The 109,240-nt window shown below is 48.7% G+C and overlaps 7 protein-coding genes across 10 annotated transcripts; 4 read left to right on the top strand and 3 right to left on the bottom strand.

The window, feature by feature from the left end:
- Window positions 1-7,198: 7,198 nt before the first annotated feature.
- TRA2B (transformer 2 beta homolog) lies at window positions 7,199-28,422 on the bottom strand. 2 transcript variants are annotated; one of them, XM_076341789.1, is made up of 9 exons: window positions 28,323-28,422; window positions 21,205-21,338; window positions 16,987-17,149; window positions 15,933-16,121; window positions 14,393-14,508; window positions 13,144-13,227; window positions 9,306-9,368; window positions 8,460-8,533; window positions 7,199-7,609 (listed from the first exon to the last, which is right to left on the bottom strand). In XM_076341789.1, the coding sequence occupies exons 1-9, from the start codon at window positions 28,356-28,358 to the stop codon at window positions 7,599-7,601; spliced, it is 870 nt and encodes a 289-aa protein (XP_076197904.1). In that variant the 5' UTR covers window positions 28,359-28,422; the 3' UTR covers window positions 7,199-7,598. The 2 variants fall into 2 exon arrangements, with proteins under 2 accessions (XP_076197904.1, XP_076197905.1); XM_076341790.1 differs by lacking the exon at window positions 7,199-7,609 and having other exon boundaries at window positions 8,452-8,533.
- A 9,317-nt stretch (window positions 28,423-37,739) lies between these two features.
- CFAP410 (cilia and flagella associated protein 410) lies at window positions 37,740-43,812 on the top strand. The gene is made up of 7 exons (XM_076341788.1): window positions 37,740-37,816; window positions 38,222-38,240; window positions 38,977-39,023; window positions 39,838-40,067; window positions 40,699-40,870; window positions 41,536-41,629; window positions 42,710-43,812. The coding sequence occupies exons 1-7, from the start codon at window positions 37,740-37,742 to the stop codon at window positions 42,833-42,835; spliced, it is 765 nt and encodes a 254-aa protein (XP_076197903.1). The 3' UTR covers window positions 42,836-43,812.
- Window positions 43,813-46,608: 2,796 nt separating this feature from the next.
- Window positions 46,609-53,268, bottom strand: PFKL (phosphofructokinase, liver type). Its single transcript, XM_076341787.1, has 22 exons — window positions 53,181-53,268; window positions 52,573-52,646; window positions 52,400-52,477; window positions 52,123-52,312; window positions 51,757-51,922; window positions 51,633-51,677; window positions 51,433-51,541; window positions 51,017-51,112; window positions 50,832-50,924; window positions 50,343-50,468; window positions 50,174-50,238; window positions 49,931-49,994; window positions 49,705-49,851; window positions 49,521-49,591; window positions 49,317-49,404; window positions 49,019-49,171; window positions 48,702-48,866; window positions 48,427-48,488; window positions 47,953-48,064; window positions 47,773-47,872; window positions 47,537-47,642; window positions 46,609-47,435 (listed from the first exon to the last, which is right to left on the bottom strand). Exons 1-22 carry the CDS (start codon window positions 53,263-53,265, stop codon window positions 47,288-47,290), a joined length of 2,343 nt encoding a protein of 780 aa, XP_076197902.1. The 5' UTR covers window positions 53,266-53,268; the 3' UTR covers window positions 46,609-47,287.
- An 881-nt stretch (window positions 53,269-54,149) lies between these two features.
- PROCR (protein C receptor) lies at window positions 54,150-56,494 on the top strand. Its single transcript, XM_076340702.1, has 4 exons — window positions 54,150-54,248; window positions 54,362-54,598; window positions 55,614-55,880; window positions 55,966-56,494. The coding sequence occupies exons 1-4, from the start codon at window positions 54,194-54,196 to the stop codon at window positions 56,076-56,078; spliced, it is 672 nt and encodes a 223-aa protein (XP_076196817.1). The 5' UTR covers window positions 54,150-54,193; the 3' UTR covers window positions 56,079-56,494.
- A 6,912-nt stretch (window positions 56,495-63,406) lies between these two features.
- On the bottom strand, window positions 63,407-77,061 carry DNAJB11 (DnaJ heat shock protein family (Hsp40) member B11). The gene is made up of 10 exons (XM_076341786.1): window positions 76,975-77,061; window positions 76,661-76,817; window positions 72,984-73,081; window positions 71,755-71,887; window positions 70,697-70,839; window positions 70,067-70,149; window positions 69,395-69,452; window positions 68,715-68,826; window positions 68,144-68,303; window positions 63,407-63,835 (listed from the first exon to the last, which is right to left on the bottom strand). Exons 1-10 carry the CDS (start codon window positions 77,040-77,042, stop codon window positions 63,771-63,773), a joined length of 1,077 nt encoding a protein of 358 aa, XP_076197901.1. The 5' UTR covers window positions 77,043-77,061; the 3' UTR covers window positions 63,407-63,770.
- A 532-nt stretch (window positions 77,062-77,593) lies between these two features.
- TBCCD1 (TBCC domain containing 1) lies at window positions 77,594-88,111 on the top strand. 3 transcript variants are annotated; one of them, XR_012995640.1, is made up of 7 exons: window positions 77,594-77,947; window positions 78,029-78,178; window positions 79,916-80,282; window positions 81,262-81,448; window positions 81,599-82,096; window positions 82,479-82,626; window positions 85,177-85,242. XR_012995640.1 is itself a non-coding variant. In XM_076341783.1 (7 exons), the coding sequence occupies exons 1-6, from the start codon at window positions 77,594-77,596 to the stop codon at window positions 85,304-85,306; spliced, it is 1,686 nt and encodes a 561-aa protein (XP_076197898.1). In that variant the 3' UTR covers window positions 85,307-85,340; window positions 88,038-88,111. The 3 variants fall into 3 exon arrangements, 2 of the variants coding, with proteins under 2 accessions (XP_076197898.1, XP_076197897.1); XM_076341783.1 differs by lacking the exon at window positions 82,479-82,626 and adding an exon at window positions 88,038-88,111 and having other exon boundaries at window positions 85,177-85,340; XM_076341782.1 differs by lacking the exon at window positions 82,479-82,626 and adding an exon at window positions 85,937-86,023 and having other exon boundaries at window positions 85,177-85,340.
- A 32-nt stretch (window positions 88,112-88,143) lies between these two features.
- Window positions 88,144-95,716, top strand: CRYGS (crystallin gamma S). The gene is made up of 3 exons (XM_076341784.1): window positions 88,144-88,229; window positions 93,116-93,358; window positions 95,389-95,716. The coding sequence occupies exons 1-3, from the start codon at window positions 88,209-88,211 to the stop codon at window positions 95,659-95,661; spliced, it is 537 nt and encodes a 178-aa protein (XP_076197899.1). The 5' UTR covers window positions 88,144-88,208; the 3' UTR covers window positions 95,662-95,716.
- The last annotated feature ends 13,524 nt before the right edge of the window (window positions 95,717-109,240 follow it).

Below are 109,240 nucleotides of genomic sequence, written 5' to 3'. Positions count from 1 at the left end.
CAATACTTATTTATGACTTGTCACTTGGTCTTCTGCAAGAGCTGGATGTAACGTAGGAAGTCTCCTGCAACTACCTGCATGATCTCATCCTTCCTGCCCCTGATTTTTTGCTTTGCAGAAGGAGCTCAACAACCTTCTTCAGATGTTTTCCCAACCCTACAGAGTTGGTACTCACTTTCCCAGAGTTTTAGTGGACCGGTCTTGGTCTGGATGAGAGGGTCAAGGGAAGTATGTGCTTTGGGGAGGAAGATTTAAGAGCACTGATATAAAATAGCTGGTGAGGCAGCAACCACACAGGCAAAGCTCAGGGTAAGTGGTCCCAAAGGTGGTGCAGGACCCACCAGGAAAGGCAGGTCTTCTTCTAAGGGCAGCCCTGCAGGTGGAATGTGCAGCGAGATCATTCCTCTCTGAAAAGAGATGCTGACGTGGAACGAGTCTGGAAGGCGGCGGCGAGACTGATAAAAAGAGCAAAAAACCGTGAGAGCGAGGGAAGATTGAGGGAGGGTTTGTTTAGTCTGGAGGAGGACAAGATAACAGGCTTGTGTGTGTGAAAGGCTGCTTTGAAAAGGCAGGAGAAATTAGGAAAAAACCTGAGTGTTTGGTTGATCAGACTTGGGAAGAGAAGGAGGTGGTGCCATTCCTTGGCTGGAGGTAGGACAAACATCTGGGTCTAATACATCCACCCTGGTGCTGGGGGCTGGCCCAAGGGATTCCTGAGCGCCCTCCAAGCTCGGGATGAATGGGTTGACCCACAACTCTGTTTTATCCCAAGCCTTTGGTAAGCCTGTCTCGCAGCAGGTAGGTTGAGATCAATTGGGTTTCATCACTCTTTTCTGATGGACTGGTCTTATTGGGACCTGCAGTCAGGGCATTGGTTGGGCTCATGTTAATGGATGCTTTGGGGGGGCCTGGCTGGGGCTGTGTTGGGGCATCCGCACTGGGATCCCTCCTTGGATCCCACAGCTGGAGCATCCATCCCCAGAGGGTGTTGGGAACAGGACAGAGAAAGGGACAGCGCGGGGATGGTGGGTCTTGCCCCGAGCCAGAAGGATATGGTGAAGCCATCACATTTCCAACAGTAGAGGGGCTCCAGAAGTTGTGGTGTGCTTGGCAGGGCTGGCAGCAAGCTGGACTTGGGGATGATCCCATGGGGGACATCCTCCATGAGCCATCCCTCATTGTCACCAGGGATCAGAGAAGCGCAGGCATCCCCTGCGGCTGGAGGGGATGCGTAAGCACTGGTGGAAAAACATAACATCTGGCTGTGGTCTGGCCAGATCTCTTGGTCAAACCCAGGCAGGCGAAGAGTGGGGCTTTTCTGCCAGCAGACAAGAAAATCACATGCCTGCTCTTTGCAGCTGAATACGGCAGGGTTATAGCTGTGGGTGTGCACCCCAGGGGTGGATAAACAGGCTGTGCAATGGGAGGAAAACTGGCCAGACCACCCACTTGCCATGCTCCCCAGGGGCTGCATTAATCCGGCAGATAAAGCCCAGCTACCTGGCTCAGGAGGAACCTGCCTCGTCTCTTTGACCTGCCCATTTTCCCTGAATCCTTAAGGATATTTTTTTGTCACACAGGAGAAATCTTGGCAGAGCTTTGCCCCATCCCTGCCAGTCCCAGCTTAGTTTCGGCAGCAAGATGGGATGCAGCCACTTGTCACTGTGCAGGGATGCACCTCTGGCTGCGGACAAGACTGCCAGAGAGGCAGTACCAAAAAAAAAAGCTCCAAATAAACCCTCTCCTACAAATTAACTACAAATTAAATTTGTTTCCTTTACAAAAGGACTTATTTTTTTCCTTCTGACCAAGTCACAGAGGTGACCTTGCGTGCCATGATGCACTGCAAGAGGGATTGGCATGTGCTGGTGGAGTGGCTCCTACCTGCCCTCCATCACCACATGCCAGGGATGAGGCACCACAAGACTGGAGTAAACCCAAAATTTAACTCTAATATAGTGCTGATGAACTTTCTTCAAGGTATCGTTTGGCTTTTAGAAACCTCCTAGCAAGAAAACTGAGCAGCTGCTGCGGAGATGAGGGGAGAGCATCACAGAACTGGCTGCAGTCAGCAGTGCTGAGCGCTAAGGCAGTCCACCTCGGTAAGATGAGATTATCCATCATGAAGAGCGTAGTTGAGAAAATAATTCAGACTGGTTGAAAAACGCTTCTGTACTTTTCAAGTCACAGGGGAATCATTTTGCTCACCATTTGCTAGGACATGAGTGAATATCTACTAACTACTAACAGAATTTCGGAAGCTTTCATCAGTCCTTAACACTCGGGGATGCCGAGGTGCAAGGCAACTATCATGGCTGGGTAATTGAATTAATAACTGGATCTCTGTTAATTACACCTGTACAGGGGCTGAGCATTACTGAGACGTAACTCTTTTTAACGATGGGAATGATGGACAGAGACTGTCAGTAGCGGTGTACCAATAGCTCCTTTCCAACAGGCTGAAAGTTTTGCTGACTCTCCTAAGGTGATCTTGAAGGTATCGATGTCTAGGACCAACATGATCAAGCAAAGGCCAGGTGCCAGAGATGGACACCCAAGAGAGCCCTAAGGAGCCATACCCATCATATTGAAGCAGGAAAAAGAAAGGGTCAGCTTCTCTTGGCTCTGAAAGCAGCTCTGTTGGGGCGGGAGTACCTGCCTTTCATGAGATTGATTTGCTGGAACTGAAATGTGAACAACAAAATAAATTACTTGAACTCAAATTAAGGAGTTACTACAGAAAATATGATTTTTAGGAACTCTTGAGGTTCAGCAGAGAGCTGAAAGCTGCTGCACTGCTTGTGCAAAGGGTGCCAGGAGAGTCACAGGCCCCCTGCTCTCCCTTTGGTCTCCATTCCCTGTGCTCAGTGCTGTGCTGGACCCAGATGCTCTTAAGACTCAGTTTCAAGTTAATTTGTGCTTGTAAGCCACCTTACGAGTTGATTTTAATAATGTTTTTCTAAATATACTAAAACCATGACTACCCCTGACAATATTGCCCCTTGCGTGCTGATGCTCAGCAGCTCCCTTGAGCTATGCCACCCCCCACGGGGACTGTCCTCGTGCCCAGGTGACCGGGGAGATGCTGCAGGGTTGTGCAGGGACTGGAGCATCTCTCAAGCCGGGAGAGGCACAAACTGACCCATAGGAAACTCCACCTGCACACAGTGGGGGGAGACCAGCAGTGCAATGGCACAAACATCGCCCGGTTTCCTTTTTCCCCATGTGCTTTTAAAGTTTGCTACGTGTCCTACTCCTGACGGGAAAGCGGGTCAGCAAAGGGCACAACATTTCACATCCACCCCAGCAGATGTTGCTTTCACAGCCGCCACAGCAGAGGATGCTTCCCTATCACTGGTGGGATTTCTGCTGAAGTTCAGGGTACGCTTTTCCCCCTCCCCTGCGATGAATTTCTGTGTTACACGCTGGCAGAGCATCAGGACATCCAGCAGTGATTCAGACGCGGTTTAGAAGCGCATCACATACCACAGCAATCTGTCATTCCCGCGTAACACGGCAACATTACACACGCCGGGGAGCATCTGACCAGGGGCTCTTTCTGGACTGACAAGCAGTTGGAGTGATTCAGTGGCAGGAAACACCCAGACAAAAGGCTCTCCCCACTGCAAGACTTCGGTGCTGCCGGAGCCAACGCTTTCCCAAACCCTATATACAGGATTTTAAGGTGCACTTCAGCACGTCGCCTCTCACCGATACAACATCCCCATCTTCTTTCGTGCCCTCTGCGGAGGAAAAGCTTGCTTTCATCCGGACCAGAGCACGACTCTGCAGTGGATCTGAGCCTTACCAGTAGTACCAGGTATCACCGTGCAGGGAAGGGGTGGGAGGATGCTCTTCTGGCAGCTACGAGACATCACATGAACTCAGCTGCCACAAACTGCACGAGTTGCAAAATCCTCATTTTACTAAAAAATAAAGACACTTACCAAAGGACACACGTTCTTGACTCCGTGTTTGTCAACCCCTACTGAGTGATTCAAAGGAAGCGTTAAGACTGTGACTAAGAAAACAGTCAAAACTAAGAAAGTCAAACTAAGAAAGCAGTCAAAAGAACGAAGAGACTGCCCGCTCTGCAAAGAGAAAGGTCAGCTCCAGCGGGTAGGACTCCACCTTCCCAGGGAACGCTCCTGCACACATCCGTAACATGGACCATGGCACCACAGCCCCAAAACACTCACACTGGGCAAGGACCTGGCACAGGGATTTGGGATGTTCTCAGCACAGGAGCAGTGCTACACACCTGTCCTGGTTTCAGCTGGGATAGAGTTAATTTCCTTCCTAGTAGCTGGTACAGTGCTGTGCTTTGGAGTTAAGATGAGAATAATGTTGATAACACACCGATGTTTAGTTGTTGCTAGGTAATGCTTACACGAGTCAAGGACTTTTCAGCTTCCCATGCTCTACTGACTGAGAAGGCTGGAGGTGCACAAGAAGCTGGGAGGGGGCACAGCCAGGACAGCTGACCCAAACTGGCCCAAGGGACATTCCATACCATGTGACGTCATGCTCAGTACATAAACTGGGGAAAGCTGGTCAGGGGGGCCGCTGCTCAGGGACTGGCTGGGCATCAGTCAGCAGGTGGTGAGCAATTGCACTGTGCATCACTTGCTTTGTATATTTTTATTATTATTACTATTTTATTTCAATTATTAAACTGTTCTTATCTCAACCCATGAATTTTCTCACTTTTACTCTTCCGATTCTCTCCCCCACCCCACTGGGGGAGGAGGGGGAGAGTAAGCGAGTGGCTGTGTGGTACTCAGTTGCCAGCTGAGGTTAAACCACAACAGCGCCCCACGGGATGCTTAAAAGGGAGTACCAACTTGATTAGGGAGGGGATACTACTGCTGAAATCCTGTTGTCTAGTCTTACATCCAGACAGTAAAAACTGATACAGATTTATAAAAAATACCAGGTATTGCAAAAATCTAAGACACCTGGTGCACTGCTGTTAGCTGCCATCCTCTCCAGGCAGCTGCCACAAGTAAGGCTTATTTCTTCAGTCTCTTGCTTCATGCGATTGCACAGAATTTGCCAAACTGCTTCCCAGAGCAAAAGGGGAAAGCATTTTCTTCCCACATCAGTCCAGAATGCAATTTTTTGAGTCCAGGAATGAGTATACCACCCATTCTACACAAAAAATAGTCTCACTGTAAACCAATGTGAAAAGCTCAATCCATCTCCTCCAACACAAGGTTAAAAAATAATTAGATCATTAGATTTACTACACAGGATAACAGAAGGCTTTGGGGACACCTTCTTGCAGCCTATCAGTACTTAAAGGGGGCTTATAAAAAAGATGGCGGCAAACTCTTTAGCAGGGCCTGTTGCGACAGGACAAGGGGGAATGGCTTTAAACTAAAGGGGGGTAGATTTAGACTAGATATAAGGAAGACATTTTTTATGCTGAGGGTGGTGAAACACTGGCCCAGGTTGCCCAGAGAGGTGCTGGATGCCCCATCCCTAGAAACATTCAAGGTCAGGTTGGACGGGGCTCTGAGCAACCTGATCTAGTTGAAGATGTCCCTGCCCACGGCAGGGGGGTTGGACTAGATGACCTTCAGAGGTCCTTTCCAACCCAAAGTATTCTATGACATACAATGTAGCGTTTGCCCAAGATCTTTTAAATGCAATAGATAATAGCTAAAAACTGAGTGATTCAGTGCCGATTCTAAAAACAAAAAAGGGACTTTAGAAGCACTTAAATGAAGAACCTTAAGTGCATTTATCCTTCATGGGACAGCAAATGACTGGCTGTTCCCAAAAGAAATGAGATGTAGTGAGAGTCTGCAAGCACTTGCCCTGGGATTATCTGGTTTTTTGTTGGGCTAACAGGACCATTAACAATAGCTTCCACTGCATAAAAATTTGGGGGTAAAACAGGCTTACCACTTAAATCCCAACCTGTGATGGCTTTGGCGGCACTTCTCTTTACAGCCGAGTGCCATACAGCCATGTTTTAAATTCTCTAACGAAAGGAAGGCTGCAGAGGCAGGCTCCTGATCATTCATCCTCCAGTGCAAGCCCTTGGAAGTCACTGTATGAAAACCTCCAGCTCAGTAGTACTTAACAGAACCAAACCAGGGTTAAGTGCAAGATGGTGCTCAGAAAGAAATCAACATTATGTTACTATATAAACCCACAGGTTCCTCAACCTGTGAGACACTGTGTGCCATCCTGGTCCTTCCTTTCACCCCCCCTCTGAAAGAACAGATCAAGTTATTGAAAGCTTCCATACAAAGATCTGAAAACCACATTAAGACGAGAGACAACAGAGGCCACTGATGAGAAATGGCACAGAAATGCATGGAGAGCAGGTAGCTGTCCCATTCCCGTACAGGAACAGGGGAAAATCATAAAATAAAGGTCAAGAGGCTGCAGGTCCACAGGGTCCTGTAACCACTCTTAGTCCATGAAAAAAAAAGTGTGGAAATTGCTATGCAGGAAAAAAAGTAGAGGAATTTGTGTTCAAAAGCAGAGAGAACAGTGGCAGATGTAGCCTAGCATCTCGCTGCTCTTGCACTGTTTTCTAGTCCTCTGTGCTTGGTCACCATTGGAGCTATGATACAAGGCTGAGGGAAGTTCTAGTCTGACAAAAGTTCTTTCAAGTCTTGCACAGAATTTTCCTGTAAGTGTATGAAGTTCATGAATCCGAGTAGGCAAAATGGTACTATAGCGGTAGGAAAGCATCATTTGAGAGTTATATGGCATAAGCAGATGAAGATGTACTCTTTAAAAGAAGGACAATCATCAGTGAAGAAGCAAGAAAAATCAAAGTAGTCTAAAGGTTATTTCATTGCCTTCTCTAAGCATATGGTGATCTACTTCCACTGAAGCCCTCTCCTTATTTAAAGCTTTACATGTTGCAGGTGATAATCTGCTAACAGCTCACCCACCTCAAAGCTCAACAGCATTACCAAGAGTTTACGACAAGTCTTGCTCCATGCGTACAGTGCTGCCAAGTGATGTTTCTTGCTCCTGCTGCTGTACAATTTGCACCCGGACTTCTCTACGCACTGGGTTTACATACCTGAAGGTATTACATTTAGAGAACAACTACCCAGCAACACAAAATGAGGGTGAATTTTACTTCTGGGCTTTAAACATGATGCCAGAATACACAGTACAAGTGTTGTAGTCTCTTTTCAACCCATAACTTACACTTGGGAAAAGTAAGTAGGAAAAGAAAAAACAAACTTCTTTTTATTTTATTTGTCACTTTTTGAAAGCATTTTACACAGGTTTTGATCTTCAGAATACCTTGGAATCAGTAGAAAAAACTGAACAGTTTGTCTTTACAATAGAAACCTTTCGGAAGTCAAAATTGAGACTAAAAAAATACATGCAAAACATACTCCTTTCAAAACACAACTTGAAACAAAGCACCAAACTACACAAATATGCAGAATGAAACAGCATTTAACATCACGGAAGTAGTCTTCATAAAAGGTGTAAAAGTCACCTATTCACTAGGCACTGTTCACTTGTTTAAACAGAAGAGACAATAAAAATATTGTCCACAAACTTGCAATTTCAACTCAAACGCTGTAGCTAGAAATTCCTCTACATGTCACGCTTTAATAGCGACCTGAAAGAAAAAAAACAAAATACATACGCTATTAGACTCCCAAGGATTGACAGATTTTTAAGATTTCTTTCTAAATTCACTGCCACGCCTCAAATCTGCATCGAATTCGAGCCTTATGATTTGTCTATGACAAAGTCCAGCAGTCAGTACCGTTCTGCCAGTAAGTTCCTTTGTGTAGAAAACCCCCAATTCCCGTCATATGCCCAGGGCTGATGTTTCAGCGCACAATGAGAATTCACATTGCAACTGTTCCCTGGTATCAGTAAGAGGAGTTACACTTGTTTTCATTTGGACACAAAGGGTAAACATGAGAACACAACCTATTCATTCACTCTGTATCCATTACAAAGGGAGTATGCTAGGAATGCTATTGTGTTTTATTAAATTTCTGCCATCAAAATGCAGCTTTATCTTCCATGCAAATAAGCAATCCAGAAAAAAAGCACTATTCTGGACCTCAGATGAAGTTAACCTCCTCTTTAACAAGTTATGTTGGGAAATTTAGTTTCAGTGTTAGAATAAGCGAGGCTTGGGAATTCGGCCTTGCTGTCCTAGAGGTAACCAAACTGTCAGCATACTACAAACTCCTGTTTTAACAGAGTTTCGGAGAAAGAAATGGTACCTCAGACTCTTTAAACAAGTGGTATTGCCTAGTTTATTTTTTTGCAAACTAAATATTTGCACTGTCCTCAAGGTTGCCAGTTGCTCAATGAAACATTAAAGGGAACTGTTGTTCAAAAAAAATAACCACGCTGAAGTTGAATAGTCTTTATGGACACAAAACCTCAAAAGAAGAAGTTCAGGCAAAGTGGAAATTTGTTTTTGATATGCAAGCTCCAAGACTACTTACGAGGTGAATAGGATCGAGATCTGGATCGAGATCTGTAGCCCCCTCGGCTGTAATATGGGGATGGTGACCTCCTCCTGTGAAAGAGGGCAACAGAAACAATCCCTTTGTTAAAGCCTGGGGCAAGTGAGTGGCAGCAGCTTGATATGGATACCTCTAACCCAATCCTAGTATCAAAGAGTGTACTTGGGAAAGCTAATAAGCACATAAAGAGCTGATCAACATTTCTACTGGGTAACAAAGCAAAGATGTGAGTTTTCTTAGTATTCTTTTTATTACCGGGTCAGAGTAATACTACTTTGGGCTAATAAAAGTATAAGCTCTCTTGCATTCACAATTTGACTATGTGCGATCTTAGTGTTTCAAGCCAAGAACGTCCCAAACAAGCTGTGTAAGCCAAATCACACCTTAACTTTTAATCTACATTATTTGTTTCGAGATGAAGAGTTGATTTGAGTAGCAGTCACTGCTACAACCAACCCCACCCCCAAACCCCTCCAATCCAGGCATTCCAAAGTTTTGCGTTTCCTTGCCTAGTTCCACTAATCTCCTAATGAAAAAAAAAAATCCCCAAACATTCAGGACATTAACTTCTTGGCATAAATCACAAGTTTTTCCTGCGCAAAGCTGCACTAACCCATCCCTATACCAACCTCACCCCTTTACATAGTAATGAGGGAACCTTTGAAATGAATTGCACTGCTCACTGAAGAGCTACAGGTACTCAGCATCCACCCAGTTTCTGTTAATGTGTTTAAAGACATCCTAGACTTGATTCATAGAACACTAAAAAAATACCGTAAGAATATTTCCACTGTTGACCAGACACTGAAAGCTTTCCCAGCATACCTGTAAAACTGATCCCTGTCTTGAACAGCTCTCCATCCTCCTCCTCCTCCACCGCCACCTCCTCTGTGAATACAAAAGCAGAACGACTTTTGAAAATTTTAAAAATAAACAAGAAGTTCATTGTACAAGCAAAAAGCATCATCAAGCATAAGAAAATGATGTGAAGACAAGAAAACATTGGTTCCTACACTGGATAATGCTAAATTACTTCACTACATTCACTTTTATGGATTCCTGGAATGAGTTGGCTAAACTTGGTGTCAAGGAACAGTTAAAGAGGACTCATGTTCCAGCTGACCAATATTGTATTTTACGATGTCATACTCTCCAACAAGCAGCAATGTAAGATCAGTACATAGCCTTCACTTCTAAGACCAATTATATTCTCAGACGCTTACCCACTCGAGGCAAGCCATTTTATTTATTTTTTTAAAGTAGCAAGATCAATTCACTGTCCTGAAGAAAAAGGTTGATTCCAAGATGGAGGCAGCAAAAAAACCCACACCCTTACATTTTAACACTTCACAATCATGTTTAAACAAGGGCATTTAAGAACTGTGGTATAACTTCTCCTTATATAGAAGCTGCCTAAAACTGGAACAATGCATTATAGTATTTAACGATATTAAGTGGTTGGGCTGGTACCTCCACAGATTTAGATACAGCAAAGCATTACCAGGAGGAGACTAAATCAAGTATGGAACAGTCACTGCCACAGATGTCTCACAGCAGCTCAGAAAGGCTGTAAATCATATGAAGGACAAAGAACCCCCAAAACACGACACCACACTTTCAATCAGCAGGTCTCCTTTTTTAATTTTTTTTAACAACATCTCCATTTGGTAGCTAGCCAGTGTACAAGTTGGTTTCTGTTTGTTTTTTAAGGTTATTGTTCAGTTTACAGATACTTTTCCCAACAAGATTAAGCATCCCACAGCAATGAGGAGAAATTAAAGTTTTAACATGACAATTCTCATCTGAAATTGTATTTCCCTTAAGGCTTCACTGCACAGAGGGCAAGGAAGGGAAAAATTCGAAGTAATTGTTACCAATTGATTTTCTAGGGTGGAGTACTATTATGCAGTGCTCTACTGCATCTGTAACAATTCTAACTTTACTTTCCTAAAGGAAACACTCATGACATACACAACACTATTCTCTCTCCCTCAAACGACCAATAGCTGGAGAACAAGAAAGCCGGGATCAAACCCGGGCAGACCATGGTATTTTTAAAGCAGCGACACACAAACCATTTGTGGCTTATTTTCACCCTTTCAATATCTGCTATGAAGGTTCTGCAGCTTTAAAACATTGGGGTGTGGTTTTTTGTTGGCTTAGTGTTTTTTTTTTTTTAAAAGGTAGGAAATGGAAATCACCCTTGCTGGAATTGTCAATATTCTGAGTATTTCCACCCCAAAGCCCTAGTTCAAAACAGACACAGGATGGGAGAGCATGTAGGAGGGTCAGAACATCAGCCAGCACAGGACTGCCTCAAAAAGCTGGACTGAAGCATGGCCATGAATTCTGGTATGCTACACTCAAACTAGTACACTATGTAGTCCATCTTCTCACATCACTTCTCACTAGTCTGCTCTTCCTCATCTAATGCATGTACTCTTCTTTATGTTCAGTCACTATCAGTCTGCAACTATTCTCACTAGCATGCCCCAGAACTAACGTAATTACAGCTTCTGATAACATTTTACAAACATCTGAGCCACTGTTCACTATCAGGAATGAAAGAGGTAACACTTAAGCACTAAAAATTTAGGGTCATGCCATAATCTAAACAAGGAATAAATTACATTTCAAGAACACACAAGCAACAGATTTTAAGGACAACCAGTACACCCTGATTGACCATTTATGAAAGAATAAGGAAACTTGTACTATGAAGTAGTGCAAGAAGAAAGACCAATGGTGTAAAGCTCTTACCAAATACTGCATAGCCCCATATCTTTTGCTGGTCCTTAGGTGCCTTTGCCATTTTGATAGGTTTACATCAGAACCCCATACAAAAAAAAAAAAACGGAAAGTGGGAGAAGCAAGCTAGAAGCACCTCTTAACAGCCTGCTTAGCAGGCTATGTTGCAAGTCTTTTCTGTTCCGCAACACTTTGGCAAGCTGCTTCAGTTAATTTACCCACTAGATTTCAGTTAATTACTTTTAGTACATTAAGTGAGATGAGGATATGTTAACTATCCCAAGCAAGTTTTTGTACCTTGTGCTCTGAAACAAACTGGAAGTTTGGTCAAATAGCCATCTACCACAAATGAAAGCCTACATACAAGTGCTGGCAAAGTGAAACCCAACACATCTTGGTTCTTGTATGCCCAGTATCAAGTTCAGATTTTAACTGCTACAGTTCTCCAAAATGTTCAAACCACTGATGTTTTAAGAAAATGGATTGTTAGAGGCAAAGTACCACCCTAACGACTGCTTCCCAGAAACGCGAGCAGAACACTTGTCTCATGTGTTCACTGTGATGATGTAGAGCACCTTGACCCCCTCCCTGTCCACAGCAGCATTTAAGCACTGTAGAAGCAAGGCACCTGATTTAAGTGACAACAGCAAGGCAGGGAGGGGAGAAACAGATTGGAAACAATGCCAACAGCCCGAGAGGAGAAAAACTGGCTGAAAGTAGTAGGAGTGGAAGGAGGAGATAGCTGCCCTCAGTCACTGACAATGACCATACAGCTATCAATAAAAGTACTAAGATGGTATTTTCTTCTACACCTAGAAAGCAACAGAGGAGTACACTGAAAGCTAAGATCACAAAATTTATTACTTCTTTTGTCTTTGAGCTATAATGCGATAATGTGATTTGAATTCATGTATTTCAATGACTACATGGTTGCCATCAGGAACAATCATAAATCCACCCATTGCTGATGCATTTAAGCTTTGCAAACCACTTAGGAAGTACTACTACAGAATTCTGCAACTACACGAATGATTGGTAATTGCAGACAGAAAAAAAAGAACTCTTATCTTTGCGTCCAACTTAATAGTGTCCCAGAAATTGTGGAGGATTTCAAAGGGGACAAGTCTTGTTGGCAGTCTTAATGGAAAACACAGAAGACAAACTTGCTCTATCACCAAAATCAATTACATACCAACCATGTTTTCAACAGATTTTCTACCAGCTTTACTAGCCCTCTGACAATGTATATTACCACTTGAATATTCACCTCTTTCAGCTAACTACTATGCTGCCGAACACCGAAGTTTAGACTGAAAACAGACAGAAATAGGAGGTGTGAGTCCTTCAAGTAAAACACACACATCTAACCCAATGGAGTATGTTGAAATAGCTTTTTAATGCAAATGTCCAATACAGAACAGGTAATGTTCAAATCCCCGATTCCTTACTTTTGGCAACATTTGAGGTGCCATAATTATTAGTAGGGGATACTGGTGACCGCAGAAACTTCCCACTTTTTGTCTACCACGTTACACTAAAAATGTAACTTGGCACTATAGTATCAACTCAAATGTTAGATCTGCACCTGCATGCCCACCATTTCAATGCTAACAGATGAACAAAAGTGTCTTTTAAAATCAGAGTACAGAGAACATACTTTGTCTTTCAAAACTTAATGCAGATTTAAAAAACGTTATGGACTAACTCATGCCACAGGTTAAACATCACAAAGTATTTCTCGATCTGACCAATCTGATTTGTGGTAAAGATTTCATAGTAAGATTCCAGAATGACAGCAAGTGCAAAAATATTTTGGCATACATATGTAGGATGAACTGCTTAACTTATATAGGTAGAAAAGTAGATGAGAAAGCACAGTTTAAAAAGCAGTCGAATATTACAAACATTGCCTCACCTGTATGATCTGCTGTAATAGTCACGATCATCATACCCTCTATCATACCCTCTGTCATAGTAATCTCGTCGTCGTGAGCTGCCACTACAAGTAGTGAAAGAGAATTACATTTAATAAAATATAAAACATTGTTTGCAGTGCTTTTCAGTAGGCATACAGTCAGTCAAGTATACACCATTTTAACTGGGTTATACTATTACCTTGCATCCTCACAGTTGAAATGATTGTGAGCACTCCTACTTTCCCATCAGTGCAGATGGGAACAGAACTACTTAAATAATTGCTTTTTAAAATGCTTGAACTTTAAGACAGCTACTTTCCTCCTTGGTCTGAAATCTCTTAACCTTTTGATATCACAGGCACATGAGAAATTCCATTCTGTGACAACTCTTCATTCACTTTTAACTCTCAGAAAGCTCCTTTTGGAAAAACTTTCCCATTAAAAAAATAACCTGCAGTCTCAACGCAACATCAACTACATAACCACCAGTACCATAAACTGAAAGTCTTGGGAAAACAACTGGGAAGTGACTTGGGAAAACAATTTACATTCTTGGCAAGTCAAAAGCATACTCTGTGGATAGGGCAAACTGCACCACACAGCTGCTCAACTAGTATTTGTTAATTCACTCTTGAAAACTTGAGCTTGCAAAAGACATTAATATTTGAAGGTACATAGGACAACTTAAAATAATTTAGAAATTGTCAAAAAAATCTTACTGTAGACTTATTTAAATGTTTAGATAGCTCATGTCTGGGCTGTGTAACTAAGGAACACAGGTTTCTGCTCACTGTAATCCAGGCTGACCCTAGATCAGTCACTGACAAGTGCTATATAAATTAACCCCTCCTATCTAAAAAGCTGAAAAGCTATGCATTACTACTGATGGCTGTCCACATGTAGTCTTTTTTTTTAATTCTGAAGAGCCTCCTTTATCAGTTGAGTTTTTCAGTTTTCACCACATCAGCATTAGCACAGGTCTTAAGGAGACTTTTTTTAAAAAACGTAATTAGGCATCAACAGTGATTTTTGTATTTTAGTTTCTAGTACTGAAACATCCACATACTGTACAGCACACAAGTCAGAAGCAAGGGAACAGCTTTCAGAACAGTGCATTAATGCAAAAGCCTGATAAACTAGGAAAAACACACAGAATCAGGTCTCTCAGAGAGGATACAGAAAACAAAACACAAGACAATTAATCCTGTCCCACACTGGTTTAGAAAAAAACCCACACAGGTAACTTACTAAGTGGGTCTTCCCATATAGATTCCAGGGGTAGGTGTGTGAGGTCTTTTTGTTATGGAGAAGTCTACCCGGATCCTTCTTCCATCCAGCTCCATTCCATTGGCACGTTCCTTTGCCTGAGCAGGGTGATAAAATAAAATTAGCTGTAAGTATGAACTTTATTACCAACACAAGTTTCTAACCACTGCTTCAAGTATTAAGAGAAGTCCTAAAATGGCTGTTAGGATGCACACCCAAGTTTCACTTATGCCTTATACATAACACCAAACCTAAACTCTAAGACATTCTAGGCCAGTTGGATATAAGCTTCAGTAACCACTTAAAATGTGACTTATATTGCATAAAAAGCCTAAAAGGAACATAATTTAACAATTATTTCAGTACCTGTTTCTAACATGATTAAGACAAACCTTTGAACATGCTTATGTAGGGGGATGTAACTACTCCAACACACATGAAGCAAAGCATTTAACAATGCTCTTCTGTTAACTTTTAAGGTTTTTTTCCTCCAATACATCCTCAAAACCTACCATTATCTTGAATACAGTAATATCTGAGTCCTAAGTAAATCTGAAGTAAAAAAACCAAAACCCTTGTTTTTTTTCTGCCAAGTAGCAGGACTTACATCCAAAGCTCCAACCTAACATGGAAGTCTTTATGCCAAATTTGTAAAAGAAGACACTAGAGACTAAGTAGTGTAATTTATGCAGAATATAAGCCTAATTACAGTCCATAAGCATACTGCTCTCCAAGGACTGGCCTGAGCGTGGAATTCTATACCTGGCGAGTATAGAATTCCCTGTTAATTCTGTAGCACTTGCAAGCACAAATCCTATAATATATTATATGGTATTGACAATGCTTCAATTTACTGAATCCCTTAGGGTTTCCCGTGGACATCTGCAGGGATCAGGAAGCCACTGTACATTTGCCCAGCCTTTTATTTTCAGAAAAGATTCCCCTCCCCGCTCCCCCCTTTCAGACCGAAGCACTAGATGTCAGCAGAATGCATGTTAGCACTCCTACAGAGAACTCTGAAATGGCCGTCTGGTCCACTCTGAACATGCCTGTTATTAAATATAAGATCACATGTGGAGTTAGGAAGGAACTCTCATCTCATAATTAAAACAGAGCGCCTGTGTTTCTGTTTTCTTTTCTTGTTGGCATAGTTTGCACTATGGCTAGCCCAAAGTTTGCTTTTGTGAATTACACAACAGCTCACCCTGCACAGGGACCAGTATTCATGCCTCTCCACTCTCTCCTCTGGTACACAGTAGATACCTTTAGAGCTAAGACTCTGACATTTATTATGAGGTGCCAAGTATTTTTTAGCCCCTGAGAAGGCAGGGAAGAGAAGATACTGTGGACGAGCTTGCATTATGATTATTTCATACAGACAAAAGGAATTAACATTAAAGGCTCCTATACCATTTTAAAGGTCAAACAGCGAGTTTCCCCGGGGCTATATCCTGTTACAGAGTATACATCCCAGCAACTGAGAACACAGCAAACATGCCATACATTCTGTACCCCAACCTACTTCCTTAGCATCCTCAACATTTTCGAAGTACACAAATGCAAATCCTCTTGAACGCCGAGACTGCTGATCATACACAATGGAAACATCAGCAATTGGACCATACTTGGAGAAAACTTCTCTCAGATCTCTTTCTGTGGTGTACAGACTCAATCCAAACACACCAAGACAACAATTTGGGTCAGGATTTGCCTAAAGGAAGGGATAGGTAGATAGGTGTTAGAATAAAATTGCTTGTATTTGCAGTACAAGGTATTTCACTAGTTGAGTGTCAGAGCTTCAAGCCAAAGCAAAAACAAAAAAGAGACACTGCTGAGATTCAGGTTGGGTTAACTTGCTAATAGACACTATTACAATCAAACCTACAGATACAGAAGCCTCCTTTCACAAAAATACACGTTCCTCGGGATACTGTACAAACTACACTTACAGCACATAATAGGTACTGTATTTAAAAAGTTTTCCCTCCAAAGGCTAGCTGATGACTGTTGAATGTGGAGAGATATATACACACACACAGAGGCCTGGATCACATCTTCATTTGTGTCAGTTATCGCTTTCCCCCCCTACTTTAGCACAAACCACACCATGCTCAGCCACCTGAGCCTGTAAAGCAGCTAAAAGCAAGCTGGTTTGCCTGCTCGTTTAATAAAGACACCATCAAAACAGCTTTTAATGAAATATTTTAGTTTTCCAGGCTTTCAATCAAGAAAAGCACAAATGTTTCTCCCTCCTAATTCTACTCCCATCCTTCACAGCATACATTCACTCATTTATTACAGCAGGTATAGTGACAACAATCTGCACTGGTAGCACTTCTAAAGGCATTTGTTAAACAGACAAACAAACAAGACCCCCCCACCCCACATTCCTAAGCAAACTTATGGAGATCCATGGCTTATCAAAAGCCAAATGACAATTAACCTCAACAATATCTTTTAAATAGACCTGAGCAGGAAGCAGAATGTTTTTCTGGAAAATCCCAATTAATTAATTGAGTGATTTCAGGATGTAGTCGGGACTAAGTATGAGTCATCTACTTTTATAACAGACATACCCTGTTTCCAATATGACGTCTGCGAGTAGACATGGGTGAATGGCTGTGACTGTGTCGTCGCCGATAATCCCGACTGTAAGACCTACTTCTGGATCTCCTATGAGAGCGGGAACGAGAGCGTGATCTTGTGTAGTGTCTACGGGAACTCCTCCTTGATCTAGATCTGAGGAAAAAAAAAACAAAAAGGTACAGTGTTGGCTTTGTTTGATTTTTTTAACCCTTCAAAAATACGTCAGATATTCACAAACAAAAAGCCCAAATAAGCATTTCCTAAAAACCTGCAGTACCGCATGATTCAGCTATAATCAATTTAGTCACTACTCTCAAGGACTGCGTGCTAAATCTTTACAATTAGATTACTGTAGATGCTCTCAGAACATTTCTACTGCAGAACAGGAACCTCAACTTCCATTTTAGTTAGCTTTTAATTACGCAATAGCTTTTAACTTTCTCTAACAAGGCTATCTGGTTTGACACAGTATATGCTTAGAATATTCTCAGCATTTACAGTAGCGTTGAAGTAAAAATAGCTGGGATGCCTTTCTTTTAAAGACTTAACAGAAAAAGAGAACAGGAAAAAATATGACTTAACATAAAGCATGCATGATTGCAGAGGTGCACACTTCTGCTTATTCTAGCACTCAGAATAGCACTGCTTTCAGTGACACTGAAAAACAAATACACTTTTTACACAGTGCATAATTACAAGCCCAGAAGTCTGGCAAATGCCCCTGAAACAGATCTTAACACAATTGAAGAAATTAAGTTGTACTAAGCTTATTTACCTTCTGGTATTTCAACAGTTATTTAACATTAGCTGTTCATGAATGTTTACATGTTCACACTTCAAGTGTATTTAGGCAATGGTACAACTGCTCACTAATTTCAGCCCAGGCCTCCTCAGAACAGTTCCAGAAATGTTTTCTGACAGCACTATATCTATGGAGATGAGGTTCTGAAACACTCCAATTCCTTCTACTAAACCCTCAGCCCTCCCAACACAATCTTAGTTGAAAAGCTGGGCAGGCACTTAAACTGGAATATTATGCCTCAGCTTGGCCTGCTGATGGCAGTCACTGAATAATCTGCATTCCACACAACTACGAAGAAAATTGCTGCAAGGCTAAGAAGTGCAATAACCAGTTTAATATTCAAAGGCTCTTAGTCATACACTGTTAATCTTCAGACTCTTGTTTGTGTCAAATATCCTTCCTCTAGTTTGTGGAAGCCAAGGTAGCAAGTACTGACCAAGACCATAAGCTACCATCATTGCACAACTGTGTTTCACAGTAACACCACCACACCACTACACTGGCATGAATGAAGCTTTTCACCTGAACCCATTTTTACTCCTGAGCATTTAACAGCTTCTTCCACAGTAGTGTCACCAGACAGCCAAACTGCACGATATACGCTCTGTACATTACAGGCCTCCTTAAAAAAACGCCTTCAACCTCATCAGAAGTGAGCCAGCTAAGTTCTGTCTTCCTCAACTTGAAGCATGTATACATGTCCAGGAGAAATTAATTCAGCATGTCCCATTACAACACCTCTAAATATTTTTGGCAACCAAAAGTAAAAAAAAAAAAGGGAGAGAAAACTTCCCTGAGGCAGGGAAGACAGTAAAGAAAGACAGAAATAATAGTAATAAAAGAAGAAGTTTAACACACACATACAGCCACATTCCAACTGCTGACACAGAAAAAAAATTTAAGGCAAACACAGAACTGATGTTCCAGGTGACAGAATGCACCCATTACACTGAACGAGAGCTGGACACTTCTAAACCAGGAAATCCATTATGCAAGAGAACAAGGCTTATTTTAAATAGGCACTGCTTATATTGCTGCCTTACATGTCATACTGCCATTATGCTCCTTTGCTGCAAAGCCACCACAGCTGAAAATCCTATTCCTTCATTAAGAATTGTTTAGACTTCACAGAGTCAGCCAAAGATAACAAGCTTGCTATGCTGATGATGACAACTTCAGAAAAAGCAGATTTTTAAATCAAGTACATCCACACCTCAACTGATAAATACGCCAGGACACAGATTTGTTCCCAAATCAAAGTTTAATTTATAAAGCTGGTAACTCAAAAATACATTTGCAACAGAAACTACTAAGAAATAGGAAAGTTCTCACAAGGTTATTTCTCTGCTGAGAGCCAGAGTTAGATGACTGGCTCATGATCACATCCAACCATGTGACGGCACTGAAAGAGATATATGTATGTTGTTTCTAAATATGTGCCTTGACACAATTCTGCCCAAATCTGCTAATGATCACACTCTCACCCTGCAATATACTTCCAGTATTTCCAGCCATACGTGTTTTCAAGACAGCTGTTAAATGCTCAGGAAGCTGTGGTAGTCATAAGCTTCTACTTTTGTTCATTAAAAAGTAGAAAGTCAGTTGCCAGCATATTCTTTAAAGAGTAAATGATTTGCCAGGTTTCTCGTAAATTCTAGATCTTGTATTTGCTTCTTCCAGCATTTTATACTATTTATGATTGCATTCTTACACAGTGTTATGGTTATTCTGCAAGTGAGAAACACGGTGCTTTAAAGCATATGGAATCCCTAGGGGTTATGGATTAAGGTGCTGAAAGACATGCTGGGCTGGGCCCTGACTTGCTTGTTATTTTAAAATTAAAAGGTTCCCCAAGGGTGGTGCACAGTCTCCATCCTCTGAGGTTTTCAAAACCCAACTGGATAAAGCCCTGAGAACATGGTCTAAGCCCAGAGCTGACTGCCTTGAGCAGGGTTTTGGACTGGACCTTTCCTGAGCTGTCCTGTGAATCTCTCACTACTAGCAATTCCAGAGGTCACCCCAATTTCATACTCCATAAAGCAGTATTACTCTACCAAGTCCTTTTTCATTTATTTTGACATCTTCGTTCTTGCACTACAGGGATTGCCAAGTGCATGATTTGACACTTGTGACTGTGCCTGAAGTACACAGAAAAAAACAAGCCCATTCCTCTGCCATCAAAATTTCCCAAGTATTTCCCTTCTCATAAAAGCCTTTCAAACTGATCACTTTGATCTTGCAAGGATACCTAAACACAATATTTGATAGTGTTTTCCTTCATGGGTGACTGCTAATAAGCACAATGTCTTCCAGAGTTGTCATCCTTCCTCCAGCCTGACCCCAGGCTTTGACAAGCCTAATTCATTGCTCATACACATAAAAAGTATATTGTGAACAGCTCAACTGGAAACCCCACTGCTGAAACCCACGTTTTTTAACCTGAACACTTACAAATGAGTAAAGGAACTATCAACACATTCGTTTCTGTAGTCAGCACTCAATTATCTAGACTCTTAAGAAAATAACGTCATTCACCCGTTTACAGGTTTTGTTGCCTCTCCATTCTTTATTATGTACCTCTTACATGACACACCTGGTAAAGCCAATGTAAACTGGCTAGCAGTGACATTTATAGTCTTATTTTTAGACTGTCAGCATATTTTATGTCTCAGTTATGTCTGTTAACAGTTTCAAGAGGAATTCTGTCATTGCACACAGCTTGTTTAGCACATGAGTATAAGGATAGGTAATACAGCGCAAAAGGCATTTTCATAGTGTACATTTGCATTGCCACGTAACAAATACAATAAGCAAGCTACTTTCTCCACAATTTTTTTTGAGAGCTTGGAAAGCCATCTAATCTTTAAAGCTTTCCAGTCTGCTAATTTTCAAGCTAAATTAATATACATTTAAAAGGTCAGACAGACGTCTGTTGAAATTCACATTTATCTCTATTGCTTCTTTTTCATGGAATATACCATTAACTACTCCAGAAACATCATTGCTTCCAATGAGAAAGTGTGATACATTAATGTGACCTAAAATGGAAAATCTGCTGACACATGTATTTCTTTTAATGCACAGAAAAACTAACATCTCAAGTTCCTAATGCTTCTTGCTCAGAAATTAGCCATTATTCTAAGACCTAAAAGGCAGGCCACCTCCAAACTGTATCAGCTGAGATACAAGCCTATGTAGCCGACCACCTCTTAGAAAAAGCTGCAAAAAGATCCTACTTCATAGTTCATCTTTTCAAATCCTGAAGCCACACATGCCCCTTTGTATTCAATGTCCACAGATCACCAGGTATCTCTGGAAACAGAATTGGGCTACATTGGACTTCAGTTCACCTCTGACAATCAACTGACTTGCGAAGAGGAGGAAGAGGTAAAAGAAATAAACTCACCTGGATTCAGACCTGGATCTAGATTTTGACCTGGAACGCCTGGAATCCTCCTTAGATCGAGATCTTGCAGGGGTGTGTCTCCCCGACTTGCCAGACCCATGAGCACTTCCGCTTCTGGAAGCAGAACGGGATTCCTGCACGCAGATATTGAAAGCCTAATTTGTACACAATTTCTCGTTTACCTAAGGTCTGTAAACAAGCTCCAGTGAAATAAATGGTAAAAATTCTTATCTATGTGTCCGGGCAGTTGGCATTAGAACTGCCTAGATTTTTAAGTAGGTTTTTTTTTTCCCTGGTAGACACTTCTTTACCCTGCATATACTTTTGCTATTAAACAGATAATGCATGCATGTTTAGCAAAATATACAGGGACACATAAACAGACTAGTAATTACTTAGCGTAGTGCTTTCAGATTCCAGATTACTTCTTATCTTAACTTCATTTTTATTCCTTTTCTTCATTCTTCCGTTTCAAATTCTGACTTCTTTCATCTTCCCCACTTCACACAAATTGCTCAATATTCTACAAGTGGGACTTCTGGTCTGATAATTAGCATGCATTCACTTTCTTTTTTTTCAAATTTCAGCTTCACTTATTCCTGAGCTTCAAATAATTCTCATTTATAAAACTTGTCAAATGGCGACTTCCGCATTTTCCTTCTTCAACATTAACCTTAATAGAAAAAGAACAGGATGAAGAATATTTAAAAACTCCAGGATAAAATCTAGTGCCAAAACTGAAACTAGAAAAAAAATGTTTTGTGGACTTTTACTATATATGCAGTTCAAGAATTGAATCTACCAAATGCCCTACTATTTTATAAACAGATTCAGTCAATTCAGTTTAACTTGGTACTAAGCAACTGAATTTGCTGTTTATGCCTATATTTAATAGCAAATGCACAGTGAATCAACTGAATATCTACTACTGAATTCTAGCATTAGGAAACTCAGAATACTTTGCACTGTCAGCCACATACTTAGACAAAATCAACAAGAAGTGACTTAAGTAAGGTCCCTACTTCGGCCAGAGATGACTAACTGATGTGCTTTTTGAATGCAGAAAGCACAACACGGTTGGGTCCTTCAGTGACTTACATTTATGTTACTTTTTGGGACATTCTTGCAGTTTAGAAGGCCTAGTTTGAAGGTTTTGAGCACATCCTACTCTGCCTGCACAAGTGTGATTACATATGCAGGCTTCATGCTTCCAAGTAAATCATAATTTTCCACCAACCGAAAATGCAATTCTGTGCAAAACACTCAAATGCTGTTCTGGAATAATACCCCACCTACTCTATTACCTACTTGTAATCTTCTTTGGTAATGACATAACCTAATTAGCATTTTCAACTTTTTTTTTAAATCAGTATTATGCTTAACTTCAGTCACATGGTTTACACACTTGGTTTGAACACCCTAGAAGATATTATTTATTTTAAGCTATTAGAGAAAATTTAAAAGTCAGCAGCAGAATTCTATTTTTTCCTAAAAACAAACAATTCTAAATTTTGTGTCAATTCTGATCAAGAATGCTCACTAATGACACTGGAGTACCAGATTTTTCTCAAAAATCACTTGTTTCATCTTTGTAACATCTCTTAAACCTGAGCACTCAACTTAATGGGCATTCTGTACTAAGCATTCAGAAATTCATTTGCTAAACCAAAATTTAATTGTGCTTAAACCACTTCCATACAACTTAAAACAAAGTTTAGCTGTTTACAACTGCCTACCATACAATACTGCAGAGACAGGACACAGCTTGCAGGATAAAGCAGATTTTCAATTAATACGAAGAGCAACAGAAATAAAGCAAAGTTGATCAAGGCCATATTCTTCTCTGGCAAAACGTTTAAGGTGTTCTAAACTATAGCCATCTCATATACTAACCCTGCAAAGGGCAGTGCAAATATTGAGAACTAGTTTAAGTTACAAATAACAAATTTAACCTAAACCTATGACCACCTTCAAAAGAAAACAATCCATGGAGATGAGTTCTGAGTTATTGCATTGATTTAGACATAAGAAGTCTTCAACTCTTTTCAGAAGAGTTAGACAAAGCAAGATTGAAGAAGGGATATACACCAAAACTAAGGCTGTTCATTTGAGGAAAAATACTTCTGTTCACAAAACATAACAGTCTTGACAAATTCAGGCGAGATAGAAGGAGCTGTGTCCAAAAACAGGTGGTCTAATACTGAGAAGGACCCAAGAAATGCACAATGGGAGGGAAGCAACAGGGAGGCTCTTGCCCATAAACATACCCCATACCCTTTTTAGAGCTTTTAGAAGTCAATAAGCTTTGAAGAAATCAGTAGAGAAATAGTATTAGCATAAGCAAATGACTGAAGTCTTCATCTATTTGATACATTTTTTTGGACAATCTTTGCTATATTATGTTAAGATTAATGTGGAAACTGGACGCCTAGGATCTGAGAAGAAACTTAGGAAGAAAAAACCTTAAGACAACTGTGTATCTAAATCAGAAAATTAAACCGCTGGCTTATTTTCATCTAGCTCCTTTGGACTTTACAACATTTTCCAGTTTTTAAAGATCCACATTTTGTTTCCAGATCATCCTTCTTCGAAACTTTTATCTTCAATCTACCGCATTTTACAGGATTATGCCACTTCTTTATTACTTCCAGCCTCAAAGGAATTCATTGCACCTCATCTGCTCCGGATATTACTAAGACTGGTAATAACTCCTAAAATTTCGAAGTTGTTACGCTCCCCACCCCAACCCCCAGGAAACCCTCCCTACCCAAAATTTCAAACACCAGGAGCCTGCAGCACTCCGAACTTAGTTTACACCCCATTATACTGACACTTATTGAGGGTTCACACAAGCCACTCCCACAGCTCACTTTAATTAGAGTTGCTACTATGTGGTTTTGTTGTTATTAATACATATTCTTTTTCTACTTTTTGCTCTTTCGCTTTGTGAATTTTAAGTTTTTTAAAAATGCCAAAGTAGGCTCCTGTCATGACATGTGGAAGGAGAGAGAAGAAACAACCTTCTTTAACCTACCTATATTCAAACACTGCTGGTAAGCAGATCAAGACTAGTGTTCACTATTAAATAACCATTTTTTTCTAACCTTGAATTTGTGAAGTGTAGATTTTAAAAACCACCAGATCCCTTGATCTTTACCAACAGTTCTTCCCCTTCATCAGGCATTACTGGAATTCAGGTGGAAGCCCTGAAGTCCAGGCTTGTGGTTTCCAAATTATTCTTTCCATACTTTAGCATATTAAAAATAATGTGTAATACTGTAGGGATGAAAAGATGCGTTACAGCCACCTACTCTATAAGCAGGGAATGTCACAACAGCAGGATTATTTTGGGGGCAATAGATAGAAAAGGTTTCCATGGACAGAAGCAGCTGTTAAGGTATGTAAGTGAAGACCATGTGTTCTTTGCACTTCCGAGATCCAGTTTTTCCTCACAGGAATGAAAGTTGCAGATTTCAGTTACTTAATAATGTAAGAGACAGTCAAAATTATTCGTTATTTTTAAAATCCAAAATCCCTATAAACACATATTTCCACTTGTTTTCCTAAAGAAAGGTGCAGCCTCACATTACACATTGTCAACCTGCAGTCAGATTTATTCAAGATTTAATTGTGCTAACTTCACATTCCTTCAATCTCTCTACTACTGAATTTAGCAATTGATCAAACAGAAAAATAACAGCTTTTGCCTCTTTTCCCCCTGAAGCACACAATCACCAGATCAGATCACTGCTGGGCGGGGCTGGGAATCCACTCAGAGGGAAAGCAGAACAACCCCTTTCTACAACAGTTTTCCAAACTCCACCAAATAAAAGACAAGAATGTGTTTTGAAAAATCAAGCTAACAGACCATGAGCACGGAAGCCCAGCTTCCTCCCACCACCTCTGCCCCCTCGCACTGACCCTGTGGGCTCATTCAGTGCAGCAAGCTGGCAGGAAACTAATCCATCAGCAAAAAGCAAACGATTTTCTCACAGCTTAGGGTACTGAATCAGCCCACCAAGAAGTCAGATCAAGTGCCAGCTGTTGAAGGAGGAACACAGAGAATGACCTATCCTCTTGGTGGCATCAAGCTATCAGATTGTCTCTAACCTTCTCAAACTGCTTCCTTAGACCTTCTTCCACAACTTAATAATAAAATCAGCATTTTTGAAAATATGTGTTAAGGACTTTGTAAGTAGATCTATAAATTGAGCATTTATACCATTCAAGTTACTCTGATAAAAAAACCCAAACAAACAAAAAAACTGACTACTGTATTAAACAGTTTCTGATCAGACACATACCAAGTAATCACTATCAGTATTAACTAATTCACAGGATAAGACTCACTATTTTTTCCTTTAACTAGTCTTCTTTCCAACCCTTCCATGCCTGAATCACATGCACTTCAGAGAGCACAATTTCAATGAATGAAACCAAAATAAAAGTGACTTGGAAAAATGTGGCAATTATTACAGCATACTGACAGTATTTGAAATATTGGTAGCATTTAATAATTTATAGTCTCTTCAGTTAAAAAAAAGTTTCCAGAGTTTAGTCCCACTACAGAGTATAAGCTGAAAAAGATGATTTGACTGGGGATTTTTTTTTTCCTTCTTCTTTTCTTTTTCAACTGTGACATAAGCCACTTTAAGTTTGTGTTGCTGCTGAAACAGCAAGTCCCATTACTTGCAAAAGCACCTGGTATTTCTTCTTCATCCCCAATACTGACATTAGGACTTGTGGCTACACAATCAAGTCAAGCCTGCAAACCAACACAGCTGGAAACAGAATCAGAAAAAAAAATTTCAGCTGATTTAATTCCAAGATCTGTCTGACTGTACAAACACTCATACAAGGGAGAAAGCAGGAACACATTTTCAGAAGCACAATTCTTGCTGGCAGCGTGGACTTGGAACAGCTTAACAGACAGTTGTAAAGTCACATCCTAGATTATTTATCCAAACACTGTTTCTACTCTGCAGAGACTTTAGCACTTCCGGCTTGAAAAAGCAGAAAGCCATTGACTTGGTAAAATATAAGCCTTAAGTAAGCAAAAAATATCATAAATAACACTGGCAATAGCATTAGAAAGCCACTCCCTGATCTAGTCTGAAACAGCAGGCTTGTAGCTCTATGGTTTTATCTTTTAGTTTTACAAACACGTACATTGCATACAATTTACCTATTTACGATTCACAAAAGTTCAGACATAACTCATTTTAAGCCTTGGTGAAGACTGCCTGCACATGATTTTTTTTTAATAAAAGTACAGAAAAGATAAAATAGAAAAGCAGCTGGGACAGCAGTTGCTGTCCTATCATACCCTGCACAATTATGTTTCAAAAAGACTTTGGTATAAAGGTTTTAACATTTCCACTCATTCTGATTGAAAATACAATGCAGGTTACCCTTGCAAACTTTAATAAAGTTAGGCTACCATCTTAAATTGGTTTTCAGTCTGACTTGCAGAATAGCCATTAAATCAACTTTAAAAAAACCTAACACATAGAAATGCACCTTGAGCAAGTCAGAAGTAATACTTCCTCACTAAAAATATACCAATTGTAAGACTGACATAAAGACATCAATGAAAAGATAATACTGAGGGTGGTATGAGTCTATTCTTTAATCCCTATCTCTCAGCATTCATTTCCATCTAGCATTTTTAGCTTCCTGGAAACCAAATTTTTCTAACCTAACCTACCCTGAAGTAGAAACACTCATACTATTAAAGCTTATTGTAGTGAATAAGAAAAGACCATATTCAAAGAAAGATGCTGCAAGACACTGCAATTTTGTGCTCAGAATTATAACGTTCTCTTTAATTGTTTTTGCCACCCCCAGTGAAGGTTTAAAATTTAAACTACTTATCACCTCCACAACTCCCTCTGAGGCTGCAGTAAGTTAAAAAAGTTAGACTGATGCTGGGAAAAAACCCAAAACACAGTATTGACCCCTGCGCTGCACTTGCCTGTTGCAGTAAAAATTAAAGACCTCAAAGGAAAACAAGACTGATTCACTAAAGAAAAACCAACTATAGGTAATCTGTATTGCAGATGTACATCACAAATGTGAAGCTTAGCAAGTCATCTACTGCGATATTAGTAGAATTCCAACCAGACGGTAACATCTTCCAGTAACTACGCAGTTTAAGAGAACATCTACTGCAGGTTTCACAAAGCAAGGACACTGCCCTAGCACTGAGCGCGTTCAGTTTGAGGTTTAACCCTTCGACTATTGCAATCACATTTAAATTAAATTAGAGACTAAGCCACCTAGATGCAAGCTGCAACTACATCAAGAAGCAGAGTTAATATTTTACAAACAAGCGCGAGGAGCAGTAAATCAGAGCTCAATTTAGGAACTAATTCACCAAAAGTGAATTGCAATGCAGCTTTGGAGAAAGTATAACGAAGGCTCAGACTATTACCGGCTCAGGATTTTCCTTCCCTATCCAGACGTTACCTAACAGGGCTATGGGATGGAGGACGAGGCTCCACGGCACCAGCCGAGACCGCCGCAGCCCGGCTGCGAGCTCGGAGGGGGATGAAGGGCCGTGCACCCCCAGCGCTGCTGCGGGAGGCACGAGGAGCGGAGCCGGCCGGCGCCGCGGTGGGAGCTGGCAGCGGCCGCCCAGCCCCGCACCCTCTCGGGCGGCCCCACCACGCTCGGGGCAGGGACAAGGCAGCCCCGCTAGGGAGAGACGCGCCGGCGGGGGCGCGACGGCAGGGCCCGAGACACGCAGCCCCGCCGCCCTCGGCCATTTTGTCCCTCTCCGGCGCGCCCGGTCACCAGCCCAAGATGGCGCCGGGCAGACTCACCATGGAGCGCGCCGGCGGGCGGGCAACTAGAGCGTCCCCGCCGCGCGCCTCCACCGCCTTGCCGGCCGGGCCAGCCGCCATCTTCCCCCAGCCAAGCTCCGGCCCCGCCGGGCCTCCCGCGCGTCCGCCGGGGCCTCCTCACCCGCCGCGCCACGGCGGCCCCTCCCGCAGCGGCTCCGCCACCCGCTCCGCCCAGGCCGCGGGACGGGGACACGGGGGCGGCCGCGCCGCCCGGAGAGGGGCGGAGGACGGGGGGGGCCCGGCCAGGCAGCGCACTCAGGCTCCGTGTATTACCCGCTCGCCGTAGTTCTGCTCCCCGCTGTCGCTCATCGTCCCGCCGCACCGCTCCCCGCCACCGCCGCGCCGACCCGACCCGACCGTCCCCGGCGCCAGCGCTCTCCGCAGAGGAAGTGACGCGACCGCGCGCGCGCGCCAGGCTCCGCCCCCGCGCTGCCTGCCGTGAGACGCCAGGCCCCGCCCCCTCCGCCCGGGAGGTGAAGGTCACGCCCCCCGCCGCCGGCCCTGAGGGGAGACCGCGGCCCCGCCCCCCAGCCGTGAGGTGGGGGCCGTGGCGTTTGGCGGCCGTCGCCGGTGGTCGCCCCCCCCCCCGGGCGCGGGAGCTGCTCGGTCGCGGGGGTCACAGCCAGACGAGTGGGCCCTTCAGAGCCAGCTCCAGTGCGGGCGGTGATGGTTCTGCCCGCCCGGCCGGGGGAGGGTGCGGCCAAGGCCAGAATCTCCTCTTTCCCCCCGGCCTCACCCTCCACAGGCCGCGGGGGCTGTGGAAACGGTTTAAAAAAAAATCACTGTGATTGCAGGAGGCTTTCTTGGAGGAGATGCCCAAGAGTTTTAACGCGTTTAGTGCAGGTTGGGATTGAAGATTGGGATATTTCTAAAATACCCACGTGAGGGCAGCATAGCATCACCGAATAGTCATTTTTGCTCAGTCCCTGAATTGTTTCTTTGTAAGACACGTACCACTGCGTCTGCGGGGAGCGACACAAAAACCTTTTTCTCCATCACAGGCACTCCGGCTGTGACCGACTATTGTCACATGTAGTTGTTTTATTTCACCCTGGCAAGCCAAGCAGCACGAGTAAAACACCATCATTCCCAAAGGGTCAATGCAGCTCCGTCTGCGCAGGTACTAAGCAAGGACACCCAAATGGAGTGGACCGCCATGACGTGAAATACATCCCTTCAGTTTAAGCAAAATACCGACTTACTCAACGCTTTTGAAACCACGGCACTGCATGAGGGCTGATGTCTGGAGACAGAAGAAGTCACCACACCCAGTCGGTACATCCCAGTGCAGCAGTTACCCTGCACACTGCTGCTGAAGGATGCAATCCCACTCCACAACTGCTCCCATAACCATCCGACACACCAGCAGCAATTATTTTTCTTCACTTAAATGCATTTTCTGTATAGTGAGAGTTGGGATAATGCTCTGCACACCCCTGCATTTGTGCTGTTAAACGAGCAGCGAGGCAGAGAGCTGAACAGCTCAGTACCTCTTTTAGCTGGATTTTTTGCTACCGAGGTTATTCCCAGCGCCATTTGCCACACAGATTTAAAAGGTGGCAGCAGCATGCTCGAGCAGTAAAACTGAAAATGCCAGACAGCAGGCTGGCAGCAAACTGCAAAGTGAAGACAGCAATTTGACTGACAGCTTTAAATGTCGGCGAGCTCTGCTGTGTGGCGAGCTGCTCTGGCACTGCAGATTTCCGGGTGATGACTCCTGAAATGCCCAGGAGGGACTCCAGCTCCGTTTCTATTAGCTTTGACACTCATGAGAAGAGACAAGCTGGAGGCTGCTTGGCTCCCTTCCTTCTCTCTCCTAGTCCCAGAACACAAATATGAATTTATCAACCAATGAGGAAGATGAACAGTATTTTTGCAGCTTTTGCTGATTTAAAGATACTGCAGCTTTTTTTAATGCCACTTTTCAATGGTTTCATCTCAATGTTTTGCTGGTGTTATAGCACAGTTAGTGATACACGCATTGTACAAAGTCCTAAGCAAGGGTGGAAGGTTGTAATCACAGAAAGCACCACTGTGTTTATTGAATCACTGAGAACTCAAGCTCAGAAAAATCAGTTTTCCCTATATGCTGCTTGTAACAGAAGGGGGAGAAGGAACATCCTGTACTGAAGGGGCAGGGAGAGACATCTGACATGAGCTGTCAAAGCTGTCTAATGTTCAGGAGCATGACATCGAAGTTCTGGGTTGTCTTTAGAAACCATTAACACTCACCCAAAATGTGCGGCAGAGAGTTTTGACTGAAAGCACCTGAACTCTACTGGGAATCTCCTTTGGTTTGCTTTTGTTGCAGAAATTTTACTGGCCATTTGTTTTCCAGCCCTTGGTCTGTATTTATAAAGCCAGGCAGACCTCGACCCTCAGAGAGTGTCCTGTGACTGTAAAAGCCAAATTTCTGCCCACAAATTTCTGCCCACAACACCCGCTGCAGAACCAGGCATTGACCCGCGGGGTCTGCCCACTCCTGCTCAAGCTCTTTTCCTCTTCACCAGTGTGACCGAGGAGACACCACCAGGGATAAATCAGCTGGAGTTTGCTAGGGGTGAGGGCCTCTCACAGCTCCCCTGTCCCAGTGGCGGCAGACACCCCGATGCTCCTGAAAATGCTCTCAGCAGAACAGGGCACAAAGGAAAAAGGACAGCCGATCAGAGAGCGCTCTGAGGCTTTCTATTCATATTTAAACTTGGTCAACCAAGAGCTACCAAAGCAAACCTACCTTTCAGCAAACATCTGAGCCCACCGTTCTCGGCCTCTGCAACAGTGACGCAGATGTGTGAGATGATCCCAAGGAGATTATCTCCCTGCTCCCAGAGGCACCCAGAGATGCAGCCCTTCCTTTTCCTTTGCACAGGGAGTGCAATTGGATTTAAGACATGTTTTCTGGTTTGCTTGGGCCATTTCCGGCTTGCATTTCTACAACGTGAATATGCATTCGTGGGACTCCTGACCATGTTCTCCACAGCCATATTCCTGACAGATTTTATAAAAGCCACTTGTGCAGTTAAAGTAGCAGTCTCACACATGCTACATCATCTTCAGGTGCGACTCATTCCTCAGAAGAGATCCCTCAAAATCTACAAACAGCTCAGGTCGTGCACTCTGGTTTCAGATCATGGTTAGACATGACTGTGGTTCAAGCAGTGACTGTCCCCTCTGTGCTCATTTCCATCTGCTCTTTCAGCAGCAAGATGAGCCAGTGCTCAGGGAAAAAGGTTATTATTCTTAGCAGGGTCAGTTCTCTGATCCCTTTCCAGTGAAGAGCCGCACAAGTGCTTGGTCTGGCACAGTTCTGGGTAGCACACAGCCAGGAAGAAGGGGTGCAGCGAGGTGGTGGTGGGAGCTCACACCCGTGCTGCTACTGAAAAGCTGTTGGAGAAACTGGACCATCACCCTTGGCAGCAGAGCTGTCTAACTCCCGTTCACTAATAATTTTTGAGCTGGCTTGCTCCCTAATGTGGTTTCTGTATGCTCTAGTAAGCATGTTGGCGTGCTGTACAGGGCGGTGCAGGGGCAAGAAGAGGTGGAGGGGGAGCGGGGAGCTGTCAGGTTGGCTCTGCAGCTGCAGACATGTTGGAATCAAACTGTGCCGCTGAAAAAAACCATCTTTTCATAACTTTCAGAAATGCGGATTTTTTCATAGGCTGCAATTCAGTAAGCAAATGCCAAAGAATTAGCAACCCCCGAGTGAGCATCGCTATTTGCCTTTTACATCATAAAGATCTATTTGTCAAAATAATCATTTTTCCTCATCTTGCATAACTCATGGGAGTGGATTTTTCCTTTACTTGAATTACATATCATATCTGTTAGTCATTCAAAGCTGATCATAGGCAGTTCATCATTCTTGCTCAGCAGCCTTAAACAGCACAGGATAAAAACCTTTCATTTTTTATATGTTTTACAAGAGCTATTGCATTTGTACTGTGCCCAGTGTGTACAAATTCCATTAGCATGTAATCTGCTAATTTGGAATGACAGCTGATCAGAAACAGAAAAATACTGATGAAAACATATCAAATATATCAGGTGACTTTCATTCCATCAATCCTGAAAAGAAACTATGTTGGTGGATTTATTAAAAATATTCAAATGCATTTGAAATCAGGAATTTAAGGAACTTCCACCTTTGTTTTTTCATTTTTTCCTTTGTCTATTATCTGTTGAAAAAAACCCTGAAAAATATTAACACCAAAAAGTCAAACTCGATTAGCACAGATACAGCTAATGCAAACAGCAGCAGTCCAAACAACACCAAGTCCACCTTACTGCAGTAGCAGTGAGACCTATGGATGGACTTCAGTACTTTGCCCAGCTGGGGAACAGCCAAAAGGTTAGCACCAAGAGATGATTTTGAAGCAGCAAGAGCAGCCCAGTCTGCTCCAGAGACCTGAGCAGTGTAGACGTGAGCCATTCTGCTCCACTCAGGATCAATTTTGGGGATTATACGTAACTCCTGCTGCTGGACAGAGTGAAAATGCTGTTCTGGGAGCTATTACAGCAGCTCCTTGCCAAGAACAGGTGTTTTCTAGTCAGGACTTTCCACTTACTCTTTGTTCTTAATCTTTAATCTTCACTTAAATGTTCTTAATCTTCACTTAATCTTTGTTCTTCCATGACACTGACCTCCTAATGGGGGATGTGAGGAAGGAGCAGGATTGAGAGCTAAAACAACTGGGCTGCAAGGGACATTTCCCCTGCAAAGTGGCATTGTCCTTGGCAGATCTGGGTGGAGAAAACAGTGATGGTTAAACTCCCTTTACCTCCTTGTACCTCCCTGTGCTCTTCTCCAGATGCTTTTTAAAATGTAATTTTAAAAACCACCAGATTTGCCACTTGGTTGTGACTTCAAAATCTAGAGTTTTATGTGTGGCTGTAGTGCTGATGCTGTAATCCACCTGTCTCTGCAATGATCAATAAACCCTTTTGAAGGATTTCTCTACTTTTTTCCCTTTTCTTTCTTCCCCAATACTTGTTATTTTATTCACACCCCCCTTGCAGTAAGTTGACTGCAGTCGGTTCACTACAGCTCCTGCTGTGTTTTGGCTCCCTTTGCTCTGCTTCACTAATTCTGGGGGGTTTTTTCTTCTGGAAAAGGAAGGCAGGCAAGAGGGAGGTTTCTGACCCACCTTGAGTCTGATGTTCTGCCCTTTCTGCATGGTTTTTGGTCTCTTTATAAGGGAGGGACACGTCACCCTGATCCCTTCAGGCTCCTTCCTGTGAATCTCACAGCATCGCACACTCTGCATAAAGAAGCGTAATATTTTACTTTGATTATATGTACATCAGCAGGATCCCAATTCCCATGTAAATGTATTCATACGATGTGTATTATTGACAAAAGGAACTGATAATAACAGTCTCTACAGAGCACTGTGAGCAGTGGAAATTACAGATGCTCCTTATTTTGGCATTTCAGCTGCAACCGGGGCCTAGCTCTGTCGACACGACAAAGCACTAAAATCCAGACTGCAACAGCAGAGCGATGCTGCTGTGCCATTTCTATCTTGGTATAATGACAGCGTATAAAACAAAGGAAAGAAATACCGACAGAGCTCCTGCACAGGAGTGAAGAAGAGTCTGAAGAAAGAAGTCTTCCACGTATCTGGTGGCCTTTGCCTCTTCACTCTTAATTTTTAATCCACACAGTAAATTAAATACTTGTTCTATGCAATTGGCTATGAGGACAGCAAGCTGCTCGGATGAGACTAGCTTTTAATAATATAGCAATTTGCTATATAAATAACTTGCAAGTTCTTAATTTAATGCCTTCTATGTTTTAGTTAGCTTGACATGATAGGGATGTAATTTTAAGCTATTGTTTATTGAAGTGGCCCGGTTTGATTTCCTTTTACTGTAGATGGCTGTCTTGAGAATTCGTATTTGTTGGGTTAGATGGGTCTTGGCTGTTGTGAGATCCCTCATCCTGGTCAGATCACTGGAGCTATGTGATGTCCCAAGGTGGCTTCAGGAGCACTTGCCGTGGTGTCCATACAGCTCTCCAGTGAAACAGTGCTAGTGCTGGTGTGATCATAGGGGAAAACCTCTGCAGGTAGAGATTGTAGGTAGCAGGAGCTTTCCTGGAGGTCCTCTCCAAAGCTCTTTTCCAGAATTTCTGCAGAAGCTCCTCCATCAACTTGGCACAAACAGCGACCCAGGAATGCTCGTCTCCTTCACTGGCTCTGGCAGTGTCTTGTAGACACTGGTGTTCCTCTTGGCTGGCTCTTCAGAGGGGTGGAACGGGATGCTTCCCAAAGAGAGCAACCAAGCCTCTGAAGGAGCCTGCATAGGTCTATGGTGACATGCCTGCCTCCATGATGACAAGATTTTTTTATTAGCTCTTACCAAACCATGGCATTTCTTGACAACTTCTAAACAGTGATCCTGTCTGGTTTTGCTGAACCTGGAGCAGTGACAGTTGCACAGAGGGAATGTCTTGTGGGTGGAGTAGCTGCTGGAGGGCTGCCATGAGCAGAGCATCCTCTGAACCACAACATGGTCAAGCTTGCCATGACGCTAAGTTACACTGGAGCAGTTACAGGAACAACTTGCTGCCCAGAGACGATGGCTGAGACATTTCCAAACAAGTGGGGCTTTCCCGAGAACACACCAGTGGCTGCCCTAAAGGCGTACTCACCCTTCCCTGCCACACACCACGCAGGAGGGGAGGGAGCAGAGCCCATCTCCAGGAGTGCAGACCACCTCTCTGGTGATACCAGGAGGGTGAAACAGGTTCTCTGAATGCCTCCCCCAAATCCATCCTGCTCCTTCTACCCCATTTAACAAATCTTCCTGACCAGGATTTTCCTTGAAAGGGATCAGCTTCTGGGCCACGTGAAACTGCTGTCATCGGATACCACCGTTGTAAGTAAGTGGGGTAGCACCAAGAGAGGTGGCTCTGGCTGCCCTGCCAGCTGCAGCAATGAGGCTGCCTACAGCCAAGACTCAAGAGGAGGGCGTCCGTATGGGCGCTGCCATCTGCATGGGGATGTTAGTGAGTACCACCAGGGCCAATGGAGGAAGTAACCGCTGATAACCATGATGGCAGACACCCCATAGGTGATGGTGGTGACAAGCATGAAGGTGCCGATGCTGGCAGCAATGATGACACTCAGGATTACTACCAGCAGCACTTCTTGTCATCATCATCAGTGGCAGCTCCCAGCTCCTTCAAATTCCCTTTGCTGTGACTCACACACCACCAACAATCTCATAGCATGTTCAGGGAAGGTTCAGTTTAGTAGCGAAGACGCTCAGGGGTTCAAACACCTCCTTCTGAACCTGCTGTGGGCATTGGAAGTAAGCTGTGAGACCCTGCATGGAGGAATCAGGGGTCACAGCAAAAGCTATTGATGAGAAATGACAGCTTTTCTGAAATGAGAAAATACATGTAAGGATTATGTGAAAGAAGTGCCTTTCCTGGACCCTCCACAAAGCAATTAAACAAGCGATAACAGGTTCATTATATAAAACACTGATACAGAGCTGGGAAGAGAATGTGTGGCTACCACATAGTATAGACCAAAGTGAAGATACTCTAGATATGAGCCTAAGAGTTCAAAGAGCTTTTAGCTCTCTTGCTCACATGGAGCTGAGAAGCGAGCACAACCTACCACCAGGAATTAATGACCGAGCCGGACCTCATCACGGCTGAGTATGAGACAAGCTGAGAGCCTCGGGAGCTTGCGGTGGGAGATTCAATCTCTGCACTGGAGCCGTGAAGGATCTATTAGGTGACACTGCAGGGCTATGAGCGGGAAGCAGACATGCCAGGGATTGTAGGTGATCCTACACAGCCTTACCAGGCCATGTGGTCCCAGACCTCAGTGGTTCTTTTGTTCTTCTCTCCAGGCTGCTACTTTAATGCACTTTACAAGTCTATATGCATTATTTAAGCTCTCTCCTTTTTAAAAGCCCGGGGAGGAGGTTTGCCTAAGATTATTATTGATACTATTTGCAATATTAAACTGGGGATTAAAATCGATTTTATTTAATTAACCTGAATGAAACAATCTTTTGTGCATGTTTCAGTCGCAGGAGAGGTGTCAGAGCAGACAGAGGAGGATGTGTATGTTTAAACTGACTGAACTGTACTTTTGTCAGTGAGATGAGTACGAAAATCTCTCTGTGGCACCTAGAGAAGATTCCTTAATCTACTTAGCCTGTTTCAGGGACAGGCTTCACTGCCAACAGTGCAGCAAAGCATGGCTGGGGTGGGATTGTGCAGCCGGGCAGCTGGAAGGCGTGCTTGGGTGTTTCCATATTCCACTGGAAGTGAAAACAGCCCGGGATGTGGAGAACGAAAGTACAGCAAAGCCGTGTGCATTGCTGTTCCAACTGTGATGCGGAGGATTCGGATCCTGCAGCTGCCCTCACCGACCCATGGCCCAAGCCGCCAAATCCCGTGTCTCAGCAGCCACCTCACGCCAGCTGGCCTGTGAACAGCTGCACAGAGAAAAGTCAAGAACTCCAAAAATTGTTTCAACTGCCTCCAAGTGCTTGTATATCCAACTCTAAAAACCTCAGTACAACACCTGCGCTCTGGCCTCCCAGCCCAAGGTCCCAGCTAGCTGTCCATGGGTGTGACGGCAGCCCAAGTGCTGAGAGACAGGAAGAAGAAAATGCAGAGGGATGATCCGCCTAACCTGCTTATCCCACATTCTTCCTGAAAAGTACATGCCCATCGATCCCAGTAAATGCATCTCTCAGCCCTTTGCTTATCCAGAAGTGTGGCAATAAGGAAGGTAGGGAGCTTGGTGCCACCCATCTCCTCTCCCCAGCACAAGGCCATCACCACCACCACAACTGAGGGTTCAGTTCCAATGTATTTGAACTGCTGCACCAAAACACCAGCATAAACAACTAAATAACTACCAGCCCCCATCCTGCAGTGGTTTCTGTTGCTGAATAAGGCAGAAACATGCAGAAAAACATCAGGAAACTCTGCATTAACTCCTTATTTTGGACTGTAAGACTTTGCTAACCACACCGCTTCTCCAGGCCTTTTCATTTCAGCTATCCCCGTTCAAGCACTGAAGCTGCGTGTTGAGCCCCTGAAGGTGCAAAATGAGGCACATCACAGCAGTTTTACCCCAAAACATGATGGAGGAGGACTGGCCTCGGGGCTCCTGGTGTCGGTGCAGTCAGCAGTGCTACCTATGTTTCTACATATTAATATAGAAAGCTGTGTCGAAATATGTATAAATATATATTTCATTTACACAGACTTCATATATATATATAGATATAGGGGTATATATACTCACGTGTAAAGTTAGATATAACTATAGATCCATAAAGGTGTTGCTATATGTACGAAACATTCTCTAATAAGATGTAATGAAATTAATAATAAAATTTACACGTAAATATGAAGTAATTAAATAAAACCGCACCTCAGGGCACGCAGCCCGGTGCAGGCAAAACATCTAAGTTCAGAGTGGGCAGAGCCCAAGCAGGAGACCCAGGGGGGCCGGATGGCCTGGCCTGGCCTGCCCCCCCTGGGCGACCACCCTCCCTCCCGTCCTCGGAGGCAGGCTAGGGAGGGGAAGGCTGGGCAATGCCCCGCTAGCTCCGGTGCCAGGGCCCGGCCCGGCCGGGAGGAGCCTGCGCCAGCGGCGGGTCCCGCCCCTAGCGACGACGGCGGCGGCGGCGGCGCCGCGGCCCGGCCCGGCCATGAGGCTGACGCGGGCGGCCGTGCTGGCGCGGGCCAAGGCCGCCGCGCTCGACGGCGTCCGCCGCCTCAACTGCTGGTGGGCGCCGGCGGGGGACGGCCCGGGGGGAGGCGGAGCGGGCAGCCGGGCCGGGGGGGTGCTGGGCCTGGGGGGGCGGGCAGGCCTGGGGCACAGGCAGGCCTGGGTTGGGGGGGAGCAGGCACGCCTGGGGGACAGACAGAGCTGGGGAGGGGGGACAGGCAGGCCTGGGGCTGGGGGGGAGCAGGTAGAGCTGGGGCGGGGGGGCAGGCAGGGCTAGGGTTGGGGGTGACAGGCGGCCTGGGGCGGGAACAACGAGGCCCACGGTGGGACGTGTCAGAGCAGCTTTGGTGGATGGAAGCAGTGGGGGTGCAGAGCTCCGGGCTGTGCAGCCCGGGCGTGGGGGCAGCGGGTGGGTGGCTGGGCCCTCCCAGTGACCCCCTGCTCTCCTCCCACATCCCACAGGGGCAGCCACCTGACGGATGTAAGTACCGCACAGCCTGCTCCCATCCTGCCAGGATGAGCCAGTGAGGAGGGGCCCCACGGCTCCCGGCTGCCATCGTTGATCCCCAGCCTGCGGCCCGCACGGTGCTGCCAGAAGGAAGCCTTAGCCTGGGCCAGCAGCCGGAGCAGGGAGGGGATGGCGTTGATGGGGCACTGAGGAAGGTGTAGGCTTGTGTTTGGGCTGGCCTAGTACCAGCGAGCTGCAGTGCTTTTCAGGATTGATTAGCATCTCATTAAAAAAAAAAAAAAAGGGGGGAGTGTGTGTGTGATGTTGTTTCCAGAGAGTGCTTGGAAAATTCCTCTCTGAGGCACTGCGTGGACCCCCGGAGAGCAGGATCCTGAGTCCTACCTCATCTGTTTGGGACTTCGGATGACATACTCTCGTTAGGAGAGGGCTGTCTGGGGTAAGAGGGATCCCTTCTTGTGTGCAGTGGCCGGAAAACCATCCTAGAGACTGCAGAGTTGCTGGAGCAGAAGAGCGACGTGATGCTGGCTGGTATCTGCGCTTTCACTCCTGGGCGGAGAGGGCGGAGGAGCTGCTGACTCTGCACTGACTGTGGCAGCAAATCTCTCTGGTGGTGTTAAGCTTGGGTTAGACTGAAGCAAACCTAAATTCCTGTTCTTGCTTTTATCTTGCTTGTTTGTGATTTAAATTGCTTTTATTTATATTTTTTTCTGGGAGTGCTAACTTGTTGTTTCTGTCTCTTCCTGCCCAGATATCGATATGTCGGGATTTGCCCAACATCGAGGTGATCACGTTCAGGTAAATGTCGGGCTGCTAGCCTTGGAGAGGGTGGGGGAAATCACCTTTCTCATAGGGCTGTGGCTTGCCCTGGGTTTCTTACCACCTTTCTGTGGTTGTATGTCTGAGCTGCTTGGCTCTTCATGCTTGATTTCTCAAGTGGCAGAGATGCAGAAATGATTATTCTTCTGCTAGATCCTCTGCACCTTTCCCTTTGCTATTCAAGAAAATAATCCCTGTTTTGAGAAGTGGTAAAACCTCTTAGGATTGTTGCTCCCTCAGTCCTATTCCATAGTTTGGATTGGATCTTCTGGGCCTCCGTATAGAGCCAGTTTGCAGAATGCTTGTTGAAATGCTTCTTGGATTTCACAAAGCTTTTTGTTTCCGTGTGCCTCTCCCCAACACACCCATCCTTCACCTGTTCTGGGGATCCTGCAGAGCCAATGCTGTCTGCGAATTTGAGCTTTTTAGCTTGGAAATCTTATATGGGTTCTCCTTCAGTGAATCTGAGAAACTGCTACAGAAAAGGGTGCAAGTGTGATGGGTGTTTGGGGTAAGCAAAGGCTGTTTGTCATCTTCAGCAGAGAGGAGAGCCTGCTTTTTTAATTCTTTCCTCTGTTTAAAAAGATGAAATGCTATATTTTTGTTCTGTGCAAAGCCATAGGCCCCTGAATGCCCCTTGCTGTGCTGTGCCGGGGTGAGGCTCCTCAGTGAAGCTGTTGCAGGAAAGGGGGCTGGAAAGCCACTGTGCTACAGGGGCTGCTGTGCTCCCACCTGAATGGTACAGCGAGAAAGGGATGGGCTCGCTGGTTTCTGATCCTAGATTTCTCTTCAGTGTGAATGGCATCTCGGACCTTGAGCCGCTGAATCAGTGCCAGAATCTGAGTGAACTCTATCTGAGGAAGAACAACATAACAAGCCTAAATGAGCTCTTCTACCTCAAAAACCTACCCCGGCTGAGGGTCCTGTGGCTGTCTGAAAATCCCTGTTGTGGGTCAGACCCCCACCACTACCGAATGACGGTGCTGCGTAACCTACCCAGCCTGCAGAAGCTTGATAACCAAGGTGGGTGTTTGCAGCCCCAACGAACAGCCCCAAGCTATAGGCAGGGTGAATTGGAAACCGGTGACGTGTTGGTTCCTCTTGTTAAGGTGTCCTTTGACTCTCCCTTGAGTCAGGATCTGTTAGCAGTTGAGCGTCCCCTCTGCAAGATCCACCGCATCCAAGCTGTTTTCTCCCTTCCTTGCAGTGCCAGAGTTAACACTAGCTGAGAGGGCCCCATTATAGCTGAGACAGTACCACTAATTAGTGGTTTTTAGAGCTCTCTCCTTTGCTGTGGCAAAACAAAGATTCTGTAATTGGATCTGCTATCGTAAAAAAATGAGAAGCTTTTCTGTCTGGTAGCAGTAATTTGGTGGCTTTTGGAGCCTTCTCCAGACACAAGAAATGGCAAAGCATGTTTGCGTCCCTCCCTGATATCTTTCCCACTTTGAGAAACTGGTGACGGCTGCCAGTGTTCTCCTGTATGGCTTTTACTGCAGGAGGAAGATGAAAGCAGAAGGCCAGTACAAAGGACAATTTTTGGACCAAACCCCTGTGGTATAGCTCTGCAGCAGCAGTACATGCCCTGTTACAGATGCTGTCTTCCTGAGCTGCTGGAGTTCATTGCAGCAGGGTTTTGTTTTGGCTTTTGCAGCTGTGACAGAGGAAGAACTGTCCCAGGCCCTGGTTGATGGTGAGGAGATCACGGCCCCACCAGCCAGGAGGAGCGTGGAGAATGGCTGTCCTGAGTCCACTGAATCCAGTGCTGCTGAATCCACAACAGAGACCGAGAGTGAACTGCTGAACTTCAGTCTGGAGGAGACAAAGTGAGGGCTTGCTCATGAGCTGTTAGGATTTCTGGGCTGAACTCACATGTAGCATGAAAGGACCCTGCCAGCTAACCCTGATATTCCGTGGGCCAGGCCTGCAGCTGGTGCAAATTCCTGTTGTTCCAGTTACCGTGGTGGAGCTGTGCTGGTTTAATAGCACTTGTGGGTCTGGTTCTGTATCTGCAAAACAGGCTCTTCTGTAGGTGGGTACTTACTCTCAAGCTTGTCAGCTGCATGTGCAGACAGAGATGGATCCTCTCTGAAGTGTGAGCTACAGTCCATTCCTGCTTATCTCTGCTTCTGCGACACGCTTTGGCGCATGTCAGTGCTGTGGCACTGTGTGTTGTTCAAGTGCAGTGTTACACGACCTGCAGTCCCAGCTAGCATCAGGCATGGGAATCTGTCGTTCCAGGTGGGGCTGTGAGCAGACACCTTGTAGCAGCGTGCTCGTTTACATTTTGTAGCTGTGAGGCTCTTACTACCACGTGGGAGTTTTGCTTGAGGTGTTGCGGTCTGTAGGCAGTGGTGGTGTGTGAATAGATGTGCCTTGAGTCCTTCAGCTAGATAGTTCTTGCATGGTTACCCATGATTAGAAAGGATTGGCCTGGTGGAGTACGGTTCTGCCAGCTGGTCATAATAACATTTGCTCTTCCTCCCCTTAGCAAAATTCGAGAGGAGCTTGGTATGAAGCCTGTTCCCAGGGATAAATTTTCCTCCTTTTCACCTCGAGAGACAGACTGCAACCGAAAGAAGAGAGTGAGTATCTTTAAAGACTGAATTGCTTTTCATCTTTAAGACATCATGCAATGTAAAGGAAGCCTGATGGGATTTGTTCTCTTGATCTGTCTGCACGTGAGCACGTGTGTCCCTTCACTGGGATTGTGCTAAGAACATGTGGTATTTGGGCAGCGGCTGAAATGCAGCTGGCAGGCTGTTGGCCTGGTAGACAGGACTGCTGAATTGAAAGCTTAGGTGGTTCCTCAGACCCCTCCATGGTGTAGCCTTGGATGAACCTCATGGATCTTGGCTGTTCAGCTGGGAGTTGCTGTCTGCTGGGCTCAGTGCCATCACTTCAGTTGGCAGGGTGAGATCTAGACCACATTCTGCCTCATTCTGCTATTAGTTGCCTGCGATCTCTCTTCGTTCATGTTTTAAACGTACTTGAGTATATTGCTTTGCAGCACCATGCGTAGTGCTGCAGGCTCTGGCCTTTGGGAAAACAAAATATTAAACAAGGGGAGGTTCAGGTTGTACACTAGGAAAAAGATTTTGCCTAGAAGGACAGTTATTTAGAGAGGCTGTGGAATCTCTCCCTGGAGTTTTTCAAGACGTGGTTTGACAGAGCCATGGTCTGGTGTTGGCAGTAGTCCTGCGTCAGTGGGAGGTTGGGCTGGGGACCTTCAAGGGTTCCTTCCAGCTTGTGCTTTTGCGATTCTACCAGCTCTTCTTATTCCTCAGATGAGAGGGTTCCTGTCTTTGCCCCTCACATGCGGTCACGCTGGAGAGAGGGGGCGGCTGCTCTTGAATGTGCCTTTCCTTACAGAAGCCAGTTGGGAGGGTGGCCAGGAGCCAGAGGCATGTGGGCAGTCTGTGCTGGACTGGGCAGACGGGTTTGTCCTGCATTCCAGTTAGCCTTGTCACGTGCAGTCTCTGCCCATGTTTGCCTCAAGGGCTTGGTTGATCTGTCCCTGTAGCTGCAGGTGGCTGTTGCAAACCCCTGCCCGTGGTGGTGGTGGTGTAGTTCCTAGAAAGAGCAGCTCTTTGAAAATCAAGTGTCCTTTCCCAGGCTGGCGTTAACATGCTTGTAATAAAGCAGTGTCTGTCTTGTCCCAACAGAACAATGTCCTGAATGCCATCCTGCTTCTCATGAAGGAACTGGACACGGAGGGTCTGGAGATCGTCCAGCAGACAGTGGGGAGGAGGCTCCAGGCCTTTCGGAAGAAGGAGCTGCAGGAGGAGTGATGGTGCCCATTTACAAACCTCCCTGGAGCACCAGCCAGCCCCAGACCCGCAGCGCCATTCTTCCCACACATACCTGGCTACAGCCAAAGCCTCGGTGTTTCCCGCTGCGCTTCCCCTGCGGAGGGGCTGGGACAGGGTGCTGCTGGCTGCCCCTATAGCTCCTGACATCGCCCCTGGCTGTGCACATCACGTTGGGGCTGGCAGCACCTGATGTGGCTCTCCAGAGCTTTCCTGCTTGCGTAGCAGGCTCCGTTAACATTTGTATCTCGTGTCGCTGGGGCTGTGTGATGGGAGCTGCAGGGGAATCAGCAAAGCGAAAGTGAGCAGGGCTGCAATGAGAGGTGCTGCTGCGCTGTGTGATCGAAGGGGGATGGCAAAGCCTGCTGGCGGCTAGAAAGGTCACTGCTTGTCGGTGGCTCCCTGTCAGACTAACCCTCGGCCAGCCTCTGCTTGTGTGTAGCAGACTCTGAAGGCAGCTTCTATCACAAAGATTTGTTTTTGTGAAGTCCGTCGGGGAGACACTGCCTGAAATGATCACCAAGAACTGTCTGGTGCAGATTGTGAAGGTCAATGTCAAATTCTTAATTTATCTTCAACTCCTGACTTCTTCTGGTCCTTGTTAGCGCATGCAGCATCTGACTTGGCGGTCAGGCGGCCCAAAGAAAAGCTTGGTGCAGCCTAGGTGAAACAGAAATTATTCTCTCCCAGATCCTGAATGCTCAGCTGTACTCTCACCCCTACATGCCCCTGCAGGCATTAGAGCAGCTTAAGGAAACTTAACGTCAGAGTAAAAAGCTCCTGTGCGTTTTGCAGTTAGGAGAAAACAAGCCAAGTGTTACTGTCCAGTTTGCACAGGCATCAGGGGTGGTGTTTCTCTTTAACTGAAAAAGCTGCATTTACTAAGATGTTATAGAGCTGTTAAATGCAAACTAAAACATTGTGACATACCAAATAAAACCAGTTATCCCTCTAGGACATGTAAGTTGTGGCTGGGGTTCAGCAAACATAGTGAGAATAACTGACTCTGGGCATTGCTCCATTACGTCTGGTTCACGGCTTGCATTGTCAGCCCTGCCGAGCAGGAGGCGGGCTGTGGGCCCCCACGCCCTCCCGCTTCACTGGACCCGTGAAATGGCTCACCCGCCTCCAGCGCTTGTTGATACTGCATGGAGCTGCTGCAGGGCTGCTTTTCAAAAGCATTGTGCTATTTGGGAACTTCCTTGCAGCCACAAGTCCACACCGAGCGCAGGAAGCAAAAGACATTGTGAGCAACCCTCACTTGCTCATGCAGAGCTGCAAAGCTTGCCTGGGCAGGACGATGGCCCCTGAGACATAGGACGCGAACCCTCAGTGCCACTCAGCTGCAGACCCTGGCACTGTGTAGGGCAGCGTGGCCTTTCTGTGTCCCCACTCTCCCTATTTGTACAGGTGTCCAAGCCCCCGCGTGCTGGGTCATGCTGCCAGGAACGAACGCTCCTTGGGGATGGTGACAGCCCTGTGTCTGCAAGCCTGTTTACTTGACCCTGGTGGGAGGGGCACAGTTTGACCCTCATCACTTGGGTGAAGAGTGCTGATGCCTTTAACTCCTCAAATGACCTAGTTCTTGCCTTCTGCATTAAACCCAGCTCCATTTAAATGGCTGGTGTGATTTATAATATACCAGACTTCCCCTGACAGCCACTGAGAGACTTACCCGTCATCTTGTTTGCATCTTGCCCTTGTGCTGAGGGCAAGTCCTCTCCCAGGCTGTCTTGACAGCCTGCTTGGTGGTAGAAGTTGTGCCTGTCCACGTCGGGGAACAGGGGAGCTGCCATTTTGGCATGCTGGACTCCCCAGTTTTGCTGGGAGGAGAGTAGTCAAAGCAAGCATCATTGTTTGTCATCAGGGCTCGTTTGTGGTGAAGGTGGTTAATGGAGCAATTGCCATGGCCTGAGGCTGCTCTGGCACAGTTCCTCCTCTCTCTGCTGGAGAAGTTGGGCTGTCAATCCCCAACAGCACAATTGTCCCTGAGCAGAGCTTGCCACTTATGTGCTGCGCTCGTCATACTTGGCTGGTGTGGGTGCTCCCGCTGCCAGGCAAGTTGCCCTTGATGCCCTTGATACTCCTGACCACTTCATTCAGGGTGACCCCGCAGCATCCCGTGTACTCTCGGCACAGCCTGGGGGGAGGCTGGCCCCTTTGGCTCATGCCTTTTCACTCCAGGGACCTGGCAGCCTGCCTTTCACTGCAAGATGTTCGTGGCTTTGTGCACTGCCCTCTCTTGGGGCTGGGCTGGATGTGCCGGGAAGCCTGGGTGCACAGTCACCACATCCCCTCCTGCTCATCCTGGCAGGTGGTTGCTCCCCATGGGATGTGGGGCCGTACCTGTCGGTCTTCCCCCCCAGGAATTTGGCACTCCAGCCTTTTTTTTGGGTAGAAACGAAGTGTTAGGGCTGCAGTGACCCCTGTCTCCAAGTGCATCCAAATGTGCAGCTGGTCTGAGTGTGGAGACACCCCCTTCCCCATTCACAACCTAAACCTGGCTGCTGGAGGGCTGTGGTGCCGTGCCAGCCCCTCTGGTGCCCTGCCTGCTGCTGCAAGCACCAGGCTGGAGAATATGCGTGCTGGAGAGGAGCTGAATGCCCAGGACCTGCCAGCTGCACCTGGGCACGAGGCTCCACCTGGGCTACAGTACAACCGTGGGGCTTTTTGGTATGACCTGCTTTCGCCCTGACCTGCCTCAGCGGGGGATATCGAGCAGTGAGGGCAGATGTTTCCCAGTCATGGAAAATGCCAGCGGCTGTCTGCCCACAAGCATGGATCCAGCACGACATGCTTTCAAAGCATCCTTGGGCACTCTTGGAGGCCGACAGCGAGTCAAGCACACAGGATCACTGCGGCGCAGGGGTCCATGGCTGATGGGGGGGGTCTCACTTGGGAGCCAGATGGGGCTTCTCGGAAGTGGCACACGGGATGGTGGAAGAGCCCACTGGCTCTGGGAGGAGCAGCCAGGTCTCTGCCTGGGATCCCCAGAGCAGATACTCGCCCAGGAAGAGCAGCCTCCACCAGTGAGGAAAACAGTGTTTCTCCATGTGTCCAGCTCTGGCAGGGAAGATACAATAATTATCTTCATCCAGAGCCTAAAACAAGTAATGTGGCCAGCTAGGGGAAAAAGCACTGAAATCAGGGGGGACTTGTCACTTGGGGACAACTTCATGGGGAAGAAAAAATAACCATGCATTCGACCCAAAAGACTGTGATGCATCCTGGTGCTGGCGATGTCCCAGAGGCTGGAGCCGTCAGCAGAAAGCCCCAGGAGGAAAGCGGCCTGGGAAAGGGGCTACACGCAGCCGTCTGGCATGGGCTGAGCACGGCAGAGCTCAGCCAAGCCTGAGCACTGCATGCGGGAGCCGGCGTGCTTGGCAACTGCCCTGAGAAACTGCATTAACAAACAAACACATCGCCTTGATAAATCACTTCTGCACTTTCTTTGAAGGTGGGAACCAAAACAAGGGAGAAGCAATTTTTCTCTGGGATTGCAAACTCTGCCCGCAGAGGGATGCTGACCTTGCACCCGCTGCAGCCCGGCCAGTGAGAGGCCGCCTGTGGTGTCACTCTCCCAGGCTTTGAGGATGCACAAAGCAGGGAAACCTCCTGGCCTGGCATTAATCCGGCTCCAGCAAACCATCTGTCTTTGTTTGCCGGGACTGTCACCCCATCCTCACCCCAGGTCGGCCCCCACTTCCCTCCCCGCGGGGACTCGGCACACAATGACCACTCTCTGGTGAGGCAGGTTTGGCTTCAGCAGGTTTTATCTCTAGAGGAGGAGAGCAGCACTGCAAATGGTACAAGATTTCGGGGGTCACAGAGCAGTGGTGAGATGACGGGCACGGCCCCCAGGGCCACGTGGTGACAGTTGCAGCCAAGCATCATGCAAGGTGGCCAGGGAAGAGGGGCTTGCCAGGACTGGTGCTCTGCACTGAGCCATTGAGACACCCCACTGGGCAAATGCCATGGGAGGATGGAGCTTTACTGGGGCTCACAGGGCAGCCAAAAGCCCCTGGGACCAGCTCCTACCCGCTCTGGGACGGCACCACATCTGCCTCAGCTCCCCTCCCGCACGCAGGGCAGGCAACTAAAAGCAGCAGTTGGTGGTCAAGCCGCTAAATAAGGAATCAAGATACTCCATCATTAAATAATAGGAATAAGCTATTAAGGGAAGATTAAGGGTCTGGGCTGTGCAGGTGGGCTCTAGCAACACCTCTTTTCTGCATCTGCACAGGGACCATACCCTGGATCAGCGATTTGGGACAGGATTGTGCTGTTTTGGGAGCCGGGACCAGGCTCTGCCTGCTTTAAGGAGTTGGTGGCAAAGCTACAGGGCTACTGAGAACAGGGGGGACCCGGTGCTCCCTGAGCAGCACGTAGGGATGGAGAGGACGCAGAGGGGGGCTACGTCTTGGGCTGGCGGGACTAGAAGCCCTTCTCGATGCTGAGCGTGCGGCGGGTGACGTGCTCCATCTTCCCCGAAATATACTCAGTCAGGCTGATCTGGTAGTTGGCGAGCATCTTCAGCATCAGCCGCAGGTTCAGCCACCACTGCTCCTGCGGCAGCCTGTGCCTGCGCACAGGGGGACACAGCTCTTGAGTGGCCCTGGGGACAACCTGGGAAGGTCCCCCCAGGACCTGGCGAACCAGCGGGGCATGGGGACGGGGACTTACTCAAAATCAGTGACTTTCTTGAGCTCCGTCACAGGGCTGAAGGCCACCACCTTCTTCCTGAGCCCGATCACGCAAGCAGAGTCACCCGAGTTGGCAAACACGCGCCCTAGGATGGGGACACAGCCAACCATGGCCATCTTGCTGGGGGCCGAGTGGCAGAGCCCAGAGCAGCAGGGGTTGCCCAGTGTCACCAGCCTCCCCCCACCCCACCACGGGAACCCCAGCCCTCGGCTCACCCTGGCGGTAGACCTCCTGCAGCTTCTCCGACATCCACAGCACTGCCTTCACTCCCAGCTTGGTCCCATAGTTGCGATCAAAGGGGGTTGGGGCTCCCCCCTGGGGACAAAGAAATGGTGATGTCAAGCCCGCCCAGCTCTTGAGGACAGTAGTGGCCCGTGTGGCTCTGTCCCCCGTACCTGCTGGAGGTGGCCCAGGACATTAATCCTGCAGTCAAAGATGCCTTTGCCCTCAGAGGAGTAGAGGTTGTAGAGGAATTCGGTGGTGTAGTGCTCGTGGCACTTCTCATTGCTGGGGGAGCAGAGGGAAGGGATTGGGGGGCTGCTCCTTAATCTGGCATCCCCAGGGGGTCCCTCCATGCTGCCCTAAACACCTTTTTTTTTCTCTTTTGTTCTCCCTGAGGCCCAGAGCCCCAGCCCATCTCCCCAGCAGCACCCTGGGGCTGGGGTGGGGATGGCAGTGGAGGCATCCAGTGCAGGACTGTCCCCCCTGGCTGAGTGTGGCATCCTCAGGCAGGATACTGTGCGCCCACCACGCTGAACCTCACTGCGCCCAGGGACCCTCTCCAGCCATGGGAAGGGCTCAGCTCCAGCCTCGCTCCCTGCCACGGGGCTGGGTTTTTCAGCAAGTGTCCCCAGGGGTCCCCAACTCACCGCAGCACCAGCCCTCTCTGGATATCTGTCTTCATTTTGTCAGTCAAGTGCTCCACGTTGGCCTGCAAGATGAATGCCAGGATGCTGGCAGCCATCCTGGGTCCCTCCAGTCCTCTTGTTCGGACCCAAGTGCCACTAACATCAACTCAGCAGCTTCATGGGGCTTGGCCATGCTCCTCCAAATCCTGCCCTGCCCCAGAGCCCTCTCTTCCCTGGTTTTCCTTCTTACTTTACCGAAACAATGCTTCCAGAAAGCAGCCCCCTGCCCCGCTCACCTTCAGGTCATGGATGGTGAAGGGATCTTCATAGACGTAGGCAGCGTCAGCGCCCACTGCGATGCCGGTGACGGTCGACAGGTACCCACAGTAGCCCCCCATCGTCTCCACGATGAAGACGCGGCGCTTGGTGCCTGAGGCCGACTGCTTGATGCGGTCACAACTCTGCGCCAGGAGAAGGGGGGGATCACACCCAGAAAACCCATCTTTGCTGCCCAGGACGGGATGCTGGTTCATTCCCGCATGTTATCCCAAAACACGATGGGACCTGGCGGAGCGGGACAGCCCTGTGAGCTGCCCCCTGCCCTGTCCCTCACCTCCATGGCCGCGTTGACAGCCGTGTCCGAGCCCAGGCTGAAGTCAGTCCCGGGCACATTGTTGCTGATGGTGGCGGGGATGACACACATGATGATGCAGAGCTCCTCGTACTGCCCGCGGGCCTCCACCAGCTGCAGCACCCCCTCGTACGCCTGCAAGCAGCCGAGGGCTGGGGAGATGCCAGCCCCGGGGCTGGATCTGCATCCCAAAAGGGATGGCCCAGGGTGCCTGCACCACCTGGGATGCTGACAGCCTGCCCCAACCCCACCAAAACAGGGCTGAGGATTTCCCCCGCACCTCGAACCCCCCGATGACCAGCAGCCCCTGGATGTTGAATTTCCGCACGTTCTCCACAATCTTTTCCATGCAGGTCTTGGGCAGCGTCCTGCGGTGGGGAAGGGGAGGAGAGACCGTGGGGTGAGGACGGGGGTTCCCTGCAATCCCCGGGGACAGCGGTGTCCCCTCTGCTACATACCCCGGCCCCCCTGGGGCTGTGCTTACCGCTTGGTGCCCAGCATGGACCCGCCGCGTCCCAGCCAGCCTGCCACATCGTGCCAGCCCACTTCACGGATCTGCAAGCAGCAGCGCTCAGTTTTGGGGTGGGGGGAGCACCCCACCACCCCCTCCAAGCCCAAACCCATCCCCCTGGGAAATGCACGGCACCCAGGCTCACCGTCCCCCTTACCTGCCCCTTGGACAAGCCCTCGAAGCCGTCGCTCACCACATAGACAGTGTGTCCCTGGCAGATGCCGATTCGCACGGCCGACCTGACGGCGGCGTTCATGCCGGCGGCAGGGGCACCCACGTTCAGGATGGCCAGGCTGAAGGGGCTCTGTGGGGACAGGGGTGGCACATTGGTGCGTGTCCCCAAGGCAGGGCGGTGTCCCCTGCCGCTCCCCATCCCTCCTTACCTTCTCCTGTGCCGGCTTCTGGTGCGCCAGCAGCTTGTAGATGTTCCAGTTGTTCTCAAAGCTCCTGCAAGGACAAGGCAGCGTGGCCCCGAGGTGTGCCTGGACCCTGGGGCGCTTGGTGGGGGGCACCCTCCCTGGCTGCAGGAGCCGGTGTTTTTCCCCTGGGGAGAAGCCCCCATCCCAGCATGCCCTTTTGGCCACCCCATAGGGATGTCTCCCCCCATCCTGGTCCCCACTCCTCACCTCCCACGGAGCTGGATGGCCTCCTCAAACCTCTTCTCATCCATGGCCTTCTGCACATCCTTTGTCTTGGAGGGGGAAAAGATGCAGCACCATGATGCCTGCGCTTGTGGGGAGAGGAGCGGGACCCCCACCCAGCGGGCTGGCGTGCCTGATCCCCCCCTGTACTCACCACCTGGACGCACTCCATGAGTGGCAGCCGCACTGACTGGTTCCCTGAGAGGCTCACCACGCAGGCGGGGGTGTCCGGCGTGGCCTCCAGCAGCGCCATCACCGCCTCCATCCCCATCTTGCTGCTCTGCAAAGGGAAAGGGGCACCTGCTGCCTCCTGACACTGGGGCCACCCGTGCCAGCCATGTGGGATGCTCCCCTGGGCTTGCATGGGGATGCTTCCATGGGCTTGGAAACCACGCGGCTGCTTGCACGCCTGAGTTACAGCCAGAGAGCTGCTGGTTTTATTTAAAAACCCATGAAATTTGCAGCAAAGGAGAGGAAATGGGCACATCGCCTGGCACAGCGGGGCCGAGCCCACGGGGACTGTCTGAGCCTTATCCCAGCTGGCAAGTCCTTTGCAACAGGCAGAGGGAAGGCAGGAGCGGGGTTCCCCAGCTGCCTGCTCCTGCAGGGTGACCCCCCCTCCGTGTTTCCCCCCCAGACCTACCAGCACGCGGTCAAAGGCTGACGGGGTCCCTCCGCGCTGCACATGGCCGAGGACGGTGACACGCGTGTCAAAGCCCAAGCGTTGCACCACCAGCTGTGGAGCAGAGAGGATGTCACGTCGGGGACCCGCCAGCCACCGTGGGTGCTGGAGCGGGTGCCGGAGCGGGCACCGGAGCGGGCACTTACATCCTTCACGTAGTTGGAGGAGATGGGTTTGCCACTGCGGTCGATGGCACCCTCGGCGATGATGATGATGTTGAGCCGTGACCCTCTGCTGCGCGTCTGGCGTGAGGGGAGGAAAACAGCCACTGCGGCTTAGCCAAAATTTGCTGGTGGCCAAGCCCAAGCATCCTTTGCCCCCACTGGCCATAGCCTGGGGGGGTGGCTCAGGTTCTGGGCGGCTGAGCCCCCGAGCCAGCACTGCCCCTGGCACGTGAGGGCTGGATTTGCGCTCGGCTGAGTGCCCCGTTTCACAGGGACAATGGCAGGAGCTCCCGAAGCTTCGCAGGGGCCGGGTGCCAGCTGTGGGGCTCAGCCCGGATCCCTGCGGGGACTCTCTGGGGAGAGAAGGGGGACGGGACTGTAGGAACCCCCCCCCTCACCTCCCCGAGCCTCTCGCACATGAGGTCCTCCCAGCCATCCTCCGGAGGGGATTCAGGGATGAAGAGCCAGTCGGCGCCTGAGGCCAAGCCGGACACCAGCGCCAGGTACCTGGGGGGACACAGCGGTGGCAGCACTGGCACCGGCCCTGAAACGTGGCATCCCATCCCGCCGACGGGCTTCTCCATCCACGGGGGCTTACCCGCAGTGGCGGCCCATCACCTCCAGCACGAATGTCCGCTGGTGGCTGCAAGGACATGTGTGGGAGGAGGAGGGTGGGTGTGATGCCCTGGGGTGGGCCAGCACCCAGCACCCACCCTGCTCACCTCTGTGCCGTGGTGGTGATGGCGTCAATCACCTCCATGATGCGGTGCAGTGCTGAGTCAGTGCCGATGGTCATGTCGGTGCCGCAGAAGTCGTTGTCGATGGAGCCCACCAGCCCCACGATGTTCAGGCGACAGTTCTCCTGTGCCACCTCCTTGCTGATCTGCCCTGCAGGGGGGATGGCCACGCCACCAGTTATTTTAGGGTGCTCCCATCCCCCCCTGGCATTGGGCCGGCTCCTACAGAGCAGCGGAGGAACCCAGCCCTCCCTGGGCGTCATAGTGATGGGGTGGACCTCTGGACCTCAACGCCCCTTGAATGCTTTCACTCTACCCACCCAGGGATTTTGGGGAAGGGGGTTCACGCACCGTCCTGGACCAGCTCCTCCAGCAGCCCGCCCCACTCGGAGCGGAAGATGTCGGCGCCCGTCAGGCTGCCGTCCCCGCCGATGACACAGAGATTGGTGATGCCGTGCTCTACCAGGTTACAGGCGGCCCGCAGCCGGCCCGCACGGGTGGTGAAGGCTTTGCAGCGGGCGCTGCCGATCACCGTCCCACCCTGGAGAGATAAGGGGGGGACATGGCTCGACATGCAGGTTTGGGGGGTGGGATTTGGAGGTCCCATGGCCCCACTGGTGAGCCTCACCAGCTGGATGATGTTGGAGACGCTGAGCCAGTTGGCTTGCTTGATGTTGTCTCCCCCCTCCACCAGCCCCTCATAGCCCTGCAGAGAAGTGAGGGGGCAGAGATGAGGGGTACCCCGGCACAGGGGGGGTGGTTCCCCCCACCCCATGGCGGGGAGCAGGGTGGTACCCCAACCTCATAGATGAGGAAGACCTTGGCTCCCACGTATATCCCCATCCGGGTGACGGCACGGACGGCGGCGTTCATCCCTGGAAAGGCGAGATGTGAGCCGGGGCAGCTCCGAGGGACCCCGCGCAGGGTGGGTGCCCCATAGGGGACCAGATCCTATAGGTGACCCTGAAGCATCCCCTTGAGCCGGGGGGGCCCATGCAGGCACAGACTGGGGAAACTCAGTGCACGGGTGGGAGCTGCAGATGAGCAACCACCCGAGAGCGAGATGTATTAGAAATAGCTGCTTACCCCTGGGTCGGAGGGGCCCCACCGTGGGGATTCCCCCGTGGGGCCCGTGACCTCCCACCGAGGGTGCTCCGGGGGTGATGGGGACGGGGAAGCACAGCGGGTGGGACGCACCGACCCTTCCCCCGTGGGGGAAACAGGGGAGGGGGGTGTCTCCCCTCTCCGCTCCCCCGCCCCGGGCGCCCGGGGAGAAGCGTGGGCCGCGTCCCCGCGGCCCCGCGGACTCTGGTCCCGCCAAGCCCGCGGGGCCGGGCGGACACGGACACACAGCCCCCACGGGGCGGGACAGGGGCCGAGCTCCCCACCCTCCTCCCGCCGGGCCCCACCTTGCGCGTCGCCGCCGCTGGTGAGGACGGCGATGGCCATGCCGGCCCCCGCCATCCGCAGCCGCTCCAGCTCCGCCGCCGCCATCGCTGCGCTCCCGGCACCGGCGCCGCCGGACACGCCCCCGCGGAGACACGCCCCGTCTGCGACCACGCCCCCTCCCGATGAGGCCACGCCCCGACGTCCGCTTGGCCACGCCCCTCCCCGCAGCTGTGGCGCGCCGTACCGCGCCGTACCATGCCGTACCGTGCCATGGCGCGTGGTGCGGTGCCGGTACGTGCCGCCCCAGGCTGTTGCCACGCTGTGCCAGCGGGACAAGCTGGATATTTTAATATAAATTTTATAATTTTTAAATTGCAATCTATGATTATTTTAGGTATAATTAAAAAACAAACATACGGAGCAAGCCCAGTCAGGGTTTTCTCGGTCCCAACCCCCCGCCCAGCTCATTACGAGGGCCGCGGGGATGTCGCATCGCAAGGGTCGCATCCCTCCGAGGATGGGGGTCCCGTCACACCAGCGCTTGCCGGGAGCACCGGCACTGGAATGCCTCCCCGGGCCCCGACGGGTGCAGCGTGGTGCTGCGAGGCTGCTCCCCTCCCTCCCTCCCTCCCTTCTCCTCCCGGGCTGGTCGCCTGCCACTGTGTCCCTGCTGGCCTCCCGCATCACTCGGGGGGAGCGGGGATGGGGCCCCTGCCCAACCAAGGGATGGGGAAACGGAGGCAGGCGCTGGCTACTCTCTCCCCCACCGGCTGGAGCGGTGCCGTGCCGTCCAGCAGGCCCCGGGGTGAGCTCGGAGCCTTATCCCGCATCACCATCCCTGGGCGCTGCAGGGCCGGGCACCCCCGGCACGTCCGGCAGGGAAGGGGTGTGAGTGGCTCGGGCTAAGGAAATGGGAGAGACCTGGCCAGACTCCCACTCTCCTCCTCCCGCAGCCCCACCTCCCCGGTCCTGCTTAACTCCTTGCCAGGCCAGCCGTGGGGCCACCATTCCTGTCCCCATCCCTGTCCCCACGATGCTCCGGCTGCTGCTGCTCTGCGGGGCCCTGGGCTGCGGGGCAGACCAGGCAGGTAAGGCAAGGACACGGTGGCAGCAGGGCAGGCAAGACTTGGGGTTGGTATGGGGGGGATACGGCTCATAGGAAAGGGACGGGGCAGTGGGTGATGTCTGGTGTCTCTTGCAGCCCCGCTCACCTTCACCATGCTGCAACAGACCCGCGTCTCCAAGGGCAGCTCCGTCTTCTGGGGGAACGCCAGCCTGGACGGGCGGCTCAGTCATCTCCTGGAGGGGCTTAATGTCACCCAGGTGCTGCCGCTGGAGCCCCCGGATGCCTGGGCCAGGCGGCAGCAGGACGTGGCCACCTACCTGCTCTACTTCGACCAGCTGGTGAAGCTTTTCAGCAAGGAAAGGCCCATCAACTGTGAGTGGTACCCCAGGGGGGCACAGGGACGGAGACGCATAGCCCGCTGGGGGACAGGACCCACTGGGGAAGGGGAGCCCACCCTGCACTGCCTGGGCACAGGGACGGCTCTCCAGGGACAGCTGGGCAAAGGGATGGGAACACGGCCATGTGCAAAACCTCACTCTGGGCAAAAGGAGCCCTTCTGTGGAGCCAGGAATTTCTTACTCGGAGCCCACCCCAGGAACAGGGTGATGCTCAGCCTCCTGCTGCCCCTTGGGGAGTAGGCCTGAGGGCTGCAGCCTGGGGGGGTGGTGAGGTGTAGGCACCCTTCCTGCACCCTGCCTGCACCCCACTTGCACCCCACCTGTAGCCTGCCTTTATCCTGCCTGCACCCTGCCTGCACTTGTCTGCACCCTGCCTGCACCCCACTTGCACTCCACCTGCATCCTGCCTGCACCCTGCCTTCAACCTGCTTGCACCCTGCCTGCACCCCACAGCCTTCGTGGGACGCGTGGGATGCTGATGGTGATGGTTTCATGTTCCTGCCTGCATTGCTCTGCAAGCCCACATTACCTCCAGTGTTCCTGTGCAGGGTGTGTTTTACCTTCGTTTTCTTTGTTATCCCCAAACCAGTTTTGCCCCAGCTCTGCATTTCTTTACCTGGCCCCTGGGGAGCACTTTCTCACCTAGGGGTCTCTGGCATGAGCCCCACGCCTCCCCTCGCCCCACGCTCCCTGTGCCACATCCTTCTGTGAGAGTGATGAATAGCTCACTCCGCACCAAAAAACCTGCCGTCTCTATAAAACTGAAGCTGTGCTGTACACAGATAAGGAAGTAAAAAATAAGCACAGCCGCTCGGCCATTGGAAAAGTCGCCGCTGCAGCTAAACTAAGTGAAAACAAAGTTGTGGCTGGGTCAGGCAGTGCAAGGCTGAGCCCTTGCAAACTCAATGCACAGCTTGATGCTGGTGACGGCAATGGGCTGCCAAGGGTGGGAATGTGCTGGCCCTGACCCCCTCCCTCTGTCCCTGCAGACACCCAGAGCCTGTGCTGCCGCCTGGGCTGCCACCTCTTCCCCAATGGCACGGCCCACAGCTTCTATGAGGTGACCCTCAACGGGACGGCTTTCCTCAGCTTCCACGTCCCCAACGCCACCTGGGAGCGGCGCTGGCCTGGCGGGGAAGCGGTGGCTGCCTTTGCTGAGAGGGAGCTGATGAAGTACCCCAAGACCACCCGGGACCTCCAGCATTTCCTCAACACCACCTGCGTTGGCATCCTGCAGGCTCAGAGCGCCTGGACAGGTCTGTGCTGGGGCTGGGGGGACACACATGGTGGCGTGGTGGGGGTGACCCCAGTCATCACCTCCATCCCTCTCGTCTCTTGCAGGAAAACAGAGCAGCCGGTCACACGCCCCGCTGGTGCTGGGCCTGATCCTGGGGACCTTCGCCTTGCTGGGCATGGCCACGGGGATCTTCTTGTGCACGGGAGGGAGCTGCTAGCGGAGCCGGCAGCTGTTCCACATCAGCCCGTGGAGGCAGGGACCGAGCCTGTGCCCTGCAAGGGATGTATCTCCCCAGCGCCGCAGGCTTTGCTTCCAAAGGACACCAGTGGCTTCCCTGCCCGGTCCAAGCTGGGTTGACCCCTCCAGCAGCAGCACCCTGCCCCGGGGATGGTCCCCACGCTGGGCTGGCACGGTGCACTGAGACTTAATGCAGAAATACGCTTGGCATGGATGGAAAAAATAGGGAAAGGGGGGGGAAGTGGCAGGAGAAGCAGCCAAGAAAGGGTTAAAATGATGGCATTGAAACCCCCATTTATCCCTGTTCAGTGGGGATAAATGCCTGGGATGGAGGATGTCACACCTTTGTGGCACTGCTTCGAGATGTCCTGTAATAAAACCACCCATCAGCTCTCACATCGTATTTGGTTGCTTTCATTTCCCCCTAGCAGCACCAACACGGGGCTGCAGATCCATCACGGGGGGCAGGCACAGGGGGGGCCACGGTCGTTAGTGCTGGGTGGGCTCGTTGGCGTTGCCAATCCCTGCGTCGGACCCCAGGCCGCGCACTGAGTTTGCACGGCCTCTGGAGAGAGGCTGGTGGGGTTTGCACCTCCTGAGCTCATTTCAATCTGCCTGCAGCTTTGGTTTGACTCAATTAAGTAATTTTTCCAATGGCCAAGTGGCGACGCTTTATTTATTTTTCATTTCCTCATCTTTGTATGAGACACCGAGGTTGAGTACAGCCAGCTGTAACGGGGCAGTTTTCTCAGCGGATTAATGCATTCACCACTCTCCCCTAAGAATGCCGCCCAGAGGGACACGGGAGCGTGGGGATGCCGGGTGAGAGGCAGGGCGGGCGTGAGGCAATGCGCTGGGGACCCCAAGGCGAGAAACCACTCCCCAAGGACCAGCTAAAGAAATGCAGAGCTTTATTACTAGTACTGTACAACAGCATTCATTGCTTTATTTTCCTTTTCTGCAATCTCGATCTGAGCTAAAAACTACTCTTTGACTGTTTAGACTTCAGTTATATTAATAATAAATTCTTGGCTGCGTTTCCCTTTTGCCCATAGCAAGATTTTGAGCATGACACCCCTCTCGTGCTCGTCTCTGCTGCGTCGAGGGCAGGAAGGGCTGGGGATGAGCCAGGAGCTGGCTTGGGCCATGGGAAGAGGGGACAGCACAGGAGCAAGGAGCTTTCCTGGGTTAACTTCCAGCTCATGCCTTTCTAAATACCCTTCCCTGCAGCTCAAAGCAAGAAAGAAAGGGTGGGCAGCGGGAAAGATGGGAAGAGAGATGCAGGACAGAAAGGGGATGGGAAGATGACATAGTGGTTGTCCTTAAGGAGGGATGGAGGAGGAGGTCTCCAAAGACCACATCTCATCACTCTGGCCGCCGGCCAGCCCCTGAGCAGCCCCCGCCTCCACTAGGCTCCTGGGGCAGGGGCCAGGACCCTCCCCACCCTTCAGCGGGCTCCTTTGCAAAAGGGAAATGGCAGCCAAGAGGCTGGAGGATCCAAAACAACAAGGCTGAGGCATGTGAATGTCATTGCTCGGCCTCTAAAGAAGAGCCCTTGGTGGCAGCTCTGCTGCGGGCCAAGCACTGCATGTCCTCGCTGCAGGCATCAGGGGACATGAGGCTGATGCTGAAGGTCAAACGCAGTAGGTTTGCTCCCCATGAAAGGATAAAAACACTTGTAGCCAGCTTCCAGGGGGGAGAAACTGCTGCATTCACAGCTCTACTTTGGTTTTCGGACTCGGGCATCTCTGCTGCCTGCACGTGGAGGCAGATGTTGCACTGTGGTCCCAAGACCCAGAGTGATTCTCATGCCAAGTCCCCCTTCAGGCTGCAGCTCCGTGCTCTGGCTGGGAGGACAGAGTGTGAATCTCACGGCAGAGCGATGCCCCAAGGCTGCAATGGTGCGGTTGGACAGGGGCTGGCAGCAGGGACGGCACCTGGGCGAGACCCAGGCTGGAGAAACTTGGGAGGCCTGGGACAACAGGGCTTGTTTTGCTTTTTGCTTCTGAAATGCGTCATCTTTTGGACAGATGAGGAACTCTCTGCTTTAAACCACTCTGGAAAAGCCTTTTTCTTGCCCCTGAGCCCATCGGTTGCAGCAGGAGAGTACTCCAGAAAGGAGCTGACTTTGCTGCTGATCTCTTGGGTCTCCACCAATGATCACAAAAGGATGGGGCAGTGCCCAGCAGCGGGGATCTCCCTAAAACTGCAGGATCCCGAGAGACAGCCTCATCTCAAACCGTGCCCACACCCTGTCCCACAGCCACCTCCCTGGTGGTGACCAGCACCTGCGCCCAATGTGGGTATGGTGGCTAAGAGCCAAGGGGTTATGGCAATAGCATCCACCCCCTGCCCCAGCACATCACAGTCCCCAAATTTCTCTTCCTCATCCCAAAATGCCTCACCACAGGGCCACCAAAACCTGGCCCGGTGCAGCACGCTGGGGACACGTGGCCTGGCTGCCCCAGCGTGTGAGCTGGGTTCCCTCCCCACCACCGCTCCAACATATACCATCTCTCTGCAAGAGAATGAACCAACCCACACACAGACCTTTGGAGGCTTTAACCAACCCCCCTATGCAGCATCTCCCCTAAAGCAAACCATGCCAGTTGTCCACACCAATTGCCACGTGAGGCTTTGCTTTCCATGCACCACATGGTTTCCATCACTCAGCTCTGCTAGCGCTGGTTTGGATAAGGGTTAAGATAAGACACGCAGCCTTGAACACTGTTCCAGTAAGACAATGCCAATGTGCTAACCAACCGTCTTTTCCCTGTGCCCACGTCCCATGGGTGCTTCACATGGGGTGGGCAGGCTCCCCTCCCGCCTAGCAAGGGCATGCACTCCCCCCGCTGCAAGGTCGGTGTCCCCCGCCATGCCCTTTGGGAGCCTCCAGCCACTCGCACAGCATCCTTGGCTCCATGGCCCAGCCGGCAGCCGCGGTGCCCTGCCTGTCCCCAGGGGCAAAGGCCTGGATGGCTCCAGGAGCTGCCAGAAAACACAGCGATGGGCTCCAGCGCCTGCTTGGGTGGGGAAGGCAGCAGCTGGGAAAAAAAGTTGGGCTGAGAGTATCAGTGCTTATCATGAAAATGGGTAGCACCAGATTTAAGTCTCTAAGGACAGGAAGAAGGGATTATCTGTGTAAACACCCCTTACGCACTCACTGCCTATGCTGGTATCATCATCACTTTTCTGGACTAAACAAGCTCCGTTCTTCTGAATTCCTCCAGAGGTCACATTGTCACAGCCGCAGATGTTTTCGTTTCCGGCATCACCAGCTTTGGGACATTCTTTTTAACCCAGGGGCTGCACTAGGATGAGGGGATTTGCAATATGTGCAGCCTGCAGGCAGCCCTCCCTGAGCAAGGGATGCTTTTTTTTGGGCAACAGTTTTGGGAAGTGGAGGCTGTTGGGTATCTGCTTTCTAGCAGCCTCCAGCTCCCACACAAGAGCGGGCAGGTTCCTGGAAATATTTAGGAGCACAGGAAAGGGCTGTGCTGGCAAGTCCCTCCTCATAGGGCATATGGGTGCCCAGGACCCATCACTGCCCTCTTCCCTTTCCTCTCACCTCCCAGGTCAGTGTGTCTGACCAAGCCAGAGGAAACGGGAAGAGAAAGCTGGCCGCTGGCCACAGTCAACACCAAGCAGGGCTACGTGGCAGGGAGGCTTCTGGGCAGCGGGATACCACCGGTCCCACCACACCTCCCACCCTGCTCCAACTGGGCTGTCCCCTCCCTGGGGACTGCTTCGGTCTGAGCAAGCCATGCCTTGCAAGATGCTCCACCACTGCTCCTGCAATGCTGCTCATCAGCCCGACAGCATGGAAGCAGAGATGGGGGCTGCTATCCAGGTACCACATTAAAGACTCCAGCAAGGAATTGTTGCTTCATCTTTCCTGCCAGGTCCTCACCACCAAGGTCTTCAGACACCCATTTGAGCAGCTGTATTTGGGAACATTGCAAATGTGCCTTCAGTAGAGCAATCTTTTCCTGGCACCAGTTACTTCTCCCCTCCTATCTCTGCTGCCTGTCTCTCAGAAGCAGAAAAGTTTAGATATACAGAAGTACTTTAAAAGGACAAGCTCTCTGGAAAAAAAAACAAGCCTGCCTGCGCTGTACTTGCAAGAGAAGTTTCCATGGAGAAGAAACTGCTGTTTGGGAACACTTTCACCCCCTGCCCGGACTTGGGGAGGAGGGGATGCTCTGTGCAAGCAGTGCCACTTGCTGCGGTGAGAAATAAGACAGCAGGGGCTCTCTGCATGGCTGAAGCCATCGGGAACAAACAACCCCCTTGAGCCAGACTGCTCCCCAGGACCCACATACCTAATGCTGAAGCTCCTGTGCACAGCCCCAGAACTTCAACATCTGGTCCGGGATGGACAACGTGGCTTTAGATGCAGCAAGCCCAGACCGTGGAGGGACAGGAGAAGCGGACAAGGCTGTTAGGGCATGATGCTTTCTGGAAAAGCAGATCTGAACCCTGTTTTCACCCCCCATCATCTACCTGCTATGGAGTCCTCACCCCATCTGCTCCTTCATCTCTCCTGGGATGGGAGGGATCCAGCCAAAGGGTGGTAACATATTTTAAGTGAGGTGATCAAAACCATTCAGTTCAGAAATAAATCAGGATCCCATTTTAGCTAGGCAAGGACCATGTGCTTGTCTAAAACACCCCCTTCTCAAAACAGCAAGGACTTCTAGAAACATGTTTCAAGGACAAGTGCTTTGCTAGAAGAATTAAACAACATGCCTATATCCAAAACCTCAACAATCCTTGACTTGTGCAAGGATTTAGGGTAAAAGGGGACCAGGATTTTTTTTTTTTTTTTTATTTGATCCAATTTGGGAACAACAGCATTGCTTAGAAGGGGCTGGAAATTAAGGCTGTGCATTACAGGATTTCCAGCTCAGAGGTTTGCACTTTCAGGATGCTTGCTTGGTCCCAAACCAAGAAGAGGCAATGTGAACATCTAAGCCTCCTAAGAAGCATTTATATGAGATAAAGGAGTCCACGCGCGCTATGACTCACACCAGCTAAATGTTACTGAAATAGGGGACACAGGATGTCACAGACACTGAACAGCTTCCACATCCCCCTGGCCAGACACCCTGGAACCCTTGGAGGACAAATACCTCCCCACAATCCTAGAAGCAGCACAACTTTCCTCAGGCAAGCGGAAATGCTTGAACCAGACCCTGGCAAGCACTAGTGTATGCTGCTACCTGTGGAGAAAACATGGAAACCCTGGAAGCTTTGTCTGAAGGTGGGGAAAGGTGGAGGACCCCAGCTCTGCACACACCCCACAGCAGGGGGAAAAAGGAAGATGGAAGGAAGCAGGGTTGCTTAGTATGATTTGGGGCTTTCTTTTCTGTTTTTCTTCTCACCCTTGTAAAAGCTGGGTGAGCTTTTTGCAGCTATTGTTGTTGTTCTACATAGCACAGGCCTCTCAGAGGAGTACAGACCCACAATGGAAAAAAAAAAACAAACCAAAACACAGGAAGAATTAGCAGGGAAAGGAAAAGCGGCAGCAGGAACAAGTATTCATGCCCAAAATAAATGCACTGCCTGCTGCTAGGGGTGCAGGTAAGAAAGGTTACACGACCTTCTCCTGTGGAGAAGTTGAGACTTTGGTGTGAAGTCCCAGCTCTTTCGCTTTATTGCTACAGGCAAGCACTGGCAGCATGGTCGTGCACCAGTGGAATAGGAAGGCAGAAAGGCAATCATCATCAAACAGACCCTCGAGGGGCTGAGATAACAGGAACTAGCCCCATACACAGGGATATCGGAAGGAGAGTTTCCTTGAAATCTGAGGTTCCTTAGAAATCTAAGCTAAGGGGGGAAGCGGGGGCAGAGCTGCCTACAGACACCTGGAAAGAGCTGGTCATCAAATGGGGAGACACTTGAGGTAGCAGCCTCAGTTGGGATTAAAAGCTTACGCTTACAGATTTTGAGGAAGATGAGTATTGAGACCAAGGGTTTGGCATCCCAGGTTTGTCTCGCCCCCCTCTCTCAGCTGTTCCCAAAGCCCCCGCTTTGCTCTGCCAAGGCAAACGTACAAAGGATCCAACAGGAAACCTTCCCGGTGCTGCTGCTTCCGCTGCGTCAGCTCCCACTGAAGTTTAAGGGTTGGGTGGGACATTGCTAGACCAAGGGCGGCACACAAGGGCTGGGCCAGAGCTGCTCTCCACCTCTCCGAGCTCAGATCTGAGCTACTTAAAAGTTCACAATGAAGAAAAACAAACAAGAAAAGACAAAAGCAAAAAAACTACCTTGAGTCTCCTGCTGTTGCTCTCCAGCAAACACGTCCATGTAGAAAAAACAGATCCCATCCACTTACCAGGCAGGCTATGAGGTATAAGGTAGCAGCTGTAAGGATGCCACTTTATAGCCCCTAAGAGCCCAGAGGGAAGGAGCAGAACCATCCCACACAAACAACTGACTCATTTCTTTTGCTGCCTACATCCCTTGTCACAGTAAAGCATAAGTCTGACACAGGCACTTCTCAGAAATTGTTTAGCTACCACTCCTGAAGAACATGTGGAGATGAGAGTCACTGGTGGGGATGCTTAAAGCAGCAGGGTCTTCACGACAGAGACGAGAGCAGCACAGGTCCCCCTCTGCCAGGTTACCAGGCCCTTGGTTCAAATAAAGCAGCTACAGAGCTTTTGCTGGTATTAGCAGCTGTAGTTTCACCCGTTACAGCAGCTCACAGCTTAGATCGTTGAAGGGACCATACCTTGTTAGTCCAATAACTTGCAGCTGTCCCAGGGTAAAGGCTGCTGAAATACATAACCAAGTAGTTTTTGCCATTCCAACTCAAACATCTTTATTTCTGTGCTGTTAGCTTCACCCGTCCTCACAGAGGACTGAGTGCAGGAGGTAAGTGAACTTTTCCAGATGGTTGGTTACCTTTGGGGGCAAAGAGGAAGAATCAAGGCCATGGAGAGCCATTCCCATTATTTTCCCAAATCCCACCGTTAAAGTCTGAGGAGTCTTTGCTAAGCTGTTGTGACTTCAAATTTAAAACCAAGCATTAACTTTTGGGACAAGAGGACTACTTGGTAGTTAAGGCTCCTGTGGACTCTCTTAAGAGACTCTTTTCCCCTGCTTTCCCAACCATATGTGGGGCCTAACATAGCCCATAAAGGCTCTCCTGCCAGTCCACTCCCAACAGCACCTGTACTCCTGCCCCAGAAACACAAACTCTGAAGGAATACCACACTCTGGACTCAGAGGGAAAGGGCAAGAAGGGCTGGGATTAAAAAAACCAAAACAACAGAAACTCAGAAGAAACTGACACGAAGGACATAAAAGCAGGAGAAACTACGAAAATTTGTTGAGATGGTCAAGAAAAGTCACATCAAAATATATTTAAAAACCAGAAATTCCAATCTGCATGGAATTTAAAACTCCTTTCCCCACTTTTTTCTGCTCAAGGAGTCTCTTTGTTGTTCCAGGACGTGGAACATGATAGGCAGCACCAGTTATGTCCTGAAAAGGGTAGTATTTCCCCCAACTTGTCTGAGCACTTCCACCATTTACAAAGGAAAAAAATTATATATACCTCAAGAATTGCCCCACCCTCCCTCTTTTCCATTCTACAGTGGGCAGGAGAAAAGACTGTGAACAAATCTGACTTTTCATTTTCAGTTAAGTCCAATTTTTCCACACATCAATATCCCTGCAATCCATTGTACACCTTCTGCACCGATCCTTGTTTCAACAACTGTTTGAGACCTGCAAGAGAAAGGAAAGCATTACTGCACAGCACAAACAGGAGGAAGACTCTGCATTTGCTGTTCCTGCTGCATTTACACATCTGGCTTATAGGCCCCGCAGCACCAGCCTTTCAAGGCTGAGCCCACATATCCAAATAATGCAAATACTGGTACTCTAAGAGCATCATTAAAAAAAAAAAAGAAAAATCCCCCCAAACCCACTGGTGCAACAGCTTTAACCCTGCTCCTTCAGCATTCCTACAAGGAGAAACAGTTTGAGATTAGTGATGCCATAACACTGCTTTCATGCACTCTTGGGACCACACAAGGCCAGTGGTTCCAGGGAGAAAGTCTCCTCTGCTACAAACTCAAAGCCCAGCACCCAACCTCAAGATCCTCACAGCTCTGTAAGGGATAAAGCTGGCTCCTAGAGCTGCTTTGCTGTTGAAGTTGACAATAATTTTGTCATCTTAAGTATAAATACAACAACAAACAATTTTCTGAGTATTTCCAGAGCCTAATTTGTCAAGCTCATCTCCCCAGGCTCCCTCTACAGCCCAAGAGAAATCTGCTAGCAGCAAGCTCAGGAGGGCTACATTTGAGCCCTTCTGGACTTGCCAGCTACAGAAACCCACATGAGTAATTAAAAAGCAGAGGTTTTCACACTGGTATGTGGTGCCTGGAGACACTACTGTCCACTAGAAGTAGTCCCTGAAGGCAAGTATGAGAAGCAAACTTGTTATCTGTGGGCTTAAGTATCCTACTGAAGGCCTGAAAAATCTTAAGTTTTTTTGAAACCCACTGTTTCACAAAGGGGTATAGAAGACTTCAAATACCATCTTTCCCACCCCTGAAAGCCCATTCACAAAACATTTCAAAGAACTGACTACTCTGAGGTCCTGTCAGTATCAAATTCTTACCAGAGCAGGATAAAAGAAGAGTGAGTCAGCCCTTAAAACCATAATAGCTCATCTACTGGGGTCAGCACCTTCAGAAAGACTGGCAGGTCTTCACTGCTACTTAAAGGGCAAGTCCACACAAAACAGAGGAAGCAGACTGGCAAGAACAGATGTGTCACACTGTTTTTCCAGAGATATTTAGAGGGGACTCCCTCTTTAAAGCCACACTCCCACTGCCCTGGCCACGGGGCCCCTCAGGGCATGGCAGCATCTCTGCTCTGACCAGCACCAGAAACCATTGAGCCTGAGGAGGGGCTGTCAGGACCCAAAACAGAGAAGACTCCCCACACCATGGGTAACTTTCAGATAATAATAAAAAATTACGCTAAACTGCTATAATTCTGCTGTTGGACATCCCCAAAACGGCATCAGTCTTGCACCAAAGCACACAAGCAGCTGGCTTGCACCTCAATGCGCCAGAAGGTAGGATTGCAGTCCTGCCTTAGATCAGCTTGCTCTGCTGCTCCACTGAAGCCAGAGTTGTGGTGAAGGGGGGCTGGATGCTTTACATGTTTGTACAACAGGTCAGATTAGGCTACCTAGAAAATACCGCAGTAGTTGTTAACTTAAAGTGAGGTACATAGGCAGGGAGAGGGAGGATCAGTAATTAAATCAACCAGTTTGCTTATATAGAAAAAAAATCCCAAGCTTTCAGGCATGCAAGTCCTTCGTCAGGAAATCCAGCTAAGAGAGTATGTCTCCCTGCAAACCTTGTCCTGCTTGTCTACCCTTAAATCATTCTGGCCACAAATACTGTCCTTTAAGACCAGCGATTTAATGCATAAGGGTTACAGTAGCCTTCTTAAAATACTGGAAAACTGTCCTGGAAGTAATAACTGGAACTGAGACAGCTCTCTGCCAGGCAAGAACTACTCATGCCTCTTTGCTTGCTGCCCAGAGAATCCTGAACTCTTTTCTACATTCAGAAACGCCCTCAACAGCAAGGCAAAGCAAGCCCCTATACAGGAGCTCGCTGTATATGACCATTAAGGACAGGTCATTCTCCAGGGGAGTGCAAGGTGAGTTCACTTCCCCTCCACAGCCAAAGGAGCCTCAAAGCCACTTCCTGGTTGATGGGTAAGAGGATGTGCCTCCTGGATGTGTAGTTCTTTGAAAGAAAGGACATAACTGGAGAAAGGTGTGCTCCAGTAATCCTGAAAAAAGTGGGATTAGCACCATTCCTGTACCTTGTTTCCTGCTAGCTAGCTCCAGGCAGCTGCTTGCTGGCCTGAAGGATATCCTCATTAGTGCACAGGATATTTCTACACATACCTGATGTTCAATCAGGAATTCCAGCCAGGAATCCTGGCATTTGGTGCTACTGCACCTCAGGCATTTTTTACTGGAGCCAACTTTGAGATTTTTCTGACACCACCAACAGGTGACAGGTTACAACACAACCTGGGCACTTTGCTGCCTGCTGTTGCTCTCTGAGCACTCCAGAGTTAAAGCATGGGATCCAAAGCTCCAAAAACAGACAATAAACAAGTGTCAGTAGAGATGAACGAGAGATATGTCAAAGAGAAAGTAACCTCTGATCAACAGGCAATAAATTCCCTGATGTCACGCTGGTGGGAAAGAAAGCATATTATTTCTCTGACTCTAAAGCTTAGACTGACCAGAGTGGTGCTCTTGGAGTCAGAGTATCTTGACTGCCCCAGGAGCTGTACATATGGTTATGAGATAAGAAGTTAGGACCACCGCCAACAATAAGAGAAAAAGGATGTTTTGAATTCTGAAGCCTACAGTCTTCCTTTGAATGTGTACACTGAACTGCTGCCACACAACATGAATAGACCTATTCCCTCATAAAACTTCTTAAATCACTAGATGTTTGGAGATATTCTAGCACACAGAAATGCATCTGACTGCCTACCCAGTCACCTTCCCCTGGGAAGCGTGGAATTGCTTTAAGGAGGGAGCGAAACACCCAAAGGCCCCATGCCTGAACACACTCATGCCAGTACCATGACCTCTCTCTTCCCAGGATATCCGTAAAGGCGTGCAAGCAATTTTGACAAACACGGAGGCTTCTGTCACTGCTTTTTGCCCAGTCTCTTCACAAACTGCCAAGAGCAACAGCTGGAAAAACCTCACACTTGTTAGAGAGGTGCTGTCACCTCACAAAGCTTCAAGAAGGGCAGCAGAGCCTGGAATGAGACTTCACACTGATGCGGTCACTGTGCTCTGCAGCCCTCACTGGACACAACACACTTGCAACAAGCAGGAAAGCACAGGGGTCAAAACACAAAACAGGTTCACTCAAAGCACAGCCCGGAGGCACACACCTCACAGCCCAAACAGCTGCAGAAAGAGCCACAGACCATCAGTCAATCCTGGAGCTGGAGCTACCAACTGGGCTCCAAGTGGTAGCTAGCACAGTGTCATCAATGCAGCAGTAAATGCCGCAGGGCTGAGAAAAGCCCACCCAGGGCTTGGCTTTCCTCTACAAGCTTGAAGAGTCCAAGGAAGCTGCGCATTTGCCTCATTCTACCAGGACAGCTGCCAGAATCCACTAAAAGGGCACCTTCAGAAGAAGAAAGTATGATAGCCCCAACCAGCAGGAAGAAGTTCTGGGGATGGGAATTTTCTGAAGAGCTGCACTGGTACATGCCAGGAACTTCTTTGCCCTGTAGCAGAGGATGGGGCCCTTGATGCCTACTCTGATGCCTTGCGCAGAACAGCAGAACCTACCACAGAAGCTGCAGAAGCAAAGAGGAATTTCCAGCTAGGAGTATAGTATTTACCCTCCTGTCAATTTTAGGATTTCTACACGGTTCATCAGGTTTCCATTTGAGCACTGAAGCTGAGAAGCAGATCTCTCCTACGAAATATCTGCATTGCACCCTTCTTCCCTATAGGGTCACAAAGCACTTCGGGTAGAAGGAGATGTAGAGAGGAACAATCCTTCTGATGCTGCATGACACTCTCTACCCTTGACAGTAGAGGGATTTTCACAAGTCTGGCCTCCAAAAAAGTAGAAGCAGGGGCTGGAAAACCGTTTGTGATCCCATTCCAGCAGAGACAAAGCAGACAGAGGCTAAGCCCAGCAAGTCTTTCAGTTCAGACAGATGGCCAGCTACAAAACAAAGTACCTGCAAACTTGCCAAGTGCTACATCCCAGCAGTGGCACATCCCAACCTAATCTGGCTCCCTACAACTGCAGCAGCCAAGCTCACTTGCTTCAAAGGGAAATGGAGGTTAATCACAGGGCATCGGCCAACTGTGTTATGTTGTACAAGGGGCACAGGGAAAGGAGAGCCCCTCCTGACCGCTACAGGCCACTGGTTCAGTTGTGCCAACTTCTTATCAGCTTTGGTGAGAGGTCTGTGCAGCCTGCTGCCATGACAGAGCTTTAAAACACGCACCTTCCCGCTGTTCATTTGTCAGTTGCTCTTTGGGGAACTCCACATCAAATGTTACTATTAGCGAGCCTTTGATATTATTGTTATCAAAATTTGGAAGACCTTCTCCTTTCTTCCACAGTTTGGCCCCGGGTTTTGTAATTTTATCCCGAGCAATGTGAACCTAGAGACAAAAGAAATTTCAGAACATTAGTAATGTTCTGTGTGTGTACCCCAATACTCCAATGCCCTTTCCAACCCACTGGAAAGCTTCAATCGATACTGACTCCTTGCCAAAGTCAGTGATGTTCAAGGGGTCCATGCAGTATTAGTGCTGGGACACATGCCAGAACTAACAGCACCCAAGAGAGCACATGCAGTAACGGCTGTGACCGCCTGGAACCAAGACCCACACTGTGCACCCCTTGTACAGAGTTTGTTTTGGCTCCATGGGAATTGGTCTGGAAGGCTCTTGCAGAGGGGATACTGTATACAACCAGCAGCTGCACAGACCCCGAGCAAACTAACCCTCAGCACAGGAGACCTGCAGTTAAATTTTGCTTGCACACAGCAAGAAAGCAAACCATTGCCTCACCTTATGCCCATCCAAGTGAGTGATATCCATTTCAAAGCCCGTAAGTGCCTCGACCAGTGAGATTGTCACATTTGTATACAAGTCATCGCCTCTTCTTTCAAAGACTGGGTGCCTGTGGAAATAAAAGACATTGCAACTTTTCTCCTTCCCCATAGGGAAGATAGATCCTCTAGCTTCCTCCCCTCTATTTGTGAGTTTGGAGAATTCACAAATCAGAGCGGAAGTGAAGAATGAATGAAATTTAGCTTCATTTTCCTGTGCGAGGTATGTAATACTAAATAACCTTTCTATTTCTAGGGCAATGAGTGGTGAGGCGTGTCAAGAAGTTGTGACTCACACAGCAATTTTCTTCGTAGTGCACTTCCTTACAATAGGGAGATAATATGTTTATGGAAAAAGGACGTATTTCATACAATTCATGCAGGAGCTACTAATGCATGCAAGAATTCAAGCCAAACGAGATTAAAAGTGGAATTACTGCAGCATCTTAACAGTGGTGAATCCAGCTACTCTAGCATCATCAGGGTTGAACATACCGCATAGCCCTGAGTACCAGACCCCTGGCTGCACCAACTCCACTGAAGGGCAAGCTACAGGCTAGCCAAGCAGGCAACACTAGCCAGAAAATTGCTCGCAAGCTTCCAACCAGAAAGAGTGGTCTAACTAGGCCAGTTACTTACTTAAGAACTTTTATTCGGAAGCGCAAATCACCCGGCTCCCCATCCACATGGGGTTCACCTGTGAAAAAGAAAGAAAAGCTCTGTTTAAAGGAGCTAGTTAGTAACAACTGAAGAAACAAGCAGCATATTAAACACAATAAAGATGGGCAGCTCACATGTTAAAGGAAAACAACTAGTAGACCTTTACATGACTAAAACCCTGCTTACACATATCTGTTATTAAAGAGCCTAGGACTTTCTGAGTATTGCCTCAATGAGCTCATACCTCTCTGCTGTTCTGAAAGACTTGCCTGCATGTTAATGATGTCCTTTACTTGTTGAAGGACTTAATCTCCTCAGGCAGAGGGGATTCCCTCACATACTCAAGCCTGGAACAGATGCTCCTACTCAAAGTTATCTGAAACATCAGATTTAGAGCGTGTGTGTGTGTGTGCGCGTGCACGTGTGCCCCCAGTACCAGCAAAGGCGGTAGAACTCAGAGTGTTATCCAGACTTAGCAGAGTACACTCCTTGATTTCAGCAGCACGCAGAGGACACAGCACTTAAAACCATATGTGCTGATCAGTTACCCAAAGCGGGGCTTGAACACTTTCACTGCCATGAAGACCAGCTTCACATCATGGAAAAGGAACAAGTCAAAGCTGAGCAGCAGGGCAGTGCCCATATACATACCTTCACCAATGAAGGGATACTCCATACCATCCCTCACGCCTGGCTCTATCTCCACTTCTAGTGTTCGCTCCTCATTCACAAGCCTGCAAAGGGGAAGAGCAAGCAAGCACTAAGTTTTCAGCAGTAGGTGGTAGCACCTACTTATGTTACTGGCCTAATGAGAACACCCCCCCAGGTTAATGCATACTCTCTCCTTGCTCACATCTAAAACTGGAGGGCGAGTGCTGCCTTTCTTGTGTGGTGATACTCATCTAGTAGAGAAGGTAGAGTTAAGCTTCTAAATGCACAGTCAGCATCTGGATGTGTGACTACACCACATGTCCAACTGTTCCCAGCTGGAAACAGTGGGCTTCCCTGACTTTGTTTATTCAGATTTAGTTGTGGAACTTCCACTGTAGTATGACTGATTGTTCAAGGAGCAAGAGCCTGAAAGAGAAAATTGGGGAGCTCTACATCTATTAGAGCGGGCCATCTCTACCGTAAGAATGAAGACTGGCTCCTTAGAAATGAGAAGCCCGTGTTAAGTTTTTCCAAATTCTCCAGGTCTTACTGATCATACAGGTACTTTCCTCCATCTAGTGGCAGGTTTTGAATAAACATCCATATAGCAGTAAAGAGCATAAAACTCACTTGACATTTGGACATTCATCACAAACAACTTCTTGAGTCATCTGGAAACGCCCAGGACCCAACTGGGTGGTCCTCATCTCCTGCCGGCAATTGCATTTCCGTTTGCCAGGTGCCTGTCTTGCCACTGGCTTGTTCCTGACAACCTGCATGGAAGAGGAAGAGGTTGATACCAGCACACAGGCCAGCACTCCTGGGTCTCCACAAGGGTCTGGATTTCTCAAACAGCCTGAAGATAATTTGCTTTTGTGTGCTGCCTCCACAGTAGCTCCAAATGGCCTCAGCAGAACATTCTGACAACAGTTTTCACCTTGCTGATCACACACTGAATACCAGAACAACTCTCTCTGACACCACTATTACCATTTCCTTTCTTTTTCCTGCACACCTTTCTAAACAGGAAAGGTAACACTAGGATGAAACACCTCATGCTCTGGTTATGACAGCTTCCTTGTCCCACACAATGGGCAAAATTATTTGGAGTTCCCCATTTACCCAGACACTCACAACACAAACTCAATCAATGCAAATTCTAACATGCAGAATAGCAGGGATTGTCAGCACCAGAAATGTAGCTTGCTTAAACAAAAAAAAATTAAAAGGCACCATACATTTTGCAAGTATGTAATCCAGAAATTTGCAGTGACATGTTTGGCCATATAAAGAGGCTATGAAAAATCCTCAACGTGGTTTTGCAAGATTGCAAAATGAATTTGAGGCTTATGAGCGGGCCCTCAAATATCATTAATTACACCTTCCCAACTAGGCTACTACAATAAAAAAGTTACAGCTAGTCACTGACAGCCAATAAACATTCTATTATCACAAGAAGCACCCCTTTATAAAGAAATTGCCAGATGGCAAAGATGAATAAATGTATTGTTTCTTCAGTTAGCTACTAGCAAATAGCATTACAACATCCTCCATTGTCACTGCCAGATACCGAGAAAATGAGCATCTACTTTAGTTCTATTATTTGTGAGAAGATATTGTGAGCAGAGGCCAGGCATCTCAACCTGAGAAAACACTGGAGAGACCGACAGGCAAACAGTCAAACTTACTTCTACAAAGTTTCCCGAATACACCTCCTCCAATGTAACCTCCAGGTCCACGATGATGTCGCTTCCTCGGGGAATGTTCCTGTCTTGTTGGCGAGGGTTACCTCCAAACATGAATCCAAAGTCCCCAAAGAAGCTGGAGTAAAGCACATCAATTAGTTTGGGAAGGAATTCTGATCAAACAAGGCTTTGAAGAGAGCCACCCAAGGCAGCAGCAATGTGCTGCTTGGCAAATGCTTCTAGCCCCCTAGAGAACAGCCTCCTCACAGTACAAAAGCACCATAGTAAATCCTGATACCTCTTTTTGCTCTTTCAGGACACAAGCTAATGCCTTCAAACAAAGCAGTCACTTTGGAAGAGTTTTCTGTACTAAAGAAAACAAGTTTTGGAGCAGGAACACCACAAAATCTGACCACTGCCTAAGGGAAGTCCTCTCTGTACTGCACTGCTGCTAAGCTACCATCACCACAAGGTGCAAACTCTGAGTAGCGCTCCACCTCTGGCACTGCAAGTCAATGCTAGCAGGTTGGTTTTCAGTAGTTTGAGGACAAGGGGGATGAGAAAAAGCTTCCTAACAAGCCTGCATATTTTTCCTCAAGACAGACCAGCACATGGTGTGAGTTCTCACCCAGAAGGATTACATGAGATGAGCAACTTCAGGAACTGTTTTAGTGAGTTTGTGCCTAGCAAAACCAAAGGGGCCTTAAACAAACAGAAAATTGGGTTCTGCCTGAGCAACATGCAAGTGCCTTCAGATTTTAATGATCCAAATTCTACAGTTGCTCTGAAATGTAGTGTCACTACAGCATTACTTTGCAAAAGAAAAAGTGACCTCCAAAGTGCACACATGATCTGTCACAACAGGTTAAACATCACTCACACATCAGATAACACAAGAAAGTTCCTACATGTTTAATGCAGCTGCAGCACCTTACAAATCACCCACATTGGCAATGCAGCTTGCCAAGTGAGCAAGAGCTGCCCATGTGGGAAGACACCGCTGGTTCCTACTCACTGCTCTTGAAGCAAGGACTGATGCAAGACAGACAACTGAAAACTGCACCATGGGGTGTCCACTGTAAATTTATTTCTTCAAATTCTCAACTGTCACTTCAGATCAGTGCCTCCTGACTGGGTAAGAGACCTTAACATAGAATTTGCCCTTGTCAAACATGTGCATGAGCATCACAAAATTAGAGTACCAACTGCCTGAAGTGGCAAAATCCCCTTACTGTGAGAAGATGTCTCCGTGGGAGCTCTGGTGCCCATCCTTCAATCCCTCCTCACCATACGCATCGTACTGCTTCCTCTTCTCCTCATCCGACAGCACCTGGCAAAGGGATGCAAGCCAACAAGACATTCACCCACAGCTAAACTGGGTTATTTAAACACAGCTCAGAGGAATCTCACCAGTACTCTTCACTGGGGGACAAGCAGCAATACTTTACATTACAGAAGCACTGGCTAGAACTTGCTTATTGCGCTGGACTAGACAAGTTAAACATTTATCAGCTAAACCCATAAAAAGTACAGTTAGTTTATTAAAACAGCAGAAGCAACACAGAAAATATAAACAATACTGAGTTTATCTTAAGGATTAAAAAGGAATCAGAAGGAATAATTCAAATCAGTTGCTACAAAGCAGGACACACTGAAAAAAAAAAAAATCACATAATACCACCTCTGTTTCTCAGTTTGTTCTTCAAGCACACAGAATGTGTATTTCTCCGGCTACTATTTTGTAACAAATTAGCAATGATGGCAAGTTTGCCTACCAAGCTGAACTTGCCAAATATGGTGACTCCGCAACAGTTTGGATGCTGGCCCTCATTCCTAAGGGCAGCAAAAATTAGAAGTAACTTCACTACTGAGGCAGAGTAACGCATGCCAACACACATGACTTTCAAGACTGTAAAGCTTCAATTTTAATTCCAAGTATTGATCTTTGCTTTTTCCTCCAGCAGAGGTGCAGAAGTTTCCAGTCACATTTAGTCTTCCTTCCCCTTCCTCCCTTGTTGATCGTATTTGGGAAGATTAAAATTGGCAGGTTAGCTTTCAGAAGGCTAGAGAGGAATGGAAACAGGTGGAGAAGCAACTAAACAGGTGGAGAAACTGGCTAAACAATGAAAACCGGCCTGAAATTGTAACCAATGATAAATGTTAGCAACAGGGGAAAAAAAACCAACCCAACAGTGACTTTACTAGCTTCATCTAATAAGTAAGAGTTTGATTCTCCCTTTGCCACTTCAGATTTTGCGTTAAAACACAATTTCTTAAAACTGGCATAAGCTTTCCATTTTGTGATCTGTTGGTGTCAGAGCAAAATTCTTCCGGTAGAGTACTGCACAGTACTGACAATACCACAAGCAATAAGAAAGGAATTAAGAACACAAAATATTTGCCTTTCCATTCATTTTCCTTCTTTCTGCAGGCTATTGAAGAACACAACTCCAAGAACACAATTTCAAGTACTGCGAAGAGAGTTCTTGTTTGTTATGTTAGGTTGTCTCGAAAGGAAAGCAACTACAGTGGATAAGCTTAGGAAAAAAAACCTCATGGAAACTCCAACCCCAAACCATCCAGAGACTAATGACTATACATAGAGGAGTCTCAGTTCCCTCACACGGGATCAGCCTCCTGTCTAATTGAAACAACTGTGTTCAGAACACACAGCTGCAGGGTGGAAATCACTTAGGCTGTTAAAATGAAGGAGACTGAGTAGTTTAATTAACCTACTTTCTGTACAATTTTTTTGAAGACTTTGCTATAGTCAGCCAGCCAAACCCTGAGCAGCGGCACAGGGTTAGACCCTGCTAACAGAGGCTGTTGCTTTATGGAAAAAAGCATCCTGATTTAGATTATAAGGGAAACATAATTCCAGCTCACTTTTGCCCAAAACAATCAAATCAACACACTGCATCTCATAGCTAGTTTAGCAGAAGGATTTGCAAGCTGTACTGGCTAAGCAAAGAGACAAAGACCTTGCAGGACATCAAAATGTAACTTCTTCCAAACCTATTTTAAAAACTATGTATGTCAATACTGGATTTCAATATTCTGATGCATCTCTCTTCAGCAAGAGGCACACAAATGAAGACTTTGAGGGGAGGTTTCCTAATTTAATTTTTACCAGCACCCAGCGAGAGCATGTTGCATTCATATTGCTAACACTAGAACTCCACACTTTATGTTGAAGAAGAACATTGGCGTGCTTCAATAATACCCTGTCTAGGAGGAGGCAAACTCAGTCACCGCTCATAAAAGTTAATATTCAGCTACTCCTGCCACCATATCCCCTGCTGATTTGATTTTACAACCATTTTCTCCCCAACGTTTTTAACAGAAAAAGTACTCTCAACTGTTACTATGGTAAAGACCCAAATAAATGGGGACTTGGGGAAGAGGTAAAGTGCTTCCCGTGCATAAAGTACTGTCAAATGTGACAAGATCCCAACTCACAGAAACAACAAAATCACAGCTTCGAAGTAAACCACATGCATCAATCTTCTGATGCTGCAAGTGACAGGTAATAAATACTTTTTTCCACAAAAAAATTCTTTACATTCACTGGTTTCCCTGTGAGAGTTCAGCCAATTTATTTAAGAATAGGTAAGTCTGAACTAAAAAGAGGTCCCAGCTCTGATACAAAAATAAAGTTAATGTGTTTTTTTTTCTGACCAAAGAGAAATGCATTCAAGCTGTTTCTCTCACTTCCTCATTCATTTTATGTTTGCATATCTGAAGAGCAGAGGAGCATCAGGGATGGAAGCAGGAGCCACGCTACAGCTGCAGGCTGAGCGGCACCACAGGACTGCAGTGGGAACACAAACCCTTTCCTTCTGAAGCTCGACTCCTCAGAGAGGACACAAACCTCCCACCCAAACAGCCCACCAGTGCGGGCAAGCTCCTGGTGGAACCGCTGCTACGAATTCCTGCTGGTCAACACCATCTTCCTCGGGGGACAGCAGGAGCAGATGGAAACCAACAGTGACAAAAGGGAGACAAAAAGGACAGAGAACATTGAAGAAACAGATCCCACCCCCCTGCCTAAATTGCATTAACATGTATGTATACAGCAGAGAAAGTAGGCTTTGACTTTAAACATTTGGCTAATAAAATAATCTATATGCAATTTATATAATGCACTGTACTATTAGTGTCAGAAAGCATTTGTATACTACTATATTATCATGGAAACAACAGGAATCCTCATGCATATGTGACTTAATACTTATTTTTCCCACCTTAATGCCTTCTAAAAGGCAAGCCGACCACCTTTCATCTCCTATCAGCTCAGACTTACTCACAGCCAGGCCCTATACGTACACATACTTGCTCCTGTACCAATACTTATAGCTGATACAACTCTATTTCTTCCTCAAAGAATTATTAATAAATACCAAATAACTTTAACTTGCTGCCTTCACTTTCTCCTGGCTAAGCGAATGAAGGTCTTTTATTGTCCTCCAACAAAAGGAGCTCTCTAATCAGCCTGACAGCCTCTCTACCTTTGTTTTTTATTTGGTAGAATGTCTGAAATTCAATATAGTAATAGGGGAGGAGGGATTGCACCTGCACCTTATAGAAGGGCCTTTACGTTTCACAGAAGCCCTGCTTTCTCGCTCCCCTGAGTGTTACAGGATGAAGCTTCATGAGACAACTTGTTGGCCAAGCTCAGCTTCATGCTCTCAGCATGTTTTGCTACGAACCCCAACCACCCTCCACAGTCCGAGAAGGGCTGGGAGGACTTCAGGCTCCCCGAGTTCCTTACAACAGGCTGCACAGCTTCACCCCTCTCCTTTCCCAGCAGCCACACCAGGCAGCTACACCCTGCCCCACACCGCAGGCAGCGCTGCCGCTCAGCAGCACGGGTGCGGTGCAGGGGGGAGCCCGCGGCCCCCGGCCTCACCTCGTAGGCAGCCCCCAGGTCCTGGAACTTCTCTTGCGCCCGGGGGTCGTCGGGGTTCCTGTCGGGATGGAGCTGCAGCGCCAGTTTCCGGTAGGCCTTCTTGATGTCCTTGATGGAGGCGCCGCGGGACACCCCCAGGATCTTGTAGAAGTCCCTCCTGCCGGGGGGGAAGGGAGAGAGAGGGGAAGGGAGCGAGGCCCCATCAGCGCCGCGGCCGTCGAGCCCGGGGGGGCAGGCCCGGCGCTGGGGCGAGGGGACACGGGCCGGCGGCGCGGCGCGGCGCGGCGCGGCGCGGCCCGGCCCGGCGCACTCACCCGGCGGCGGCCTCCCCGCAGAGGCAGAGCAGCAGGAGGCAGAGGCGGCCGAGCCAGCCGGGGGCCATGGCGCAGCGGCCGGGCCTGCCCGGGGGGCGGCGGGGTGGGGGGGCGGCGCTCTCCGGGCGGGTCCGCAGCGCCGCAGCCGCCGGCCCCGGCCCGGCCACCATTAGACGCGAAGCGGAGCCCGGCGACAGCCGCCGGCCAATGGGAGCACAGCGCAGCCACGCGCGCTGCGTGCCGCCGGCCTATCGGCTGCGCACACTTCACCACCGGCTCGACGCCGCTGGCCAATCGCCTGCCAGAACGTCGGCTCTGAACTCGCCGGTCCAATCAAGGCTCAGGGCGTCACGCCGCGCCCTGTCCTATCGCCGCTCCAGGCCGCACGGAAGTACAAGCTGGCCCGGCGGCAGCCAGTCAGAGGGCGCGTCGTTTATTCCCGCCTCCGCGCTGGCTCGATCAGCCAATCGAAACCGGCTCCTCGGGGAGGGGGCGGACCTGCCCGGCCCAGGCGGAGTCCTCCACGGTGTGAGGGAAGGGCCGTCTCGTTGGTCTGCGCGGCCGCCGCTCTGCGCGGCGCCTCGGCGGGCACCGGAAGCGGGCGGCGGCGGCAGTCGCCATGGAGGCGGCGGCGGCCCCCGCCCCGGCCCCAGTGCGGCTGTGGGTGAAGACGGAGCCGTTCCTGGTGGGGGCCCTGCCCGTCCCGCCGCCCGCCCGCCTCGGTCCCCACTACCTGCGGAAGATGGCGGCGTACGCCCGGGCGCGGGCGGCCGAGGGCTGCTTCCCGCGGCTGTCGTGGCCCCGCTGGCGGCACATCGCTTGCGGGAAGCTGCAGCTGGGCCGCGGCCTGGCCTGGCTCTACTTCGAGCTCTTCCACAGCCTCCTCCGGCGGGACCCGCCGCGCCGCCTCGAGTGGGCCGAGGCCGAGGCGGCCTGCGCCAGCGCCGACGAGCTGGAGCGGGAGCGGAGCAAGGCAGGAGCCCCATCCCGGGCCGGGCGGGCGTGGGGAGAGCCCAGCCCATCCTAACGCCTGTTTTTCTCCCCTCTCGGCTAGCTGTCGGCAGACACTCTGCAGTTCCTGCTGTTCCTGTACGTCCAGCAGGTGAACAAGGTCTCTCTGCGAACGTCTCTGATCGGGGAGGAATGGCCCAGCCCCAGGACCAAGTCTCCGTGCCTGACTGGAAAATCCACCAGCGAGAATAAGGTATTCGTGGCTGTAGGATTCTCCTTGCGCGGCTGTGTGGGAAGCTGCAAAGTCCTTCCTTGAGGTGGGCTGAAAAGTGGCTGGTTTGTTCCTGGGAGGGTGTAACCGTCCCTGTGGTAAAGTCTAAGCTAGAGTCAAATTGGAGATACTTCGCTCAATAGTAAACGAAATGAAGTTGGTGTGTTCTCTGCAGCTTTACTAGCAAAAGTTGTCCACGGGAATTCCCTAGAGTCTGAGACCAACTGTGAAAGTTCTCTCAGAGTCTTGGCAATTCTTAGTCAAACGGGAAGCTTTTCTCATGTTGGAGGCTGCTTTCATGTGATCCGCTGTAGAGTGTTGGGATCCCAGGATGGTCCCTAGCGTTAAGTTGTATTTCAGAGAGGGGAGTTGGTTGGTCAGCTGTAGAGCAACCATGTGGAAATGCTAACGTTTCCTTTTAAAATGCTATCAAGTATTTTGAAAGAAGCGAAGTGAGTTGGATGTATCGGGCGCAGCTTGTGGGCAGCTCTGTACTTGAGAGTGAATTACAGATTGGCAACGTCATTATAAAGGCCAGCTGCAAACCTCAGTGGATTTCTGTCACAGCTATGATGTTGTGAGCTGTACGAGCTAGTGAAATGTAGCTTGGAACAAGCTGAAATAATTAAAAATAGGCACTGGGTAACTTTATACTGAAAGATTGAACAAATGAAAAAAGAAATGAGAGGAACCGGTACAGGGCTGTGAGTTGGGTGGCCATGGAGCATCCAGTGTTATTTAAAAGCTGATGTTTTCTTTTAACTGTAGCTGTTACATAAAACTCTGGACAGGAGGAGATGCGTCTTGGCTGCTATGGCACCCCTCCCAGAGGTTTTGGTCCCGATGGGACTGGGGCTGTTTCCACTGGTGTTACTTTTCCCTGTGTGATCGGGAGACATTCCCCCAGCTTCAGTGATGCCTGATGTGAATCGTGCCCCCTTTTGAAATGGCGTAGCGAGGCTTGTCCGGTGCAAGAGGGTTTCTGTCACAGGGCAGGGATCTCCAGCCGCTAGACAAGACGCTCGCAGCTGCTTGTTACGCCCTTTTGGTTACAGCCCTCACGGGTGGTCAGGCCAATGTGTAATCACAGCTGTGTGTTGCTTGTTCTGCAGTTTGCAGGCCAGCAAAGGTTGTCTTTATTAATGTCTGCCATAATTCCAGTCTTCTGCTTTTTTTTCGATATGCAGCCCTTTAGAATTTGAACTAATGATTCTTTCAGAGGTCGTCTGGTTTATTGGTCGGCTCGGTATGAAGAAATGACCCTCTGCTTTTTCCCCGCAGCACCTCAGAAGGCGGCACTTAATCATATCTGAAGGTCTGGAACAGATGCAGCGATTTTCCAATAGAGCAGTTGCAAGACCTTGACTGTCAGTTATTGATTTGTTTCCTACCTTCAATTGCCAGCAGCAGCTGGCTGAAGTTGTGTGGGAAGCATTGTAGGAGAGTCTGCTTCTGCTTTCTAGAATGAAATATTTGGTACTTGGGGTTAGAATAAAATGTTTTTTTCTTTTTGGGGAGAGGTTGCTGATGAGTCCGGTTTCCTTTCTGTGTTTTGGAAGAGCAGAGCATCAGAAGCAGTGAGCAGGAGAGAGCACCACAGTTGACTTGCTTTCCCTCTTTTAGAACAAGTGTAAGCAAGGATGCATTGTATACTGTTGGTGGAGCTTGTCAGCTCTGTGAGAACTCACCTCGTTCTTCTGTGTTTTTCTGCCCGCTAAGAACTGGAACGATCAGGACCACCGCGCCTTCGTGCAGGGCCACCTCTCGGATATGCTGGAACTGCTGCTGGAGCCGGAGCAGCTCACTGCCTCCTCCCATTCCACCCACAGTAGCTTGGTGTCCTACGAAGCCGTCTGTGCCCTCAGCTTTCTTATTGAAGGGACCGTGAACAAATCCAGGACGGTCCATCCTCTGCACGAGCTTGCCCTCTGGCAGCCCTGTCACAGGCAGAATGGCTACTCAAAGGTCTCCAAAGCCTTCTCTTTCCCCAAGCTAGAGAGCTGGCTGCGGTCTTGCCTGACGACAAACCCTTTTGGAATGACTGCCTGCCTCAAGTCTGGAAAGAAACTCGCATGGGCACAGCAAGGTAGCTACAGGCCTTGCCTTTATTTTTAGAAATAACTTTCCCGTCTCAGCTTCCCTTGCTGACCAGGGATCTGGCAGTGGGGTGGGGGTTTGCCTCCTTTTTGTCCTACTGTCAGTGGAGATGGGGAAAATGACAGCTTAGAGGGGGACTAGAGGGTGCTGCATGACATCTGTGCATATTTTTCCGGTCCTTGGGTCACTTTCGTGAGCAAGCATTAATGACTTTATTTTCAAAAGCCCCTCTGAGTGAGGTCACTATCACTATCCTCATTATTCAAGTACGGCTGAACACAGAGAATAGATAATGTGATGTGTTTGTGGCAAAGCTGATTACTGATCTAGGTTTCCTTGCCTTGAATTGCAGCCCCTCGCCTGCAGGGACATGACAGTGGAGCCAAGGCACCTTCCACCTTAGGAGAAAAAAATTCGGATCAGTGTTTTGTTTCCTGTGACTGCACAATCATAAGAATGGCAGCGCGTTAGGTAGGACAGTGAGGTTGCTCAAGGATTGTACTGTAGACGGAGCATTTCACTGTCTTAAAACGTACAGTTCCCACTTTCAACATAAAACTTGCCCTAAGGATCTTCCTGCCAAGCTAAGTCTTGTGTTCAGGAACAGACTTCTGGAAATGGAGGTGCCTACGTCAGGGCTGTCTGTAGCTTGTGGGAGGCTTTGGCTGCCCCTGAATAATCCTGAAGTGTTTTTGATCTTTCAATGTGCCCCGACTTCTGGAGCTTCTGACTGCTACGTACTGCTGACCTGCCCAGTAGGCATCGGTGGATGGTATGACTGGTGCATGAAGTGACGCAGTTTGATGGTACCGTCCTTGAAGTTTTGGGCTGATTATTTTCTTGAGGGATTGTTGAGTGATGTGGAGAGTGAACCATCATGTCTGTGTCTCTTTAGGAACCATGTATAGCCTTTTTGTGCTTTTTTTTTTTTTTTCATTTTAAATGTGTTGGTTAACTTTATTTTGCAGTTGAAGGAACAACCAGGAGAGCAAAGATTGCCTGCAATACTCGTGTGGTGCCTGAGGTGTTCCCCATGGTAATAATGAGCCAGGTATACAAGCAGACACTGGCCAAGAGCTCGGACACTCTGGTGGGGGCTCACATAAGAATTCATCGCTGCAACGAGTCCTTCATTTATCTCCTCTCTCCTCTCCGGTGAGTTTTTGTTCTCCTGGGACACAGCTAGATGTCTTTCCAGCAAGTTTGTTCAAGTGCTAAGTTCTTGTTAGATGGACTAAGCAGTGAAAAAGTCCTGGTTTTGCTCTTTTCTGCTCACTGTGTCCTTGCTCTCTTGTTCTTTCGCAGATCTGTGACCATTGAGAAGTGCCGGAACAGCACTTTTGTCCTTGGCCCTGTGCAGGCGTCTGTTCACGTCCACAGCTGTGACAATGTCAAGGTCATTGTGGTTTGCCATCGTTTGTGCCTTTCTTCCACCGCTGGCTGTACTTTTTACATTCTCACGCCTACCCAGCCTCTCATCCTCTCGGGGAACCAAGCAGTCAGCTTTGCCCCTTTCCACACCCATTATCCAATGCTTGAAGACCACATGGCTCAGGTGGGCTTGGCCACTCTGCCAAACTACTGGGACAGCCCCATGCTGGTGTGCAAGGAGAGCGGCGACACAAGTGTCTTCCGCCTCCTGCCGCCCTCAGACTTCTACACCTTTGTGATTCCTTTTGAGATGGAAGGAGACACTACGGAGACGCCGGGTGGGCTTCCCCACGTGTATCAGAAGGCAGTGAGTCAGCGAGAGCAGAAGGTACAGATCTGGCAGAAAACTGTGAAGGAGGCGGGCCTGACCAAGTGAGTGCTGTATCCGAACAGGAACATGTGAGCTGCGTTAAAGCTCAGCTCAGCCATACAAACAGAAGATTCATCTGATGTGGTTCAACAAAAATGCTTTAATAATGGATTGATTTGCATGAGCCATGTCTCGCATGCCATTTCTACAGCAATCTTGGGATCCTGGTCTTTGCTATTAATATAGTGAGAGGAATAATGCTCACAGTCGTAACTCTGAAGGAGGTGCTGTGTCATGATTGCATTTTCCTAGCTTGTGATACTCAAGAAAAAACATGCCTAGATACTGTTGAGGGCTGAGGTGAGGGATCCACCCTGGCAGTAAGGGTTTATGACTTATCTCACGCTGGGTACTGTCTCTCTGCTGTCTCTGTTCTGCTTCCAGTGTCGCGTGCTGCCGTGGGTGAGATCTGGGCACGTACCCTGAACAGCAGCTCAACTAATTATTGCTCTGCAGCTGATTGGTGGTCACTCTTAGCCCAACCTTTACATTGAGGTCGAAGCTTTAAAATACTGTCCCATCTGTTGCTGAGGTGAGCTAAGAATGTGCATGTGGACCATTACAGTAGATCACCTCGTGGACAGTAGCTTTTAAAGTCCTTTTTATCAGATCACATCGAATCCTCTGCCCAGCTTTTACTATGCTAGCTACGCCTATCCTAGCCCATCTTATGTACTGATGCATGTCTGTTTGCTTTCTCAGCACCTGTTGCAGAGTTCTGAAAAAGTTCACCTTGTTTCCTTTGTCAATGTGCTTTCTTCTGCAGCCAGCCAGATCAGGCAAGGGTACAAATCTCCGCCAACTTCAGTTTAGCTGCTTTTATCTTTTTGTGAACTGTTTTGATGCAGCAACCTGAAGGACCTGGCTTCCTTTGCAAATACAGAATGGGGATAGAAACCCAGATATTCAATTGTAAAGGCTTGAAGAGATGAGAACAACTTTTGTTCCCTAAGCTGCACTTGAGCTGTATAGATTTTCTTTCTGTTCTGTGCTCAGTCAATGACTCATAACGGGCGTGTAACTGGGTGCTGATAAGTAGTGATCTCGGAGGGTTTTATCCTGTGGGGAACACAGAATATGAAAACCACCTCTTGGGTCAAACTGTCCACACTTCCCATCATACCAAGCCAAGGAGTTCTAGTCGATTTGATCATTCATTGTTTTGGAGGAGCAGCCTCTGCTTCCCTTGTTCCTTTTTGAAATCCAGGTGCCTCTGTGCCGAGCGTGGAGGAGCCTACAGTTTGAAAGAGCTCTAGACTGGGAGGGAGAAAGGATTCTGGGGCAGGATTTTGCTACAGGTGGAGGGTGGCTGAGCAGTAGTGGCGGTGACAGAGGTGTAAAAACCTTCAAAACTCTCAGTCCTTGAGTCCTGAAGGGCAGCAGAGATGAAAGTTATAACTTCAGCCCTTGTGCTAGAGTCATCCGTTGTGTCTATCAACCTCATCTAAGGTTCTTCTTCCCCCTCCAGCCATTGTTCTCCCAGGGCTGCTGCTTCTCACCCCAGGGTTTTGTGAAGGTGTTAGGCCTGTCAAAATCTTACTGTTAAAGAAATGTGAGGTAATACGGATGATGTGCTTAGATTTAACATCCTTTACAGCAGTCACAAGAGGCAAGAGCTCAGTGCTGGAGTGGCTTATTTCATAAAAGGGGGAACACTCTGCCAAGTTTAGAAGCTTGCTGAAAAGAAACTGGGCAGCTGACAGTGTAAAATGTCTCTGTCTTCTGCAGGCAGGGAAACAACTAGGGAGACAACTAGGAAGCTTAGAACAAACAGGATATCAGACTTGTAGAAAGAAAAAAGCTGCCATGCTTGAATGGGGAGGTGAAAGAGAATGTTAGAAATAAGAAGACATCTTTCAAGAAGTTGAAGTTGTCTGAATGAGGAAAGTGCGGCAAAAGAAGAATGTAAATCCTGCCAGGCTGAAAGTAAAAACCCCTAAGACAGGACCAATAAGACAGCTTGAGGAACAACTTGCAAAAGCATAAAATCCTGTTTATTCATTTTCCGAGCATATCAGACAGAAAGTCTTTCAGGGTCAGTAGCAGATCAAGGTATATAAAAAACACTTGGAGAAGATAAAACCCTAGGAGAAGAAAGAAGTGACTGCCTTGGTGTTCACATTCACTGGGGAGGAATTTAGGTTAGTTTCTGTCTTAGAACCCTGCTTTCTGGGGAATGTCTCAAATGGAAGCGATAGTACAAAGAAGAGCCTTTAACTTGAAAAAAGGGTCTGGGTACACTGAACCTCTCTGAAACCGAGTGGCACAAAAATGAATAGGGCTGGTTTGCTGCTTTTCCCAGTACAGGATGGGATCAGCAGATCAAATTAGGAATGAGTTCAAAGCAAAAACACATAAAATCTCCACAGGGTATTGAAAACGTTCATTTTTTATGTGGGTTCTGAAAGGAATTGCATAAGCTCATAGGAAAAAAAAGTGCAGCAGGAGCTACTCTACTCATGCCACCTTTGGCTTAAGAAATTGTGGAGCTGAGCTGATCCCAGATGGCTGGGATGCTATTCTGGAGAAATACTGCCGTGAGCCTGCACTGCTCTCGGACATCTGACCAGTGCCAGAGAGCCTGAGCTTAGTGGTATACCCTGTTATTGCTGGTCTTACCAAAAACACCCCAGAAGTTATTTACCAGTACTGGGAATTATCTGAGGGGTGTTGTTTATATGCACGGTTTTTTTTTTCCTGATCTCCATCCTCTCAGATGCTGTCAGAACAGAATTCTGTGGCTTCAGTGCTTAAATGCTGGTTACTAATCTTCTTTTTCTCGCTTTTCAGACAGTTTTTAATCTGTTCTCTAAGAGTAAAGCAGAGGCCGCCCTGTGGAGCAGGGTTGCTGTGCTAGTGGGATTGGGGAGTTTGCATGATGAGTTCTGCTTTTGGGGTTCATTGTAGTCCTGTTCACTTGGTAAAAACCTCTTCCTGGTACAGGCAGTTCATGAACCAAGCCCAGCTCTTAGCTGATATATATGGAGGCTTGTTTTGGTAGTGAAGGTGAGGTTTAAAAGTGTAATACTATAAATAAATGTGACCTTTACACACTTCCCTGCTGATCTTCTTTTGGTTTCAGGGATCAGAGGAAACAGTTCCAGATGCTGGTAGAAAACAAATTCTATGAATGGCTGGTTCAGACAGGGAACCGTCAGCAGCTGGATAGCCTTGTCCCTCCTGCGGTAGGCTCCAAGCAGGCAGCAGGATAGCATTGTGTTCCTGTACAGCAAAAGGAAAGGAAGGGTGAGTAGAGGGCCTGTTTCTCTTGATTCTTTTCTATCTAGAAGAATTGTCCCATGTTTGTATGCACAGCCTAGGCAGAAGTGGAAGAAGTAGGAGGCTGTTCAGTGGACATTATCCCAAGAGCTTTGCATTTGGTTTTAGTTCTTATTTTGCAGTCAAAAACCTCTTTTCAATTTGAATTGGTTCCCTGTGTACTCAGCACCTCCCTTGTTCTCTGCAGGTGTTCTCTTGGATTTGTCAGGGACATCTGTGTCTGTCTGTAAAGGCAGATAGGCATATTGTACATAATCTGACGTAAAAACTTATTTGAACAGCTGCTCTTTCAAAGGGACTGTGTGTATTAATGTCTGTACTTACCTGTCTCACTTTTTGCTGAAGAGAATCGAGTGAAACTTCAAATAATACTTACTTTGTAGTGTCTTTCTCTTCCCAAGTAGAAGTGTTTTAGGAGCCGGAGACAAGCCCTTATCATGCTTTTCTGCCATTGCATGTTTCAAACTGTTAGAAAGTTGTTTTTTTTCTCTTTTCTTTAGTCTTTGAGTTGCTTTTTCTTTGCTAGTGTTGGGAGTAAAATTTGCTCCTCTATTTTGTTACAGAGATCTGGGAACAGGCAGCGATATACTGAAAACAGTTCTGATTAAGACTTTGCAGCCATCCTCCCTGAACACACTTGATGTGGACCTGACGCCCAGCCTCAGCATGGATTGGACTGTCTGTCTGCTTTAGGATTTCTAATCACTGCCGCTTTCTCAGAAATGTGCTGTAACTATTCTGTTGGTAACTGAGAAGGTGCATGTCACTAGAGGATCATGAACAAGTACGCCTTGTTGCAGATCTTTTAGTGGGGAGGCTGTCATCATGGTTAGTGTCCATGGTGGGCAATTATCCAGCAAAGGAGCCCTTCCTGGTGCAGAGCTGGGCACAGGGCCCTGGCCATGGCATGCATCTTTATGGTACAAGCCAGCTGCACTGTTTTTATAAATGTGAAAAAGAAATGTTTGATTTTTTTATATGAAGATGGCACTTAAGCAATGTGATTTTATGGAATTAACTTTCTTGCACGTTTGCATTGTTTTGACAAATGTCAATAAAACAGAGTTCTCAGATAAGCCTGACACATGTCCTAGGGAAAGGGTTTTACCTGTACAGTGGGTGTTAGAGAGAGACATCTTTACTGCTTAATGAAATGTGAACTGGTCAGCTGAGAGAAAGTGCTAATTTATTAACAGCCATGGAGTTGAAGGTTTTGAAGGCTGCCCTAGCACAGCATTTTAATACAAACACTGTTTCCTGCCTTTAATATTTCTTGTAAAGAGTATCAGCTTGAATGAGTGCCATTCTCATGTGCTAGTGGAACCTGTCTTGGGGAGATGTGCTCGTAGCTGAGCACTTAAATAAGCTAGGCAAAGTAGGCAAAGGCATTGCATGGATGACTGAAGGCAGCAGCTGTATGTGTCTTGTGAAGAGCTATCCAACCTGAGAGTGAGAGGAAGGCAGGGGCATTTAGTGCTCTGGTGTACACAGCTGTTGTGGTGCTAGAGCTTTTCTGAAGGTCTCTTGGCTCCCGGGGAGGCAGGTCATGCAACGCAAGGCGAGTTTATTATATTTAACCAGCTTTTAAAGGAGGGATGTTCAAAGTGACCGCAGTGGAGCTTTGAGATGTCCTAGTGAACCTACTGAGTTACCTTTCGATAGGACCTGGATTGTGGTTGAACTCTGATCTTCATGAGACAGCATTTGAATTAAAAAAAAAAAATCTAAGCAACAGAATTAGGCGATTCAAGACACCTAAAATGGGAAGAGGACGGGATGCTGCTGAGCATGTCTGTCTCAGACTGTCATATCTGACTGCATTTAGCAGAGCTGCAGTAGTGTACATGGGGTGGCACACAGAGCTGCTGTTGCAAGACTGCTTGTCCTGACAGATTTGAAACAGGGTCTGTGTGTTTCAGGCGCTGCTGTGCCAAATTCGTTTCCCTTTGTTTCACTAAGCCTTTGGGCTGGTGCAGTGAATAGCTGCAGAGGTGTTTTTTCATAATGCACTGGCGGGGGGGTGTACGCGTACATAAGCCAGCAATGCTTGCCCTCCCTGCTCAGTGGGCCAGAGTATAGCAAAAAGAAGGACTTTTGCTTAAACCTCAGACAGTGGTGTAAGAGTTTTGAGTTGAATTTGAGACACTGGCAGATTTTGTCAGAAATTCAGGCACATTCTTTACTATTTGATGTGTGAAATCACTCACTTTGTGGGTGTGCGGCCAGACATACTTCTTTTCCTCTATGTCAGGCACCATTTGGAGCAATATAGCTCAAGCTGAATGTGTGCTATAAAAATACGCAGCCTCTTTGCTGCACAGTTGTTTCTGTTAGGAGCTTTTGAAGCAGAGCCTCTACACAGAGGCTACAATGTTGACCGTTTCCTAGCTGCATCCTTCACTGCATGGGAACGTTCTCTGATAAATATTGGGTCTCTTCCTTACAAATGGGGATGGGCGTTTTAGAGCTGATGAGGATACCTTCTTGTTTAACATGCTTGAAAGGGAGAAAGCAGCCAAATTGCCCCCCGTCCTCCAGGACTTGGCAGGGGGCTGTGCATTTTGAGTGCGTTTGGCAGAGTTTTGGTGTTCTGACTCAGCAAATGGTAACAAAGGGAGGATGGTGAAGCCTTCCTTTATTCCATAATCCTGTTTGCTTTTCTAGAAACCGGCTATAGCCTCGGAATCACTGACTCAATTTTTGGATCCTATTCTCATGACAAAGCGGCTGTCTGGTTTAAAACAAGCCCATTATAAAAAGGGTGCCTCGGATCCTGGCTGTTTGTAACAGTTTCTGACGTTCCTCCAGCACTGGGGAGCTTGGCTGGAACGGAAAATGTCCAGAGCTGGAACCAAGGTAAGTTTATTTGCAGACTATTCATGATTGTGGCTAGGAGTACAGAATTTATCAGGGGTAAGTTGTGGAGAAACTTTGGTTTCTTTGTTCTGCTGACAGCTTCCCCCTCTGTCAGTCTGTCGTCAAGAGGAGATGCTTGAAATCCCTCCTCAAGTGGAGGGAAGCTGGAGCTGAGCCCTCCCTAGTCTTTTCCCAGATCTTGGCTGTTTCTTCTAGGTGTAGCTCTGCGAGAGGATGGAGTCGAACACAGTGACTGGTGAGGGGATATTGTAAAATGTGCCAGGACCTGATGCCTTGTAAATTGATGGCGGAGGCTGCTGTGCCAGCAGCGAACATGACAAGCTGCATTTGCAGAGCAGAGTCTTGTGGAAGGCTTCCTTGGGAGGACCCGAGTCCCAATGCCAGTGGCAGCCGCCACATCCCCCTTCCATGGTGGAGCAAAGGGTGTGCTGTGACAGAAAGACGCCTGAATGATGACCGTAGCACCGAAGGCAATAGCATTCCCTGAGAGATGTGAACCAGCCTTGTGATTTGGTGGAGACGGCAGAGACGAATTTAAACTGGAGAAGGAGGTAGATCAGAAAGCTCAACTTCAGCTAGTGATGTGCATCCGACGGGGATCCAGTTCTAATGCTGTGTTCTTCAGTCTTGCAGTTAGCAGAGCTGAGCTGGTTGTTCACACAGACCTTGCTGCAGGGTTGGGACTGGGCAGGGATAAACAGCTGGGAAAGGAGGGCGAGAACTTTGGGCTAGTGGCCAGTTTCTCCTGTGAGATGTTAAACAACTGTTAAGAGGCTGTGGACAGACTTACATCTTTCCATTGTATTAGTTTTGCTTTTGGGTTACATTCCTTTTAACCTGTGGAGACTGTAAGACCCAAGGGAGCAGGGGGCTCAGAAGCAGAGTGGTTTTGTAGGGACTGGCTGATGCTATGGAAGATCTGGATTCAGTCTCTGCCTCTCTGCACCTTTCGTCTGTGATCTTGGCTCAAAGTGATTTGGCTATTTCTGAGCAGTCTTTAGAAACTGAACATGGTGTGCTGCTTCCTTCTAACCTGGTGGCTGTCAGATTGCAGTGGTACAGTCTTTATGTACCCATGCATAAAGAGGGTGCTAGGGAAATGTAACTGATTCATGCTCAAGTCTCCTGTCTGCCTGAAGAGACTTAAACGCATACTGCCTTTATCCCTGCTGAAAGCCATGTCCCCTGTGAGCATGCTACAGGGAATTTGTTTATTATGTGCTGCTGCGGTGCAGCAAAATGTCCAAGAGGAGTTAAGTCAGTGAAAGAGTGCAAATCTCATCTTTTCTCTGTGCCATGCTGTTGCCTAGCACATTCCAGGGAGAAGAAAAGGGCGAAGGAGACAATTAAACACTATTTCCTGCAACCTAAGCAAGTGCTCTGCCCTAGAAAAGTAATCACTGCCCCCATGCTGCTTTCTTAGAAGGCAGTGGGCACTACTGGTTATTGCTTACAGTTATTGTTTACAAGTTTCCTTCCAACAGAGCTGCTGTTGGGAAGAAATGTGATAACTGCTATGAGGTGGCCAAGGGAGTAAGAGTTTTACAGTCCTGTAAGGAAGATCTGCTATGGCAAATCTGTTAGCTGCCAGGTAAGCCCCAAAAAAGCAAAGTTTGGGCAGTGAGTGGTTAATGGGTTAGTGCTGTAAGCAGAGCAACTTGATGGCTTTACTGAAGGAAGGCGATTTGCGTCGGAGTAAGATGCGACTGAAATGAACTGACAAATCTGGAATTGAAATCTGTAATTCACCTGTCATTATCCTGCGGGTGAAAAACATCAGTCTTCTCTGTTTGTGCCTGAATCATTGGAGGAAAGCTGAGAAGCGCTGAGTGTGAAGGTCTAAAATGAATTGAGGGTGTGTGCAAAGGGCTGTGGTGGAGAGTGGGTGGGCAGGAGCCCTCTCCTTAAGTCTTCCTATAAATGGCCTAAGAATAAAACAATGAGCAACACTTTTGATTGGTCACTGTTCTGTGGGAATGGCCATGCTCTTAATGTGCTCTCGGATTTCTTTGGCTTTGTGGCTTTATACGTACAGGGAAAATACCCTCCTAGGAACACCAGGTAGCTTTGCCAAATTGAAGTTCAGTTGTGTTAGGCTGGGTGGGGAATGAACATCAAATGAGCTTTTCTTTTCTGTTACAAAATGAAAGGCCAACTTAACCAACTTCATGCACAGTTGCTGTGAGAGGGCATTGCAAGAGGAGCTGGTTCTGCTGGATGCCAGCCACAAAATCAAGGCAGCTTGTGCAGAGCCAGGACCAGAGGTGACAGAGACCCATTCCTTTCCCACTGCCGATCGCCCTGCTGTGAGGCAGGAGGAGGCATCCCTCTGCCCAGGTGGGGTGCTGCTGCACGGAGACCAGACCTGTGGTCTTGCAGACATTGGGCAGAGTTCATCATCGACTGTGCTGGACGCTCACTGTATGGACAGGAGTGGGACTGCAGATCAGAAGGCGCTGCAGAGCTTGGGGAGTGAGGTTGAAGAGGGGGAGAGCTCATCAGCTGTCCCAGTGGAGGGTAATGGCTGAGCCGCGAAGAGATGCATCCCTGTGTACCTCACTGTGGAGGGTATTACAGGGATGATGTGGCTTCCTTGACCACTGGCTTCAAGAAGAGGATTACTGGTGGTGAGTGACTGCCAAACCTCAGTGAGCAGGGCTTTCAGTGTTGCTTCTGGACTCATGCTGGTGGATTTTTCAGGTGATACCTGTAGGGACAAAGATCCGGAAGCAGGATCTGTAAAACAACAGCAGGGTTGTGGCTGGCAAGGGCTGACCAGCATGGTTAACTACCTAATAGTAGCAGTGTGGGAAAACAGGAATTGGACATTTTAGTGCACACCTTTTACAACCTTTATTCACTTGCTGGAAGGATGGTAGTGATCTCCCAACTCTCCATTGCACTGAAGATGGGAAGAGCTTGCTCAGGAGGGAGAGATGTGGGGACAGGTTGCTTTGTATGCACTGACTGCTTCGTAGTGAAAGTACTGACTGCTTACTCTGGAAAGTAAGAGGAAAATGTGAGGGAAATAACATTATCCTAATAAAGGTCTACTAACAGGCCACAAGACCAAGGACATAGATCCTCTGGCATGATTAGTCCGACTCCCCAGATACCTGGTCAGGCTGGTAGGACACTGACCAACCAGCTCTAGGAAAACTGTGCCTAACTTATTTTTTAACACAAAGTGAATGAAAAAAAAAATAGTGAGCAGGTTGTCCTGAATTTGTGTCTATCTCCTGGGTTGAAACTGTGACAATGAACAGTATTTTTAACAGCAGTGATGTTAGATCAATACCAGTAGCCAAAGCACCGTAGGTGAAGTACAACCAGCTAGGAGCAAAAGGTGCTCATCTATCTTAATACTCAAGCTATGGAAAAACTGTGGGAAAAATGGATTATGGAGTACTGCATGTTAGATGTTTAAATCACTGGGGCCAGAAAAATTCTCTCCAGAGCATCTGGGGGAATTGGCTGAGGCAATCTCAGGTGCTACCAAATAACCCGGCAGCATGTGTGGGGCTGATGCCATACTGGAAGGCTGGAAAAGGTGAAATGTTGTCTTGAGTATGCACTGCAGTGGATCAACCAACTTGCACATCAGTTGATTCAACGCAAGGCTCTAGAAGACACTGGAGTAAGTAATCAAACTCCTGTTAAGGTGTAAGATGGGCTGGTGATTGGGTGCAGCTGAAAGGGATCTACTGAGACTGATTCATGTCAAACTAATGTAATTTTTGGCATGGACTGACATCACAGTATCATGAACAAGCAAGGAATATAGTCAAAATGGACATGATGGCTTGTGAACCCTTATTGCGAAGAGCGGCTCTTGATGAATAATTGTCATCTAGAAGGATCTAAAAGCGGGGCTGTACAAAGGACTGGTCTGGGTCTAGGGCTTGACAATATTTCCACGAAGGGCTTTTTGAAGAAAGCATGTGTCACCTGTCCAGGGCTGGCTGGCTGGCTTGGTGATACCTCCGGCAAGAGGAATGGGATTTGCTCACCAGCTCTTGAGATCACTTTGAAACAGGTTGTGATCAAGTAGGGAAAAGTGTCCCTGAGCGAAGTGCTTTGCAGTCAGCTGCCTGGCTGTAGAGCAGCTCTTGGGAAAGAAATGTGGTGATGGATCGGAAATTTGTCAGCCGTATAGCAAACTTGCAGCAACCAAAGCAGAAGAAGCCAACTGCAAATGCAGTCCTCGGATGTCTGAAGAACTGTGCTATCCACCATGTACGTGGAACGCTCCTTTAGTTTTTCTTGGCACTGGTAAAGCTTGTGTGATGTCCAGCTTTTGCCATTGACTTTTGAGAAAACAAGCTGTGGACCATTAGAGTGGGAACAAGGAGAACAATCACAGGGCTAGAAGACATGACCCAGGAAGAAAGAGACCTCACCACCCTCTCATCAGTAAGGGTCTAACTGCAACTGCTAACTCGGTAAGCCAATATAAATGAAACGCTGCTTGGTACAGTCCACTGACTACTTATGGCTCCCTTGGCCATAATTTAGTAACTACTGATCTAGAGAAGGTGAGAGGGAAATGTATTAATAGTGTTTTGCTGCAAAGAGGACAGGGACTTCACCAAGGGAGCTTTGGGTTGGATTGGGACAGAACTAGGTGCTGGGAAGGGCAAGGCATTGGTGGCAGTTGGAGGCGCTGGGGCCAGGCTGGTGAATCGGCTGCCAGGGTTAGCTGGGATGCAGTTGATCCTGCTCAATGGTTGGGCTTGATGACTTTTTGACATCTTGAGGACTCTGTTTTCAGATATTTCATGCCGTGCTGCAGCTGGAATATGGATGCAGGCATGTGCTAGGTGACAAGGAACATCCCTGCTTTCCTTCCTCTGCTTGTGTTTCAGGTCACCTTCTACGAAGACAAGAATTTCCTAGGCCGTTGCTACGAGTGTGACAGTGACTGCCCCGATTTTCACACCTACCTGAGCCGCTGCAACTCCATCCGGGTGGATGGAGGCACCTGGGTGGCCTATGAGAGGCCGAACTTTTCTGGAAACATGTACGTTCTGATGCGTGGGGAGTATCCTGACTATCACCACTGGATGGGCCTCAATGACCGCCTCGGCTCCTGCAAAGCCGTCCAGATAGTAAGTGTGACCTCTTCCCAAGGGACAGTTTAATTTACACACCTATCATTAAAGGGTTTCAGCATGCTTGTGGATGGCCCCCATCTTCCTGGGGACCCGTGGGAGCTCCCTTGGAGAGGATGGCTATAGGGGGTTTGTTCCCGCAGTCCTGCTCTGGGAATGGCAAGGTGTCTGGTGAGTGGAGAAGGTAAATCTCTTCCACTCTTGACTGCAGTGGGGAAAAAGCAGATCCCTTTGAGTGCTTTGCAGGTGAGTTTCCATAGGAACAGCAGTGGAGTTGTTTCTGCATGTTCCTCTAGGGACTTCAGTGTCCGGGCAGGTCACTCAGAGGTTTACCTCTTGCCTTCCCTGCTGGTGTGCTGCCAACTGATCCAAGTCTGATGGTGGGCGCAAGGCTTGTAACAGTGGGATGTAGACTTTGCAGGAGCGCTCAGAATGGGGGGCAGTTTGTTTGCCTCTCTAGCAAGCCAGGGCTGCCTTCTGATACAGGGAACCGAATCTCAGTATCACCAAACCCTTCTGGGCATGGGGAGAACAGCCCCAGGAGCAGACCTGGAATGGGAGGGATGCCTGAAGCCCTCCTTGGGCATGCTTGGTGCAGCCCGGTGTCTCCTGGTATTAGGGAGAGCACAAGGCAATGCGTGTCTCCCCTCTGCAGCACAGGAACTGTGCTCATCCGCTCCTAACTGATGATGGGGAGATGCTTCTGCAGCCTCCGGCAGCACCCATCTTTCCACCGGCAGGAGACAGGATAAATGTAGGTTGACAGTGAGCAGTGTTTACACCCCATGCAAGTGCTGGCTGGGGAGAAAGGAACAGAGGGAACAATCCCTTGGGGATCGTTTCCCTCCCATAAGGGGAGAAGCACCTTTTAAAACTGGTAGGGATGGGAGCATGGAGGGAGTGTGGATTGGGGTTGAGATGCTGAATGCTGCCAGCAGTGGGGCAGACATTGGTGATCTGTGCATCACTGACTTGAGTAGCACAGCCATGGATTCCCATTGTGTGGAGCAGGTCTCACAGCTGAGAAGGGGTTTTGCTTTTATGTCTGGAGGTCTAATGCCACTTTGAGCCTGTTTTGGGTTTGAGCTAGGTCTAAATCCCTTTGCATAGGGCAGGGAGAGTTTCCAGCCAGTTCAGAGCACTGATCTGGCATAAGGGATGGAGCCAAAACCCATGGGAGATATAACAGCAACATAGCTTCCTCCATCGGGATGAAATGCGGAGGCCTTATCCTGCAGGTCCACCTGGTCCCTGGCTTCCACTCCTGCGCCTGGGGAGGCTGCACTGGGGACCTGCCGCTTGCAGGCATTAGGTCAGAGTGCCCTGGAGAAGCCGCAGTGGCAGCGCACAGATCTGAGAGACCCCACGGAGCTCGTCTGGGGCTGGCAACAAGAGTGGGCTTGGGCGGACAGGGGAGGCGGGGGAAGATGGTGTCCAGGCAGCTGCAGATTAAAACTGCCGCAGTGCCTTCAGGCAACGCAGCGCTTCAAATCACAGTAGAAAATACCCATGCTGCGTTTGCCTCTAATAAAACCCAGCTGGGGTCACCAGCTCATTAAACTCCTCATTGCCTGGAGGAACGGGGAGTGGAGGGGGTCCATCTCTCCTTCTGATGCTCACACAGAGTGGCTGAAGGGTTCAAGCCAGCAGCGGGACGGGCAGGCTGCCTGGGATAGAGAGCCCAGCACTTGCTGACGTGGCCTCATCCTTCCCTGCACCCTTCCTCCCTGCAAAACTGGGGCTGCGGTGGGGGTTTGAGCTGAAACTGCTCTGCACCAGCTCGGTGCTTTTGTGCCCTCTTTGCACGTGATGCTCAGTCAAGAGTTACCCCAGCTGCCTCCCCACTGTGCTTTTGGGGGCTGACGTGAGCTGTTCTGCCTTGTCCTGGTGTGCTGAGGGGGTGATTTGTACCGGATTCGAGTCTGACTGTGCCTTAGCTCTGCTCCCATCCGCTGGTGACTGTCAGAGCCAGGGACGTGTCAGTGCCTCTCTCCAGCACTCTGCCATTTTCTCTCCCCTTTTTCTAGCCAAGTGGAGGCCGGGGCCACATCCAGGTATTTGAGAAGGGAGATTTTGGCGGGCAGATGTTTGAAGCCACCGAAGACTGCCCTTCCATCATGGAGGAGTGGCACATGCGCGAAGTCCACGCCTGCAGAGTGCTGGAGGGCGTCTGGGTTTTCTACGAGCATCCCAACTACCGGGGCAGGCAGTACCTGCTGCCCAAGGGGGAGTACCGCAAACCCGTGGAGTGGGGAGCTGCGAGCCCCACTGTCCAGTCCTTCCGCAGCATCACTGAGTGAGGCAGCCCATTGACTGGGCTGCTGGAGGCCGTAAATAAAGCAACTGAGTCACTCAGCTTAGCCTGTCCTGCTTATTCCCGGGGTCTGTGTGTGAGTTATCCTGCCCTGGGGGAGCCAGCGTGGAGCTGAGCCTTCTCTAAGCAAAACACCCTCTGCCAGCCTCAACTGCCTTCATCTCCGCTGTCATCTCCTTCCTCCAGGCTAACCCCATCCCCTCCCCTCCATCCCACTGCTCCTCTCCAGGGAAGAGCCATCCCAAAGCCGGAGCTTGTGCTCCAGCATTCGGCCAGTTCAGTGGAGCAGTGGGACCACCCGTTCCCAGGACTCCAGTTTTTGGTGCTGGCTGTGGGTGGCTCAGTCTGTCATTACCCAGTGGAGTCCCCGCTTGCTGTGTTGCTGCTTCGTGGTGGCTCGGGAGAAGGGGCTGCTGGTGGCTGGGGAGAAGGGATGAGGTTTGTATCCATGCCACATGCAGCGAGACCGCCCTGGGGAGCCTGAGCAGGCAGCAGATGTCCTGTTGTTGGAGGAGCATGTCCCTCTCATGATGCACAGGGCAACGGGACCCAGGGGAAAGTGGAGGTGAGAGGCAGGGATTCCCAGAGTGGGCAGGAGGGAGGTGGCCGCAATCTCCATGGGGGATGCTGGGGACCCTGGCAGCCCAGTGTGTCAGGTACAGGATGCCCCTTGTAGGTGTGAGACAAGCGGGCTGGCTGCTTAAGATGTGGCTAAGCACCACAACAAGCAGGGCAGCTGGAAGGGGAAGAAGAGACTGGACGTGGACAGAGACGGTGAGTGCCTCTGAAAGCTGCCTGGGGATGGGAGGTTGCTGCTGAACGATCTCGTAGGGCAGGAAGAGATCCCTGGGCACCTGAGACGTGCAGGGAGCAGAGGGGGCTGTTGGGCTCCCCAGGGCTCCCAGTCAGCCCAGTTTGCCACCAGCTGGAGCACCCCATTTTGGCCAGTGCCGCTAGATGTCAGGCTGGGCCTGTGCCGCAGCTGTGCAGGAATAACTGATGTCCACTGCACAGGGCACTCTCCTTCTGGGCACCCCTGGGACCTGCAGCCTGTTTGCATATCAAGCCAAGGGGCCTTGGGATAATGACGCTGGATGTAGAAGCAGAGGCCTTCTAGCCATGCTCCGCGGTCTCTTCCCGGTTGATGTATGAGGTTATTACAGAGCAGGGAGGCAGGCTAAGTGATGCTCGTAAAGCCACGGTGCCGCGACCCCCGGGGAATGCAGCTGCCGGTGGGGAGTGGGAAGGGGCTGCCGAGAGGGGCAGCTCTGGCCCTGCAGGCTTCCCCCAGCACAAAGGTGGGCTGAAGAGAGTTGCCTTCCTCCTCCTCCTCCTCCGCCTGCTGTGACCCTGCAGTTCACCCCCCCCAACCTTAGCCCCCTGCCCTATTTCGGCCCTTTGCTGCAAAGGGTGATGCATCTTTTTGACCAACTTCTGTCCTGCCTTTCCTTTCTCCTCCATCACCTCTCCATCACGGGTCAGCAGGATGCAGATGATTCAGCATTACGGTTGGGTCTTGGTGCTTTTTTCCCCAAAATATTTTTCCAGGACCAATCAATCAGCCCTGCCAGCACTCAGCTCCAGCTCCCCTTTTTCCCCAGCACCTGGAAAAAGCTCTCCCAGTGCCTCTGAGGGCTGCTGGCTCCTGCCTGTGCAAGGTACCAGCTCAAGCGTGGCCTGGCTGCCATTTTTTGCAGGGAGCCTGTTGCCATCCCTGTTTTGGAAGGAAAATCTCCTGCAGCCAGGCGTACTCTGGCCAGTGCATTTCCAACCATCTCCCACCCTGATTTTGGGGAATGTCTGCCTGCGCAGTGTGCTTCCCCATCCTATGTCCCCTGTGGTGGGATTTGTCCCACCCTGCAGCGGGTGCCAGAGCCGCAGTGGGCAGGTTTGGGGTGCTACAGCCCCGTGGCTGCTGGCGTACGTCCACCCTGGAGCATCGGAGGAACCAGACCTGGTTCTGGTTTGCCCTTACAGTAACATTTCCTCCCCGTGTCCTTCCCTTACATCGCTTGATCTACCCACTGCGAAAATGCAATTATCCCAACTCTTTTCCCCCCCTCCTCCTCTGTCTGGCTCTTGCCCTCTGGTGAATTTTGCATTGTGCCCTGAACGTTGGCAACCAACGTGAATAACAATAAAATATGCTAGTTGGGTTGGGTTTTTTTTATTTTTTATTTTATTATTATTCTAGATTACTTTTTCCATCGGGGGCTCCCTTGTCATGGCTGCACGCAGAGCAGAGTGCATATGGATATGAGCGGCGGCGAGAGCGAGCGGGGAGTGCAGGCAATCCAAACCCAGCCTGCTGATGCTGTTTTTTGCTTGACAGCTAATTTCCATTTTTCAGTATCAGGGGGTCTGCTCCAGTAATTGGCATGCAGATTGTGTCTGATGGGCCTGTTAGACACGAGAAAAGACTCTGCTAGTTAGAATAAGCCAACCCCAGGCTGATGGATGGGGCGTAAGGAGGTCATTGCAAGAGAGAATATACAGATGCCAGTGCGCACGCACACACCTACGAAATTTCACATTTCGTGCCCTCCCCCCACTCCTACTTTCTTTATCCGGCAAACTCTAATCTATCATATTTCATTGAGACAAATCCTGCTCCATTTCTCTCTCTTTCCTTTTTCCCTTTAAGGGAAATGTGATGGAACCTACTCCTGGATTTAATAAGAAGATGGTGCAGCGTAGCAGGAATTAAAGCGGTGCCATGCTTCATTAGCAGCTGGGGATCACACGGAGCTGGCCCAGATGTTAATTACACTTTGGGAATTAATTGGTATAAGGCGTTCCTCTCCTCCATCATCTGTAATCTGGTGGGTGTGCAAGGACTTCTGGAAGCAGAGACTGCTGGGCGGGCGTCTGTCTCCCCTCCTCAGCCCATCCGGCACTGGCCGTGACTGAGGGGCACAGGCTGCCTTCGAAATTTTGAAGCCACCTTCATTTCCATCCCCTTGGTGTCTAAAGACCCGCTGTTATTTTTCCCTCTTTTCCTCCCTGTGCCACTCTTCTCCAAAATATCTCTCCAGCTGCTGGGGAGAAGCAGGTCCAGGTGGGACTGGGGAACAGTGGGAGGTGGCACTACTTTGAAGGAGGAAAGACTGTCTCCCTCGAAGCTGGCTGTCCTCAGGGGACGCCAGGTTACCCTCTATGAGGGCGGGTGGGATGGTAGCTTCCCTTTCTCCTGCTCCCCATCCCATCCTTGCTGGCCCATCCCTTCTCTCCATCCCTGGGTGCAGACCTGCACCATTCCCCGTGCTGTACAGGAGAGCCTCAGTCTGCCACTGCAGCATCTCTCTGCTGCTGAAATCCCCCCCAGTTCTCAAAGGAAACTGGTCTCCAGTTTCTTCCCTCCTTTTTCCACGTTGGATTCAACCCAATGAGATGCAAAAGCTGCTAAAAAGCTGGGTGGGGGGGGCTTTTTGCCAGAGGACAGAAATGATATGCTTGGAAATGAAGAATATTCTTCTGAATGCTGCCAATTTGTTCCTTTTCTGAGCTGGCTGGTGGCAGCCCAGCATGGGGCACGGTTATCTCTGCAACAGAGCATCACATCTTCGGGTTTCTGCCTGCGCTCGGAGGGATTGCTGCACAGCCCCAGTGGGACACTTGCGTTCAGCTTTGCCCCCCCAGAATTGATCCCAGACCCTAATAGTGTGAGCTTGCTGGCACCACAGCCATGGCAGGGGCTTGGCCGGAGCTCTCACCATGGCAGATGTGACAAGATGAGCCCATGCTCCATGTTTGCCCTCCTCTGCTAGGCTTTCCAGCAGCGATGCTCCCAGGTTGCAGCAGAAATCTTTCTTGCTGCTTCCTGCTGGCACGGCCTGAGTTTTTGTGCTGCCCACAGTGGTCATCAGGGTTTTGTGGGTCTTGGTGTTGCTGATGCTCTTCAGTCTTGAGGCATCAGCCAACTTGATGCAGGCCCCTTTCCCCGACCAGCAAAGGTCATTAATGTCACTTCAGTGCAACACTTCACTGCCTTTTGGTTCCTTTGGAGCCCTTCTCGCTGAAACCAAAGGCTCTGTAGGTTCAGCCACTTCCTTGGACCATACCTGGGCAGTCTCTGAAGGTACTTGCTGGTGATTACGGCACATGCTTCAATTTTGCCAGTGCGGCCCTTCCAGACATTCTCTTTTCCTCTGTTTTATGTGTGAACCACCCTACGCATCCCCTGTTGACATTGGCTGAAATGCAAAGGTTGCGTGGAGCAAAGACTTTCAGGAGGAGATGGTCAAGACCAGCTCTGTCCATCCTGCTTTGAGCTTGTGGGTAAAGTCCGTCCCAGCTCAGGGTGCACAGAGCTTTTAAGCTGTGCACAAGTAGATGCAATAGCAGAGCCGAGCTGCTTCATATCTCACACACATCTGTGTACTCATATGTACACCCTGGAGACCCCTGTGGTGTCTGCGCATGGTTGCACATGTCCTCTTGGCCAGATGTGCTGGCCATGTGCTGAGTTGGCAGTGCCCACGAGCAGGCGTGCAGTGCTGTGGGTGAGAGCTGCCTCTCTGGGACATGCGAGTGGTGATGGGGGATCACTGCTGCGGGGAGGCACTGGCACCCCAACCTGGGGCTCTGCAGCTCCCCTGAAATTACAGAGGGAGATGGAGAGGAGAAGGCACTGCCCAGGGGATCAGCCTTCCCTTTGACAGTCCCCAGCAGAGGGCAATAGAAGCAAATGGAAGAGAAGACCTTGCAAGTGATGTGCAAGAGGAACAGTTTTCAAGCCAGAGCGACCTGCAAGCAGAGCGATGTGCAAACGGGAGCGATGTACAAACGGGAGCGATGTGCAAGAGGGGAGGCTTAAGAAGGAGGTCAAAGCAAAACAGCGCAATTCAAGGATATTTTGGTAGGAGTTAAAGCAAAACAATGCTTTCAGAAATCCAAAACTATTAGCTTTGGGTTTGGATGGAGAAGGAAGAGGAGATGTTTAACCCTTTTGTTTAAACTTTCTTGATTTTAGGTCAGTTTTTAAGTGAAAAGTGCTGCCGTGAAGAGCATGGCTGAGGGTGGTAGAAGGAAAGGCTCTGATAGTTCCCAGCACCGATTATTTTCCACTCAGTCGATTTGTGCAACTGACCCAAGCTCAGTTTCTGGGTCTCTTTTTGGATGCTCTTGATCTCTTGGAGAGCAAATTCTACCACAGCCACATGTACCTGGAGACTTTGGGTGCTGACCACTGCCCTGGCCAGAGGGATGTGCTGGGCTGGGGCTGGTACTGCCTGCAGGCTCCCTTCTGCCCTGCAAAGGGAAAACTGTAGGGGCTGCAGGGGGAAGCAACAGGGAAGAGGTGGGCAGAGTATCCCTTCCACATCCCCGTTGCTGGACCAGCTCGGGCAAGACCCTCTGGCCCGCTGCATTACTGCTCCCTGCACACTCCTGCCTGGCTTGGCAGGTATTCACATCCTGCTTGCAGGTTTCCTATATATGGTTTTCAGCTTTTTTTTGTGTCCCAAACTGCTTGGAATTTTACAGGGATATTTTAGCAAGGAAAGCTTTCCATGGCAGGCATGTGATCCTACAGATGCCCTCCCAGCCAGGACAAGACATTTGCATAGACACTGCAGGGAATTCTTTCCTGGCAGTATTCCTACCTGGGTGCAGAGCTGAGACCTGGTCTTTTTTGGGGAAAAACCTGCAATTATTTGAAAAGGAAGGCAAAATCCATGTGGCACGGAGCTGTGAGTGATGAGGAGCAGCACCCTGCCTGGTTGCAGCATGGCCAGGAGGGCCAGACACCCCAACAAGCAGCTGGGGAAGTTATGTGGGCAGAGACCCACACCATAGTGCGGCTGCTGCGATGCAGGGCCGGGGTCAAAGCCTTGGGGAAAAGGACATTTTTTTGGGGAGGCTGGGATAGGCCTTTTCTTGAGATGCTGCTGCTTGGAGAGGGAACAACCGGACTCCAGCCCTAAAGGAGAGGAACAAAGGGGCTCCACCACCTTTGCGCTGCAAAGCACCCAACCCGCCTCATTAAACCCCTCCTTGCTGAGATGAGCAAGGCGCAATCTCCTCATCTTGGTGTTATCTCCCCATCTGCCTCCTCTCCTGCCATACTTCCAGATGCTCCTTATCTGCTCTCACCTTCCCCAGAAACCCATCGTGCTTCTCCCGCACCCCCGGCTGGAGGCAGAGAGGGCTGCCCGTGCCGAGACTCTCTACCTGTGATCTCCCTGGCTCTTATCTGCCGCTGGGAGTTCTGATTCAGCCCCTGTCTCAAAGTCAAATGGATTTCTGGCAGGGTGAGCGTGGCGGTTGGAACGAAGGTCAGCGGCAGGGAGGCAGGCAGGGACTGTGCTCTCCCCCTCCGCCCTGCTTGAGCCAATTCTCCAGGTAGCGCCTATCCCCATTTATTCTCCAACATTATCAATTACATTTGGATTATTATTACTCATTCAAGCCAAAGTGAGTCGCAGACAGCTATTTCCTAATGGGGAAATGTTACAGGCGACTTATTAACGAACAATGCATCATTAAGGGGGGAGAGCTTCAAAGGCTCATAAATGCATTTCAAAGGACACAATGTGAGCGGAGCCTGCAATCACATATCTGGGGGACATGGGCAAAATTTGTAACAAGGAATATACTGGGCCCAATGTAATTAACTAATTCTCGATCAAAGGGGTTTTAGAACTGAATGGTCAGGGAATTCAATTACGGGTTTCCTAATGAACCACTGTGTGCCAAGGCAGAGGGATGTTTTCTCCTGGAAAAGCAGGGCTGAGGATCAGGGCTGGGATTTCCAGGGAGGTTTGGGGAGAGAAGCACCAGAAAAGCTCAACCTGGGTGGATTTGGCACAGGGGGACAGAGTGATGCACCGTAGAGGGAGACACCGTCCAGGTCCCCCATGACAACTGTCTGTCCCAGAGATGGCCCATGTGGTGGGACACATTCACCCTGCATCTGATTTTTGGCAAACTGACACCTCTTTCGAAGGCAAGGCTGGTGGAAGGGGCGGGGGGATGCGGCTCCCCAGTCCCTAGGAGGGCAGGATGGCTGCCCTGGGGCTGGCACCGCCTGATCCCCTCCCTGGAAAACCTGGGCAAGGGAGATTTCCTCCTCTGCCATCTGAATCCAGCCTCTGGTAAAAATAACATCGTTCTCCATTTATGAAAGGAGCATCTTCTAGTCCTCCACTAGTTTCTCTTATTATAGAAAGTTGGTTTGCTCACTTTACAAAGGGAAATGTATTATGAATTTTCGCTTCATTCCCCTCCCTTTTTTTTTCCACGTTTAACAAGTGATTTGTGTGTTGCATGAAAGTTACACAGTTCTTTAGATGCATTTGCTATTTTATTTTCTTTCATTCAAAAATATGTCAGTAATCTTTTTGTTAACATGAAAGATAAAGGATTAGTAATGCAAGATACAGTTTTCTTGTAACCTTCTTGAAAGCAGCTATAGTTTCTTATCTGGCTCTAACATTCATTTTCCTGGGAAAAAAAAAATACTTCTTAAAATGAAATAAACTATATTTGATTCAGACGAGCAGTGCTAGCAAAGAAATTTATTGCAGCTGCCAGAATGGAGCAGCTGCACAAAAGTCCCTCTGTCGCAGCAGTGAGTACCTTTCCAAGAAAACAGCGTACACACGTGCATAGTCTGCATGGAAAATGCTGCTGCGAAGAGAAAGCACCATGACAAAGCCTTGCATTGATGTCACAAAATATCCCGAGATGTGCCTGTCTGGTTGACTCCAGCAGCTGCGATGCTTGCCTCAGGGACATCCAGGAGCAGGACCCTGCTAGTATGTCCCAAACAGGAGATGGGCCACCCGTTTCCTGGGCTCGATGCTTGTTGCAGATGTGCAGCAGAAGGCTGCCTGCCCGCTACTCGCTGAGTGCACCACCGCATCCCTTCTGGGTTTGGCCCAGAAGTGCTTGTCAGCTGGGGTATCTTTTGGGGCTACAACAGTACTGGGTGTCCTGCAAGCCCTGGGGACTACAGAGGCCAAAAAGGAGGAAAGTTGTAGTTTTTTTAATGCTGATGGTCCCTTGAGAAAGGTTTCTAATGGAGCCATACATTTGAAGGAAGGTTTTCTCTGCCAGTGGTTCACGAGTCCGGCAGGTCACTGTGGTGGTCACAAGCACAGCTCGAAACCACCTGATGGGCTGTGGAGCATCTCAGGGTGTGACACGTGGGCAGTGCCCACCACAGCCTCCTCCTGCTGACGATCTGAGGCACAGCACTCTAGCTAGTGCTTGCAAGCAGAGCTATGATATAAAGTTGCTCTTTGGCCTCTTCTGGGCTGTCTCTGCTATCCCTGTTAGACTCCAGCAATTTCCATCTCAGCATCTTCTGCTCACGGCTCATGAGCAAACAGGGTTTTGCAGCACTGCTGGCTCCTGATTATTTATTTGAGCGACACAGTCTCCAGGAGGTCCCACCTTGCAATACCCCACCTGTCTTGGCTGAGAGCTTCCTCTCCTCCCTGCCACTTGGGGACAGGAGCTTCTGCTTTGGCCTGTGCAAGCTGGTGATGGCAGGCAGGGAGGAAAGGACGCAGAAAAACGCCAGGGAGGGGAAAAGAAAGATGGGGACAGGAGGAGGAGGTGTGGGAGCAGCAGGGGACAGTGAGAGGGGCTACCAGGGACCAGCAGGTCTTCAAGCACCACCTCCTGAAGCAAACAACTTAAATTTGATCGAGTTGATTTCTTTGTAGATGCAGAGAATGAAAGCAAACACAGGGTGAGCAGGGGCTGGTTTTCACAGCACTGAACTCCTCTGGTCAAAAAAACCACTGCCTTCTTCCACCAGCCTGACAGCTCTGCAAGGGTTAAATCATTATATAAAATGACGGATTTCTATGGCAATTAGCTAATGGGTCCTCAGCATATAAAACAAAGTACTTTTACCCCGTCAGGTGGATTTGGTTAATATTGAGTTAGCATAATAAGGAGCCTGTGTTTACAACTTTGTTTATAACCTCATTTGCAGGGAATACGTTGTTTTGCTCTGGAGAAACTTGATATTTTCTGTTGCTGACGGAAATAACGATTTCTGTCGCACACAACATGGATTGCATTCTGCTCCCTTTGCAGGGCTTAACAATTAAGAAAAAAGAGCGTCATCTTTTGGACTGAAATCTTCACCTTTAGAGTTTAATGGGTTTCTTGTCCTGTGCTAACAGATCTGTAGTTTCATTTGAGGAAAAGTATGTTTTCATATCGAAGGAGCCCCCCCTCATTGACACAGCCTTTCTTTCCCCCCTCTCTGCCCCAGCACACATGCTATTTTAATATTTCATATATTTCATAAGCTTTTATGCCTCTAAAAAAGAAGTGAATTTGTGGAGAGTTGAGCTCTCCAGAGCTGTACTTCAGAGCTGGGAAGTAATTCAGGGTGAAGCCTGTATTAATCTCAGGTGAGAGAGATATTTAAATTCAGGCTACCAGTGTGAATATAAAATGGGGATCTCTTTACAAAAATTTCAAATTGTAATATGCAAAGCTTAAAGAAAAGAAACCCCAAGGGAACAGCTTTCTTCTAGAACATTTTGTTCCAACCATCATCTCTTTACCTTTATTTTTTTATTTAAAAACCCTCCCTTTGCCATTTTGTATTTTTAAATTAAATCTTTCAGTTTTTAAAATGAAATTCTTTATTGCTGGGAGATAGTGGTGGGGGGTGGGGAATGTAAGTGCCTGGCTGTGAAAGATGGTGCATGGGCCCAAATTTTAGCCGGAGCAGAAGGAATAGTGACCAGTGGGGAAATAAAGCCCTGTCTGGTTGGCCCAATGTGTCCTGATGAATGTGGGGCCACCTGCCACCTCCCCACTTGGGGGATGCTGTCTGCACCCCAATTTTGGGGCAGCTGCCAGGCAGGAGAGGAGCCGAAATTTCTGCTTGGAGGGAGGGGAGAGGCGGCGCAGTGATGTCCATGCTATCCTCCTCCAAAAGCCCTGGGGCAGTGCTGGGCTGAGCTGGTCCTTCACCATCAGCACCTGGTGCATGTTCAGCCTTCTCCTTCTAAGTAGATAAAATTTTAATATCGATTTGTGATCCTAGGCAGTGGACAATTTAGTTGCGGGCATTTTGGTAGGGGTGGGGATCAGCTTGAAAATGTCTGTGCCCAGCGTATTGAGCAGCACAACCCAAACCCCATAGTACCACTCCTGGGAGAGCCCCGTATTTGCATCCATGGCAAAATCCTCAGGCTGCAACCAGCTCCCAGGTCAGGAGAAATGGTGACAGATGACATGCTATTATCAGCTCTGTCAATTAATTAAATTATACATTATGCTTATGAGGGTGATATACCGAGCCACTCTAGATTAAGTATCTCAATTAAGTCTTTAATTTAGATTTAATAAGTAAGTTATTATATGTTAATAAAAGATCAATTAGTTGTTAAAAGAGCATTGATCCAGGTACAATAAGTGTGTCAGGGAGACATCAAGCTGACATTGAAGAGACTGGGAGATCGCGTGCACAACACGTGTACAATTAGGTTTTTAATATAGTCAAACTGGAGTGGACACAGAGGCATCTAGCTGGCACTCAACCGTGGGTTCGGGATATCGCACCATGCTGTGAAACCTGGCTCTCCCCAGGCTGTAAGGGCTGGGACAGCCAGGTCAGACCCAATCCCTCGGTCTCAGTGAGAGCAAGTGTTTCTCCTCTGTGGGATGACCCCAAGGAAAGACCTTCCATCAAAATTGGAAAAGAGGTGTCTCCAAAAGAGCTGGTTTTACCGCTTGCTCCTATATAAACCATGCACCGCAGTGCGTTTCCCTGTGCCCGATGCACATCCCACCAGGACCCCCTTCCTCCGTGATCCGCGGCTGAGCCCACTCATTTTTAGGGGAATTTTTAGGTGAGCGTGGACCGGTTGGGAGCCTGCTGCTGGGCTTCCAGGGGGAGGGGAGGGAAGCACTTGGCTCCAGCGGAGCCGAGATTTCAGCTGAATATGGATGACATCATTATACGGGTGATCCTTTCAGCAACAGCGAGCTGGGTTTTAAAGTAGCGACCTACAGCATACAAATGATGGGTTTAAAGGAAATAAAAAAAGAGATGATTTGAATAGCATACATTTATAGAAGAAAAGCCTTCCCCCCCCTTCCATTTCTAATATCTTTCTATGGGGCAGGCGCTGTGCATTCGAAAAGAAATTAAAACACTCCTCCTAAATACACTCCAGGCAGTAACAATGGCAAAGTTAAGAAGGTTACGAGACTTAGTTGTCCCAGCAACATGTCATCAAGTTGAAATGAGCAGGAAACACAGATAACGTAAGAAAGAGGAGGGGGGAGGAGAAGAATAAAACCACAGGAAGAAAAATGCCAAGAGATTGAGAAAGAAAAGGGAAACCCCTTTTTATTTGCTGTTTCGTTAGGATGAATCTGATTTTATAGTCTCTAAAAGAGGCTAAAATATAATCTCCTTTTGTGTAATGCGCATGTTAGGAAAATGTGTCATCAGCAATTCTTCTGTACGCTACAGCAATATTCAAAAAATTAGCAGGGATATTCAAGTTGAGCTACAAAGAAAAACAAACAGAATACTCACATTTCAAGCCCAAGCTGTCATTTAAGAACATTTTCAACTTTTTATTAACCTTTTTGATTGTCCCTTATAGTTTCTCTCCGCTGCAGCAGAAGAGCTCTGAGTTTCAAAAGGAAGACAAAGCACGCGAGAGAAAGAGGTTTGAAATGCAGCTCTATCTGCCTAGCAAGCCCAGGGCTCTCTCGACTCTTCCAGCATGGCAGGTTTTTGTGCTCGGCACTGTACGTGGGCACAGGGAGAAAGCATGCTTGCCTTGTGCAGTGCAGCGCCTGGCTGCACTGAGGACGGAGAAGTGGTGAACAAAGAGAAATGAGAGGCTCGTCTGAGCCATAAACCCAAATCTGCCTGGTCAAACATAGGCTGGTTATCCTTATTCAAGGCACCAGCCCAGTGCTAAGGCTGTATGGCACATCAATGCCAGTTTGCTTCCATTTTGCAGGGGCAAACCCAAGTGTCACGGGAGTCTACAGCTTTTGGTGGACATCTCTCCAAAGCCTTGAGGGTTTGTATGGTGCTCATCACTGCCCACCACTCCCGTGTCCTTCACATGTATGTTGGTTTTGGGGTGCCCCAGAAGGACACATGTCCAGTCATTGACATCATGTTGGCATATCCCCCTGATGTTGAGGTTTGGCCCCTGGCTAGAGTCACCAGGCAAAACTTTAATTAAGATAGCAATCAATCAATCAATCAAGCGCTCAGCCTCATCTGTGGTTGTTGCAGGAGACTCAGGGCTGCTGAGAAGCAGGCTGCTTACTTTACTCCCCAAACAGAGGGCACTGGAGTGGTTGGCAGCTAGTTCAGTTGCAAGGGGATATTGATACTGGAAGAAATGGGGCTGAACTGGGAGAAAATTAAGCTGACTGTCAGTAACCAGTTCCCAATCGCAGAGCGAGGAGGCTGTGGAGGAGCACCTCTACCAGCGCACTGAGCACAGCATCCTCCAGACTGAACCCTTCCCGGAGAGGAGGTAGTTTTATGCTGAGATCGGTGAGTGATGAAGAGGATTAAACACTGGCATTGTCCGTGCTGTGGGGGAATGGACTTCATGGTCCCAGAGAGCTTTTCTAGCTATATGTCCTTAAATGTGGACTGAGGAACCCAATTTTATGCACTACTTTTAAAAATCTTGATCCAGGCGTATTTTTTTTTTGCGTGTACCTCCAAACTCATGACACCCCTTAAGTCCCTCAGCTACATTTTAAAACCTCAGCAGTATGTCTTAGCGTGCTCCTTGTTGAGATATTTTTGGTGCTTCTACGTTACCTGCAACCACCCGAAATTATTCTGCTATCTGATAAAAATCTCTCCTCTCTCCTTCCCACCCTTTTCATCCACAAAAATATTTATTTGTTGTGCTTTTTTTTTTAATTGTCTCTTGCTGTGGCTTCTTGTTGTGGATTATATTTTAAAGCAAGGATTGATTTAGTTAATTGATGGAGAGCTTTGCCTGTGAGGATTTCATAATCCTTGCTATTTTATCTTTGCAATAATTGCTATGTTTGTGATTATTTCAAAGGACTAAGAAAAAGCAGACAACAAGAAAACAAGCTCATCCACTGCTATTTTGCAGCTTCTCCAGGCACCTGGGTGGGCTGCTCCTCCTCTGCAAGATGTTCTCTGTGCAGCAACTCAGGGAAGACAACCAGGCAATGCATGGGGTGAGATGCAGGGGAAGGGTGAGGACCTGGGGACCTGGGGCAGGCAAAGCTCTGTCATGAAGATCACTTAGGGCCTTGGTGGCATGGTGACACTGAGGACTGAAGGCCATCCTTCTCAGGGAGAACGGGGAATAGCCACCAAGGAGACCTCAGGATCCTGCAGCCATATGTATAACCACACTTGGCCAAGGACGGTGCCGTTGTATAACTGCACCAGGGTGAAGAGCAGTGAAAGAGATGCACCTCTTCACACCGCCTTGCTGCTGGGATGACATCGTCACATCACACGTCCATACAACAAGGGCAAGGGCCTGCCCCATGCGTCTGTACCGTTTTTGGACAGAAAGGGAAAAGGCTTGTTCCTGCCCATGCAAAGGCAAGTATGA

Source organism: Aptenodytes patagonicus, chromosome 6 (assembly GCF_965638725.1).
Source record: "Aptenodytes patagonicus chromosome 6, bAptPat1.pri.cur, whole genome shotgun sequence".
NCBI classification, from domain to species: Eukaryota; Metazoa; Chordata; class Aves; order Sphenisciformes; family Spheniscidae; genus Aptenodytes; species Aptenodytes patagonicus.
Note: the sequence above shows the minus strand (reverse complement) of the source record. Positions and strands in the feature narration are given on the sequence as shown.

Bases quoted from the DNA above. Each gene is read 5' to 3' on its own strand.
- CRYGS (XM_076341784.1), top strand. From the start codon at position 88,209: ATGTCCAGAGCTGGAACCAAG. The intron at 88,230-93,115 runs GTAAGTTTATTT...CTTGTGTTTCAG, and splicing joins TGTCCAGAGCTGGAACCAAG to GTCACCTTCTACGAAGACAA. The intron at 93,359-95,388 runs GTAAGTGTGACC...CCCTTTTTCTAG, and splicing joins CCTGCAAAGCCGTCCAGATA to CCAAGTGGAGGCCGGGGCCA.
- PFKL (XM_076341787.1), bottom strand. From the start codon at position 53,265: ATGGCGGCGGCGGAGCTGGAGCGGCTGCGGATGGCGGGGGCCGGCATG. The intron at 50,925-51,016 runs GTAAGTGCCCGC...TCTGCTCCACAG, and splicing joins CCTCCAACTACGTGAAGGAT to CTGGTGGTGCAACGCTTGGG. The intron at 48,489-48,701 runs GTGAGCGGGGCA...TTCATCTTGCAG, and splicing joins TCACCATCCATGACCTGAAG to GCCAACGTGGAGCACTTGAC.
- TBCCD1 (XM_076341783.1), top strand. From the start codon at position 77,594: ATGGAGGCGGCGGCGGCCCCCGCCCCGGCCCCAGTGCGGCTGTGGGTG. The intron at 78,179-79,915 runs GTATTCGTGGCT...CTGCCCGCTAAG, and splicing joins AATCCACCAGCGAGAATAAG to AACTGGAACGATCAGGACCA. The intron at 80,283-81,261 runs GTAGCTACAGGC...TTTATTTTGCAG, and splicing joins ACTCGCATGGGCACAGCAAG to TTGAAGGAACAACCAGGAGA.
- TRA2B (XM_076341789.1), bottom strand. From the start codon at position 28,358: ATGAGCGACAGCGGGGAGCAGAACTACGGCGAGCGG. The intron at 14,509-15,932 runs GTAGGTTGGGGT...CACCCTGCTCAG, and splicing joins ATGTTGAGGATGCTAAGGAA to GCAAAGGAACGTGCCAATGG. The intron at 13,228-14,392 runs GTAAGTTACCTG...CACTACTTGTAG, and splicing joins TATATGGGAAGACCCACTTA to TGGCAGCTCACGACGACGAG.
- CFAP410 (XM_076341788.1), top strand. From the start codon at position 37,740: ATGAGGCTGACGCGGGCGGCCGTGCTGGCGCGGGCCAAGGCCGCCGCG. The intron at 39,024-39,837 runs GTAAATGTCGGG...ATTTCTCTTCAG, and splicing joins ATCGAGGTGATCACGTTCAG to TGTGAATGGCATCTCGGACC. The intron at 40,871-41,535 runs GTGAGGGCTTGC...TCCTCCCCTTAG, and splicing joins TTCAGTCTGGAGGAGACAAA to CAAAATTCGAGAGGAGCTTG.
- PROCR (XM_076340702.1), top strand. From the start codon at position 54,194: ATGCTCCGGCTGCTGCTGCTCTGCGGGGCCCTGGGCTGCGGGGCAGAC. The intron at 54,249-54,361 runs GTAAGGCAAGGA...TGTCTCTTGCAG, and splicing joins CTGCGGGGCAGACCAGGCAG to CCCCGCTCACCTTCACCATG. The intron at 54,599-55,613 runs GTGAGTGGTACC...CTGTCCCTGCAG, and splicing joins CAAGGAAAGGCCCATCAACT to ACACCCAGAGCCTGTGCTGC.
- DNAJB11 (XM_076341786.1), bottom strand. From the start codon at position 77,042: ATGGCCCCCGGCTGGCTCGGCCGCCTCTGCCTCCTGCTGCTCTGCCTC. The intron at 73,082-76,660 runs GTGAGGCCGGGG...TCCCTTTGCCAG, and splicing joins ACCTGGGGGCTGCCTACGAG to GTGCTGTCGGATGAGGAGAA. The intron at 68,304-68,714 runs GTGAGGCAATGG...TTTTGTCTCTAG, and splicing joins CTCACTTGGATGGGCATAAG to GTTCACATTGCTCGGGATAA.